Raw genomic sequence first — 130,931 nt, 5'->3', positions numbered from 1 at the left:
TGGCAGACACTGGGAAAAAATGAAGGTTTAACTGGCACCACAATGGTGTTAAAATGGGGATTAGTATTAGCATGTGCTTTGAATTCAGAGTAATAGAAATAAAACCAGACGCGTTTTGTTTGGCATGTATTTCATGTCCCAATGAAACTGGCATACCACCATTTGATCAGGCACGAAGCCATCCCAACAGATGGTCCCCAGCAGCAGCAGCCAAAAGACCATGTATGAACATCAAATGTGTTTGAGAAGGGCAGGACTCCAGGCTGCCAATGTCAAAATTGTTTTCCATTCCCAGCTTCCGTGCCGATGGCTAGTGGTGCTACGCAGCCCCTCCGCTGCACTGGGGGCAAATCCAGCATTGTGGAAGGATTTGTGGTCAGGAGCATTGTCAGACCTTTTGTGCCCACCTTCATCTGGCCTCTTGCAGCAGGCCTTCATCATATCAGTTTAAATATGCTCCTGGACCCATAATTTGTGTTTAAATAAAAAGAAGGAGAAAGAGCAGGCTTCTGCTGCAAGATATTCTCATGGTCTTGGTGCATCATAGAATGGGTGCACCAGAGAGGCAGACACATTTCTTTTAGGGCCAAATGAAATGAGCACAGACAAACTTTCTATGCCAGTGCCAGTCACTACACATTGTAAGGAGAGATGTTTTTCAGCTTGCAATTAGACGGCTGCTGAGCAAATGTGCCTATCATGTTCCGGGGCTGTAGCCTGGATGAGTTGTGAGTTTGGTTTGCACAGGTTTAGTTAATCCACTGTGGATCTGAATAAGCCCCAGCTCTTCCCTGTCCCAGTCATCACATCTTTATGTACAGCAGTGCCATTCAGGCCCTATTGAGCCCTCTGCTTTCCTGTGTTACACTTGTGCAGGGATGTGCCTTCATTCCCAAGGAGCACTGAGATTACAGCCAAAATCTCTGCTCTTCCCTCCCGTTTCTAGTCTTACTCCAAAACAGAAGATGTTTATACTGCCAGGCCAAACATTCCCCCCTTATCACATGGCAGGAGAAAGGAGGAGGCAAGTGAGTCTAAAACCTCCGAATGCCTATGAACAGCAGTTGTGCATGGTGTCCGCAGGGACACGGAGCAAGAGTGGTGACAGGAGCTGCCTGCAGCCGGCTCCTCATGGTCACATCTCTTGCTGGTGCTCTGTGCAAAGACAGGAGCACCCTGAGACCACTAAGGCTTGATCCCCACACCACACGACACACAGGGATCACTGGCTATGAAGAGGGTTTTTCACCTTTTCTGCTTCATCTTCTGCATGGTTTTCCAGTCTACAGGACATTGTAGCCTTTTGAATTACAGAAGTATCCTACAGTTCCTTTGGAGCTCAGAGAGCTGAGGATCAGCCTTTTTACTCAGGTTCATGGCTTGATTGTCATCCACTGTATATCATGGTGTTGTCCATCAGTGAGCTTCCTGGAGCTTAACGAGCCAGACATGTAAGCTTCACAAGCATGCAAACATAGACATATGTATTCCAGATAACTTCTCTCATTGCTGAAGCGCAGCCATCCCGCCATGAATTGTGGCAATTTTTCAACAATGTGCAGCTGCATTACCAAACCGTGCAGGATAGGAAGCAAAGGATACCTTATTTCAAGGAAACTCAGGAGGAACCCGAGGTTGACGCCATAGAATTAATCCCACATGAATTTGTCTCCTGACCAGGTTAAATAGTTGGCAAGTGGGAGGGAAAGAACATTTTTCATTAATACTGGAGTTTTAATTTGCTTATATTTCAACCCTTTTTTGTGTATGAAGCTTGAAAATAGCTTGTGATTCAACATCAAATGCTTTTGTGCAATTGTCCTGCCAAGTGAAACTTGTTTGAGCTTCACTGATGTTCCAATACCAACAGTTGATACAATCTGGCTAAACCTTAAATTTCCATTTGTTACGTTCCTTGAATGTTTCCAATACTTAATAAAGTGTCAAAAATTATATGGATCCATGACTATGTTGGAGTGCAGAAAGAGGGGTTACATGCACTGATTTGTATATTCAGTGAATACCAGAAGATCTTGAGTCTGGCAAGGGTGAAAGAGATGCTGCCAAACTAACTCCAAACCTCTTTTTCAATAGCATCTCCCCTCGTAAGGCCTCAGGTAGAGCAGCTCTAGAAAATGCTGACACAGTCAACATGATGGCTCTTCCAGCAAAGACTTTCAGCACCAGCTAATGAATTACAAATCTTTTTCCTGGCAACACCTGCAGGTCTGTGGGAATTCTTCAATCACAGATTGAGCAAGCCTAGAGTCTGGGGCAAGAGAGAGGCAGAATAATGGTTTGATATTATTGCCTCTGCCTGCACCTTCTGAATGAAAGCTCATCTAGGAATAAGTCAGAAACAGTTCACTTGCAGCGATTTTAGTTTTGCTCACGTTTATTTGATTTTACAGATACTCCATGTTTTCTACTGGTTTGGTTCTGAGTTTGCATCAAGTAGCAGATTCTTTGTGGGTCTGACTTAAAGCCCTGCTTATCACACTAACAAATTTTTAAACCATCTTTTTTACCCATTTAAGGCTTTATGCTGGAAAACAGGACAGAGGCATTTCAGACATGTGGTGTTGGTGACATGTGGACAGTTCCATATAAACTCTTTAAAGAACTGAAACAATTAAATCTCCAATGGTATCTTTGCCACTTCATTTCGAGGGATGGTTTGTTGCTTTTTTTTTCTCTTGTGAAAGTTTGCAACATTTTGGAATGAGATGCGTGCCTCATCATGCTTAAGTACTCTGATGCACACCATCAGCCTCGGTTTAGATCTTTAACTGGGTTCTTAGCAGCTCAGTTCAAATACTTAGTGAACATATACATGGGCTTCTCTTTTAAATTCTTCTTCCAGTGAGCAGAAGGGTTCTTCGCTTCCCTGAGTCCTAAGGTTTTGCTAACCGGAAGAGTTGGTGGGGAAGCTTTCGAGCTTTCAAGAGCTGTACTGCCATCTCCCGATCAAACGTGAGGCTTCCCCTAATGAAAGCCTACTGGGACAAAGGCTAGCAGCATTTTCCCTTCTCTTTCCGGAAAGGAGAGTAGAATAAGAGAATCATTGAGGTTGAAAAAACTTCTGAGATCATTGAGTCCAACTCTGAACACAGCACCACCGGATTCACCTCTAAACCACTAAACTTGTGCTATTTCTTGTTAGTTGGGAGAAGACACCCACACCTACCTTGCTGCAACAGGTAGTTTAGGTAGTTGTAGAGAGACATAAGGTCACCTCAAGCCTTCTTTTCTCCAGGATAAATAACTCCAGCTCCCTCGGCCACTCTGTGTAGGGCTTGTGCTCTGCAAGGACCCTCATCCCCTTCCTCACAGCTGCTCTCTTTGCCGTGAGCGCTTGTGCAGAGGACACCCTCGGGGAGTGGCACTGAGGCTGGGTTCAGAGCAGGACCAGAGCTGCCCGGAGCTGCTCTTGAGAAGAGTTCTCCCCAGTCTGCCGAGCAGGCAGGGGAGAGGCTGCACCGGCCTCCTTCCTTCCTGCCACTCGTGCCCCTCTTTTCCTCCTGTGGGGTGGCTGCCTTGCTGTGTCCCCTCTAACCATGAGACCAAGGGCACTTTTGGGGTTTCCCCTGCCGCACAAACGCTGGGTGGTCCCCTCGGGCAGATGATAGCCGGCATCTGGGGGCAGCTGACGCTCCCCGGCAAGCGGGGCACGCTTCTCACCGGGGTTTAGAAACAGTGCCCCCGGCCGTGAGCCGCACTCCGAACCTCCTCAAGAATTACGGCCTTGCGTGCTCCGCGCTCCTCCCGCATCCCGCCCATCTCTCACTGCACACCGCATCCCGCATCCCGCATCCCGCATCCCGCCCATCTCTCACTGCACACCGCATTCCGCACCGCGCCCTTCTCTCACTCCTCACGACGTCCAGCACCACACCCCACACTCTGCTCCGCACCGCAACCCGCCCCAAGCAGGCACGATGCCTGCCCCGCACTCAGGACCCCGCTCCACACCGTGCGCTCACTGCACTCGCTCCGCGCTCTGCTCAGCACCCGCACTGCCCCCAGGCCGGCTCGGCAGCGCTCCGCACATCCCCCTGCCAGCCCATCCCACACTCCGCACATCCCCCTGCCCATCCCACGCTCCGCACATCCCCCTGCCCTGCCCCTCCTTCACTCCGCACATCCCCCTGCCCTGCCCATCCCACACTCCGCACATCCCCCTGCCCTGCCCATCCCACACTCCGCACATCCCCCTGCCCTGCCCATCCCACACTCCGCACATCCCCGTCCTGCCCATCCCACGCTACGCACATCCCCCTGCCCTGCCCATCCCACACTCCGCACATCCCCCTGCCCTGCCCATCCCACGTTCTGCACCCCCCTGGGGCCGGCAGTGCCGCCCGTGCCCGCCAGGAGGCACCCCAAGGCTGAGGCGGGGTCGTCTGCGATGTCAGCGCTCATTTACCTTCTCTTTATTTCATTCATTTCACTTTATAGTAATTTTATTTTATTATTCGGACTTTTTGTTTTCTTTCTTTCTTTTTTTTTTTTTTTTTTTTTTTAGTGGGTTTCTTTGGGTTTTTTAAATAGTGTCCTTTTTTTGTTCTTTTTTTGTTCTACCTGGAGGCAAGAAACCCTACATGTGGTGAGTCCAAGAGTACCCTTAGCAGTGATGCTCTAAGGGTCACGCTTGCTGGCTTGAAAGGAACAAGTGAATTAATTGCCCTGCTGAACATTTGTAATGGTAAAGGGTTCCCCTCTCAGATATTCAGAGACTCTTTTGCATCCAAACTCAAAGTGGTATTTATTCTTTTGCCCCTGCTCTACTCATTATTTGGGTTTATTTATAAATAAAAGTATATGGCTCAATAAGTGAACTGTTATTGAAAATGCTTTTTAGCAATAAGGCATGAATTTGCTGCTATGTTCCTTCTGACACAAGAGTAAAGATTTAATGGTAGCACACCTCCTCTCTTACAGTATGATTTCTGTAACTAAAGTAATGGCAAGTGGAATAAGAGACAGGTGGTGGTATCTATAAACTCTGCTAATGGCCCCATCAACATATGTTTAATGTATTTTAAACTATACTTCACATCCTACTGTTGCCAGTACATTTCCTCTGGCACCTCTTCTCAACAAAGAAATTTGGAGAGGAAAGGAAACATTAATAAATCCAAAGTGTTTAATTTAAAAGCAGATATAAAGCTTAACACTCCCATAAGAAGGCTTATTTGACAAGTGATCAGCTCATTACAGACCTCAATAATTTTGTTGCTAGCATTAGTGAAAGGCTTTGACAAAGCAAAGGCTTTTTAGATATAGTTATGGCCTTTCTGCTGTGTTTGGTGTTTGATCATGTCACGCAACAGCATCACCTTCTAATGGATTACAAAAGTTGACCAGTCATGAGACAACCCTGGGTAAATGTTTGTTGGGAGGAAAAAAGGTCAGTCTACAACAACAGGATTCTTCCTGCTCAGTTTTTTAAAGTGTGTCTTCCTCTATGTACTGCACAGATGATTTCAGGCTTCAGGCACTGCCATTTCACCTCCAGACTTTCAGAGAGCAAGCTTTGGGTGGTGACAACTTGTCTTTCTCCTCCTCCTCCTCCTGGTCCCTGTGCCCCAGGTGCTGCCAGAACAGCAGGGCTGTAACCCCGAGCAGCATCGCCAAGTGCTTTGAGAGCATCGCTAGCAGTGATGACAGCACTGATAGCTCTTGTGCCAGCACTTTGTATCCAAAGCCTTGCCAACAAATCTGGAGTAAAATCAGCTGTCTTTGGAGCACAGAGATCCCATGAAGAAAGGAAATCTGCAGGAGTAGTCTCCTGTGAGTGTGTGAAGTCAAGACTCTGGTCATTAGGACTGAATTCTGCTGGATTTACTAATGAAATTCCTACTGAAACCAACATTCAATGTGACATATCCTGCATGTGCATTGTGTGAAACAGCTAGTATTGGACAGCCTGGTTTAGTAGCACTGTTATAATCCATCACCAGACACACTTTCTCCCAAAGAGTTGTGTTTCTTGAAACACATCATAACTGTGATGTTGGCATGCTTTTCCTGGGGCTGTGCTTGTCTAGCAATGATGACAGCCAAAATTTCCAGCAGAACTGGAGAATTCACAGCATGCCTCTGATTAACAGTACTTATGCTGAAATCACTCAAAATGACCTATTTTCTTGTGCCCTCCTCAGGATACAAAGCCCTTTCCAAAAAGTGGATATTTGGTGTGATACTGGGCCAAAGAAACAGTGCCAGTTGTAAAATGTCACTGCAGGAGAGATGAGGAGCTCTTAGGTACCAAACCCCAGCTGGACTTTCGGTATCCCAACTCCTATGTATTTTTATTTGTGGAGTCTACATAATGTACACCTGTAGGAATCAGCTCCTCACAGAAGACAGCCTCCATCCCTTGCTCCAGTTGGGGTTCAGGAGGAGACAGAGGAGATGCTTTCACTTCACAGCTTTTGCCTCAAGGAATCTTGAGGGAATCTTGTTCAGGAAAGGGTGCCCAAGATGTACTTTATCTCCTTACAGAAAAGAGTCCTGCTCCCAGAACTGGGCACTGAGTGTCAGTCCTTGTGGTTCTGGGGGAGAGCAATCCCGAAAGAGCTACTGGCTTAAACACAGAATTATCTTGAGAGCAGTCATGGAAACTGTGTCAAGACTCACTATGGGGAGAGGCTGAGATCAGATACAAACTCATGGGTTCTGCCCCAAGCTAAGATTTTTTAAAAAATCTTTAAAATAAGGCTGTGACCATGCCGTATTTATTTGGATTGATTTCCTCATTACGAGTACCTGCTTAGGGTAAAAAAAGGAGGCAAGCCTGAGAATTAAAGAAATTACTAGACTTTCTCAAGTCCTCTACAATATACTTTAAAGTACTATTTGCTTTTATAGCAAATTACAAAACCATTTGTTATCATATTCTAGCAAAAAATACAAGTATTTTCTATTCACATATAAAAATAATTCAAGCTGTTTTTGTGTTGACAGTGCTATGCCATTCATGCTGTGATTTCCTCAAGAACATTAGTTTATGGGGCTTTTTTCTGTTATTAAAGAGGATTGTTTCCACTCTAATGAAATGAAGCACTTCAACATGCACTTAGTCTTAATTGAAAGTCAATGAATCTACTCATATATGTAAAGTTAACTTACTAAAAGCTGGACTGGAATATACAGCAACCTGAAGGATCAGGTCCTAGGAATGTTTCCTCTTTCCTCTTAATCATTAAAGAGGATCTTCCATTGGATACAGCAGTGTGTCCTTTCCCCTCACTGTAGCCAGTGCAGCTCTCTGACCCAAATGCTGTTACTTATGAAGAACCCCAGAGAAACAAATCAGCCACTAGAAACTCCTACTTGGCTTTGCAGTTATGATCCCAAACACCCAAAGTTAGACTTTATCTCTCAAACCCTGCAATAAAAATTATAAAGGGGAATCACAGTTACGAAATCTTGTGTTATAGCATCACTTTTGGAGCCCATTTTCCCTCTTGCATTACTTTTTGATTTTGCTCAGGGGTCAGTGGTAAGAAAAAGTGTTGAAGATGATTTCCCACTTGTCTGTTTTGACTTCTTCTTTCACGGGTGTGTATCTCTTGTCATCAGCTTGCCCAGTCCCTGATTTACCCACCCCGACAGGGGAGTGAGCAGTGCCTCACAGCGCTTCATGCCCAGCGGGGGTGGTGGACACCTCATGCTGTGTCATGATGGAGGCAGATGGGACTGGATTTAAGCATATTGATGGCAAAGTAGAGCCAGACTTCCTCTGACTCTCTCAGCTCTGTGTTTGACTGGGTGTTTATAAGGGACAGGCCAGTGGAGGGAGGGTTTGTCGCTGTTAAAGAATATGCAGCATATGCACACACTGCGCTAGGACCAGCACCAAGGCTCTCAGCTGCAGGAACCCAGCTTAGTGAGATTTTCCTACAGTTTGCTCTGGAGAGCTGCTGCTTTCCCTGCATGTGAAAGATCAAGTCTGAGCTATTTGAGATCATCCCCAGCATTTTCTTTCCCTGTGCCTTCCCATGCGCTGGTTTGTTTATTTTTTCTATAAAATCCAGCATATAAAATACTTATTCCACTGAATTTTATTTTCATTTTATGTGTAAATACCTCTACCTGCTCATCTTTTTTACCTCTGTATTCATTCCTGACAAGGTGCTAATAATTCTCTCAGGTACCCTTGAAACACTGGGCTTTACCTACGACCCTGCTGAGCCTGCGTGTGCAGTATAGTATTGCAGTTTATGTCCTTCGGGTTGTTTGTGGCTCTCTCAGAGCTGCCCATTGATACTGAGGCAGAGATGGTTAACAAATACAGGCTGGGAAAATCAGTTGATCTTCCGTTTGCTGAAGGCCTGATGGAGAGCTGTACTGCAGTAGCTAATGCAAAGTTCTGGTTAAATATTGTCCTACCGTTTGCACTATACCGTCTGTTGTTTTTACACTAGGGGCTTAGCAGAGGTTGGAGGCAGTATTGACTTTGTAATTAAACTATTTTAACTTCAGGATTTTGTAATCACCGCACTTAAGCCATCTGTTATGGTACATGGGCGATTTCCCCACCCCCCCACTCCACCCCTTCTCTCTGGGTACAAAACGCCATCATGCTTTTAATTGCAAAGCCCCCCTTAGGGTGGGGATAGAAATGAGGATGATTCCCTTTTTCTAAGACAACTTGCAAAAGGGCATGGAATTTACTCTCCTTGAAAGAGGAGGTGCATGTAGGACTTCCACTCCTGGCTCCTCCTGTCCCAGGAGCAAAGCAGAGGACTTTGGAGTGGGCACCTCCCTTTTCTGACTGCTCAGCCCTTGCCAGGAACTTCCACTGGGAGAAGTAAGAAAAGAGGATGGAGCCCCAGGTCAACCAGGGCAGAGCCTGGCAAGAGAGGTTGCACCTGTGGAGAACAACTAAGGTCTTTGTGCTTAGGGAAAGAAAAAAGAAGAAAAGGTTAAGGCAAAAGAGGGAGAAGCAGATGTAGAGAAGCCATTTGTGTCTGTTGGCCTACCTGAGCATGTCCCTTGCTGACCAGGAAATCCAACTTGTAGCTGAAGTTCTCAATGCTGCTCAAACAGTAACACAGTATAATTTTTCACAAATCCCTCAGGATTACCACTCCTGCAAGTAGCATTAATCAGCACGGAGTAAGCCATAGGAAATTGCTCCAGGAGTAAAAAGATCTGGTAGTCCCATCAAAATGGGCATCAGCACATGGCAACCTCAAATTCTGGGCCCTCACCAGTCTAATGAAGTCATTGCAAGGAAGATGATCTTAGTTGAAATAGTTATAACAGTAATAATGACAGATATTAAAACCTGGGCTATCTTTCTCTGCCTTGATAAAACAATTTCCTTTCTCCCAGCTGTGTGGGATTCTTTTGTTTCCATGAGTTGTTTTGGTCTGCAGTTTCAGCAGATCCAAATGCATGCTGAATATGTACTGAGATTCAGCTGGATTCCTGCTTCCTGCTTTGCTGCTCTCAATTTAAATCACTAGGTCAGTCATTTCTGTGCACCCCTTGGTTAAATATGTCTTTTAGTTTTGTTTAATCTTGCCCTAGTTTTGTGTATTCAATCACATTCTGTTATTGGCAGTCAGCATGGCAGAGATCTTTTGACCAACATGCGAGAGAGACAAACTCACATCTTGTTGCATAAACCTGAGTTATTGAAAAGAGGAAAAGAGAGGGAATTGGAAGGGAATCTTCCCAGTTGCATTCATCAAAATTCACTGCTTTTTTCCTATTGTACTAGTTTGCCAAAGAATAATTTTCTTTCAGGACAGATCAAAGTGCTAAATCAGACATCAAATGTTCAATATACCTAATATACCAAATCTCTGATCCAAATGTTCTCCCATGAACATGTCCATCACACAGGTTGCATAGACCTTTGTGCTTTGATCTCAGCCTAATTTTGTTTGGCACTACAGCTTTTGAAGCTCTTCCTGAGGGACAGTAGATAAAACAGAGCTTGAGAGAGGTAGATTTTTGCTGTTTAAGGAGTGTCAGCACTCCAGGACTCCTGAAGCTGATAGAGGGCTGGCCACCCTTTGGTGTGTCTCAAACTGCCTGTCCCACTGACGCACTTCATTAACCTCTCACAGGGAAATTACTAATACACCAAAATTCCTGAAGGCTGATAGAAAACTGGTCAATGCAGGGTGATTGTAGGTAGCTGACAAATTCCATATAATTCAACCTCATCTGACAGCAGTGACAATTGTTACACTGGATTTCACTAATTGCGATTCCACTGTAACAATTTATTTTCCTAAATCAGGACCCATGTGTCATGCTGTAGCTGAGGAAAAGTGTAGCTTTTGGCCCACTGCTGTCATAGGCCAGTGACACGAAGTGAGAGCAGTGCCCACCCCCACCCATCCCCACTCGGTGAGTTATGTTTTTACCTCTGTGGCTCTCCAGCATACACTTTCCTGGTAAAGCCATGTCATTAAAGCCAGGAACTGCTGAGTGTGCAATGCTTTAGAAGAACTGTTTGCTTACTTGAGAAACTGAATGCAGGCATGGAAGCCTTGCCTTACCTTTAGAACTATCGAGAAGATGAAAGAACAGAGGATAGCATTTTCAAATGTGAGACCAGCAGTCTCAGGAGGGCTTTACATATTTTCAAATTTTATATATTTTCATGTGTTTTTCTTCTTAGTACTGTAAGATCAGTTTCTTTAAAGATAGATAAGTTTTGCTATAGAAGCAAATCTATAAATTAAATAAATTTATATAAATTTATATAAATTTATACAAATTATATAAAAATTATATAAAAATTATAGATATAAATTAAATGTCTGGATATTTTTAAGAGCTATTTTCTATTACATACAGGATTGAGGACTGAATTCCTCATATGTATCAAAAGCTATCTGCACCCATCAGTGTTAACAAAGCTGAACTCCAAATGCCACTCAAAAATGCCCAAGCACTTGTTAGCTTATCTCTCTGCTCACCTCTCAGCTTACCCACATGGACATACAGCACATAGCCAGATATTGATTAAACACATCTTTTCCACTGCACACTCTCTGAAATATCTGGTTTCATCCTACCGGCTGTGTGATGTCCAGTTCAGTCTGCTCTGCCATGTGACCAGCATTTCTTGGAGGTCAGAGTTAGCTCTTATATTTGCAGGGCTGCAGCCAGCCTGGGCTGGGGCTCACCAAGCAGACGGACAAACATCTCAGCCTGACATTGCAGACTCCAGTGAGACTTTCCAGGGTCACAGAAAGCCAGCCAAGAAGGGGCTTAAAGCTTGTTGTGTACTGACTGCATGACAATTACATGACCTGTTGCCAACCAGACATCTCAGCCTCAGCTGAAGCACCCAAGGTTCCCACAGGATACAAATAGAGGCTCATGGAAATCATCTGAGCCACATTTCTAAGAATCTTTAAGTGCAGCAAGAGCTAAAGAAAGGGATTTGCTGAGCTAAAGCATTCCTTAGGGACAGCCACTTGCTAAACACTATTTTGCCTGGAGATAGATGAGAAAGGGACGAAGGGGACGAAGTTCTAGGCCTAAATAGTACAGTTTTGTTTGCTTCTTAGGGGCATATCAGATCATGTCTTGACTGCTGGCAGTAGTAGTAGTCAAGTAGTGTGAAACTCATTCCCAGCATGGAACAGATGGAGCAGATGCTCATTCCCAGATGCTCCCAGATGGAGTAGGAGGTCTGGGAGGCTCCTCTTGAAAGACTGCAAAGGGATGGAGATCACACTGATGATCTAAGGTAGATGTAGACCCTGCAGTGGACAAAATATTGCTTTTTTCACTATTTTTTGCAAAGGGAACAGCTTAGCTAAAGGCTGGAGCCTGAACATACTGTAGAGGATTGACTGTACAGTCAGGAGATAAAGACCACTCTGCAAATGGAGGAGAAAACCAAGCTGACTATATAGATATGTTTTTAGTTTCTTCCGATAGCACCATTGCACTACATATAAACTTTGGAGCAGGATCAGAGATCTGATTTTCTTCCAAATGAGCAAACATCATGATCAGCTGGAAAAGCTCAATATTAAACTTAATCTATGGCTTAGTTAGTATTTATTTATATAGGTGAAGTCTTATCTCCCCGGTACAATGGGCTGAATCCATTTCAATTTAATCCTCAATATTTCACTCTCTTAAAAATTAATTTCCCAGGAATTATCCACATACCTTTTACTTACTTTTCAATTCTAGAGGGAACTTAGTAGTAGGAAAATTTTTATATTCTCTTCAAGAATTCCTTAGACATTGCCCATACTATCAATCATACAATGACAAGGATTTTGGTAGTTTCAGAAGTGGAACTGAAAGAGAACTGTTGCATCCAGGGCACTGAAAGTGTTTCATCACATCTTTCTCAGGAGCCAGAAGCTGGGTAACTGCTATCTGAAGCATGCCTGGAGGTTGGCCATGTGAGCTCTAATATGCAAGTGCTCACCAAGAACAGAAGGCTGGGGACTGTCAGAAAATCACATCTGCTGTGGATTGGGTGTGGAGGAGCACAGATCCAGTAGGTCAGTCATTGGATGGCACACCTACATGGGAAAAGACGTTTAAGAGACAAGGGACTGATGCTTTTAGAAGATTACATACACCTGCTAAGTGTTTGAAGGTGATCATACTTTGAAGATGAAGCTTGGTAAAAAAACAGTAGAAAGAGAGGGAGGCCTATTACTGTATTACACACAGTTGGTATTTTTACTGTAATGGAGATTTTCAAAAACATGTGATTTTTGTTAAACTTAGAGGGATCTTTATGTATTTTGATGCAAAATGGGTGGCTAATCAATAAAATCTGAACAAAACTGAATTATATAGGAAAATCAAACTTGACAGAAATCAAAAAAGCATATCGTACTCTAAATGTACAATTTCACTGTATGTCTCTTTTTTACTGTAGCAACCAGGGCACAAGGGCAGTATGAACATGTGGTCCTTTATTTGATGAGGGATAATAATCAACTAAGCCAAAAGGAAGGGAAGTAGATTTTCCTAGTTCAGCTGCTAATATAATCTTTTATGTGTTCCCAGTTGTATAACCATTGCTCCGTGCAGCATTGTAACATGCAACCATTGTTAAATGGTAAAAAACTGAGCAAATATCAGAGAATCCAAATGTAGAGAAATAGCATTTGATGTCACTCTCATTATGCAATGGGCACAATATTTCAGATCCCAGCCCTGCTTTCCTACTTTGCTGCTTGCTTATGCCTTCATTGGCCTAAGGCCTCATGTCCTTGTAAGAAGGGATTCTGCTGAGACTTGTAGTTGCTGCAAATGTCTGGTGACCATGGAAGCAACACAGCTTGTGGTAGGACCTCCTGCTTTGCTGATCTTTCACCATCCCAGTAGTGTTGGATACTTGAGGTCTAACCATTAGGAATGTTGCAGCATCTCTCTTGAGACTACAGGTGCTACAGTCCTTCCACTGAGGAGATCATTCTCATTTTAGGCTGTGAAAGGTGCAGCTCCTTTCCATCAAAAAAGTTTCAGCTAATGACTACTTAGACATGAATTGATCCTCCATTACACAATTACTGACCTACTTCAACTCTTATCTAGAATTAATGACTCTTATTAATGTCAATAATAACCATAAATCCATGAAGGTCTTAAATCTATAATTAGTTCTGATTCCTTGCTTCATATTGGCCTGAACCCCAACCATAACTTCAGATTTCACAAAGCCAGCCTCAGAAATATGATTGATAATGTGGTCTCCATCACCTAAAACTCCAAATTAGTCTCACTTACTTCTTCTAGATCTGGCTTTATCCTAAACAGCTTATCTTCTTTTGTTTCCAAATGTAAATTTCAAACCAATTCTAAGTCTAGTCTTAAGGCTAGATCTTGAAGGAATTATAACTAGATCATCTGGTCTGAGAGTAAGCTTTGTGTAAGATCAACAGCTCCCTCTAAACATGCATAAACATGCATAAACATGCATAAACACCTCACTTTTAACTGTTCTAAGTAAATCATAATTATAGTTCTGAGTACAATAGTAATCTATATTGTTCTCTCTACATTCTGGTTTTTTCTAGAACTAAGCATAATTTGTGTGTCCCTCTAAGCAGCAGGATTAAGTCAAGCTTGATGGCCACTTCTAAATCCAATATTATCTTGTGGTCTCAGCTTCATGTTGACCCAATCTCTGAAGTCAACCTTCATGCCAAAGATAAGTCAGATTTAAGCTCCACCCTGAGTACATCACTAGGAAGAAAACATCAGATGTTCATTAATTAGCTATAGTTAAGTAAGTTAAACACATCATGCAAACTTTTATGGCAAAAGCCACAAGCCAAGTTCAGGCATTTTGCAGGCTCATCCAACATCATAGCCTGAATCCAAGCCCATAAACCCAGCCAGAACTATTCCCAAATCCTACAGAGTTCATAATAAAAACTAAACCTGCAATCTGTTTCAGACAGGCGATTTAGCATAGCTTTACCAGCCCTTATTTGCAACAGTCCTAAGGCCCATACCAATGAGCCCATCCTTTCCCAGACTACATTTCTTGGCTAATACCAAATTTAATCCAAACTTTAAAGTTAGGTTAGTGATTCCGGTTAAACCATAGCCCAAAACTATTCATACAAAAGCCTGTTACTTGCAACCTGGAGCATATCAAAACTAAAACAAATTCTAATCTGTCCTCGTTTTCAAGAGCATGTTCGGCCTCCTGAATTACACTGATCTAATCATTAGCAGGCAGCCTCAACCCTTTTAAGTTTTGCTTGATGGCCAGTTTTACTTTTAGCACAGTCATGTTGGGTGCTGTGGGATGCCCAGCCTGTAGCAGTACACCTCTGTCCAGAGGTATGGCATTAATGACTTGTATTGTTTCTTTAGTGTCAAATATCTGCTTTTCTAAGACTGATATCATCTCTACAGGTTTTCTCCAAGTGCTCTAAGAGTGGGGATTTTTTTTGTACCACTGTTCCTTGCTCCATAAGTCTAAAGTCCACTCAGTCCTGACCCCACACTGGGAAAAAGTTCTGTGCTGCATCATACAAAGCATCTGTTCCTACTCCTGTGTATCTGTGACCTTCTAATAGTCTGCACCAGGCATGAGATTCTGTTAAATGGCTCTGCACTGAAGACTCCCTTCCTCTCAGTGACCAACAAACACTTATGTACAAGATAGAGACAGGATGATGATCTGACCAGTGATTTGGCATGTGGTATGACAGAACAATACACAGGTTTATTTTTTACAAGTTATTTCACTGTGATTTCACTACACATTTACACTTTCTCATTAATTTTGAGTTTTGAGCAATATTCCCATGGTCCTAAATTACCTTCAGGGTCAAAGAACTGCACCCCTCTTCCAGCACAAATTCTGCACAGCTAGGCATGGGCTCATGGCACACAAGACAAATGGTTCTTCTCCAATATTGCTTCATTTTGGTTAATATAATTTGTATTAGAATCACTTTTACTTTAGAAGTGGGAGCAACTTTGATTCGCTCACCCACCCACCTCTTTTGCCTTTCCTAGCACTAGTTCAGGGTTATTGATACTGACAAATCCAAAGGATGAAAAGGATTTAATTTTTCATGTTTCTTTCTCAGAAAAAAAAAGGCTTTTTTTTTTTTCTTTTAGGCAAGGAAAAACCTTGACACTGATTGTACTCAATAAGTACAATTTTTAGCACAGATTTCCAGGCATGTATATATTAAAATGTATTAATGCATCCACAGAAATGCAACTGAACTGACTAATACAAAACGACCAAAGAGCAACTCCATTAATTCTTCATATAATTTACTGTAATGTTATTACAACACAAAAGATAAAAATCTTCCCACAGGCAATTCACAAAAGCTATGATTTATTTCATTTTATACAGACAAAATGTACTGAATTCATCAAACCATTTATCTGGTTGAACTAATGGGTCATAAAGTGGAAATTTCTCATTTGGTTTTGCTAGTCACAATTATTATGGGTTTGTTTTGTTCTGCAGCACTATGACAGAATTCTCTCAACTGGCTATTTGAATATTAGAATATTTTTTATTGCTCTTTGCTCTTGACAATGAGCTGCAATTTCCAAGTGTGATACTTCATGACACTTTGTGTCCTGCAGCCTTCTGGAGAATCTGCACATTTAATGACATATGATCATATCTTAGTTCAGATAATGAGCAGATATAGTAATTTATGGGGGGGGAAAAATAAAAAAAACCCCAACAAACTCCAGTGCAAAATGGTTCACATAACAACAACAAAACTACTGAAAATGGTGCATATAGGTCCCATATCCCTTAAGAGAAATTACGTACACAGTTCTTTTTATGTAGAGCCTAACAGATTAAGACCCTGTCTGCTATAGATTGCCACCTTTCTTGAAATTCTACATATTTCCCTCACATACATTCAACAATATGGAAGTTTTGACCTAAATTAACTATTTGTACCATGTCATTTGTTAGCTGATGGAGCCAAGGATTTCAGGATAGTGGCATATCCCTTGCTATAGTGGCATATCCCTTACCTTTGTACTCCCCATCTTTACTCCTTGGAACAGGAGGTATCTCCTGTCACTGACTATAGAAGTGACTTGCATACATAGGGAGGAAATCTGACTTTTATAGGACTAATTTTAGGATAAAATATATCCTAAAGAGTCATGAAGAAAGAACTCATTTGCAGTACTTCATTTACTACAAAGCTTTGTCCAATAAACACTGAACAATCTGTGTTACATCCCATTGTGAATTTGTATAGAAATCAAAGCTTTCTTGCACCATTATGGTACTTTTGGTCACAGCTCAAGTCTTCATCCTGAATTACAGAGCAATTGAGCTGAAGTCTTCCAGTTCTCAATTACTGAACTATGGTGGTTTTTTTCTACATAAAGTGTTTCATTTCCAGAATTCTTGATGACCTAGTCCTAGTCAATGTTTTTGATTGCATTTCTGCAGCCAGACATCTCATGATAGAGAGACACTAAAGGAAGTTACACAGCATCAGAAAGAAAAGTTTCGTTCAGGTAGCATCCATTTCCTCCACCAAAAAATGTACTTTTCTTCAATTCCACAGTATTCAGCATATATTTTGGAGTGGATTTAAATCCAAACCTGAATCTGGTGTTGGGACAGTCTGATTATAAAATAACACCTGCTATTTAGTGAATGCTTAGCAAGAAGCTTGTTTTGTAAGTGTGTTCTCTTCTCTTCACCTCTGTAACACCACCAGTGAATATTCTTGGCTTTTCCAGAAACACAAATAAATGTGTATTTGTGAAAAGATTATCATGGCACTTGTAAAACACTTTCTAAAATTAAAATAGCTATCTGAAGGCTTGCAATATTTTTAAATAATCTTTATTACTTTTGGTCTCAGTTTACACAATGAGATGTGCACTAAACAAATGAAAGTTGATTAATGTATTTTAACGGATTTTCATTAAAGAAACTTTGAGCTCATACCACAGGTAATTCTGAAATCCCATGAGATTTAGTGGCATAGTTTCATTTCCTTCAGTTATCCAGCTACAGCAGCAGGCTACTGCAGTTAGTTAGCTTATGATATTTGCATGTTTTGTTGGTTTTATTTTAAGAGGAAGAGAAATAAAATTCCATAATATGTTTTATTTATTTCCTGAGGACTTTCACTTACACAAGTAGGCACTAAACATTTGAAATTTACTTTCCAGAACACAACAGTAAAAAACTTAAGAGTTTGGCTTAGTTTCAATTAAAACAGTAAAAACTGATCCTGTAAACATTTCCATAGGAGGTAGGATACATACATTTGACAATCTGTCAAATATGAGAAAGTAAACAGTTACTCTGTGGTCCTAATAAATAATGAGCAACACAGGCATTAAATAAACATTTTTTATATATATAAAAAAAGATATAAGTGAAAGACTAAAATAGCATTTTTAATAAATTAGGAATAGATGTAGTAATTTCTTTACAACTTATTCTTGTGTGCAAGAATCACTGGTTCTTTCTGCTTACCCTGAATTTCTGACTGAAAAGCTGTAATGGTAAGAACAATCCTGAGAGATTCACAAGCAAGACCCAATCTAAATATAGCTATTTTTTGTGTGTGAAGGGCTGATAATATCACTAAAATGGGTCCTTTAATATGTAATACTTTTATCTTCCACCAGCTTGGAAGGGGATTATCATCATAGCCTTAATGTCAGGGGTTGGAAAGTAAGCTTAGGGCACAGACATGCCTCTCCCAGTTAGGTTCCTCCAGCAGCTGCTCCCATGAAGACAGTGTTGATTGGTGGTAAAGATGGCACCATATCTCTGCTTGCTGAGGCATGGACCTCCAGATTTTCCTGGGAAGGGAACTGACCAGATGTTCCGTACATACACTGTGAAGAAGATGTGGTTTGCAAGCTTGAAGCTGTGGGAAAAAAAGATACCATCATTGCAAGTTTTCAATTTATTGAATTTAACAGAAATCACAATCCAGTTTCATTTGATGGAAACTCCTGTCTACCACGCACATCATCTGAAGAACAGAAATGTCTGATCTTCTGTGCAAGATTACTGTGCAAGCAGTAGGAAGATGCAATCTTGTGTAGCAATAAAGTGTCCTAGTTTATATTTTCCATGTAACCCTTTTTGGAATGTGAGACCAAACTGAGATGCTATTTGTTTAAAGCATATACCAAAACAAGCCCTTCAGGATTGGGTATTTCTGCCTGAAATTCACTGTCAGTGGGAGCTTTGCCTAATACACACAGTTATTGAAGTATAGGATGCAGGACCAGAGCACAGGAAGTATATACTGAGACACCCCTGACCCAGGACTCATTTGATCTGTTTGACAGTGAGGATGTCCAAGAGACCCTAGAAAAGCCCAGTCTGCTATTAGTTTACTTAATAATTAGAAAGTGCTTCCTAATACATATTTTTATGCAATTCAGGCCAATCATTCCGATCCTTGTGGACAATGGATCATAGACCTCCTTATGGAAGCAAATTTATTAAACTCAGTTTTAAGGAAAACATACCTTATATATTGTGTATGTGAGCTACAATTTAATACTCAGCATTTGTTAGGATGCCAAAAATTCATAGCTGCTCCTCAATTATTGGCTATACTTACACATAGGGGTCCGGCAGACAATTGAAGGTGAGGACTCTGTGTAGTATGAGCCTGTTTGTTTTCTTCTGCTGTCATCCAAGATATTCAGTGGATCATGTATATCACTGTAGGATGGCAGTGGCCGAATGCTGCTGACACTGCTGATTACAGAAACATGTTGGTCCACCATTGTTCCAAGTCTGTGAGATTCTGAATAATTTATGCTGTTGCCATAATATCCTAATTGAAGATTGGAAAAAACAAAAGATGAATGAAATTACTGCTAGCATATGAGCCAGTGACAACCTTGGAAAAGCAGTACTTTTTACTGGATGAAGCCCTTCACAATAAGATTACTTATGTACACCCACAGCCTGGGAAAATAAGCAGCATATGTAAGGACTGACCCAAAAGAGAGGTGCTAACAAGGAAACCAAAAGATGGTAATGCCTTCATTACAGAAAATTGCTCTTTCCTTCCAGGTTCAAAATCAAACATAGCCTGCAATCAGTGGCCTTAAGAGACACCTTTGGGGAGTCCTATCCACAAAGTTCAGTGCTTCCTTCTGAAGCTTACAACCAAGGAAAGCATACATGGGAAGAAAATCTGCAGGATAGTATGTACTCACTGCATAGACAAATCCAGATTAAAGTAATATTTCCACTGTGTCTTTCCTCCAGAAGAGGGAGGTGTTTTGCTGACTGTATCTCTGAAGCAGTGATTTTACATTTGAATTATGAGAAATGAAAGGGACAAAGTCCCAAACTATTGCTAATGCATATTTTTATACTTCTTTTCACCCCGTCACTAGAATGGTCCATTATGCTGGTTGCAGGGGTAAGTTATCTTGTGTCTGCTCTGTTTCATAGCAAATGTTTTGGGGGCTTTTCAAGAGACTGTTAAACCACAAGGTCATTCTGGTTTTGCTTCCTTTGTGCAAGATACGGTGATGATACCAAAGGAAGATTAGCATAAGGCAGCAGATACATTTGAGGTCACCAGAGGAAAATAAGCCTTTAAGTAGCTTACTAAGTTGCTTTACAATCTCTATGTGTTATCAGAGAAGTGGAAAACAGGAATGTATAAATAAAAGCTGAAATACATCTTCCAGAGAAAAAAAGGCAGGGGAAAAAGTGTTTTCCTCCAGCAATGAAAGAGAAACAAAAGGAAAAAGAAAATATGTAATAATACCGTTGGAAGCATTAGCAGGATAAGCTGTTCCTGGACATGTAGATACCGAGTTGTTCAAAAAATTGAAACTCCCGGTATTCAGAAACTGCATATTGTGTGTGTCCTGAGACATGCCAGATGGACCATAGCTGGAAGGGGATCTGGCATTGTAGGGAGACACAGCACAACTGTTGCTGAAGTAGTCTCTGGAGAACTGCTGTTCACTCAAGGCATTGAATCGGCTGGGCTCTGCTCTGTGGTCGTAGACTCCTGAAGTGGAATGGGCCTGTGTCCTGAACATAGCCTGGTAATTGGAATTGTTTCCATAATAATTCTGATTAGTCTGTGACAAAGTCTGATAAAGGGGTTCTGAGTAGGAAGAGCACTGTGAATGTGTTGATAACATGGGACCTATGCTGGGAGGTCTCACAGCCATTGGCCCCTGGTTGATAACACTTCCTCGGCTGACCATGGCTGGTGAAATGGGTGGAGTCATGAGGTGACCAGTGCTTTGAGACAGCTCCATTTGATCTGGAATAAATAAACATTAGCCGTGATTAGTGTCCATACCTCAGTACTGCTGTTAAGACACAAACCCTCTAATGAAGTGCAGATTAACATTTGAAACTTTTACAAAAGATATGCACTGGCCTCCACCTATATAATTCACAGCTTCTACTTCATGGCTTCAGGCTACAAATCTTCCTCCTTTCATTCTCCAGCTTCGAGGTGCCACATTCAGTGGGAATTTCCAACAGTTACAATCCTTATGTGCTCCAGGTTTACTGTTAATTCTCTTCTCACGAGAACCTCACCAAGGCCAGAGTCCTAAGATAGTTTTACTGTTTTTCCAAGGGGAACTATTACTGGCAGGGTAATTACAATTGCTGACTTCTGTAAATCACCACAGAAGGTGAGCTCATGAAATGTTTACTAGAGGTCTTCATAAATGTGTGTGGTCATTGCTCCTCCTACAGCAACATGTTACCTCAAACTCAAAGACCAACAGGCAGATTAGGGAAGGAGAAGAGTTGATACACACCTGCCAGCTGCATACTCTCCCCATCTCCTGTGGTGAAGGGGTTCAGCCCGGAAGATGCACTGCTGGGCTGGCCAGCTGACAAGGACACGTAGGTTTGCTCTCCAAGGCACTCGTTTTTGACTGAAGTGTCACTGGGCAGAGGAGCAGCTTTGTTGCGATTTGCTAGGAAGCAAGAGCTTGGTGATGCAGTGAAGGTGGCTTTGCTTGCATCTGGAAGGGCAAATGAAAACCTTGTTGGCTGTTATGTATCCTCACCACACATAAATTCTGTATGTATCATTTTTCCTGACCACAGATCCACATCATGCAGTATCAGCTCCTTACTGAAGCTATCATAGTGAAGGTATGAATCAGATTTATTCCCTTGAAGTAAATGTCAACAATGAAGTCAAGTAAAGAGCATTAAGAGTGAATCAGGATCAACATTTCATCCTAAAGAATTAACAATGCTAACTTTAGAATGCTTGAACTCTCTTCATATTGATTTCTAAAGAAAAGCATTTGCAATACTCCAGAACTCTTCAGCTTTTTGCAGACTATTGATAAAGTCAGTTTTGCTGTTCTTCAGAGGAAACCATGATTTTACAATTTTCAAGTTTCAAGTACTTCATGTCAACACATAAGGATAAGGCAACTGTCACACAGGCCAAGTTTTTCTCCTTTTTCAGCCTCTCTCCCCTGGAGGCTGAATTGAAAGTGCAGCATCTACTGTCAGAGAAATTCTATGCACATTTCTTGCAGCAAAGTGCAGATTTAGAGTAACAACAACCAAAAAGTTACGGATTGACTGCCAGTGCTAATGCTAATGCAAAACAATTCTGCAAGTTTCTGAAGTTTCAATGGATTTTTAAGGATTTGCTGGGACCATAACTTGATCCGAATCAAACTTCATTCTTTTTATAGCAAAGGACCTGGAACATATAATTTTAAACTGTCTAACTCTGAAGAAGCCTGGTAGATGCAAAATGTTAAGGATACTGTTTTCAAATAATTTTATATCTCTTCCATAATACTAATATTCATTATATCATTATATACCACATTATCATTATATATATCACATTATATATAATATATCACATTATCATAATACTAATATTTAATAATACTTCAGATGCATGGTAAATAGGGTTCCAAACTTGGGTTCCAACATTGAAGGGATATTTGCACTTTGGTAACATTTAATAGATTCCTAGTTCAAGCTGTAATTACATATTTAAGATGTGGGGAGAAACTGAATTAGGAATTCCTGCCCTTTCTGCTACTTATACCTCTTTTCACACCTCAGTTCATAGCACTTCAGATGCACCTACAAGTTTTTGCTGCATCCAAGATAATTTCAGTGATCCTTAGTATTGACATTCCAACAAAATGTTATGAAGTGAACAGTGGTAGGAAGGTGGGAATGAATTGCTGAGTGACTGGTCACAAACTTTACAGATGAATTTGTTTCAGACAATGTTGCACATAACGACACCTTCAGGAGAACACAGTAAACTTGCTTCAGCTTAAACAAATACATAAATTTTGAAACATAGCAGTACATGCAAAAGAACCAAGCTCTAGCTACCTAAATTCTTCATGTATTTGTCCAGTAGATTCTGGAGTTCTTGTTCTTTGTCATTGTTGAACTGTGTCTCCATTGCAAGCAGGATGTACTCATCTAGCAACATGCGGATCAAATGAAAAGAACCTTTTGGAGGAGAAAGAGAGAGAGAGTAGCTGAGTTATCTCTGTGACCATCTCTCACCACTCCACAAGAAGCCAGTGAAACAAACAAATAATTGTGGACTTTAAATGACCTGGTAAGACCAACAAGGAATAGTGCCTTACTCCTAGCTCTAATCTCTCTTTGCACTGGCCCACCTAGCTCAATTGTTTACTGTCCTGTAGGCTATTTGACCACTAATTACATCAAAGAAAAATACTGATGAAAGTGAGACATGCTTTATACTTGAAGAGAGCACACAGTGGAACTAGATAAGGCTGAAGTTTGCTAGAATGCCTCTGCTCTATTTCTGTTTGCCTTGTACTAAATAACCAGACAATAACTGGTAAAGTCTTTGACCTTATTTCAAGGATATATCACATTAAAAAATGTATGTGTCCCTACAGCCATTTCAAATATCCTTTGAATTTTAGATAACAAAGTACCTATCACTAAACATATGAAATTACATACTAGAGTTTCTTTCACTTGTTCTGCTATCTTCTCTCTTATATAAGGTTCTGAGTGTTCCCAAAAATGTAAAATTCCTAAAGATGCATGTATGAGCTTTGATTTTTAAAAGCCACAACCACTTTTAAATTGATCATCTTCTGATTCCAGAATTGTGTGGTGACTGCCAAATTCCTTTTTTTTAAATTAAAATATACCATGAACAAGAACTTATATACAACAGTAATTTTTTTACCAAACTGATCCACAGGTAAAACCAGTAATTTATTTTGTCTCTTATACTGAGATGTGCAGTCATTGCCATATTAGAACAAACAAAGTTTCTAGCACTTAAATGTCAAAGCAGTATCAAAACAGCAATTCAAAAGAAAAATACCTTTTAAAAATAAACCTGGGATACAGATGACCAGCAAAATATTACTAGCATTTACTGTGAAATATTAGTTTGAAAAATACATCACACAGTATTTGTGGCTTTGACCAAAGAATTTTTAGATTAGGATGGGTTCCTCAGCACAGGAAATGGTAGAAAGCTGCCAAGTGCTTAACTTATATGTACAAAATATGAGTGGTTTTATAAAGCTCGGGTACCAAAACTTGATGCGTTGTTTAGAGTTAGGTTATGCATCACTCGAGCACCAAAAAAGCTCCATTTCAGAAGGAAGTCTTGAGCTCTCTTCTTTAATGACCTCCCATTTTGCTTGCTTGCCTGAAAGAGAACAGTAAAGTACTGTTAAGTATACTCACTTGCTTTCTGCCAATAGGAGAGATGAACTGAATATCCTTGAGAGTTCAAGGAGTCTTTGACTCAGGCTGATGTGGCAGAGTGAATCAAGCTGCCTGATTCAAGCTATCTCCTTGCTGTGTGACCTAACTTGGTAAATGAGAGCAGCCTTCACTCTTTCCAGTGCAGTCATAGAATGTTGTCTGTCAAGGTTGGGTGAAGCAAACTGCTTACTGCTTGGGCCCTGATGATAAATGACTCCATATTCTAGTATGAAAGGTGCCAAGGAAGGTAGGAAGGAAAGAAGGAAGATCCCACCCTCTTGCGCTGCTATTTCATAAAAACAGGGAATATAAATTAGTCTTTGTACTTAAATTTAATCTGTATAATAGTCGTCAGAATTTCCCTTATAGGTATGTTACTATCATGATGATCAAAGTGATGCTTTTTATACTGCATATTTCATACAGTCACTTTGCTCTGGCAGTGATTTGTTTGTGTGGTAACATATGCCCCGTTAGTTTCTCAAACAGCAAGCAGAAAGAAGCTGTTGTGTGGGTTTGACAGTAGCCACACTTAAGCATGAACTGAAGGCAGACAGCAGTGGAAGGATTACATGTTCTGTAAATGATTAGCTTCTGCTCAAGTTGATCTAGCTTCATATCAAAACTTGTTGGTACTTCTTCCCATAAGTATAGGAAAACAATGCTAGGAACATCTTGTTCTAATGGTTTACAGTAATAGAGTCACAAATTGGGTAAATATCTTTTACTTACCTATAAGTAAAAGTCCTTTCTTTTGTTCTGAGCTGTAGTTTATTAATCCCTACACAACTACAAGCATATAAAATACTTGTGATGAAAATACATCTTGGTAATTGGAGGTGGGCAATTTGATGGTGGAATCCCATCAAAACCATCAATTACTGTGTTAAGCACCTTACAAAGCTACAAAACTGTATCTTCCACCCTGAAATGTAGAAGTCCTTCAGGAGGCTAGCTACTTATGAATCCACCTGCTGCAGGAACTTGTACCACACACAGTACCACCCAAATGCCACGGAAGAGAGATTGCTTCTCTAAGAAACAGCTTTTGCTCTCCTTACTCAGAGCAATCCCCTGCAATTCTGCAGGCACACATAAGATGGAAGGGTTTCTGTCACATACAATTTGTGAAAGTGCTGACTTTAGTGTTTTAGCTACAATACTTCTTAGTTTGTCACACACATAAGACTGCTCAGCATGATTAATCTGAACTAATATGATCGGAATCTCGGTCACCAAATGACAAACTTCTCTGTCACAGTAAGGCAATAGGAGCAGAGGTGAAAATTCCTTGGGGAAAATCAGTGTGACTGCATAAGGAGTAAGGGGAGTAGGATTTGTCTGGAGTCAGGCAGAACATTTGAAAGGTACCTTGATAACCCTTTGCTCAACCACAGTATCCAACCATTCAATAAAAGATTCCACAGTGGCATTCTTCTTTAGAAGGTCCTTCAGTTCTTGGAACACTGTAATAGAGTCATCTACCATGTAAAAAGGAGAACATATCATGGCACTCTACTCTGAACACGAGAAAAAGCCACTCACCAGCCATATGACAATATTGTAGCATGGAAAGGAAAATAAAGAATTAGAGCAGTGAAGAAATAAGTAATTTCCCAGCAAAGCAAGCACACACACATCCATCACACACATGTATTTTAATTACTTAAGCATTACAATGATACAGATTGCAAGACAATGAAGTTTTATAAGAAAATAAAAGCAAAAGATTATTGTATTTTCCATTCCTTTGTAGAGTCAGTCATGAAAACCTTTCTAATACTACATTTACTAGTAAAGCTTTCTCTGTAATATGGCAGATTTGCAGTGTCTTATGTTTCCTTCATACCTTACAAGTTTCTCACTATAGGATATAATTTCCTCAATTCTCATTTTCAAAAAAACTGCATGAATAACCAGTTATTTCTCTTGTTCTTTTCTTTTTTAAGCAGTATGAAAGAAGACAAAGAATAAAATAAAAAATGACTACACAAAAAAAGTAGGAAAGAGGCAACTCAAATGAAAATGTGAATGAAATTGTGAATTATTAAAGAGAACAAACGTTCATAATCAAAGTAATAATATTTACAGGACAACACATTCTTATTCCTTTCAAGAAACTCTGAACAACATGACTCCTATGACAAAGTTCTCTTTTTAATAGAGAAAATGGCTATACCTATTTTTCAACAATGTATATGAAAATGAACTACCTCAAAATTTATAGGTCACTCTATTCTGTGCATGAAAATAGCTGCTACACTAAATAGAAAATTACATCTATTTTTAAAGTTCAACTTTCAGAAGAAAATAAGATTAAATAAAAAAAATAAACCAGTTTGAATATCCATTTTATTAAGCCATAATGAAATGATATTTTGGACAAATCTTTCAAGAACTGATCTGTGCAATATCCCCATATAATTAGGACCAAGTTCCAAAAGAGGTTTTCAACTGATGTAAATGAATTTTTCAACAACCATTTAAAGTTATCTAGCTGGGATGACTTTCCAGCACAAGCTTCTGTTCTCGTAGGACATGCTAGGGCAACCAATTGGTTTTCCTAACCTCCTGAAGTTTATGGTGAACTAGATTAGAGAATGCAGAGTCCACGAGTGCCCTGTCTCAGTCAGTCCAAGTAGACTGGTGTGGCACAGAATGAAAGAATTAATTACTTTTAATGGTCCAAATATATCACCATGGACTTACATTCACTGTAGGCTTCCCCATCAGAGTCTGTGCTGCCTGAAACTGCAAGAAGGGCCTGAGAACCAATACTATTCAAATCAACTTTTTCAATATCTGACACCATGGAATTCACCACATGCTGATCAAAAAGAGCTGGTCGAGCAATCTGCAAGAGAAAGCAAGGTAAAATACTGAGATCCTGTTGTGGTTTTGCCCCAGCTGGCACTGCACCACACAGCCACTCAACTGCTCTCTACCCTGCCAAGGGATGCGGGAGAGAATTAAAAGAGTACAAGTAAGAAAACTTGTTGGTTAGGTTAAAAACAGTTTAATAATGTTTTAAAAGACAGAAAAAAAATAATAACAACAACAACAATAATAATTTAAAAGTTTAAAAGAAACACCAAAAAACAACAGAGAAAACTACAGTCCAGCAAAGAACAGTGATGCAAATGAAAACACCTGCTCACCACCAAATGACCAATGCTGAGCCAGGTCCCTGAAAAGTGGTCCCCTGCCAACATTTCCACAGTTTTATTGTTGATCTGTGGTATGGAATATCCCTGTGACTAGCTGGGGCCAGCTGACCCAGCTATGTCCCCTGACAAACTTCTGTGCCCCTCCAACTTACTTGCTGGCAGTGTGGTGTAAGAAGCAGAAAAGACCTCGGGTGTGTGTAAACACTGTTCAGTAGCAACTAAAATAGCCCTGAATTGTCAATAGTTCCCAGTACAAATCCAAAATTTAGACACATACTATGATGAATAACATTAACTCTATCACAGCCAAAACCAGTACAGGCCCACACCTCGGGATCACCCAAAAAACTGCTCAGAGAAGAATCTTATTATGTTTAATTTTATTGTCATGGCTGGGTTTATCACAGCTCCAATGAGATAATGTTTCCCTTTCATTAGACTCCTGATGCTCTTCTAATGTGCCTTCCTATCAGATTACCTTCACAACATCACCCATATGCTGCTTTTGTATTTATGAAAGAGAAAATCAAGTCAAGATGAATGTGTGGTGTGTTTACAGTTACTCATGAGGACTACCACCTCAAAGCCCTAGCATGGAAGGAAGTTCCTCAAAAGGCATTGTATCCTTTTGGGTAATCTATAAAACCATCACACAGAGGTGACTCTTAACTGCAGATACCTGTATTCTGATGACATAGCCTTGGAGTCTTCAACTACCTGTCATTCCCTCATTCTTTCTTCTTACTCAAAACTCAAACAGAAATAGAACAACATGGACAAGACAGTGAATCTTTGCTAGGCAAGAAGAATCATCTGTTATTTTCCAATTTGGCACTAAACAAAACACACATATATTCCACTTGATCATTTCATTGGAAAAAGTTCCTGTGATGACACTTCATTATAACCATGGTCTTTGCTCTCTTTTCTGGTATATAAGATTGCAGTTCTGGTCAAATCTATTTATGGTCACTTTCTAATTTCATGGTTAAAACTACAAGATTTAAGGCTTTCAAGGCTGAAGGTCAACCCTGAAAAAATAATGCATTGTATCTCATAGCCAGAAGGGTACATTGAATACAACTGACACGTTTTTGAATGTATAATCTTATTCTGTTTACCTGTGCCAGGTGTAGGAATGATGTCTGTCGTTTCAGGGAGGAAACAAATCTTCGTGCAATAGGTAATTTTTTATCTATCAGGCTTTCCGGTAGATTTTCCAAAGAGGAAGCAACCCACTGTTCCCAGTTTTTTGCAAAACTTCTTATATCTGCCAGTAAACTATAAGGGAAACAAAAAGTGATTTAGAGAATCACCGATAAAAATTTGCATTAGTTAAAATAATTTTGTTTCAATCTATGGCTAACAGACTTCTCAAAATATCTAGAAATTCCTCCTCAGGTGTTACCAGAAGAAACAGGAAATGACCAATCATTGATCTATATATTGACTGCATATTGATACATAACTTCTCTGGAAAAAAACTGTGGGCAAATTGGGACACTAAAATGCTATCTAATATTTTAAGGCTGTTCTACAGCTGGCCTCAGAACTGGTGCTATTTTGCCATACATAGTTTACTGTTCTAAAAATGAGCATAAATACTGTGAGGAAATTTCTCTAGAATACAGAATTACTGGTATTTATCTAGTGGAATATACCTACAAATTAGAATGTATCATGATTATTTTCAAATACCTACCTTTCTGGCATTTCTTGCATTGTTGCAGGGATGAGTACATCTGTAAGAACCTTCAAAAAGTTAACAGAAAATGACATCATGCTTCCACTGGTCATTTATTCATTCATCATGTCTGTCTTGTCTACTTAGATAGCAAAGTGATAAGTACAGAAAAGTTACACAGAATATAGCCATTCAACCTATTGTCCAGATAATTATATGCCTGGATTTTTCCAATCACTATTAGACAGGAACATATGAGATATTTATATACTTACTCTGCACCAATTGTATATTTTCTTTTATATCTTCACAGCAGTAAAATGAGAAAAAAAACCAAACAAGATATGCTATTCCCCATGTCTTAGAGTAGGGAAATCCATAGAAGTGAGATGCATGAACACTTTGTTTTTTCTAGCATCACCAAGTCTCTGTAAAGCAGATACTCAAGCATCCCCCAAGTCCTTGAAAGCTGTTGACTCGTTCTACCACACTGGACGTGACACTGCAGGCATTCAGTTTAGCCACAGAGTTCCCTGTTGCTACGTGTGGTGTGGAGCAGTTTTGGAAAAAACCTGTGCCTTCTGGCATGACATCTAAGGAATGTTACTGTGCAGGACAAAGTTGTTAGACAATATTCCAGAAATCTCCTTTCTCTGTTAATGTAAAAAGTTTGATAACAATCCAATGTAATTCCTTCTTTCTTCTGTCAGTTGTGATGTAAAGAATATCTAACATGATTATAGATAAGAAATAGTGAGAGACAAAGAAGAGGCACAATAGCAAATTTATGAACTTTTGAGAAAGTTGGTCTTAATCTATAATTTAATGCTCCTCTAGCATTAATCTATCATAAATAAAGTTAATATTAAATCTATTGAGATAACACATTTAGAGCAGGAAAAACCTCATAAACTCAGGGTACATTATAACCTCTACAAGTAAATGAGGCTTAATGACCCATCTCCTGGGTAGTAATTATGATTCTTGATGCTAATTACCTTTGCTTTACTATTCTACCTAAAACCTTACTTTACAGCTTTATATGCTTCTAAGTAATACATATTTTCTTTTCTGGATTTCTCATCATATTTTTATACAGTAAAGAAAGACAGATTACAATAAGGCATCAGAACTAAAAAGTTTCAAGTCTTTTGATTTGACTGGTTGGTGTTTACTATTAAGCCAATAGTTATTTCTTCTCATCATCACTATGTGATGTGAAATCTGTCAGACATTCATATGAGAATCCTTTTCTACTTCTATGGCACATCCTATCGGGGCAACTTAAAGTACTTTGCATCTACTAAATAATCATCTGATCTGACTTTTCAGATTAAAACCTCAGGAAACTTAGGTGGCATTACTTTGTTGTTTCCCTAGCGCTCTGTAAGTTATTCCTGACCATGTAACACTCCTAAGGGTCACTTAGTTTCAACTATTTATGTGGTCATGCCATGAGTTAGATCAAAGATCTCATATGGTATAAAATCTCTGTAGAACAAGTATTCCTTACTTTTTCTTAAACAATTTAGAACAATTTAGAATGTATCAGTTTTCCTGGTAGATCTAGCAGCACAGGAACAGAAATGAAAGACAGCCAACAGGAGGGGCAACTTAACCCAGCACTGTTCCAGTTTGGTAACATGAAACCATGGCCATGAAACCATGATCAGACTAGCACGTGGAATCAGCGATGTGCCACAGACTCTCCTACTGGGTAGAAATCTTTTCAGTGAAAACAAGGCTTCAGTTTTCATCCAGGATTACCTTAGCCTTGTCAGTGAGCACATGAGCATTTCTTTTTGCTACATTCAAGCAAGTAGGTCAGGGTTTCCCTGTTACTGTGCTGCCCAGTCACACATCAGGTTTTCAGCTGAGCTGAGACTGGAGTTTAGCTCTTAGAGGTGCCCATTTTATTTCTTTATTTCAATAATCTCCTTGCTGTTTTACAGCAGAAAGCAGTCATGGCACCCTGTCATTCTATCTTCTTACAGATGCAGAAGCTCTACAGTGGGTGAGATTATTCACGTAGCTTAATGCTTAACTTACCTTATATAGTATTGAGTCACAGACACAGAAAATGTCAATGATGATGGGATTTTCAAGCAAAGGAAGAAGATGGTCAGGCATTCCTTGCCAAAAGTGTAATAGGAAATGCTGAATCTAAAGAAATAGGAATCAGATTCATAGATATAAATTAAGCTTTCTTGGCTTCCCATGCATATGTACCAAGTGTGTGTGTTCAAACAACCTTACCTCTTCAAAGTTTCCATTAATTGCATTGTCAAGGACACACTGACAGTGTGTTTTGTACATCATGATAAGAGTATCTACCTGTTTTGGAAGAAAGAAATATTAAATATTAAAGAGTTTCTTAACTCTTTCCTTTACTGCTACAGTGGTCTAAATTTCTGCCTTGTGTAGCTAGTATTTAATCACATAATATAAACTGTATTGCAATGGATATTTACAAACAGGCAGCCTGTATATCTAGAAGTGATGAGGACATCACTCATCACTAGTTTTATCAACAGCTTCATGTCATTATTATACAAGCATTATTAAAGTAATTGTTTAAATCAAGCACTCATGCTGTGGTCAGACAGTAGCATCTGAGCCCATATACACTGTGAAAATGTGGATAGTAAAGTAAGGCAATATCTAGATCAGTCAGTCAGATGGTAAAGTAAAAATTCACCTTTCTGAAGCTAAGATTAATCCCAAAGAGCAGTGCAAGTTAATCATTAGGCTACTATAGGCGTCTATGAGTGTTCTGAAACATCATCTAGTTGGACAAATGAGAAAATAGCTGCCAGTCATTTGGTCAAAGTTTAATCACTGCCTCACATGAACTGAACTCTTAAAAGCAGAACTCCCTTTCATCTCATCTGAAATGGAGTGTTCTCTTATTTAAAAAAAAACAAACAAACAAACAAAAAAGAAAGTAGTGATTTTTAAAAATTGGAGCAAATTATAAGACAATAAATATACAAACTATTTTAAGGAAGGAAAAGTGCTAGCAAAACCATTCTTATGGTCCTGAATCACAGAAGGTTTGTCACAGCTTATGAATTTCTATCAGATTTTGAATGAACCTGGTGCCATCTTATTACAGTAGGTTCAGGATGCAGATTTCTTTGAAAATAAACCTTTCTGACTTTCAGAGATGCTTCTCTAACTATGTACCTTTGAAAAGCAATAGCAGGGTTTGAAACTGAAGAACATTTTAAAGAATTGTTTTTGAAAGGAGTTGATGAAATATAAAGGTCAGGTAAGTTCTCTCCAGAAACATTAAATCCAGGAATTACCCATCTATTTTAGTAATTATGGACTCTCCAGACATCTGAGTTGCAAGCAACTCCTTAAGAGTTTAATGCAGGAGTCAAACTTCATGTACAGGCTGCCTTCAACAGTACCTAAATATCTTACTTTCAATAACCTTTGGTCAGATAAGCTGAAGGAGAGAAAAGGGAGTATGAAAAGAAAATAAGAATTAAGAGAACAAGAGACAAGGAAAGAACAGCAAGGAAAGAGAACGCAGGAGACACAGAAATTCATTTTTCCGACAGTCTCCTCATAACTTGGTAAGCCTGTCCCCAAACAGTGATGCACAATGCTGCTGAGCCAAAAATGAAGAGAGAATGAATTGCAAGTTTTTCTCCATTGTTGGAGCAGTAAAAATCAGTTTGTTTATACTGCTGTGTTGGGTCTTCAAGGAACCTCAAACATTTGTCAGATTTAAATTTAACGAGAACGCTTTCTATATGAGAGATATCACTTCACTGATGGAGACTATAGCAGCAGGTGGTACACTGCTGAGTATACCAGTTCTGGGGCTTTCTTCTGGAAAGGCAAGATTTCCAGCTAAGATGGCTCCTCTCCTTTAGTTTCTCGCTACAGGAATCCTAGGCTTCACTACTTTCTCAGAACAAGTTTAGGAGGAGGGGCTTGCAAAAAAAAAAAAGTTTTAAAGCACTGTGTCTCAAACCAGTCACCATTATCACCTGCGCTGAAGACTAAATTGAAAAGTTCAAAGGATTTCTAGCACAATGTAGCAGCTTGTAAGGTGACAATCAACAACACAGACGTAACACACTGGCAAAGAGTCAGACATAAAACATAAGTGATACTTCCAACTGAAGAGTTACCCTTAGGATAAGTAATACCAAGTATTTATTTGAAGAATTATTTAAGTAATTTAAAAAAAACACGAACACATTCAGATTTTCAGTCACTTTTCAAACTATTAATGAAAGAGAATAAAATTCATCTATTTGTTGTGAATTATTTGTTCTGTTCTAATCAGAACAAAATTTACCTTAAATCCAAAGGCATTTGTAAAGAATACAACTCTCAGTTATTTGTTTATTTTGCTCTCCCCGTCTTACATACCATCAGTTTGTAAAATACTGGGTCAGTTAATAGGTAAATAATTCAACCACCTTTCCATTGGAAAGCCGGTTAATCGGTGTTAGTAAAGGTTTGCCCCCTCTATAAATCAGTCACCTCTGTTTGATTATGGACATTTCTGTCTCTTTCATGTCAATACCTCAAAGGCTAAGATATGAAGAAACATTCTGTGGCAAATTTTTGATCTCTAAGACAGAAGAGAAGGAGCTCACTTTTTACCTTGTCTTTAGAAAGGCACCCTTGAAGCAAAAGGTGTTGAGCACTTGGAAACTCTGGGAGGAGTGTTCCAGTTTTGGAACTTAGAGAATATTTACGAGTAAAACCACCCTGAAAGGGAAGGGACAAAACAGGAACATTGAAATAGCTAATACTGTTACATATGAAATCAAAACTTCATGCTAAACTTGTATATTATTTCATGAGTCTATTTGCATTCATATAATCCTTTAAAATATTTATGCTTATCCAGATCTGGACCCCAGCCGAGGAAGGTCATCAAATATGTGTCTATATCTAAACTCCACTGAGTACTCTTAAAGTCTCAAATGCTATGATTAAGGTGAAATCGTCACCCTCAAGAAAAGAAATGCAATCTGTGTTATGGTTCTGCCCTTAATGGCTGAACTGTAGTTATTCTCATAGGATTGCATTCAAATCTAAAGAAGACCATTTGGATGAAACCCTTAATTCTATTTTAGCCTGACCAGTCCCTACGTCAAGTCAGTGTGCAGAGCCACAAGCTGGCCTTCTGCATATTCCTGGGGGAAATCTTATGGAAATCTTATTACTTCTGTGCAGATTCCCTCTGAACTAATGACTGAAATTTATGATCTTGCATAAGGCATTTGAATGGAACTTGAAATGACCTTTTTGTACCCTTTTGCCTACAAGTAGATTTCACTGAAGTGGGAATGGTAGGTATATAGTGCAGCATACAGTGTAAAAGTGTGCAAATGAAACTATTTTTCTGTAAATGTTGACTCATTAATTGGAGGGCAGTTTTAAGTGAAATTTTCTCAAATACTGAATTCATAAAACCACAGTTGTAACTGACTTATTCAACATAAATATAGCCTTATTTTTATTGGGTGATATGTCTGAAAAAACAGGCAGCAAAAATCCAAAAGCATATATCATGTAAAGTAATTTTGCCTATACTATCTCCTGTTCAAACACATATAAAGCTCTTAGTAAAAGAAATTGTAGACATTTAGAAACATTACTACTTTTTCAGGTCAATACTTTTGTAGTGTTATAATTGCCTATCAGTATAAGGAGAGTATTTTTTTTAACAGGAGTAATCTTAATGATTTTATTATGCAATTACCCATGAAATATATTAAAAGCTCTGATTAAAAGAGAGCTGTTCATTTTAAAAAAGGCAGTGATGGTGGTGGGAGGTTTAAGAGAAGATAATCTGCATTTTTTTTTTTACCTTGCTAATGGACTTATATGACTGTACCTCAGTTCTAGGCTTAATATTTTAACCTGCTGCCACTTGCCCTTTCAATTTAATGCCATCTGTTTCTAATGGCCATTTAACATTAAGATAATGACAGTAATATTATCTGCCTAATTAACCATGCAGACTCTAATGGTGCACTAACTGGTTTAGATAAAAGAATTTGCTGATATCTCCCCCTACAGAGAGAATACTAGAAAATGTGATAAAACGTACCAGAAGTAAACAGTGTCCCTGGCACTCAATAAGTGTTCATTCAAATGCCATTTACTCAGTATATTTAGACAATCAGTGCTTTAACCTCTTTTCAATGTCTTTATGTTCCTACTGAGAATTACACCTTATGCAACTGTTGTAAATCTTTTTGGAATACCTAATTGCATGTACTTTCAAGCAAATGAGAAAGGACGTATCTATCACCTGTTCCCACTAATGAAAATATAACGCTTAAGTTTCAATACACTGAGATTATTATAATTCAGTTTGAAAGACTTTTTTTTCCTCTTAGTACCTGCTTGAATAATTTCAGACAATACTGAGCTGCACAATTAAGGACTCACAATGATGTGCCCTTTCTCATTTATTTCCACTGACTTATCTGTGAACATTTTTTCTGAGAGGGTAAAGGAACTTTGGGTCAAAAATAAGACAGATTTGTGGAATTGTTTCCAAGTCAGACTGGGAATGTCACATCTGAGATGGAAGACTTATGCCAAAGGAACCAGATATATTCCATCCCAAAACTCTGAACAAATGAATGCTTCAGTAGTGCTCATGAATATGTTGGGGATATCCCATGGCATAGCACTATCTTATTTTGATAAGATAGCAAATTATCTGAACAGGGAAAATGCAACAGATCTAATCTATCTGAACCTCACTAAAATACATGACGTGGTGTCACTATGGGAAATGATCAGTTATGCTGGTGAGAGTGGGGATTAGTAAAAGAATGTAAAAATATTTAAGAAACTGACTAGGTGAAATGCTAACAAGTTGTGTTGACAAGGAAACTACTGGATTGAAAAGGGATTGAAGTGCAAATTCCCATAGATCAGACTTGGGGCTGATTTGACTGAACATTTCATAGATTAAATTGGTTGACATGAGCTAATGAAATCATCAACAGAGGAAGACCAAGAGGTCATGTAGAAAGACATGGATGGCTTTGAGATAATGGTAATAAGGGGGATGAAAATCAATAGAGCAAAACTACACTCTCAGGGGCCAATAAAAATGTCTGCTATCAGCTAGGAGTTGCTTATCTGGAAATGAAAAAGGTGAAAGGCTTGCTGTGTATCAGTTGATCACAGAAGGTATATTTAGTCCAGTAAATTAAATGGTGTCAGGGAACATTCCCAGGCAATACTGGAACAGTATTACTCAGAATGGCCTCTGGCATTATTTTGGTCCATGCCAATTAACAGTATCCCAAACAGCTCCAGTCATATTTAAACATGTATTGCACATTAAAGACATTTCTCCATGGCAGTGTGGCAGAGATGTCCCTATGTCCTTTTGCAGGTTTAGTAGTTTAATAATATCGATGCAGGATATTCTATGCCAGTTGAACTCAGTACCAAATAAAAATACTGTAAGCAACCTTTAACCTTTAATGAACAATAATCCATAATTTTCTACTACAAATATGACAAGAATGACAGTGACTATACCATAGTATACAGTAGTAAAAATACAGACTACTTATGGGGGGCTGGAGAACAAAAACTAACAAACCATATCCAGTTCATCAGAAGGGATATTTCCAATAGGAATTGGAAACATACCATTTACAAGACTTTATGATTTATTTTACTCTAAAGATATTCAATAACAAGTATGGTGGAAGGTTATAAGGCTGATAAGAAGTTACTCAAAGCTGCTATTTGTCCCATCCAGCAAGCAAAAGCAGCAAAAAGACATAACAAAATGTCCTGAAGAGCAAAAAATAAAGGCAATACTGACTAGGAGGCATCAATTTCAGTTTATTTTTAAAAAAATAAAAATCTTTTCAGCTTCCTGTGAGACATACAAGATTTTGAAAAAGCCCTCTTGCAAAAGCAACATGTAAAAAAAATAAAGCTAGAGTTTGATCCTTTGCTTAAATACGGTTATGGGTAACTGGATTGCAATGGAAACCCTAAAAGATGTTTTCCAATCTTGTTTTTCCTTGTAGATTTAGAGGAGCAAATACTCAGCTTTGTTAAAAAGGGTTATGCAGTCAAATATTTAATGAAAAATAATGTTGCAATTTTCAAAGAAATAAATGTGAAGGAAACCACAGGTCACATAATATTTGTATTATAACAGAAGTAAAAGGAAACAGCACTTACCTCATTCTTTAGCTTGCTTCCAGAGAACCTTTGAAAGTAAACACTTTTGATTATTTTTTCTTAGGCAGAACATTTGTAGAGATTATATATATATGTATGATCTATTAGGAAAATTATCACATTTTTCCAAATGCTATTACAGGTTTTAAAGGTTTTTTTATTTTTTTTTTCCTTAACTTCTTCTGCTGATTTTCAAATACCTGGGGATAACAGGAAACCTGCTGATGTCTTATAAAACATGAAGATTAAGACCACTGACTAAACACTAAAGTATAAAATCCAGTTTCACGTTTTTGTTTGAATTTTTGCCACTTCACAAACAGCAAAAGGGTAGCATATGTGCAAGTCCATAATGTCTTTATAAGGAAATACAAGCAGTTTTTGACAGAGCTGAGTAAACAGAGAGTAGAAAAAGTATATATATATATAATTTACATTTCTTGGAAAAATTAGGATATCATAGTGATTTCCCATTCTTTTTTACTACAGTACTATTTTGATGCAGTGAAATACATTTCTGAGATAAAATATTCCTTAACTGGCAAAAATGTGTTGCAGTATAGTGAATGTCCTACTAAGAGTCCAGTTGAGAGATTCCAAATGAAGTCACTGGACTATCAGACAACCCCTCGGTGCAGAAACCAGAAAGAGCATTTTAAATTATAACTACTAAAGTAGAGAATGTGTAATAGTAGTGATTCTAATGGATCAGTATAATGATAAATGTTGTTTGATTATTGTTATTTCCTGTACCACTAGCTGCCAGCTGATAAGATACTGTGGGCAATATGAAGTCTCATAATTATTAGTGGCAATATCCTTGTTTCCTGCTGTTGAGATGCTCTCTGGCTGTTTCCTGCTCTCTAAGATGCTCTCAGAAATCCAGAGGCTGAGCAGTTGTGGAATTCCACCTGCCCAGGCCTGGCACAGGTGTCTGACAGTTCCCACCACATGATAATCCAGCATATGTTACCTAGACAGTTCCCTTGTGTGTTGATAGTTAAGTATAAATGAAGGGATCACTCAGCTGATTACAATGTGGATCTAATTAACTTCAAAGCTAGATGTATTTGTTTTGGACTACGGGTTTCCACATGTTCAGCAAAATGTACACTGCATGTACAGCAAAAATGTGAGGCAGCATCTGCTAGCACTGCTCTTCCAGAGCCTCAACAACTAGAAGAGACATAAAGGACAGATTTATGGATCACTATCTGCTGCAGCCAGGAACTGGGAGTTTTGAATCCCTACACTGCCTGATTCTTTCATTATCCAGAAGCTTTTCCTTAACCCTAGGCTACTGCATCATTCTCTTCACACAGAAAAATCCAGCAACTGTGATTGGCCAGACTGTGCAAAATGAGCATCTGAGCTTCTGCTTTATTTCAGTTAAACTGCTGGACCCTGAAAATTCAACATCCCATACAGGACAGCACAGGTTTTAACACAAAGAAAAGGTTCCTAATTAGTGAATCAAGTGAGTAGTCCTGAAAATCTTAGAGATATCTATGCCATCATTATGTGAGTGTATACTTTCAGAAATCCAGCCCTGGGGAATTTTGCAGAACCTCCACTTTCTCTGCACTCATTGCTACTAGATTGTGCCTGCCTTACATAAAGCCAAGGAGTAAGAATTATTATATTCCTTTAAATTAAAATAACTGTCTTTTAGTCAAGAAAATTAACAATTTATTCAAGATAATTCTGTATTATGAAAGAAAAATACACTGTGTACCATCAACACCTCTACAGTTCTGGATACACACCAGACAAAGAAATAGAATATTCTAATCTATTACACCCTAAGTATTGCTTAGGAGTATTGTGGAGAGAACCCTTCCTTTTTAAGCATCATTGGCAGTGTTACGCTTACATTTTACACTTGTCTTATTGTTTGCAAAAGGTCTCTTTGGATATAACCTAAATCTGCCACCAGTCAAATTTTCTATATGTGATTATAAACTCATTTATTCCTTTCCTTTCTCAGAGTCCCACTTATCCAGGTATACTGCCACAGACAATGAAAGCCGTCATTCAAGCCATATGTGAACAGAGACATTTGTTTTACGAACTATTAATCTTTGGCAAACCAACAGGCAGCTATCGTAACGTATTGATCCTGCTAGCTGTCCCTTAAATAAATATAATTAGAGCTTCCTGGGTTAGGTTTAAACTGATATTAGCTAGTCAAAGGACCTGTAAATATTAATCTACACTGACCCCTCCCTCCTGCCCCACAGGTGCCAGCTTCACACCATTCTCCAGACGTTTCATAATGGAAAGCTGTCCTGGGGAAAGAACCCATAGAGTGACACACAGGCAAACAAAATTAGACAAGTGTTCTGGAAATGGGATTTTGCTCCCTCATACAAACTTGAACAAATGTTCTGCTGCTAAAAGCTGACAGCTCTACACTGACTATGATGGGGTCAAACTGGAAGACAGTAGCAAAATACAAAACATCAACCTTTTAAACACTGAGATAACCAGCAATTCTAGTTCCGGTAGAAACAAAAATTAGAGTCCTATATATGCCTTTCTAAGGGAAGATTATAGTTAAGCCTTCACTGATTAAGTCTCAGAAGTTATTTTACCTGGTTAAGCCCTTTCCAGAATACACAGAATGGTAATATGCGCTGCTTTCTTTAATGCCAATTCCATAATAGTGATACCTGCAGAAAAAGAAAAAAAAAGAAAAAAAAAGAAGCATTTATGAGTGACATTATAATCATACAGTATACCAAGCTGTCAAATTAAAAGTAAAGAAAGATGTCAGACTGACTTTAAATGCTTTCCGAAAACTTTTCTAAACAGGGTCTAAGAATTCCTTTCACTGACACGGAACAAAATCTAGTCCCGCAGAAAAGAGTATTGTCATGATTTGATCCAAAATTCAAGGGTTAAAATTCAAATACTTTCTCTCTTACTAGAAGAATGTAGCTAGAACAGAAAACCCAGAAACATGTAACATCTCTTTTCCCTAATATGCCTTCTGCTTCAGTTCATTTGTTTGAAGGGGTGCTGGGTTTGATCTATCAGGTTCATTTTATCTCACTTGCCACATTCAGACAGTCCCTCAGACCCTTTCTCAGTTGCAAATAGCTTGCCAGTGCACTTTATAACTCAGTGCTCAGTCTCCTATGATTAATAATGGTATGTCATTCATTCATTCTTCTGTCAGGTCATAGGCTGACTAACTCTAAATTACTAAGTCATTTAGGCACTTCTCATCCATATTTGTCTCCCCTGTTGCTCTCCTGGAGATTACTGCTCCCAAATAGAGACTGAAAAAGGAAACATGTCGATTGCTCAGGCTTTGCAGTGCTCACACCCAGCACCTTAACCAAAGACACCAAAGATGCAAAAAATATTAGGTTGGTGCTAAGAAAACTGGCTGTGCAGTAGCTACTTACTGCTTTCCACTGATTTTACTACAAAATAAGTGACCTCTGAGAGAAGGGCAGGAGAGCAAGCTGGGGGCAGCTCTTTCCTTACCAGTCTTAGCAAAGTTTGCTTGACTTCATCTATCAAAGTTGATAGGCCCTGTCTTATAAATTCCACTCAACAGACTTAAAAACTGATTGTGTTAAACCAAATTTGTCTAAGAATGTTATGGATAGAATAGAAAGGTTAATTTGTTTTTACTAAAATTATCTTCAAAGTACCATGGCAGCTGGTTTAACTGAGCTGCTTCAAAGCAGCACTTTCCAACACACTGCACTGATTTCACTGAAACTCCCCAAAAGCTTCAAGAAATACATTCTTAAGACACAAAGCCCCAGTAAATAGTTCATAGAACAAATTAACAAAAGTGTTAGTCTCATCTCGTCTCATCTCTGCTGTTCCTGGTGATGACTGTTAAAAGAAAAAAAAAAATCACAGTATTTTGTTTGTTCTTGTATGGAACTGTCACAGGTAAGAACAAAACCCTCACGTGCTTTATATTTACAAAGCTGATTGAAGTCATTAGATACAAATTATGACTAAGAAAATGTTCATTAGGATGATCTATTTGCCTAGCCTAGGTAGCTTTGACAATCTCAGCTGAAATTGTTTTTCTGTTTCTGTTTCTGGACAGTCTGTTGTGTGCATTCAGGATTTTACAGCCAAGAAACATGACAGAAAGTGGCACCATCACTTTTACTGCTTTCCTGAAACTGGTGAGTCTCCATAAAACTTCTAGTTCACTGTAGCACCTGTCAACCCCTAAGAAAGCCAAAAGCATCTCCCCTCTTTCTATACTGTGACACAAGAGATAATGAAAATACACATTATGGATTCTTTGAAATAAAGCATTTACTTAGTCTTTACATTGCAAAGGGTGTCCATTGAACAGGATGAAAAACAGAATAAAGTTGTGACTGCTTCTTTAACAATGTTATCTGCCCATTTGTCATTTGCCACGCAAGCAACCAGTTGCCCACATCTCATTCCAACAGTTTAAATCTCCCAGCTTCAATCACATGCCATTTTTTAGATTCTAAAATAAAAATTTTTACACTTTCACCATAAATTTGGCATTCCCTACAGTTAAGGTTGGTGTGGGCCAGAGGAAAGGAAGAGCATTACTTCTTTACAAAGTTATGATTCAATATCTAGATTATTCCACATCTAATTCAATATCAATACTTTTGGGCTAGGAACAGGAATTGCTATATGATTTAGATTCTCAAGTATCCAGTGGTAGGCAATATACTTGTTGCTGCTGAAATGTCCCAGGATATCAGAATTTATCACTGAGACATCTTGTTATGCAGAGAATAGATATTTTCAGCACATATTCTGTGTGTATTAAAGGCACAACAGGTATCATTCTGTTTTTCTTCACAAATGTGTAGCTGAATATTTACTACTAAGAAATACAGCTATCTATTCACAACACAGAAACTACTGAAAATAATAAAATTTTACTTTTCAAGCTCTGTCTGGCGCACTCCATAGAGTAATAAGATATGATTATTCTCTTACAAGCCATTATTTGAATAGCTTATTTTGGGCTCCCTGTAGAGAGTAGTAGACACACTAACAACATCTTTAACCTACATCTTCAAATGCCTTCCTTCTCTCTATGTGCATATTTATATGTGTATGTACAGTGTATTTGCATTTTATTATTTATTATTTGTTATGTGTGATTAACAAAATGTAATCGGTTACTATGAGGAATTTACTCTCAATTTTTGAAACAAACATTTTATAAAACAAGCTGAACTACTTTTCTCTTTTAATTTCATTGGTTTGTTGCAACATATGTTCCTACACTACTTGTAGCTCTGATTTTAGCACACACTGACACAAATGATAGCTGATAAGGAAATGATAGGCTTAAGCTGTTCAGGGACTTGCAATAACTTCTTATCACAAGGCCAGCTGCCATATCAGTTTTATTAACCCACTAAATCACTCCTAATAAATAAGATAATAGTTTTCAGACATGATGGATAAAAGCTAAGATTCATCATTGATCAAAGTCTACAAAGAAATTAAATTGTAACTTGACCTCAAACAGTCTTCCATGTGTATGGGCTGAGCAGTCTGTACGTTTTCCCAAATAGCTGCTTCAGGTGATTCATATTACTGTGAAAGTAACAGCTGACTTCTAGCATTGACCACGGTATGTTCAAAATTACCAATGCAAAAAAGGTGGATTCAGAACAGAGAACTGTTGCTCATGAAATACTAATGTGAGAGAGTAGTTTGCAGGATTTATGGCAATGCATCCGCTTTCACTCAGCAGAGTGAAAATAGAAAATTTTCCTTACTTTCAGCTATGTAGAATGATTAGCATGAGCATGAGAGATCAATGTATTTTATTAACAAAATTGTGACCAATGTGTTGGACCTTCTTGGCCAAATGTTTAAATTAATTTTAGTATTGACACTTTTGCACAAATGGGTTGTTGGATGTAAACACAGAGAAAGAGTGATTCTAACTTGAATTATAGGAATCATCAGACTCAGTTTTAAGTTTGTCCTTTGCCCTGAACTAGAGATGACAAATGTTGTTTGGGAACATAGGAGGAACTAGCATTTGTGTATCTCACACCTTACAACAGCAACTGTACTCCATACGTTAGTGCAGAAGCTTTTCCTCAAATCCAATTCATGCTCAGAGGTTGTCAGAAAGAGCTTGTTTCAGAGTGGGAGAAAAACAATTTCCACCACCTTGAAGATGACAGAAAAAGGAAAATCTTTTCTTTCTTCTGATCACAGCCAGGCTCTACCAATAGACTACCATGCATGCTTGCAGCATCCAGGAAGGCACTTTTTCCCAGGACATTAACTTTTCTCTAAATTTAAGAACAATTATTCCATTGGAGAAGAATTGTCTTCTTCCTTTTTATGTTTTTGCAACATCTGACTCTAAGAGTCCTGGACAATGATCAGAGCTCTGGGGCAATACTGTTTTATAAAACATCACTGCCAGGAATAGCAAGTACTAATACTGCTCCTGCTAGCATTATATGGTAATAAAGATAGCAGCGGTAGAAATAACACAATGTCACTACACTAGTGCACTTTAAAAAATATGACTTAATTGCAAGTAAGAACTCTCCTACTAGTCCCAGTAACTCAGACACAGCTTATAACATTTAGAGTCCACACTAACATTAAAAGAATGTAACTAGTAATTTATTGAAACTGATGAACAGTCTTTTATTATTAATGGAAATACTTCTGTAAATAACATTTGTGTGACTAACTGCTACCTGGTGAAATCAGAAATTCATTTACTCCTCAGTGAGTCTGTAGTTCTGAGGGGGACACAGCCCACACCGGAGATAGAAAAATTGATTATCAGAGATCATTAAAATGAAAAAGGGTAGATTAGGATGAGATATTAGGAAAGAATTTTTTAAGTGGGGGTGTTGAGGCACTGGCACAGGTTTCTCAGAGCAGCTGTGGATCTCTCATCCCTGGAAGTGTTCAAGGCCGGATTGGATAGGGCTTTGAGCAACCTGGCCTAGTTGAAATGTCTCTGCCTGTGGCATGGGGGTTGAAACTAGATGATCTTTAAGGTCCCTTCCAACCCCAACCATTCTGTCATTCTATGCCTCTATGATTCTATGATTTATACTGACACTTCTCTATGACTACTTGTCATAGACATGTATATGTCTATGACATATTTGACAAATATGACCATATTATGTCCCTAAACTGGAAATATTATCATTTGTGCCTTTTGCGGGGTTGCTTTTAGCACAGCAAGATCGAGGTAAATGCATCTTAGAAGAAAAAAGAATTGCAGTGGAAAAGCCTCTGAGGAAAATTGATGAAAAAAATACAGAGAAACAAGTGCCAGATGTTCAAACAAAACCTGATGATGCCTCATTCCTTTGAGGAAATTGTTCAGGAACAGTTAATCCATATGAAAATATGGCACATAATACCAACAAGGTCAATAGGGATATGGAATCTGCCAAAGAAATGTTGTGGATGTGTTATTTCTATATTAATATTGTTTAATGACTTTGAGAAAAGGGGAATATAGTGACACTTGTTCCAACACAATTAATTTTGTAGCTGTATGCATATTTGAAATATATTCATTTACTTAATAAAGGCTGACTTACTGTACTAAAATCATGCTGACACAGGAAGTGTTTTGGAAGTTTGGATCCTCCTTGGATCCTGTTTATCAATCTCTGAGTTATGTCAGAACAAATACATAATGAGCATGTGGGACACTTCACCCTTGGATTATCTTGTTCATTGTAACTAAGTGGTTCACCAAATATGTTGGATTATGCACCTGACTAAGAATTCACCACGGCATTGATGAATTAGTATGTTGTCAAATATTCCTGCACAGATTGTGAATGTCAGATCTCTTAAAATCTTAAACACAACACCAGCAGCAAAGCTATGTCTACATCATCTTATGCCTCCAATCACAGGTTAAGTTCACCACAGCATACAGTGTACAAAATCTCTCTTTTCCCTAATAAATAACCTTTCTAATAGTTGCTCTCCTCAAAACACCTCTACTCAGCATCTGTAAGTCACCTACAAAAAGAGAAATGAATTTCAGTTCCAGTTTTCCTCTATACATTGCAGACTGTGTGCTATCTCCTAGAAGAGATTAATGGATTATAAATTTGTAAGACTGTGAAAGACTCTACACAAGAACTATACTCTCTTAAAATGAACAATAACAAAACAAAAAAGGAGTAACATTCTATGAAGACTATTTCCTTTGGATTTTATTTATATTAATGGTTATTCAAAATAAATGCTTGAGACATGCTCAAAGAAATATCTTTGCAAAAATTTGGAATTTAAATTCTTCCACACCTTCATTATTTCTGCAACAAAACCTAAAATTCACAAACGACATCTCATTTATTCTTCAAGAAAACTGAGGTGGAATTAACTAGCTATTTCTTGTACTTGTAAGGCAGGAAGAAAACCAAGTTTAACAACATTTAATAACCCCCCAAAACCATGAAAATAAAAAATTATCTTTCAGACATTTCTACTATATTGCAAAACACTTAGGAAAACGAGTCTTGTAGGTTTTTTTTTCTTTTCAGTCTCCTTTTGTTTTGACTTTTGCTTATAAACTACCGAAAGACAAGAGTAACTTTGTCTTTCAAGGCTAAGTAGTTCAAAATAAAGAGCTTTTTCAAACAGAGTGTTTTGAGTTTCTTCTATTTCTATCATTATTCTGTTTTTCTATCTTATTCATTAGCAAAATGGCTATGAATACATGTATTGCCACTCTTCACAACAGTTTTGCACTAAATTATTTATGGTCAAAAGCGTAATGCCAGAACCAGAACCAATAAAAATTTTACCACTAGGTGATATAGAATTGTCTATGAACTATTCCTACAACCTAATATTTCACAGATCAAACATATAAATTAATAGGATACATTATTTACGAAATTACTGCACTATAGATTGTGTACTTTTCAGTTTCATAAGATACCCACAATAAAGAGGAGAAGTATACCTTAACTTCAATTTAAAACAATACTTTTTCTGGTGGTGTATTTAAGGGAACCCATATTGTTACATAGAGAACATAATGAAAGTTGTTAGGCTTGCAAAAGAGAAATAAAAACAATATTTATAAAAAGATAAACATCTATCTGTTATAAAAGACATATAAAAGACATATGTATTATAAATGCTTTTTAGAGCTAATATTTTGACATATATTTACAACATATGCATGGGTCTATAAATGCAATTACAAGACTTAGAAGCTTAATCGGTTTAATTTTTAAAATTATGCAGCAATGTTTTCAAACTTAAATGCTTGAGTTTGAGTATCAGTTTCACCATGTACATGAAAGTTATCACTTGCAGTGTACCATCTGAACAAAATCCCCTGCCAATTAGTACATATTAAGGAAACACGGAAATACATATGATCCCTAAAATGTGTTCTGTAAGCAGATACACACGTAATTGTGCCTTACTTTGAATGGCCCCTTGTTCCAAGCCGCCTTGTGGTGAGGAGAGGGAATTTCTGGCGAATGGTCTAAAGAGAAAATAACTGCATTAATTTCTAACACCGGTGAACTTTCTTAGCAATCTGTTCATAGAAAAATAATAGTGTAAATATATGGTCTAAGGTAGTTCACGACTGAACATTTTTGATACTTATGGCACGAGATAAACGATTAGGCCATGTTTCACACTGTAGGCTTTCTTCCATTCTTGTCCACATCCTTGCTGTGTATCTCAGTCATCCCACCTGTTCTCTGTGTTTTCACTTTTACATTTTAAAATCTAGTCTTCTTCACCAGAATCCTATTATGTTCAAGTTCCTAAAGTACAACTGTATCTTTTGCTTCAGAGATCTAATCAAAATCAGGGGGGAAACTCTGCCCTCTAGTTATTCTGTTTTCAAAGACAAACAATTAGAAAAAAAATTATTTTTTTATTTGAAAGCGTGATATGAAAAATTAATTCAGTAATAGAGGTAGATCTAATAGATATCTGCATAATAGACAGATCACTGTCAAAACAATGTTTAAATGGAACCTACTCTCTTTCTCATTTATAGTGAAATTGTGTATGAAAATTAGATACCCACTTTTTTATGATGAGGAATAAAATAGGAAATGAACACTTTATGAACCAGATTTTAAACTCATTATTATTATTATTATTTTATCTAATTAATGCATTTTGCTATGTATAAACCATTACTAGATCAGTAGTGTTTACAAAAAAGATGATCCTTGAAGTATTTTTGGTTTCCTGTTTCACTGAATACTCAGGATTTAATTTGAGAGTTCACATCTCTCTTTCATCATATTACTTCAGGATTAATTGTAGGGAAGGGTAGAAAAGAGAATGAATCAACAATTTTTCATTTGGGAGCTCTTAGTGTTATTAATTTCTTTTCCCCTTCTATTATTGCTTGTATCACATCTCACTTTACACTGCCTTTAGTATAAGTGTCCTCCATGTCAGATTTGGTTTTGTGGAAAGAACCTATTAATGTCATGAACAAAAAGGAAAGAAACACTTAGAGAGAATGACATTTACAAAAAAAAAAAAAAAAACCAAAACCCACAAAAAACCACCAATAAATCAAAGGGAGTTTCAGCTTCATTCTCTTAAAGGTGATGTTAAGAAATGCCTTCATAGGAGACAGTATAGTTAGTTAGTCTGACTCCATGTACATTAGAAGTAGAAAACATGTGAATTTCAGAAGAATTTTTACACAAGTGTACTAAACTGTGATTCTTCCAAACAATATACCTAACAAATTATGAAGGCATTTACTTATTACCTTGCCAAAAGTTGCAGCACAGGCAGGTTCCAGTTTCTCTTTTCTGCAGAAGTCTAAATAGTGGGCATAAAGGATGCATCTTGGTAAACAAACTCCTTCACATACAATGTAGTTTTCTTCCAGCCTGTGTAGAGAAAGAAACTGCCAGAGTAAGAAGCAACATGGCATTTCTCCTGATTGCACTTTCCAGTTTTTGGTACTGCTCTCTTTTTTTGGTTGTTCTTCTTTTTTCAATTTTACTGAAGAATTCCATCAGAGCACACAGCTGAATTTCTCCTGAACATGACAAGCACTACAGAGAGACTCCACACATAGTTGCAGAATATGGAAAACCTGGAGCCAGATCCCTGTTCTTAATGAGACTTTTTCAATGTCTGGACTTTTTGTCTTTATTTAAATAACTAAATTATCATCACCTAAGAGCTAGCCTTAGTCTGAAAATAAAAGCCCTAACTAGACTATGGAAGACCTGGGTTTAAGCCAGTCCTTTGAAAGTTTTTAAGAGCAGGGACCTGGACTTGCATCTTCTGTCCAATTGTATCCACAACACCTAATGTTGAGCTAATGTCTCTTTTCTTCCTCCTTTTGCTTTTTAATTTCCACTCTGGACCTGGAAATGCTTCAAACCACAGTGAAAAAAACAAAGAACAGTGTGTTTTGAAGAAGGTGAATTTCTGTGTAGCATCCCAATCAGTTTACAGAACACAAGTGCTGAGTGATGGTCATTAAAGTAAAATTTTTAAAACTGAAGCAAAAACCAGCTGACTGCTTTCACTTGAAGAGAATCCTTGGTAGCAGCTGGGCATTTCTCTGTCCTGTTGTTTTTTTCTTTATCATTTTACATTGTTCACTACTGCTGGGATGATGTGCAGTAAATTTGTTTCTCAAATTGCACAAATTTGTAAGAAAATACTGTGTAGTAAGCACTGCCAATTGAATAATTTTGCACGGACTCACCAAACTTAAATCCTTAACTATTTACATTCAGAAGTCAGATGTAAACTAGAATAAGAAATTGAATAATTTGGATTACTCTGATTTTTCAGTTAGAAGGGAAAAAAAAAATCTGTTGACAGTCTGCACTTCATAATTAAGTTCCCGTTTAATTCAACAGCATCCCTCCCTAATTTCAAGTGTACTTTAATATAAACATTTGCCAATTAATGTCTGCAGAATCTGACCTCTTATTTGGATAACTTTTTTTCCCAGATAAAATGAGCTGAAGTTAGGGCCTCAATGGGTGGGAGAACCATAATGTAAAAGAAATACATTATAAGACAGTGAAAATCTAACTGTCACAGCCTTAAAGGATAATTAAAGCAGCCATTCACAAATGCAATTCTTAGATAATGCTTCATTTCTACATTTTGATGAAATGAAATGGCAATCATTTCATTGATAGCCACGTAGTGTGAGAGTCTGACTGAGACTTCTGGCAAGCAACAAACCTTTGACAATTTCAAAGCTCAGAAGTTTGGGGATGGGTGTCCTTATTTGTAGATGAGGCTCATCCAAAAGAAACCCTCAAAACAAAAACAGAAAACAAAAACCAACTAACGAAACACCCCAAAATGACAAATTCTTTCTAAAAGAACTGTGAGATGTCGCCCTCCTTGCCGGCTCAGCTGTTAGCGAAAAGTCCCTTTGAGTGTGACGAGAACGCCGGCTCGGTCCTGGAGCCCCAAGGCGGGCAGCGGGGGCTCTCTGGAGCCCTACCATTGCAGGGTGAGCTGCGTCTGCTTCTTCTTGTCCTTCATGATCTGCGTGATGCTCTTCTTCGAAGACGGGCTTTGGTCGGCGGCTGTCAGCGCGCCGTAGTGAGAATCCGCATCCTCTTCTTCTGAGGAGAGGGCTTCGCTGCCGAAGCGTGTTTCTTCTGCCGCGGGGGACAAGAAGAGAGACCCAAGGGCATCGTTACGGTCCCGCAACACGCCGCCCCCTCCCGCCCTTCCCGCCGCGGGCTGAGGGACGGGCCCGGCAGCCGCGTCCCCTCCGGAGCCCGGGCGGCCGCTGCCGCTGCCCATCCCGGCTGCGCGCCCCGGCCCCGCCGCGGGCTGAGCAGGGCCCGCTGCCGGCTCCCCGCCTTTACCTGCCTTGATGCCGGAGGACAGCGGCGGCTCGGGCAGCGCCTCCCGGGAGCAGGGCAGCAAGCCTCGCCCCAGCAGCCCCGCGTAGCGCTCCTCCTGCGCCTCGGCGGGCACCGCCTGCGCGGCCGGGAGGTGCAGGAAGGCGTCCCCCTGCTCGGGTCCCTTGGCCATGCTCCTCAGCGGCGCCGGCTCTGCCTGGGCGCGGCGCGGGCGGCGCCCATGGGCGGCGGGAGGGGACGGGAGCGGGCGGACGGGGCGGGCGCGCCGGCGGCCTGAGGGCTCGGGGCACCGGCCGAGGCGTGGGCCGGGGTCTGCACCGCGGCCGGAGACGGTGTCGGCTGAGAGCCTCCGTGCAGGAGAGGCGATGCGGCAGCGGGGACAGGTGTGCCCTAGGGAGCCGTCCAGGGAGGCTGCATGGCTCCCCTGCGGGCAGGGACGGCCCGCCCGCCGGGGGACTCCGCCTCGCACGGCGGCCCTCAGGCGGCTGTCGGGCTGCGGCGGGGAGGTGTCTCCGTCTCTGCCTCCGCTTCCCCTCCCGCCGCTGTGCGCCGTCGGGACAGAAGGGGACAGGGCACGGCTGAAGCCGAGGAGGTTCGGGGGAGCCGGCCAGGAGCGGATCTGCTGGGGATTTAATGATTAACTCCCGCCGGCGGTGTCTCCGGCTGGTGTCAGGGAGCAGCTCCTGGCCCGCCGCGGCAAGGGGCGGCCGCAGGGTTCCCTCGTCCCTTCAGGCAGAAGGCGGCCGCGGGGGCTCTCCTCGTTCTCACCAAGAGATTGGTGATGGGTGACTGACGGGCGCTCTCAGCTTCGCCGCTGCCTCTGACAGCCGCAGGGCCAGTCATGGGACCCTCCTGGACACTATCTGTCACTGTCCATATTTCCTTAATTCCCAGTGTAACTTTGTGGGTGATGGAACAAAACATCTTCATTTTGTACGTTCATCTGGCAGACGCGTCTTTGCTTTGCTCTGTTTCAGCATGCTGACTGTGAGATGGCAGGAGAGAATAGCAAAAAGCAGGCCTTTCTTTTTCCAGAGAACAAAATTGTCAGTAGGATGGAAATTCAGTCGGATCACTACAACATCTACTGTTTTAATAAATTCTCATTAAAGTAAAATGTTAGGTGTTCCAGATAACGACTGGGAAATTGTAGTATGACTTGTGGTTGCAAACAGTCCTGAAATGTTATGCTGGATGAATTGTGAAGCATTCTTCAAGCTATCAAATTGTGCTGGGCTGTCACAAACACAAAGCTCATGAACAGCTGTTTTCTTTCTACTCTCTTCCAGTCTTCTCTTGCACTTCAAGTCATTGATTGCGCCAGTGCTACAAAGCAGCAAAATATGACCACTTCCACTCCTGCACAGATGCATTGTCAGACCAGCTATCATCTATCAAATCCATATTTAACAAAATTCCAGGTGTGCCCATTTCTGAAAGGCCCAAAACCTCATAATAAGAATAAATGATGGACTTCAGACCTCAGGCAGACCTGTGAGAGGGTCTCAGAGCCAAAAATGGCATTTAGCCCAAACTTTCTGTTGTTCTGCTTACACCCCTTCCCTCCACTGTGTAAAATATATTTCTTTCCTTACTGGTTACTCCATTCAACATTTCTTCACTGTTTCCATGTTCCCTTCTTGCTTCATTCAGTGGTGCTATACACAGCTTTGACCACACGTGCCTGTGTCAGTTCTTACTGTAACTCACTGGGACAGTTCAGCATCTGGTTCCAATGGCTTTGTTTGAGGTTGTAGTAAAATCTTATTTGACCTTTTGACTTTTGGCTGGCCTGAGAACTTCACAATTTGGTCCGTATTTCCATGGTGTAATTAAACCTCTCAGCTGCTTATTGTTGTGTTGAATCTTTTGTGATCAAAATCCAGTGTGACATTGAACATGGATATTTTGGTATTATGGAGCTAAATGTAGCTATTTGTTCTTAAAGGGAAAGATTCTAATGGTGCCAGAATATCCTCAGTGACACTAATGAACTCTATCCATCATCATCAACATAGGGATTAACTGAGTAAGGGGTCCAGCCTAGGGACCAGATAGTTTCCACCCTGTAGCAGCCATTTGTAATCCTGCTGAAGCAAAGGAGAGATACCAAAAGTTATGGCACGTGGACAATCCTTCCCCACATTTAAGCTCCCTCTTGCTGGCGTCAAGAGTCCACTCAAATGTATGATTTCAGCTTTTGGGAGACAGAAGGGATGGGGCAGGTATTGAAAGGGGCTAGCTGAAACCACAAGGACATTACAGCATTGCTTGTGCCTAAAAATCTTTAGTATCATTCTTGGGTGTGTCTGTTGAGAATCAGGGTCCTAACCATATTGCTTATTACTGAATAAAATCTAATTATGAGGTAGAATTGTAAAAACATATATCCATGTATATTTGGCTTTTTTAGAATTTCCCCATTCAAAAATTGTGCACACACACAGACCTATACACATATATGCACAAAGATGAATGTCAAGGTGGGTGCATTCGTCCTCCTTGGAAACATTCAAAGTAAGGCTGGATGTGATGGGGCTCTGAGCAACCTGGTGTAGTTGATGTCCCTGCACTTTGCAGGAGGATTGAACTACATAAGCTTCAAAAACCCCTTCCAACCCAAACTAATCTATGATTCTATAATTTCCATATGAAGCATGCAACACCTCTTGCCTAACTTTGTCTCAGAGTTAGTTTTCTTAGTTGGATCTGTTGACTCAGTTTCCCTTTAGAATCAGTGGAGAAGAAAAGGTGTCTCCCAGAGGTAATTCATACCAGGCACATTACCCAGTGAAACAGAGGTAATTCTCATAAATCTGTTTCCCTTCTAGGCCTGTACTGAGAGCCTAGGAAGCTTTACTTGGCTTTAGGTGAATTTTATAATGATGTAATCCCACCAAAATTCAACAGTCTATTGTATAGCCTGAAGTAAATGATCATGTGGTCTGTAGGACAACTATTTGTTTCTATAACTTAGATATGAAGTATCTTTTATATCAACATTCAGTTATTGCACCATTTCATCTTTCTGCAGTGTTCCTTTTCTTTGTTCAACACAGCACATTAGAACAAAACATTTTTCAACTTTATTCATATCAGCATGACTTGCCATTAACAACAATCTGCCTGAGGGGTTCTCTGTTTTGAACTGCAAAATGTTTGGAAGATAAATGCAGCAATAGAAATACAATTTGTTATTGATCTGTTCCTGTGTAATCTTGCATGATGTTTACTTAAGTGTTGGAAACTGTTTCACCTTGCATCCTCCCTAGACAAATGAACTACAAAGAAGCCCTGATACAGTTGATGCCAGGACTATTTGGTAGACTCTAACACCTATTTCTTTCCAAATATGCTGATAGTACAATAAAAGTAAAATATGGTACATATCAGTATTCTACAGGATATAATAAGTTAATTTATCATTACTGTCAGTGTTTGTCATTCTCTCTGCTTTGACATAGCATCAATCTATTTAGCTGTTTCTGAAACTCCATTTCTGGTTTTCTATAACTCATTGCAAGGAAGAGGTTTAATCACCACCAGTTCAAACAAGATAGCTTTTCCATTTATTTTGGTCCTTTCCACATCTTGGTGTTTACTTCTTGAGAGTATTTTGATCTTGAAAATTTAAAAAAAAAATAAAATAAAAAAATAAAAAAAATATAATCAGTGCACTAAGAGCTCCTGCATTGAACATTGTCACTGGCAACACCTTTAAAAAACATATATCCAAGGGTAGATTTTTTATCACAAAAATTTCTTTAGATAAGCATCTCTATTAATTAAAGGGTCAAAGCATTGAAACATCCTCCAAAATCTTTGCTTTATTGTTTCCAAGAATTTTTGAATCATTCCTTTTGATAAATTAACTGTAATGATGGCTTGAGAACATCACTCACTGATAAGGGAAAATTATTTGTCTTTGCAGTTTTTTCCTGAGCCCTTCTCAAGGTTCTTATATGTCAGCAATTTTTCTGAATTCTAATTTCTCTAAAGAATTTGTTACTTTCTGGTGTCTTGAGTCACCAGTTTTGTGCATGTAACCATGTGAAACCTTAGAGAAAGCAAAGGGAAAGAAAGAGGAAGGCCCTCAACTTTTAGCACTTTTCCATTGGATCTCTCTTCTGCTAGAGGAGGATACTTTTATCACCCACTGCTGCTGCTTTGTGCTGCAGCTTCTCTGTTGCTTGTACAAGAAGAAGGTGGAGAAAGATATGAAAGGGAAGGGAGGACACCAGGCAAGGGAAGTGGCATCCTTCAGTGTGGGGCTGGGGCCTTCTGCTCTCAGTGGGGAAGGGAAGGAGGATCTTGCATTGCCCAGCTAGTCCAAGTCAGCAATTATAGCTGGGGAGTACAACCTACATTGGTGCCTTTTGACCTCAGCAAGCTCTGTGAACTGCCAGTCCTGATGCTGTAAAATCACACAAATATGGCTGAACTATATCTGTGCAGCCAACTGGGTGAAAAGCTAATATTTAAAACTATGGAGCTGCAATCAGCACAAACTACCCAGGGGGAGAACCATTCAAATCCATCAGGTACGTGTGTGTGTGTGTGTGTGTGTGTGTGTGTGTGTGTGTGTGTGTGTGTGTGTGTGTTATTATATCACACTGAACTTTCTGAGTTTTCATAATGCTAAAAATCTTTTCCCAACTGGGTATGGAAAAGATCCACAAACCTTGCCCTGCCAATAACTTTACCAGCAGGGCCACATCTGTGAAAGCATGGGTTTATCTTACAAGTTAATTCAGCATAGAAGTTTATGGTTTCCTTTTTAAGGAACGATTGCTGGCATCCAGTAGATGGTGATATTTAATAATGTATTTCCTGCTCTGTCTCCAGCTGCTAAAGCCAGACCTGTCTCTCTGTCTCTTTATGTTTGGGTATTTTACTTACTACCTGTTCCTATGATCTCTAAATGAAAACCCATTCTGTTTTGTATAGAAGTGGGCCCTTCTATTTTTCTTCCCAAAGAACAAACTTGAAAATAAATAAACCATATATTACACTAACCCCTTCACAGTTCACGTCTCTATCCTCTACAAACCCAGGGAGACTGTAGGTAGTCAAGGTAAACTGTATAGTTCTGACCTTATGTAGGTGCATGTAAGCAAAAAATCTCAGTGCTTACCTCTCCACGTCTCTTCAGTAAATATTAAACAGTTGTCTCAGGTTATTTATCTTGATTTTGAAATACCATTTTTCCGTATGTATTCTTTTTTCCCATGCCAAATTGGGAGAAAATGTTTGTATTCATATAAGTACATGCTTCTACAAGCTTACAGAGTGAACAGCCACTTCACCATTCATGTATTTGCACTGTGCTTTGGTGGGCACATTCAGGGGAAAAAAAATATTAAGGAGGCCAGCAGAGTTTTTCATTCAGCAGCTATTCAAACATCTTGTGTTCCTTTATGAATGATCCAAGAGTAGAGCTGAGCTTAGAGGATATGTTCACCCTTAAATAAGTGATTTTGAGAGTTTCTTCAGATACTCCTAACAACTCCATTAGCAGCACTTCTTGTATAACTAACCTATCTGCAAACAACTTCTAAATAGGTGTTAACAGAAGCAAACCACTAAAGTCAAGGGACTATTCTCTCTATGCAAAGCTGAGTCCCCAAGGTTCTACCACCAGCTGGGTGCAGCTCGCTGAACTGCTACATTCACATTCAGCTCACCACTTCTCAAAACAGGTTTCTTCCCCTCTGTGTCCATCCTGTTCCTAGCAGCACACTCCCTCTGCTAGCATCCAGCACTTGTAGACATTCTGTGTCAGTTTAATTTACTAAAGTAAGAGAAAACAAGGCCAAGAGGAAGTAATGAAGGGCTTTCTGATATTTCAAATAATTAAATCAGCCCAGACGTGTGATCATAGCCAGAATGTAGGTGGATGGTACCACTGGGACTGAGGGAAAGGGAAGGAGGATGGTGAGGATAGAGGAAAGAGAGGATATATAAGAATGGAAGAGAAAGATTTCCTCACTTTTTGCAGCAACAAAATCTGCTGAAATACAAGTGGAATGACAGACATGGTCATGGATGATGGGAAAAATGTGCTTTTTAGATTAACGCACCTTTCCTTTCCTTTCCTTTCCTTTCCTTTCCTTTCCTTTCCTTTCCTTTCCTTTCCTTTCCTTTCCTTTCCTTTCCTTTCCTTTCCTTTCCTTTCCTTTCCTTTCCTTTCCTTTCCTTTCCTTTCCTTTCCTTTCCTTTCCTTTCCTTTCCTTTCCTTTCCTTTCCTTTCCTTTCCTTTCCTTTCCTTTCCATTTTTTTAAGGAATATTACCAATGCTCTTACATCTAGGCATGAACAGAAGCATGCTGCACTAGCAATCTGCTAAGTGCTCTGTATCTGAATCTAGTGTTCTGTTACTCTGAATAATTCTGGTTTTCACTCCAGAATTCTTTTTTTTTTTTTTTTCTTGAGATCAATTAGCCACACTACACAAAGCCACAGGGACAAACAGTGCCTTCACCTGGAAGTTGCTCAGACCCTCAATTAATCTGGAAACAAGACCACTGCTCACCCCTTTGCATATTCCCATTTCTAGCAAATGCTCTGTTTTGAGATGCAGAAGCAAAGCTTTAAATGATGAGGGAGTGAGGCAATTTCCTGGATGGAGAGACATTCATGCAGTGCTAGCCTCTGACTTACTTCAGGCAAGTGTTTTCTCAGGTCAGGAACCAGGTGTTTGCTGTTACTGTGTCCTGTTTTTCACTGATGAAATGGTGTTTTCCTGTAATGAATGTTAGAGCCAATTATTTTTAATGAATGTATTATAGCCAATTATTTTAAAACTGTGGGACAGAAGAAAAAAAATATTTTTTTCTTCATTATGTATTTGGACAGTATTTTTAAAAGCATTTAATATATGCATTATATTTAATGACAGTGTGAGAGCAATTCAATGCCTGATTCAGAGGCAATAGTATCCTTCCTACTGATTTCAATGGGCTCTTGATTAGGGCCTTATTTGCTAAGCAAACATTCGATAAAAGTTGACTTTGTCACATGTACACAGTCACAGAAGTATTGCGCTCTAAGAAAAATCATGACTTCTTGCTGGTAACAGAGTCTGGAATCTGCTCTGGAGGAAAACTAACTCAAATATCTGCATAAGAAAAGTTATGTTGCTTACTATCAAAGGTCCAACTTCAACCACAAAGTGGTCATACTGTTTTCAGCACTTCTGAGCATAAATCCTGGCCAAGATCAAGATCCCTGGAGTAGCTGGAATAGTGGACAGAAAGCCAGGCATGCCCTGGGGAGAGGGCACAGTATGAAACCTTGCATGATGAAGAGGATTTAAGTTGATAAGGGTTCCTTGATAAAGCAATACTGGATGTGCTCAGTAGCAGCCAGGTTCCCAGTGGTCAGGGTGCTTCCCAAATCACTGACATTAAATGAGCCACCTTGCCTGTTTCCTGCTCTGTTTAACACACCAAGCCGAAGGAGGCTATCTCCTCAGCTCCAGCCAGCCTGAGCTAGTCCTTTCCTTCACCCAGAACACCTTCAACACCACCTGTTCCATCTGCTACATGTTTTGAAAACACCACAAAGGTCTTTGCTGTGTCTCTTATCAACAGATGGATTCTGTGATTAAGGGCAGAGCACATTTGTGCAGGATTTAGCAGTACATCCCACTGCAATCTGAACTAACTCAAGTTAAGGGCATCCCGAAGTGATGCCTGGGTTACTATGAAGGTAGTAAAGGGTGCTCCAAGAGACAGGTTTATTCCATGCTTTTAGCATGTTGGATTTACCCTTCACCAGTTCTGTTGCCCTTGTTTGGAATATTTTCATAGAATTATAGAATAATTAAGGTTGAAAAAGTCCTCCAAGATTATCAAGTCCAACCTTTGCCTGAATATCATGTAGCCACTAAACTACTTCACATTATTTCAACAGTTAGGGGAATTCCACAGAGAAACCTTGTAAACCTCATAATACATTCTATTTTGGGGTGGAGAATGATAATACATGGCAACAGAGACCAGCCCTTGGTCTTTATCTAGCTACATTTTAAATTTTTCATATATTTGCATATAAACTTGCAGAAGATATACATTGATATATCTGCACATTTTTCTAAATTCCAATCAAATACTACTGTAACACTTCATTAAAAACAAGGCACTTGGGAATGCTCAGTTTACAAACCAGAAATGACAGAAATAAGCCAGACTGCATAAGGGTTAGACCTTTGGAGAAAGATAAAGCTCTCATGGGAATTAAATTCCTGATGAGAAACTCTGGAAAATATGGGGTTTTTTTCAAAATATTTGTGTTGGATCTATGGGATTAAACAATTCTGACCCTAAAATTCACTTTCCTTTTCTTTTCTTTCATGTTTCCTTCAACATTTATTTCCTAATAATGCAATGCATATCCTACATTGCCATGTATTAAAACTTCTGTCTTCAAAGACCTTGGTACTTAATAGATCCCATTGTGCTTTGAATTGGGGCATTTCTGAACATGATTGTCTCACACTTTATCTAGAGATCTGTCACGTTTCAGTCCTGGGGGGTACAGATGAGTGTAGCCTAAACATCTCTGCAGAATTAGGCTGTAAATTACTCTGGTGTAATGCAGAAAATAAATTTGTTTTCTGCTTCGTAATTTCTCATTAATGAGAATGGACTAGATTTGGCACCTGTGCAGAGACCTTTTTTACTGCCTCACTTCTTGTAATCATAAGATTATGAATAACCTTTCATTAACCTGCAGATATGTTCACAGACTCTAATGGGAACTACCATTATTATTATTGTTATTGTTATTGTTATTGTTATTGTTATTGTTATTGTTATTGTTATTGTTATTGTTATTGTTATTGTTATTGTTATTGTTATTGTTATTATTTGTATTATCATCATCATCATCATCATCATCATCATCATCATCAGGCTTTGATTGTGCCTTGGTGATGATTTGTGAATGCATTCATGTGGAAATAATGACATTACCTTTTTAAACCAAGATATTGTCTCAGGAACAAGAAGAAAATATTTGCAGTCTTTCAGTACATAAAAATGGTTTACAAGAAAGATGTAGAAAGACTTTTAAGCAAGTCCTGTAGTGACAGCACAAGAGGCAATGACTTAAAAGTGAACCAGGGTGGATTTCCATCGTATATAAGGAAAACATTTTGTACAATGAGGGTGCTGAGGCACTGGAACAGGTTGCCCAGGGAAGTTGTGGATGCCTCATATCTGAAAGTGTTCAAGGCCAGGGCGGATGGGGCTTTCAGCAAACTGGTCTAGTGCAAAGTCTCCCTGTCCATGGCAGGATGTTTAGAACTAAATGATCTTTAATGGTCCTTTTCAGCCCAAACTATTCTGTATGTCATAAAAATCTGTTGCCTTTATTCAACTGCTTAGACAAATAAATGTCAAAGAATTCTGCATCCACAGAAGTGCATTTATTCTACAGATTTAGAAGAAGCACTTCAATGTATTAGTGGTAGCGGAAAGATTTTAACAATTTGGATAGTAGATGTCACATAAATGTGATATTTCATAAATATGATTTTTTCTTATCACTACAAGTGACATTAAAACAGAGCTCCCCCAGTGGGTGATGAAGATTTACATAAAGGAATTGATGTGTGAAAAGAAGGAAACCATTCTAATTTAAAAGCAAACAAAGGAAAAAAAAAAAACAACAAACCAAAACAACAGAAGCAAAAACACTATATGGGTTGGCCTCAAACTCCTTAAATTCTTTTTACCTGTTGTCCCTCTGGATTACTTATAAATGATAGAAACGCCTTTTTCTGTTGAAAGAAGGGGAATCCTTAGAATAACCTGTAGTACAAGGTCATACTTATCCTTTCAGACTTTAGAGTGGCTCCATCTAACAGAAAAGACTGGTAAATATTTCTGTTTTTTAAACATAGAAATATTTAAGTATACCTCTAGGAAAATACTAACTTTTTTTTTTTTCCTTTTTTCAGGTAGAACTTCCTTTCTTTTCTGTGAATTCATGAAATTTCTGTCTGGCAGTGTGGCAATAACCATTTCACCTATGTAGATCATGACGGAAGTACTGAAAATTACAGAAAATTGAATGCCTGAAAATCTACTGGAGAAAATATCTATAAATCTCTGGCAACACATAAAGAAAAACTCACATAGCTAATGTATTTTTTTGCTCTGTCCTTGGTTCATCCTTAGTAAATTTTTGCTGTCTTTTGGATAGCTGCTGGCATAACCTGTTTCTTCTTCCAATTCATGGAGATCATGATAGTTGTTCTTTCAGCTTCAAAGGCTGGATGATTGCAAAGAGATTTAATACCAAACTTAAGATCAAATTTGTTTATGTGCTGGTAGCTATTTCATATTATATTTCTAAAAAATGTGTATAAACAGAATTCTTGTGGGAGTAATTACAGATTGATGAGTTTATCCATCCTTGAGGTACTTCTTCAAAGAAAACTTGTCAGGGAACAGAAGTGACTTATAGCAAACTTTTCTTTCCTATTTTCTTAGTCAAAAATCACTAATGCAGTATTTTTGTATATGTAATCTGTCCTTAAGCAATAGTGCACAATATTCTGTAGGAAGTGTATGGTATGTTATATTACTCTACAATATTGTAGCAGTGAACATTTTTGTGGTAAACATTCCCAATGGTTTTAATGTGTGAAACTTTTTTTCTTTTTTCCTCAGTCTTTCAATCTGAAGGTTGAAGTCAGCCTCCAGGGTGACTCACAGATTTGCTATTTTGGGCTCTTTTCCTTATCTGAAAGGAATTTTTATGAGTGTCACCTGTTCTACCTGTACTTTCTTTGCAGATGTATGTTTACTTTTATAACACAATCAGTTAAATCTTGTAAGGTGAACTGAAATCTTTTAAGATCTCAAAATATCTTAACCAAAGTAAATTAAAAAGTCCAGAATAAGGGTGACAATGACAACCTTGAATCAATAAGCATTAAACCTGAGCTAAATAAGGCATAAAACCAATCTACCTTCAGGAATCATGTTCCTTACCTGCAGAGCTCCTCACAGCTGGGTAAGGAGCTCCTAACAGCATATCTCCTGTACAGACATAAGGAGATTTAGGTTCTCAGAGTTCCCCAAGACATTCTGGCTGAGCTCAGGACTGCCTACAGTAGTTTGTCCTGAGAGGAGCCTCAAATCCCACTTGCATCTTCTGCAGTTTGGCATCTATAGACACCTATTTCCAGACACTATCGAGTGAGGTATTATCACAGAACTACACAAGAAATTATGTTGGAAGGGACATATGGAAATTCTCCAGTCCTATCCCAAAGTATCTTTCTCTATGTCAGATAACTAAGTATTCCTGCTCAGATACATGGTTTCAAGACAGTGACAAGATAAAGGTTTATTAAATGAGAAAGTGAAGACTCTTTTCCTCTTTTTTTTTTTTTTTCTCTTTTCCTGCTGTGCCATTCTAGGTCCTGTCATCCAGCACATTTGGGAGACATGGTCTTGATTTTCTTCTTTATCTGAAGAGTTTTAAATCCATGTAAATCACATGCAAATGTGTTCTTGTTAAAGTATGCTGAGGGAGGAAAGCAAATGAATTTTCTCTTCTTCTTATGCTGATATTTGAATAGACTTGAACATTTGGGTGAGTATTTTCATTATATGTTTTAGTAATTAAGGCTTCCCTTAAAATTATGGTCCACCTGACTTTCAATCCCTGCTTCCAAAACCTATTTTCATTTCTCTTATTCACATTGCTGCTTAATATTAACAGTTCTGTTTTATCTCCAAAATGACTGAAGAAAAATACCAATATTTTTAAAGGAACTTTTGTGGGACAAGCGGTGCAAGAGTTGAAAAATCACTAAGTGCTATTTGCAAAAGTGATTTAATGAGAATAAGCACAAGGTCACCAAGATGGCTATCTCGATTTATGCCGTTATCTGTCCCTTTAACAGCCTGTATTCAAAACCAACACTCTCAGATCCTCCACAATCAATACCCTGGGAGACGCCTAAAAAGTGTAACCACTTACATTTTAAAATTCCTATAAACCTAATTTTATTTTGAACTGTGTTACTTATTAATAATATTGAGAGTTGCTTGGCATGAACTTCATACTCGCTTGGCATTGGCATTTTTGTGTGAAATGATCTCCAACCCAAATTTCTTGCTGATAGGCATTTCCAAAACATGCCAGATACACTAGGCAATACAACCCTAGGAATTTCTGAATATGCTGAGTTTCTTAGGAGGATTCTTATTGCTCAGGCAAAAGGGCTTTCTCAAACAAATTGTCAATGACATTTCAGTAAGTATGGGACACTGGAAGAAGAAAAATTTGAGTCCCCTCCTTTTATGTAGTAAAGGTATCAGTCTAGGATTGAGAGCAATCACTGGCAGAAGGACCCCTGGCCTCCAGCCTCTCAGGAGAAAGCCCAAATACCTAAGTTAGAGGTTTCCTTTCCCTCTGGGTGACCCTTTCACTACAGGCTGGGACCAAATATTTGCATTGTCAACAGATGAACAGAATTTTTGCTGTCTTGCTTTTCAATTAAAAAGGAGGAGATGGAACAAAGGAGAGAAATGAAACCTGGTGAAAAATTCTGAAAATGTTGTCTCAATAAGCTGGGTCATGCCTACCATGCTGGCTTTTATGAAAAATTGTCCTGCATCCAACCAATGTAGCTGACTCTCTTGGTTAGGTGGGATAGGATTAGGCTTGCTACATTATTTAAAAAAAAAACCAATCAGGTACTTTACAAGTAAATTCAGTTTTGGAATGGCTAAAAATATTCCCTGTCAACATCAGAAAATTCAAATCCCCTTGATTTTTTCATGTTAAAATTATGTTTGACACATTAAATTGTAATTTAATCTAAGTATATTAAAATGTCAGAGAAAAGCTAAGTGAAACAAACATATCTGTCCTGAAAAAAAAAAAAAAAAAAAAAAGTAGGCATTAGTTCAAATGTAGGCCTTTGATAACTCTGTTTTAAATTCTTATATCTTTTTTCTAGCATAAACAGCAGAGGTGAACTGAATATGTGCAACATGGATTATTGACTAAAACACTTTCTGTAAAAGAAGTTGCTATGAAACTGCCCAGGATGTCCCTGACAGTAGTCCAGGAAGGAGGTTGAAGGCACTGCCATGTCCCAGCATCTCAGTTTTCCACCAGAAGTACTCCAATGAGTGCAAGGTTATTTGCATCAGGGGAAATTTAACTTTCAAGAAACATCAGGAGACACATTATAACATTGTGACCTGATAAAGAAAAACAGGATTTGTCCTTCCCATCATGCAGCTCAGCTGACACCCTCTAGAGGACAAACTCAATGAACTTGAAAATTGAGTTAGTTTGTTTCTCAGGAATTAATGTGAGCTGTTGGCTTCCATCCAAATGCCATTTCACTGTTGATGTATTTTTAATTATTATCTTTGTTTTTTATAGCAAACCACAAATCAAAATAATGGATATTTCCCATTCTTTTAATATTGATCTATATAGGCCCAAATAAAGAGAAGAATTTTTAAAAGGTATTTGAAATTATATAATGAAATGCCTCCTTCTTCTTCCCCCCCCCCCCCATTGTTTAAACTTCCTTAAAAGAAATAAGAAATAAAAGAAATAAGGAAGAAATAGTTGTGTTAAACACTATTGTCTATTGATAGACAATCCTAACCTAAATTGATGGCAATCCTAACCAATATTTAATCTTCTTAATGCAAATGATGGGATTTTATTTGAATGTTGCTGGCTTCTTCAAACAGGACAATTGTCACTGTGACAGTGTAAGTCCTGTCTGAGTGAGGGGGGCTGCCCTACTCCTTCGAATAACAGTGAGAATATACAATTTTTTTCTTTCTTCCCTTAGCTTTTGTGCATGTCTGGCAGAGGATTTTGCTATAGGTTGTATATTTGGAAACAGCACAGTTAAAACCAGTTTAAAATAGAAAGTCTTGAAAAGTGTCTTTCTCCTTTAACAGTACCTGACTGGATGGGCTTCACAGAAAAGATATTCCTGTTGGAATCTAAGCCATTATCACCTTCATGAGAAACAACAGCTAGGACAAAGAAGTTCAGCCAAAATTATGTTTGTTTGTTTCATGGACAGTGTAGTCTCTTTTTGCTGGACAAAGCAACTTAGAGTTACACAGCTTTTTTTCTACACAAAAGCAGAAAGAGCTGTCCAGGTTTAGAGGCTGCAAAGACAGACGGAGAAGGTGGTCCATTTCCAGGTGTCCACTGTTGTGAGGATTCCCTCTGTTGGTCTCACATTCAAGTCATACCCAGCTTCTCTTGTACATTTTTAATTGTGGGTCCTTTCAACACTTTGCCAAAAATTTACTAGGTGTAAATTTACAGAAGGTCACCTGAAGGATAAATGCTGAGGGCTTGACAGGGCCATCCTCCACACCCCACCAACTCTGGTCCTTCTCAAAGTCCAAGCTTTTTGTAACCTTTTTGTCATGGCAACAAGTAACTTTGGGGCACACAGAGATACTGTCAGGACCTCTTTGTCTCCCACAAGATCCTCTAAAGCCTCTTAGAATTCATCTACGGCTCTCACAGTGGCTTTTGGATTTGGGTCCTGTTCATCATGAAATTCCCCTGACTCTTACGCTTGAATCTACCTGCCAGGAAATACTCCTATGCTGGCAACTGTGAAAGTTTAGTATTGTATCCATGATATATCACCACATTCAAAACAAGGAACTCTTTGTACTATACAATTATTTCTATTGCATCGAAGTGCCAAAGAAAAAGGATATCTGCAAATGGTTCAAGTCAATACTTGAACAGATTAGGCTGAGGTATCTTAGTAAGACTATTACATACTATTACATACTTCTCACCTCTAATAGTAATTATGAGATAGAGGTCTTGAAAATAAACAAAACCAATAAAACCTCTTTCTTTTGAAAATAACATTGTGGAATAAAATCCATGTAGTCGACTTGGAAGCACACCTCTTTTTATGTTGTTTTTATAAATAACATGAAATTATGCACCAATTATATGTGATGTTTATTTTGTCAACTTCCACGTTCCAAAGTGATAAAGTAAGGATTTTTTTATTTGTAGGTAAAATTCTTTTCTATAGAAATTAATAGGTTTTTAAAGACTGGCCAGAGTAAAGTTCCTTTTCTGCTTCTAATCATAAACCATAACAAATTTGAAGTTTAAAATTATCAGTACTGTATTTCCATTGAGTCCTTATTACAATACTTAATGTTAAGCCCTTAAATGCTACATTTTATACTAGTATTTCTTTCACATGGAAGGAAAGAAGTCAGATGAAAGAAACACAGACTTTTATATTAAAATTAAGAGCCCAAATGTTATCTTAACCAGGGATTAACATTTGCACTTGCAAGTATTTTGTTGGTTTAATACTTGCAAGTATTTTGTGTTGTAAATTTGCATTTACAAGAAATATCTTGGTTCTAAACAGATATTTTACTACAAAGAGACTATTGCAAAAACAAGTAAAATATAGTAATTTGAATAATTTATACAGTATGTGTTATGCTTATTGAAAGGAATGCATAACAAACATTACATTTCTAATTTTCTTTGCCAGTAAATAAACCTTGGTTGAAATTTTCAAGGTAAACCTAGTTCTTGTACAATCATAGACAATAAATGCTATGACTGAACCCATTCTTTTGGGAGTGTTTTGGCATGTTGCCAAAACAAGCAAAATCTGAATAAGCCATTAAAAGAAAACAGTAAATAAACCAATGTCAGAAACAGAGAAGGATTGTTGTCAGATCTGTGTCCCTCACACAGATTGGTATTCATTAGCATAAGTCATGTTTCTGTCCTAAGGAGGTTCACTTTGATGTTTAAGTTGGGGTTTATGAAAGCTGAGAGTCCAGCTTCTGCTTCTCTTTCCCCCGAGTTCCCTTCTGGCACAGCATCTGATTCCTGTAAATCTGAGGGGAACAGTGGTGGTGAGAACAGCCACTTCCCATTCCTCCCACAGCCCAGGAGTTTCTGTTTGTGAGCTGATGCCTTCAGTCAGAAGGGGAAGAAAGCAAAAACTAGGAATAATTTATTATTGTTTCCCACTGTTCTGTGTTTGTCACAGCAGACTTGGCCTGGTTTGCAAATACGGAACCTGATCCAAAGCCCACTGAAGTCCCTAGGACATGTGCCTCAGAATCATGAATATTAACTTATCCAAATAATTTTTATACAAGGATTTAAAAGCATAAAAGGGTTTGAGAGAAGTCTTTTGGTAGTTTGGGGTTGGGATTTTTGAGTCTGATATAAAGCACACTGTGACAGGGGAGTCTTTTATATTTTAGCATTCTTTGGACCAGATTCTTAAAACATTGTCACAGCAGTATCGCTACTACCATATTACATGATTACTTCTTTGCACACTGCACTCAGTTGGAAGGAATTCAAAACAAGCCCAAATTTATACCAAAATATTTGCCACGTGTTTCAGATAAGGTATCAGAAACTTTGAACACAACATAAGAGATTTAATGTCCAGCATTTCCTTTCAAACTCATTTATGTTTCTCCCTCCCTCTCCACTCTCACATCCCTGCACCCTCACAGTTTATGTGACAGCACTGCTTTAGTACCTTCAATAAAATAGCCTTGTCCAGTGAGGCAAATACAAGCACCTTATGAGGTGTGACCAGCTTTTGAGTGCAGCCTTTGTTCTTTTCTGCTCTTTACAGATGACACAGGAGCCCTTGTTGGCGCTACGGCTTGATTGACTCAGAGCTGGGAGTGAGCGAGCAAAACAGACTCATGGCATTTGTTTTCTTTTTGATCCCCTGCTTTGTGCTCAGCATCGACTTTGCTTTCTCCTGCCAGAATGCTGATGACTTTGTGGGTGCCAGTTCTCCAGGGGACATCATTATTGGAGGATTGTTTGCAGTTCACAGTGAAATGCTGCATCCAGAAGAAGATCCCATCAAGCCAGTAATTCAGAATTGTGCTGGGTGAGTAATACTGGAAATTACACATATTGCAAAGAAGAGAGCACTGACACTGTACATGTAGCTCTTATATTAAGGTCAACAAATTCTGGTTCTCTGGCTTTGCTTAGTCTAAAAATTCCTTGGACATCACATAAATTTCATTAAACTAAAACAAGCTGACAGAACATGGCCAAGTTAAAATAAAAAATACTGCACCTTACTGAGGAAGGGAATGAGCATTTTGTCTGTTGTATTTGCATTTACAAGAAATATCTTGGTTGTACATAGATATTTTGATCCTATTTCAATTTCAATATTTCAATTCATATATTAATTCATATATTAATATTTCATCTTTCAATTCTTGATCCTATTTCAATCTTCATAGATAATCAAATAGCCTTCTTAATCACCTGTTATAACATCCACTGGAGATGAGGGGAAATATCTGGGCTAACTTCATCAGGTCTGAAGAGTATTTTAGAATACCAATGTAACCACTAGAAACCTCGATGTCTAAAATATTGTCTTCTATTCTGAAATATTTAGTGTTTCCTTTCCTTTGCTTCATGCTTTTGGAGAAAATAAATATGTTTTTAAAAAACTTACTGGGCAGGTGAAGTAAGCTGGAAAATCTTCACTGACTCTGACAGAAGTTTCCTGAAGATACCACTTGCAAATTTTCATGTATCATGAAAATTAAACTTTTAGTACCTTTTTCTTTTCCAGAGAAAAAAAAAATTATTCAGGTATATTTTAAGCTTTGTGTTTATTTTACTTAGTCTCCCATTAAATGAGAAAAAAAGTATGGTTTTTAATCTTTTGTACACTAAAACCAAGCAAATCACACAAAACTTACTACCCATCAGTTCTTCTCAGCAGTAGTAAAATTCTAAGGGATATACTCATAACAGAATTGCTTCACCCTTGCTTCCAGCAGTTTTTCTAAAAAATACCACTTATGTTTCTCTGCCAGCTTTGAAATCCAAGTTTTTCTTCAGACGCTTGCAATGATACATGCTATTGAATCCATCAACAACTCAACGCTGTTATCTGGAGTTACTCTGGGCTATGAAATCTACGACACGTGTGCAGAAGTTACAAAAGCCATGGCATCTGCTCTGAGATTTCTGTCTAAAATCAATTCTTCTGAGGATGCTGTGGAGTTCAAGTGTAACTATTCAGACTACATCCCGAGAGTCAAGGCAGTCACTGGAGCCAGCTACTCGGAGGTGTCGATGGCAGTGTCAAGGCTGTTGGCTTTGCAATTAATCCCACAGGTAGGTTTGAGGCAATTATTTTATTTTGGACAGAGGTTCAGATTTACCATTCTAAGAATACAGGCTCTGATCCCAGGAATTGCAAAAGCCACATATTTACTACAGGGCAGGATTTGGTTTATCCTAAGGAGCTCAGAATGGGTGGGCTTCAAGTGGAAGCCTTGATTCACTTGCCCAAACAAAGGCAATAGAGGATATTTTATATACCCAAGGCACATTTATCAAAGTGTTTTTTCAGGGTTGTGTTGGGCTCTTGCCAGCCTGGCTGTGCCTTTAATCAGTCCTGGTTACTCCAATGTACCTTGGATTACGCTCAAGGACTTCACTCAGGCAGCAAAGTTACAGCTGCCATCAAATTTGCCTGGTGGTGAGTATAGCAACACTCAGTCTCAAGCTAGAAAAGAAAAAAAAAAAAAAGGGAGACCAGATGAAATCTGGCCAGAAATTCAGGAATTCTCTGCAGCCCAAGAGAAATTAGGTGCTGGAGTCAGTTAAAACTATGGACAGGGAAGTGAGGAAGATTGCTCTAAAACAAAGATTTACTCCTGGTACTCTTCAAACAATTGTAGAAGTGAAGGAATACAACAGTTCAGATCCACACTAGTCCTTCCCAAAATATCCTTTTCTATTTCTGACTTCTCTAGGACTAGCATATTCCCACATTTGTGCTTAGGCCCATGCTGACCTTCCTACTGTCACCCTTGTTAATGAATTGGGGTCAAGGCTAGGACTAACAAGAAAGAAGCAGAGCCACACTATCTTGCAGATTTTTGGTTTTGGCAATAGATATAAATTAACCAAATAAATGGAAAAGACATAAAATCTGAACTAAAGATAACTTCTAACTGAATCTTCTCCTCTGCAATGGTAGGAAGTAATTCTGACCTCCAACGCCACCACAGGAACTGTAGTAAGTATGAAAACTAAAATGCCACACTTGAACATAATCAAAAGGCAAGTGACTACAAAAATCTGCAGTAGGGCATAGATGGAAAATGGGAGCCAACAGATTTTTCTTATCAATAGCACCTGCAGTGTTCTGACACAGTAAGATTTTGGTATCCCCTCCAGTGAGGGGACTCTCGTTTTGGAAAGCTTAAATTTATTTTTTAAGATCTGTCAAGCAATATAGCGGAAAAAAAGTTCCAGCAAAAAAGTAAGAAAGGGTTAAAACAGGAGAGATTTAAATAGCAATGTTCTTTTTATGTTTTCTAGCTACATTCACAAGAAAAAATATAATAAATCATTTGTATGAAAGAATTATAGCATTTTGTATTATCAGTTACTGTTTGTCTGTTGAAAGCCTCCCAACAGATTTAATGATCCATTTGAAATATTATAATTAAATATTAGGGAGAAAATATACATCTATATATGTGTGAACCATACTAACACACTCTGTGATAGGAAAATACTACAAGAGTTCTAGCAATTAGAATAGAGACTCAAAAATAGCCAATATTTTAAATATTGTTTTGAAGAACATGTTAACTGTATCTGAAAGGAGTAAACCAAAATTTTTATGCCATCAATTCTGCCATATCCACTTTGAAAGATTTTGCTCTGGGCCTTTACTGAATTGTGTGGAAGAGAGTGGAAAAAAAAGTGTAACTGGTACGGGGCACAAGTCTGCATCCTAAGAGCAGAGGGAGAGAACCTGCCCCCTTTGGCTGCAACTGGTTGATGCTCACTCTCAGGAGGAGGGAGCCCAGGTCAGGTGGGAAGAAAGAGCAATCATGGCAGCTTTGGCTCTCTTGGCATACTTTGGAGGAGACTGCATCCATAACTGAATTGTTCGCTCTTCCTAGGTCAGTCCTGCATCATCAGCTGAAATCCTCAGTGACAAAATCAGGTTTCCTTCTTTCTTCAGGACTATCCCCAGTGATTTTCACCAGACGAGAGCAATGACTCGTTTGATCTGTGAATCTGGGTGGAACTGGATCGGAGTAATAGCCACTGATGATGACAATGGGCGGTTCGCTCTGGAGAGCTTTGGGGTCCAGGCCATGGCAAACAATGTTTGCATAGCCTTTAAAGAGATGCTGCCAGCCTATCTCTCTGACAGCACCTTTCACACCAAAGTTGATAATGCAATTGAGAAGATTGTCAAGGAAACAAGAGTAAATGTTATTGTTGTCTTTATGAGACAGTTCCACGTGCTCAAACTATTCAAGAAGGCAATTGAGAGGAATGTTAATAAAATCTGGATTGCCAGTGATAACTGGTCAGCTGCAGTCAAGATCAGTACAATTCCCAATATCAGACAGCTAGGAACAGTTGTGGGATTTGGATTTAAAAGTGGGGATGTCTCCTCATTCCAAGAGTTTCTGAGAAACCTTCATGAAAAGCCCACTGAAAACAACAAGTTTTTACGTGAATATATTATGCTTTTGTCAATCTGTGCACACCTGGAATATCATGATTTTCAAACATGCATTGCAAACCAATCCCAGGATGATCTATTGGAAAATGATGGGAGTAAACCTCAGATCTGGAGAGATGATTTTTTGAATGCCAATGTTGAACCAGGATTTATCCATAGTACTATACTTGCAGTCTATGCTATAGCTCATGCCATTAAAGGGCAATGCAAAGACAGAGACTGCAAGGATCCATCTGCCTTTACTCCCTGGGAGGTATGATGCTAATTCTTTCAGGTCTCATTCTCTCTGCCTAACTTTCATCACATTTTTGCTCCCATGTTCCTGGAGATAAAATCTCGGGCCTTTTACTAAACAACTAAATGACTTATCAGCTATTTGACCAATAGTAGTTGGTCCCATTGCTGCAAACCATTGCTGCAAACCATCTCTTGAGAGATGGGGATACTGCAGGATAGGAGCAATCACCAAAGAGTCTCAATTTTCCTTTCTCTCTTTCTCTCACCATTGTATCTGTTTTGTCTTAATTGAAGTATTTTCCTCTACAATGAGTCTCTACTTGAAACTGAAAATGTAATACATTGTACTTCTGTCTGATCTTGGCATATATAAAGACATAATGTCTAAGATGGGTGAGGTACTTGTTATCACACTACTGGGTGGGTAAAGAAGAGGAAAAATCAGCCAAGTAAACCTGACCTGACCTTTTACCCAACAACCTGCTCAGGACTATTCACTTTTACACACTTTTACTCAGAGGATTAAACAAATGTTCATTTAAAAGTCAAACAACCTCTGAAGCACTCTGATTTGTTGCTCTGATTTGCTCTGACCTCTTATCCTAGGTCAGGGCAGGTCAAACCCAGATACAGGATTTGAAAAAAACAAAAAACAACTAACCAATAACCCAGTAACAATCAGACTTTTCCATGAATTAATAAACTCTAATGTGACAAATTCAGGACTACTTTGTGGGAATGCATATTTATGGAGCTACATTTACATAATAACTGGACTAAATTCCAAACCATCCAAATTGAAAGTCCTTCTAAGTTGCTAAGTGCTTGTGAAGGGAACTGAAAGAGATAGTTATTTCCCCCGTGATGTTTTCATAACATGTTTCTTCTACATGAAAATTCAATCCTCTAGGAAGGGGGGTATATATCTACAGAAAAACCTTGGGATCCAAATAATCCATATCATACATCTCCATATACAAAGAAACAATAGAGTGATTGTTGTTATACACTGCAAAAATAATAACCAGTTGCACCAAAATGTTGCTAAATATTAGCCCCTTCTCTCTGAAACTCAAGATGTATTCAAAAAGCTCTGGTGGTCTCATAATGTTAGACAAATTGAAAAAGTGGAGAAGACAAGAATTAAATTACTAGTCTGAGTATATATAATAAAAAACCCTATTCAGTTCCACACAACTATGCATCATCCAAATAAAATGCACCAATCAAATTGGTTAGAAACATACCAGTTCTTCATAAATTATATAAGCACTCAAATAAATTACATTAAAAAATGAAAAAATGACATATTATACACACCAGATGTGTTACATATATTTGACAAAGCCTATTGAGGTAGTATACCTGTCAGCACATTTAATTGTGTTAGTTAAATGCTATGAATATCACAAATGGACCCAAGTAAGAGCATGCTTTTCAAATGCAGTTGAACTCAGCCTTTCACCAAACACTGAATCTTTTTTCTTGTCACTTAATTACTGTTGCCAAAAATCACTAGGCCTGCAAAATAATAAAGCTTGTGCTTCGATTAAGAACCATGGCAGCAAATGGGAGTACTCCTATGATCTCCCCATGAACTGGGAATAGGGATATATATATACATAATGTGCCTTAACCCATCCTTTTCTAGATTCACACAGACCTTGTTTGAGCTGTCTGTGATGAGGGAGGCAGAAGTTTTCCCCTGTTGAACAGAATGGATTGCAATATGAAGCTGGACAGTTGCCTTAAGAAAGCATCTTTGGTTTGGTATTTCCTGTGACCTATCAAATACAGCCTTACTGTGTATTGTTGCCATTGTGCCATTGATCTCGTCATCTGAGCAAATTGGCGTATATTGTTCTTTGATTATTGACAGTTCTGAATCTCACCTTGCCATGCACAATTTCAGCCAGAGTCACAGCTGGGAACAGTGCTAGAAACTTCCAGACATGTTAAGGGAACTTACTCTGGAAGCAAACGTTGCCCAGATTGACTCTGGGCGCACTGTCCACCACTGTTCTTTACAAGAAGGGGAGTACCTAAAGATTCTTAGTTTTTGCATGCAAAAATATTTTCTCACTGAATATCACACCAAAATTTTCAAGGCTGGAAAAAAATAACCCTATTATTACGATTTTATGAAATTATTATTCTTTTTATTAATAGATTTTTAAGGCCAACAAGGTTCAATTACATAGAATGTAATTCTGTAAACAAAATTAATTTGAATTTTAATTTTTCTCTTACTTCTAAAAGCATTTCTTTTTTAACTTGATGTTATCAAATCAAATTATCATATGTTAAACTACTCAGTTTGTCACACTGACATGATACTGGTACTGTATGTTATCACTCCTTACACTTATGTACAGCTCCTTGAAGAACTTAAAAAAGTTATCGTCATTGATGATGATAAGGAAGTCAAGTTTGACTCCAATGGAGATATGAGCACCAGCTATGATGTCCTTCTTTGGAAAGAAATTGATGGCCACATGGAAATCATCACTATGGCAGAATATGACGCAGAGAAAGGTGGCTTTATTTTTGAGGATGAAGAGAAAAAAAAAGATTTTCTGGCTTTGAAGGTAACTTTTGATTTGCTGACATATTGCGTGAAATTTGTTTCAAATAATTTTTTTCTCCCTGCAGCACTTGCAACTGAAGCATGTGTCAGCTAGAAATCTCTTGTGTGGTTTAATGTTTTCCTCTTAGAGCAAATAATCCGTTCTGAGTTTATTCAACCCTTTTCATACACCCTGAGATGCATGTTAGCCTGTGAGTAGGCTCAATGATACAAAATGTATTTATTTCTCCAGAATGCCCCTAGAAGGTTATGTCCATCCTAAGGATGCTATTCCAGAAGCTTACAAAGGGATTTTAAAATAAAAAAATGATAGTGTGTAAAAAAGCCCTCACTTATGTACTACCTTTTTTTTTTTTAAACGAAGGTTCAGATGTGTTGGCTTTATTGTTTAAAAAAAACCCAAAAAAACCCCAACAAACAAACAAACAAAAAAAAGGTTTTGGTGTTTATTTGCTCCTGTTAGTGCAGGGGGTCAGTAACATGAGTAGGTGGTGCCATCTGGAGCCCCAGCACTGGTGTAGACAGGACTGGTGGGTGGCTCTGGCCAGTTCCAGCTGGACAATGTCCTCTGTGCATAGGTGGAGGTCTGAGTTGCAAGGCATTCCCCACTAATGGGACAGGGAGAGGCTGTTTACTAGGTGGACTGAATTCTCCACATGTGAACTTAGCTGAGGACAAAAGGAAACCTGAAACTTTGTGCCTCTTTGTGGTGCAAGGAAACGTCTCCACCTCATTGTAAAGACCATCTTGGAAGGAGAGGAGATTGCAATGTGCCTCAGGACAGATCATTTGACAAAAAATAGTCTTTGGAAGGAAGACCTGAAGTGAGACCTCAAGAGAAGGCCCTGATCACACACTCAGGAGTGGAGCTTCATGACTCAGGGATAAGCTGACACGGGTCAGGAGTGCCAGAGCTGCAGTACAGAGCATCCTCCGAATTGTCTTCTTCAGGGCAAGGTGTCCATCCTGGGCTCTGAGCAGCTGAAAGTATGAGAGTATCAGGATCTCATTTGTGAAGCAGCTCACTCAAATTCCCCATCAGATGCTTCTGTGTGTTCTTTGAAGATGATCCCCAGTAAACACAGGTTCAAAGCTGAATGAAAGACTTTGATCTAGATTTTAAAGGTACACACAAATCCAGGGATTAGCATTCAGGGCCCAAAAATAAAATTATCAGGTAAATAATGCCCCATTGTATTACTCATTGACTGTGTTGAGGAAATACAAGAAATTTGATTCTACAACGTCTCTTTTTCAACATAATTTTCAGATTTCCTTAAAATATGTATGATATGAAAAGAAATATAAATTTCAAAAATCCTGGAGGTTTATATTAATGCTCTCTTGTAATTAGCTGTACCTGAGATGATGATCTCTTTTTTTTTCCCTCTGCACATTGCAGAAGGTTCAGTCAACATGTTCCCAGCACTGCAGGCCAGGCCAGGTAAAAAAGGTTACAGAAAGTCCACACACATGCTGCTATGAGTGTATTTACTGCCCAGAAAACCATTACAGCAACCAAACAGGTAAAAAATTTGTATCCAAATAAAGGTTTATTTATACATCAATGCAATTGTTTTGCTTGGATATAATGTGCCTTGAGAACCTTGTGTTAAATTTTGGAATGGGATTTAAATATTTTTCTATGATCAGTTTCCTGTAAAACTTGGTATAAATTCTTCTTAAAAGGCCAAGTTTAAAAAAATTAGATTTTCAAGCTGACTAGCATTACCCTTTGCTAGGATGGAAATTCTGGCTGATTTTTCAGTGAGATTTACTCTCATTAAATAGAGCTTTTCTTCCCTATCTTTCTGTAGTATATTCAGTCCAGTAAGGAGCAATTTCTTTACTTTCTGTGTGGTGAGGCACTGGAATGTGTTGTCCAGAGAAGTTGTTGTGGTTGCCTCATTCTCAGAAGTGTTCAAGACCAGGCAGGACGGAGCTCTGGGCAACCTGGTGTAGTGAAAGGTGTCCATACCCCAGCTCAGGAGCTGGGACTAGATGGTCTTTGAAAGTCCCTTCCAACCCAAACCATTCTACAAGCCTATGAATCTATGAAATTCAAAGTTATTTATTTTGCTTAACAGCACATTTTGTGTCTTACCTCAGAGTACTGTGCAATTTGATATGACTGTACAGCAATATTTTCTAGTACCAAATCTGATGTATACTTTACCACTGGTTTAAGCAAAATCTTTTAAAGGGGAAAATTAAATATGGAGGAGATGGAATTAAGAAAATTAAGGTAGCATGCACTTTTAATATACTGAGAGCAGAAGAAAAGTTAATTTTATCTTCTTATTCAATTAATTGTGAAATTTCTCCATACCAGAGAATAGGAATTGCAAAACAAATGTACCAAGCAAGGCTTGCTCCCCGCTGCGAGGGAGCTCCAGGCACTTGTCCTTAGCTCCTTGTGCCACTGCCACCGCAGCCCTGCAGCTCCTCCCCCTGGACAGCGACGGCCGCAATCAGGAGCAGTCAGACACATCTTTTCCCTTTAGCATCCCTTCCCACATTGCTCCTTTATCTCAAGTCCCTACAATCCGCTTTGCAGTTTATTAACTTCGGGGTTCTAAGACGTCTTCCTTTTTTGTCTGCTTCCAGACATGGATTACTGCTACCGATGTAACAACAAAACCTACTGGGCTCCCATCAACAGCTCCACGTGCTACAGAAAGACAATCTATTTCCTTGCCTGGACTGACTGGTTTGCTATCTTCCTCCTCCTCCTCTCTGCTTTTGGGGTTGTGTTGGTTTTGTCCGTTTGTGTAATATTTACCAAAAACTTGGACACACCAGTCGTAAAGGCATCTGGTGGTCTGACTGTCTGCTATATTATTCTCTTCAGCCACTTCTTAATTTTTTTAAGCACTGTCTTCTTCATAGATGTACCCACAGAATTCAAATGTAAAACTAGGCAAGCACTCTTTGGCATAAGTTTTACACTCTGCATTTCATGTATTTTAATAAAGTCACTAAAAATTTTATTAGCTTTCAGCTTTGATCCCAAGCTTCAAAATTTCCTGAAATGCATGTATAAACCTATTCCCACTGTGGTCACCTGCACTGGAATTCAAGTTATCATTTGCACCTTCTGGCTAATATTTAACACACCTTTTGTAAATCAAAATTTCTCAATCCCAAGAGCAATAATACTGGAATGCAATGAGGGGTCCATTGTAGCTTTTGGGATTATGTTGGGCTACATCGCTGCCCTAGCATTTATTTGCTTCATATTTGCCTTTAAAGGTAGGAAGTTGCCAGAGAATTACAATGAAGCTAAATTCATCACTTTTGGCATGCTAATTTACTTTATAGCATGGATCGTATTTATCCCTGTCTACGCAACTACATTTGGCAAATACTTGCCAGCAGTGGAAATCATCGTTGTTTTAATATCTAACTATGGAATCCTCTGCTGCACTTTTCTTCCAAAATGCTATATCATCATTTACAAGCAAGAGACAAACACAAAATCTGCCTTTCTCAAAATGGTTTACACTTACTCCTCTAAGAGTGCAGGCAGCGTTGCTGTTAGCCAGGTTTCTTTAGATTCAAAGTCTTCCAGCCTGCAAGCTACTATCACAGAGCCATGTAAAACTGAGAATGACTCTGTGAATGGAAACTGCCATTTCCCAGTGCCTAGGCAGCCACTAATAAAAGGCAAAGTTCTTCCTAAAAATGCTACAAGGAGTATGGTCAGAAAAAGAGTCTCCAGCATATGACTGGCCAGTGTTAAGCACTGGAAATTAAAAAGCCATTTTAGGGAGCCATTTCTCTTTCAGATCTCTTTCCTTTTGATATCCCCAAGGAGGGCAGGCCATGTGAAACACCTTTTCCTGTACTTAGGTGGTTATCCATTACCAGATCTGAACGGCATTCCTGACTCACAGACTCCATCCCTTGCTCCTGCAAAGTCCCTGATGTGCAGTCTCCTTCAGCCGCTCCCTTCCTTCCCCATCCAGCCCACACAGACCTGTGGGAACCTATTCTGCAACCTCCCTTCCTCAAGTGAGGCAGAAGCATCACAAAATTTTTATTTCTCACAGTCATAGAAGTGGGACCACATGAGCTTTCCCACTTATTTTGCCTCTTTGATGCTCATTTGTTTAAGGAGCTCTTCTTCTCATCTGGCCCCATTTTACAGATCAAAGAGAACCTTGTCCCAGGCTTTGTTTGCCAAGATAAACACATCCAGTCCTTTAGTCTCCACTTTTAAGATAGGCTTTCCATTCTTCTGATCTTCCAAAAGTAACTCTTTTCATCTGGTATCAGTGAATTTTTTTGTTTTCCTCCCAAAATTGCACATCTTATTCCAGATGAGTGTTGTAGTAACATTTAAGGTCCCTTGTGCTTACCAGCATGGTAATGAACTAGAGACAGATCTATAAAGAAATTACAGAATTCTTCTGGAGCCCTGTAGTTATACATATGTTCATTTGCCTTTTTTCCCCATACTCAGAAGAAACACAGTGATTCACCTCATTCACCTCCTCTGATATATGAGGAGAGCAAGCCCCAGGTGTCCTTTTATTTGAGAGTGTAAAGTCAATGTGTAATGGCAGAACTGAAAACCACTAATTGATTCCTCTCATTAGCATAAATAATGTAATGACCAGCATGGGTGCATCCTGGAAAATGTAAGGGGTTGATATATATTTTTTAAAAATGTGATTTTTAATGAGAACATGACAATGCATTATTATGATACACAGAAAGAGCACAAGGATTACATGATCTGCACTGGATGAGTCTCTGCTCTGTAGTTCCATGAGCACAGCTGTGCTGTGCCTTCTGTGTGAGAGGCAAAGGGCACATTCAGAGAAGGAGGAATTTTTCTGTCAGGGTAATGGTACCACAGAGCTTTTTCAGACAGAGCTTAAACACCAGAGCTATGTTGTCAATACCAGAACAGGAACAGGAAAATACTTTTCCATATTCATAAAGCCCAGAACATAGAAACTTTGCTATTTTAAGTTCTGTGCCATGTTACTGTGAGGTAATACTAGAATCCTTGATATTGTGTATCTATGAAGGTATTTTAAAGTAATTTGAAAGGCAAGAGTGCAATTCACATATAGATTTGTGTAAATACATATGTTATGTTGCTGATTGTAGGAATGAAGTGTTATATGTATATATTTATATGTTGAATGCTGTTTATACTTCAGTTGTGGCAAATACCTTTCTGCATATGAAATTATGCATGATAAGTTAAAATGCCTGTAATTTGACTGACAAGGCAGCAAGAAGTCTTCCCCTAAAAGAGAGAAGCAAAGCTTTACATTACATGCACAACTGTCAGCAATCAGCTGGTTAGAAAAGTGAATTTGGCTGGAATGTTGTACCTGTGTTTATTGTTTTCAAAAGTGTTGAGTGTAGCATGCCTTGAAGCTATATGAAAGGGAATGATTAAAGCCATATTGATATTTAAAATTGAGTTGGGTCACTTAATTTCCTTACCTGTCCCCATGAGGTTATGTTTGGCCTTGAACAACATATACCTGTAAGGTGTTTCCACTGTAGACCTCAGCCTGCTTAGAAACATCCTTTAGATTGAAAGCTGTGTATGGTAGGGGACTCGTCCTGCAGGACAATGAGGAGAATGTCTTGATGAACAGGGCCTGGTGACAGCAGTATGAAGGTCTCTACCAAGGTGTCTCTGAGGAAAGACATCACATATGGCAGAATTTCAAAGGAGCCCTACATGCTCCTTCTAATTCTCCAGCTACTCAGGTCTTCTGTGCAAAGCACAGTCCATGGTGGAGCAGAGAGGATGTAACAGGCTTGCAAGCTTGACTTGGCAGCAAAAAAGAGACATTATAGCAAGATGTACTACATGTTTTTAAATGCCTTGTCTGCAAGAAGCAAGTGATCACATATAGGAAGAACATAAAGGGCTTGTGCTTCCCTACACAGAAGATACGAGAAAGCTTAAAATAGCAGTTTATTATGCTAAAGGATCATTTGTGCACATTCTCTGGCCCAGGGCAGTAAATATTCCAGCAACCTAACTGTTCCTCTTGCCAGTCATGGGAACATTATATGAGCCTGAAACAGATTTTCATCCCCAGAGCACAGAACAGGAATCACCTTCCAGATTCATAGCAAAGTCACCCTGGTGCTCCCAGAGCCATGGCCCATAGGTCAGGCCATGTGAGGCCAAAGGGATCAGCACTTTTTTCTGGCCTTCTGCTTGCTTACTTTGGAAAGATCCTGAAACCACATCTCAAAACACTAACATCCCACAGGCACGTTTTCCATTTCCGAGGGTAACAGAGAGAATAAATGTCTCCAAATACAGTACTGTTCACAGAGAAATCGAATGGGAAAATGCTGCTTGTCAAGGTCAGTAGGAGGCTGCTCTGGATGTAAACATTATTTAACCTTTTTAGGGGTTATGTCATCCATTGTTAATAGTGCTGAATGGTGCATTCTGAAGCCACTATCATACAATGTATCTTCAGGCAGAATGAGGACCATGAAGGCCACCAAGTGTTTGATGTCTTCTTCTGCAGAGCATAATTCCCTCTGAGATTTCAGTAACTCTGGCTATGTAGATGCCTTTCAGCTGCCCAGTCTTGGAAGCAGTTCTTTGGCGAGTGCTGTGAACTACATGAGCTCCAGGCTTCCTCCCAGCAGCTCTGCTGACAGCCATTCACTACAGTCACTCTAAATGTGTGACCATCAGGAGGGGCAACTAATAGCAGTGTCTGGGATGCTGCTCATAATGAAGGAGACTGAGCCCAGCCCAGATGTGCTGACTCTTCCTACCCTTCTCAGCTGTGTCTTCAGGGACAAGGAGCATTGCTTGACACTATGCCAGTCTCTTTGAGCAAAGGTAAAGTATTGTCCTCATTTCTGTTGATGTGTCTTCATCTCCATGACAACACTCTGAAAGAGAGCATAGCTGCTCAAGGAGTGTGTGTGCATGCAAGGAGGTGCATCTCTTTATTATATGCTCTGCTCCTGAAGAAAAGATAGCTGGAGGTTTTGGCTACAAATCACTCAAAACTCTTTTTTTGTGCTGTCACACTGAGCACAGGACTTAAGCTGTTGCCAGACAGTGATCCATCCCTGGGGAGCGGGACTTCCTCTGTTCATCTGCAGCCATTCTGGCTTTGTTTGGCTGATGCACGTAAAATCTTCCACTGCTTGATGCATCAGATGGAGTTCTGTTGAGACAGTCTTACACTGTTGTGAATATCATGCTGACACAGGCTGTTATTTAGTAAATGTCTACTCTGTGCTGATTTCTCTGAATATTTTTTTAAGGGTTGTTTTTTTCTTTGTTTGTTTTTTGGGTTTTTTAAATAAAACTTTGTCCAGGATATGAAAGGAAAAACAACAACAACAACAACAACAACAACAACAACAACAACAACAAAAGTTTTTCAGTTGAAGTAGATGGAAAAGCCTGTGATGAGAATCAGTATATTTGAGCATTCTGAAAGCAGTAAAATGACAGCAACACAGATGTGGGCAGGCTTGTATCACAGAATTTATGCTCTACATAGAATTGTAAAATAGTTTGGAAGGGACCTCAAAGATCACCTAGTTGCCACAGGCAGAAACACCTTCCACTAGACCAGGTTGCTCAAAGTCCCATCCAACCCTCCAGGGATGTGTCATCCACAACTACTCTGAGCAACTTTGTGGCAGTGCCTCACCAAACTCACAGGAAAGAATGTCTTCCTAATCTAAACCCATCCTCATTCAGTTTAGAGACATTACTCCTTGTAATGGGAGTATAGGAATCACTGCATGTCCCTGCAAAAAGCCCTTCTCCATCTTTCTTGTGGTCTCCCTTTAGGCACTGGAAGGTGCTGTAAGGTCTCCAGGCTGAACAACCCCAGCTCTCCCAGCCTGTCTTCACGGGAGAGGTGCTCTGGTCGTTTTTGTGACCCTCCTCAGGACTCGCTACAGCAGGTGCACGTCCTAATATGAAGCTGAACTACCGCGTCTGTTTCTTTAGCCGAGTTTTTTCTTGGACGATGACCTTTCCTCACTCCAGTTGCAATCCATGAGTGCGGTAGGTGAACAGGATGCCTTCTCCAGAGGACCGATCCCGGCCGAGTGTCGGCGGCCGGCCCGGTTCTGGTCGCTTCTCCTCCGGGTGCGGCTGGAAGGGTTCGCGGGGCGGGATGGGGCGGGGCAGGGCCGGGTGGGGCCGGGGTCGCCCCGGCTGCGGCAGAGCGTCCGCCCGAGGCAGAGGCTCCGGCCAGGCAGAGGCTCCGGCTCCGGCAAAGGCAGAGGGTCCGCCCGAGGCAGAGGCTCCGGCCAGGCAGAGGGTCCGGCTCCGGCAAAGGCAGAGGGTCCGCCCGAGGCAGAGGCTCCGGCCAGGCAGAGGGTCCGGCTCCGGCAAAGGCAGAGGGTCCGCCCGAGGCAGAGGCTCCGGCCAGGCAGAGGCTCCGGCCGAGGCAGAGGGTCCCACCGCTCCCCGCCATCCTCGGCATGCTGCGGGCGCGCCTCCGCCCGGGGCGGCTGCTGTCCGCCGCTCCGCTCCGCCCGCCCGCGTCGCGGGGAGCCGCTGCCGCCGGGGATCCCGCCCGGAGCCCGGGCACCACCCGCGGTAAGGGGCTGCCCGCCACGCCGGGGGAAAGCGGAGGCGCCGGGATCGGCCCCGCGGCGGCGTCCCGGGGCTGGCGGGAGATGCCCGGGCGGGCGGCTCGGGGCCGGGGCGGAGCGGGGCCGGGCTGCCCGGTGGGGGCGGCCCGCCGGTGGCACCGCAGCTCGGATGGTCCCGAGAGTTCTCCTGCTCGCTTGGGTACCCATACCCGCGGGCGGCGGCGAGGTCGGATCAGACGCACAAAAACACTCGCTGCGTGCGGGGACAATCCAGAGACGGCGCGGAGGTGACGCTGCGTAGCCGATACTTGGAGGTCTAATCCCTAAATTACTCTTCCTACCAAAATGGGTAGGGTTTTTCCCTTTCACACTTTACTATCGGTAACCCATAATTCTCTCTTAGTGCATGGTTTACAATGTGTGTTTTTTTCCCCTGCTCTTTAAGCTGAGCAGGCTCACAGGGTGGTCGCAAGTTACAAACCTTCGAAGTTTGACAAAAAAATCCTTCTCTGGACTGGACGTTTCAAGACAGAAGAAGAGATTCCTCTGAGGATCCCGTAAGTGCACTGGCCTTGTCCAAGGGTAACATGGAACTGAAGGGAAAGCAGTGGTGTGATCCTGATCCAGTGGAAAATTTAAAGCTTTTCCACAGATCGGTTTTACAACCCTGAGACTTGGAAACAAACTAGAGGGCAAGAGAATTTCCTGTCCTGGTTAGAGGTTAAGATGAGAAAATGTTCCTTGCTGGAGTCCCTAGAGCCTGGGATTAAGAACTGGATCCATCTGAGTGGACAGCCTTGGTTACATTTATGTACTGGCTTGTTTGTTTTGCTTATTCCTAATGTGCAGAGAAGGATGTTACTGGTAAACAATATTTTCTGTTTATAGCTTGCATAGACTGTTCTAAGGGAGCTGTCACTGAATAATTACATACAACAAATTATTTTTTATTATAGAATTGGAGGAAAAATAGGGAAGGAGGTAATGAGAGGAGAATCACTCATCAAGGAAAACTGAGTATTTGACATATCCTTAGTCTCTCCTATTCTTGCTGACCCACTGGACTACATGATTTTTGAAGGTTCCTTCCCACCCAAACCACACACACTACAGTTCTCTGACTTGCTGAAAATTAGCAACCCATAAGGGAGTCAGACACTAAATGCCTGAAACCCCTCTAATGTTTAAGGCTCCCTTTTCTTACATGCTATATAGCACCTTAGACATCTCTCTAGGACACTACTTTTTATCATCACAGTATGTCTCTACCTTGGATAACATGTTGAGAATAAACAGTATCAGAGCTGTGTAAAGCAACAGGTACATCCTCTGCCTGTTCTTGCTGATTCCTGACAGTTTCACTGGAGTTTGCTGAGTGGGACAGTGGCTTTCTGGACTGTCTAACCTCTCTTGTGCTGTTAGTTTCACCATCTTCCTCTAGAGGAAGGCTTAGACATGTCTCAGGAGCTGTAAATGCTATTCAAGTCATCGGGAGATGTTTATAAAGATGTGGTGTTTGCCAGTCATACAGACACATGCACAAAAATCACTCCTTTCTGGCCTGGCAGGTGAATGTCACCACTGTGCTTTCTGGGTGAGCAAAGTGTTTTTAGAACTGTAAGACTATGCTATACTATAAATAGCAATATACTAGAAGTGAACTGTATACTGAAGTGTTGCACTGTTTTAACTCTTGCCAAGAAAATAATTGCAAGGTGTTGCTACCTGTGAACACAACCAACTGCTGAAGATAGTTTGTACTATGAAACAAATCTGCAGGCTTTATTCAAGGTTGCGGTTTCTTTTTTTTTTTTTAAAAAAAAAAAGCCCCAGGTGTTGCTGACTTCAGCAGAGGTATACCTGGAGTCTTGATTAAGAACTGAACAGCAAAGGCCCCAATATGCAATTAGGGAAGAACATTGTAAGGTCTGTTTTCCTTAAAGCAGATGCAGAAAGCAGGGAGAAAGTGAAAATCTGCCTCGGAGGAGTTTCAATTAGTGCACTGTGAAATATAATTAGGCTAATACATCAGACTAATAACATTTACGGTTTTGCTTTTGTTGCCACAAATGGATTATTGGATTAATGATCCTACGTGCCTGTCTGATGTGCCGTTTGTTTTGAAGATGATTTTTATCATTGTACAAACCAGAAGCAGTTCCTTAGAACTGCAGGCATTGTTAGTCACCCGCAAGAAACAGAGTGTGCACGATGTGCTCCTCCTCTGTGCACCGGCAAGGAAGGGATAGAACAGCACTGCCACTCATGGGACCTGTCCTCGTCCACCACACTGAACCTTAGAGCAAAGCACTGCAGCCCTCAGCTTTGGTGCAGACTTTCATGGGCACTGTCAAATCCCCAGCTCTGCCCCGTCCAACCACGGTACTCTTTAAAGTAAATCTAAAGGTTTTTGAAGGAAAGAGAACATTGCACCATGTTTACTTAGAACACAAAATAAATTTTTTATGCAGCTATTCTTTTTACACATATAGTTGTGGGTTTATACGTATGTATAAAACATGTACTTATAACATAAAAATATCTATGTAAAATATTCCCATGATGAACTATGAAAGGAAAATGGTGCACGGCCAGTATTATGAACATGTTAAAAACTGTACTCCCCAGTATAACATTTGACTTTGAAAAACTTAGCTGAATGTTTAGGGACAATTTTCATTATTTCCTGTACTACTGGTTCCCAGGGCCACACTGCTGGCTCAGAAGAGGAGGGTGGAAATGGGAGCTGTACCAAAGCAGATTTGCTGGGCTGTAAAATGCCTCCTTTGCACTGACTACTGCCAAACAGAGGACAACAGTGTTCACTACTTTTGCCTTTGATGACCAGCAAAAACAATCCTGTAGATTGATCTTGTTTAGGTGTGTGTTCCTGAAATAGTGCCCACTTTGTCACGCTGCTGCTTTAATAAAGAACTAAAACCTTTTAACTTGTAGTAGTGCGAACTCTGCTTTAATAAAAAATCCAAGGATGTAGAGTCCTTAGCCTACAGAACACCATCTGAACATGTTAGAGAGAGCAGTAATTGATTTCTAAAGTTAACTTTGAATAAAGAGAACTCCATCTGACACCACATGTACGCCTCCATCTGTTTTAAACAGATAACCCCACTTAATCTTCACTCTGTTTAGAGTTTAAGGTATGATTTCTGGTGTATTTATCCCAAGCATTGAAATGCAAACATTTATTGCCTGAGCAATTTCACCCCCAGTTTAAAAAACTCCAAAACAGTCTAAATCCACTAAATCTTGCTTTGCCATGGGAAATGGATTAGGATCAGAAGATGACTGATACATAACTAACCGCAGCAAGCTGAAGATGTTTGTTTCAGAAGCTAATTCTATATTTATTTTTAAATTGTGATGTTATGTCTGCAATGCTTTGAAGAACTACTTTGCCTTTTTTAATGACTCAATTGAACTACTTTAATTGCAGGCCAGAGATGCTAGACAAGGCAAGAAACAAAGCTCGAGTGAAAGCCTGTTACATCATGATTGGGCTCTCAATTATTGCCTGTTTTGCAGTGATTGCTTCAGCTAAGAAGGTGAGTATGACTGTGTAGCATACTTTAAAATAACGGAATTCTGTGAAAAGCACACAAATCTAAACCAAGAGTGCCAGCTTACGGCTGTCCAAGTTTTAGCTGATCGAGTCTCTGTCAACCCCACCACCCCAAGTGGCTGTTGCCCATTCCTGAGGTTGGGTAGCTTTCCCTGGGTGCATCCTTACTCCTACATTGTTACCTCCTCAGGCTGCTGCACGTCATGAGTCCTTAACGAGCTTAAATTTGGCAAAGAAGGCCAAGTGGCGGGAGGAGGCTGCACTGGCTGCAGAGGCAAAGACAAAGTAACTTCGCCTGAAATGCTGAAGGTCCTCGGAAGAGCAAAATTAACTGCTGCTGAGAGCAATTAGTGAGTTTCACCCCTACATGAACAACTGTAGTATCCACACCCTGGAGCCAGTAAGGAAAGCTACAGCACCACAAAAAGAAAGGGAAGGTCTCTTTCATTAGGAAGATATTCAGGATACTTGTTGCATATAATTAAAACTATTTAGAATGTTTTGCATATGATTAAAAGCAGTAATTCATTTTATAGGAGATGAGGTAGTTTCCTAAGAATGCCAGTTACCTTTGGTTAGATAACCATAAAGTATTTAAACCCAAGAAGTTTTCTGTCTGGTGACAGTGCAGTTATTCAGTGCACAAATTGCCACTTGGAATTCATTGGCATCAATGCTGTATTCAAAATGGTATTTGCATTTTTTAGTTTTAAGCAGCAACACTTATTAGATCACTAAATAAATACAGCAAACTTCTGTAAAATAGGTTTTATTGGTTTCTGTATGGTATTTGGAGATTTAACATTCCATAATATTGCATACTACTTATATGTGTTCTGTTACAGTAATGGACCTTTGGCCTGGATTTAAAGATGCACTATTACTGTCTGAAGTTAATACAGGTAATTTAGTTTCCAAGCATTATATGAAGACATTGTGCCATAAGTAACTAGAATTTTTCATTCCAGATTTCAGTGAAATCTTGAGGTCACAGCTTAAGTCAACGTATCAATTTGCAGACCTATTACAAAAATCCTCAGTTGTACAATTATAAATATAAACCTACTGAGAATTAACCACGGAGGAAAGACAATAGTGCATCTTTACTATTTTTTTAAAGACAGGCCCAACACTAAATAGTTTCCAGTTGCAAACTTGTTCTACAGCAAACATTTCTGTGCCAACATTATTACTATTTTCTGATTGCTGCTAGCAACAGTGTGTAAAGCAAATACTAGAAAATTAAAAAGCTGTATGAACCAGTCCTAAGACAAAAGTGCAATGACGAAAAAATTAGATATGATTCAGTGTAACAAGAGAAGGGAACTAATAAAAAAAATCTTATGCTCTGCATAGTTGCATAGATTAGCTAGTTAGTATTCACATTTAAGCAGAACAAATGGTACCCTTTTAATTAAACCCAAACCCCTGTATTTTTAAACAGACTTTGTAACTAATGGGGCACTTCAGATTGCATATAAAACACCAAACTTACAGAGATTTTCATATCACAGTTTTGTTTCTACCACCATACTGGCTTCATCTGTTTAGGTAATATCATAATCATAGCCCTACCTGCAAATGAGTACACTGGAACTGACCTTAAGTCATAATCTCTGGTTTTATTTTGTTTGTTTACGTGCTTTTAACAAAGCATGACATAAACTCAGTGATAAAATAGGAGACCATCCTGTATGTATATCCTTTAAAGAATGTTCATTGTTATTTTTTAACAATATCAGGGTAAACCAAATGTTGAATTTAAAGAAGGGTTTTCATTATCCTAAGTCCATCAATTTTAGTTCCCTTTCAAACTGTTCCATTTAAACATATCAGAGGCATGAAATAGTTTGTCTAAATGCATAAAGTGCAGTCACTAACCATCCACAAGATAGAATAATACATCCACACAACTGAAGACATTCTTTCAAAACAAATGTAATACTTTAGATGTTCCCTCTTTTCTTCATTTTCAAGTCTTTCAATTAAGATTTTCATAGTTCAGATTTGGTTTAAATAAGAGAGGCGTATAAATGTAGTTTTACAGGGTTCTCCAAATAAAAAGCAGGCACGGCTGGTTGTTATCAAAACAAGGTTCTTAGAAACAAAGGAATACCCTGTTACCTGAATAATTTTCTTACACTAGAACACTGAAATTCAGCATTTGCTTGTAATCTTGGTAGATTTCCATGATTGTTACCCTGTTCTTTGATGGGGAGTGGAGAGACCATGGGAGAGAATGAAGGTTGGTATATGAAAACCTAAAACTAATAGAGTAAAAAGGGCTTAAGTACAATCACCTAACATTTTATGAAAATTTGGCAGCTGTACTCAATATTATTACACTATTCAAAACTGTTGTATGCTGTACAAATCTAGGTTTAAAGTGTCATTTGCTAAAATATCTCATTATTCAGAGTTCATAAAGTAACAGCACTCCTATATACATTTCTTACACCTCTATCTTCCACTAAAAAGACTTCAAAGGGAGTTTGCTTCCCTCCCAGTTATATCTTAGTCAAAACTGACCATTAATTTAGAAAATCCACTTCAAGTCCCACATTCAATTACAATATAGAATATATTGCTGTAACATCCAAGTGAAACATCTTAGAATCTTAACTTGCATGTAAAAAAAATTCTAAATATAAAATGGTACTGTAAATGATACCACCTTTAACCTGTATTTTTCAGTGCATTAAAATATTATTTAGTGACAAGCACAGTGCCATGGGTAAGTGATTTGAAGTTTGAATTGCAGCTTTTCATGAAGCACGAAATGCTCTCATATGTCACAGATTTCACTTAACCCAGGAGTTTGATGTTAATACATAAATTACAGGTAATAAAAAATAGCAATACTTCAGAGTTAACCCAAACTATTAATTTCTCCAAATGAGATATACTACTATTACACCAGAAACACTACTTATATGCAAGTCAAAGCAGAGCATACATTTTTCTGTACTCAAAACTGTTAACGTAAATATTGGAATTCTATTTCTTTTAGTGTTTAACAGCAAACACCGTATATTGTAGAGCCTAAATATTTAGATGACAATAACTTCTAGTTAGTTTTGGTGTCCACATACTTAATGCTATTTACAGTACAACAAACTTTTCCTTCAACTGGACTGATTCACTATTCATTTTTCACTGCAGGATTTCTGTTGTCTTACCAAAAGCAAACCAAATTCATTAACCTAAGGAACAATTCAAGTGGCAGTAGCATACTTGGGTCAAAAAACAACACCTATTGTCTAGACTTTTAAGAAGCTATTGTACTAAAAGGCAAACATTGCAATGTTTCTCAAACTAAAGTGGTGTTACCACATCTTGACAGAAGACAGCTGAAAAATCAGCTTGGTGATTAATGCACATCACCCTTCTGTCATTCCTAATTGCAGTTTTCTTGTGGTAACTGCAGCGGCTGCTTCCACTGCAAAGTACTGCAGTTGTGGCTGACTTGTAATGCCATTTAGCAGCTGTCATTACAGAGCCAACATCAAATGACCAGCAAGGTCTCTGCTGATTCCAATTTGAAAACCTCTGAAATAGTCCTCTTCCCACATAATTGAGAAAAAACTTTTTCATATATTCAATATTATATTAGATAATTAGCATTATATATGTATATCTATTATGCCTTTAAATACATTTTATAAATAAATTCCAACAGTGTGTTGTAAAGTAAGTAATGCATAAAAGTTTCACAATTTAAATAAATATTTTTCACATTCCAATTCAGCTTCTTACAAGCTCATCTTTATTTCATGCCTTAGTTCTGAAGCAATGTTTCTGCTTCAATACAAGAGGTAGATTTGATAGAGACTGGGCAAGTCAAGCCTACTGCCAAAAATTCAACTGTCAGTAACTGTATTGCTGATATGAAGTTTGAGACTACATGAAAAATTCAGAACTACTACCTAAAATCCTACCAAGTCTTAGCTAAACAGTTCTTGTTAAATCACATTTAATGCTTTTAGACATGATTACTCACAGTTGTTTTCTGTACATAAGAGATAATGAAGAACACAAATACAAAACAGAGAACAGTTGTCTCTAACACAATATATAAAAGTGCATGAGATGTTTCTTCATATATTTCTGCAAAACATATTCAGCTTTTCCTCTAACTTTGGCCATAAAGAAAAGACCTCTGAGAAAAAAAAACCCAAACCATACAAGTGTTTAAATTTTATGCTTATATTCACTTCAGCAGTTTAGAGCTGGAACCCCTCCATTGGAGCCTCCTGCTGTTGAAACACAAACTGCTGCTGACTTTCATCCACCTGAGGTGCAATACTAGAGTCCTCTTCTTCAACACCAAAATAATGTTCTATGAGTTCAAAAGCCTTTTGGTAGATCTCTTGGTTTTCATGCCTCTGAAGAAATTCAATTTTATCAAGTCCTAAATTCAAAACAGAACATTTTCAAAAATATAGTTGCTTAAATGAACGATGAATTCAAATGGAAACAACTTATAGTATAGCAGTACTTCTTAAGACAGAAAGATGCAATCCCAAGTCACCTCAATTAACTTGATACCACTGGTTCTTAATTTCTTAATCTTAATGTATTTCTTAATCTTACTGTATTTCTAGTCTTAATTTTCTGCTGTCCAAACTCACTGTAAAACTACACTGGAAGCATTTAAATTAAACTAATATCCCAATTTCTGTTCTACTCTTAAGTCTTTCCCCAGCTCTAAATTCTATCTCCACTCATGGAGTCATCCATGATGACTGATGGGCAGAGTCTGGTATCTTTTTTTTATTTTCAGTTTAAGATTTAAAGATACTACCCTTTGGAAAGCTTACAATTTTGCAACTAGAGGACATAACTTCTGCTCTTTTGGCTGAATTAAGTGCTAGGCAGTCAGGTTGATATAAAATTTCTATTTAGTTTTTTAAGCTAATGTAGATTCCACTTAGGTTGGATTAGAAAGAGCTCAAATGAACCCTCTGGTGACTGCAGAGGCCAAAGCAATGAGGGTGATATAATCAGCTGTTTTCCTTAACCTATACTCGACAGCTTCAGCAGCCTATGCTTAACTGCTAAAACAAAGAAGAGAACCTAGAGAATCAACACTTCAAATTATGAATGGACAGAAAATCTGCAACACAATAAATTCCATTGAAGTGTTCAGTACTTATTCCTCTTATGCATTTTAATTGCTTTAGTTCTTCAAGCATGCACTTGATTTAAAAAGTTAAACTCTCTAACAGGGAATTTAGATGTAAAGACTGCTTTACAGAAAAGTTAGTACCATCTATTCAGAAATAATGTAGTCAATTAGAACCACAGTTCTATTAGTTACTGGCAGTTTCTGAAATACAAATGTCTGCCAGTTTTGTTTTGTCAGAGCTACAAAAAAGGCAACTCTCCATAAAGAATGCCAGTTTCATTATAAGCCAATTGTAAAATAATCCAGTCATGAAATTCCACAAATTAGTTTTTCTAGAATGCCTGTATACAGTGGTTCAATTAAAGAACTTTTCTAAGAAACTAAACAAAATACTTGCAAAAGTAAAAACATTTTAGTTTTTAGTCAGTTTTATGATCTGAAGTTGATTTTCCTGTTACTGATGTTTACTATATTAAAAAGTGATCCAACTTTGGGATTAATTTAAAAACGCCTGATTTTACATCCCAGTTGGTAACGAAACTGTAGCAGACAGGATTATGTAGTAAAGTATTCAAAACTATATTCAGGAATGGCTGATAAATTTATGCAAAGCATGGTTCCATGGGACATGGAACTGGGACACCTGTGTTAAGCTCTTCTGAGAATGCTTCTCTAGGAGGACATTTAAACTGACTGCAAACAAACATTTTCTGCATTTAAGCACTTTCCCCTAAATGTTGCATTACTTAATTTGTGATACCTTATGTCTACTTATGCTTGGAGTAATTCTTGTATTAAAACTTTCCTGCAAATTTCAAAATGACTCACAGTGGTTTTGTTTTTACAGATTAAAATAAGGAAGTTCAGGTATACATTTTTACAAGAAGTGTGCTCTTACCATAGGCTTCCTCTATGAGGGCACAATAAGGATTAGTGCCAATTCCATTTTGCTTTGATTCTTGTTCTCCAAGACGCAGAATATTTTCAAGTCCATTTAAAGCCACCTGTACTATTTTTGAATCCATCACAGTCAGGAGGTCACAAAGAGGCTTGGTACAACCTAGTGCTACCAAATACCTTTATAGCAGAAAAGAAACAGAGGAAGGGGAGAAGAACTCGTAATCCAGCACATTTATTTTGACATACAGTCTACTGCTGTTGGTACTTTTGCTAAAAGAAAATGACTGAAACAACAAAATTTCTAAAACATGCAACAATACAAAGAGAAACTTAGCCCAAAATGAAATAAATATTACAAATTACCCTAATTTAAAAAAAATTAATGTGTGTATTCCTAATTGGAGTGTGAAATCTGTAGTCTTTTTAACTTCTTTTTACCTACAGTATTCAGATGGGTTTAATTGAATATAAAACAAAAAAACTTAGCAGGAAGTTCTTTTCTCCAGCAGCTGAAATTTTCAAGTAGTAAAGATATCAAGTAAACACATTAGGTACATGTAAGAACACTGGGCACCATTCTGTGCTAACACAGTCCACACTAGCAGTCCATTAAAATATTAGCATCACCTACTATAAAGAGAAGGATGTAACTATAAATACAAAGACAAAAAATACTGGGATTCTGGGTATCCCTTCCTTTTCCCGATTTTGAAAAAAATTGTGTATGAACTTCCGGATGTCATAACTTGTGTCCTTGCTTCTAGTATGCAAGTAAAATGAAAACAGCAAGGTTTCCCTAAATATAGTTTAATTCAGTGGTTTAAAACTATTGTGCAGTTAGGCAGTAGTAACCTGAGGACATTAGGAGGACTAAAACTTCATTACACCAATAATATAAATGTATTTTTGATGAGAAACCATTGTTATGGTATCATATGCACATCTACTGTTTGAAGATCCTGAATTAATTTTTAAAATGCTAGATTTTGAAATATTACATTATATAAGCAATTAAAATAAAATTTAAAAAAACAAGATGCTTTCCTTTGTTATCCCTGTTATCCCTCTGATAACACTTAGTGGTTATAAGAAATTCAGGATTAGTTACATTATAAATAAATAAGAACACACTTCTTGCAACAGAACTCCTAAATATGCTGGAAAAGTTACCACTTTCAGTTCTGGCTTCCCAATAATACAGTAACTTTTAAATCAAATTATCAGCTACTGATTCAAAGCGATCATTATTCTACAGTATTCAGAGAAACCAGAGAATATTTAATTCTAGTAATTCTATCTTTGCAGCATATAAATAGCTACTGACAGTAGAAGTTTAATCAAACTCAGTTCTGAGCAAGGAGTTTAGATATCTGTTTTAAAATAATACTGATAGTGTGTTTAAAATACAGGAAGAAACCACTAAAATCCCTGAAGTCTGTCCCCAAATATACAATCCTACTGCACGAGTTTGTTAAAGAACCCCCCACAGTTTTCCATTTTCAAACACTGAAACAATACATCAACTGGTGCAATTGTGCTTGACAATGTAGAATCAGCTGTGGAAGATAAGCCTGTGAAAGCTTTAGGTGCAAACGAAGTACTAATTATTTATTAAGTTTGTTGCATGCACTTCAATTTTTCTGAATTTCTACATTTAGCCTCTGTACAGAGTTTCATGGAAATGAGGCCATGTTTAGGATTTTGTTGCTATCACTGTCAAGATTCAAATGCAGAAATCCAAATGCCCTATAGAAGATCCTTAGGCAGAGAAAATAGTAACATACACAAACTTACCTGATCTGTTCAGGGGTTCCTCCTGATGTTGCATTAGTTATGGCCCATGCTGCCTCTTTTCTGGTGCGAAATTCAGCTTTTTGAAGAATTTCAATCAATATTGGAAAAATATTTGCATCTATAACAGCCTAAGAGATGAAATTGTAACATTTTACAACCATTAATAAAGATTTCAGAACACTTATAGACTTAACAACAAGAATTAGTGATGCCTGCTGATACCAAAACGAAGAATATTGCTTAGATGGTGCCATACAAACTAGAAATGCTAAACTGAAATTCAGAACTATTCCAGCATTGCACTGCAGCAGCCATCATAATACCTTGGGTTTTTTTATTTCTGTTTCTGGTGGGCAGAGCACAGCTCACTGGATTGGCCCATTTAAAAATCATACGACACATCCTGAATTTTTGAACTGAAGATCAAGCTTTGGAACAAAATATTCAATTTTATTGAGGTCTGTGGTCTCCATCAAGAGACGATGTCTGTAATTAGAGACTTTATTACATGTTTTAACTTACATAAGGAAGTAACATTTTCACCTCTGACTGAAGAAGAAGGGGAATAAAGTAATTTTGGAATATGCATTCTGATTCAGAATTCTCATTTTTATTGATCAGAACCTTTTTTCAGATAGCTCCAGATACCTGGAACAATAAGCAGGATGCAGTAACTTTCACAAGAACACAACTCAGTGTTGATGACATCATGTCAGTCTTATCCAAGCAAAATATTCACCATTTCCAAACTGGTTCACTTTTCACTAGACAAATTTGTAGTACAAATTGTGACAGCTATTTCTATTTAAAATAATATCTTGAAGTTGAGAAGAAAGCATTTAGGTTAGGTAAAACTATAGATAGGATTAAAACAAATAATACAGAGTCAGTGCAGTATCCATTTACATCTTGTGAAGAAAAATCAAGTGTAGTAGTAAAATGAAAACAAAACCAACCAATGAACAAATTCCTAGGCTTTACCTGAATTTGAGCTCTGTTTCCTGCAGTTATATTAGAAACAGTCCAGCATGCTTCTTTTCTGATAGATTCCTTGGGACTACTAAGCAAGTGCAAGAGACACGGTAATGCGGAGCAGTTTAGAATCACCTAAAAGAATTTAAAAATTGAGAACTGGGTGGTACTCTATATATACATATATACCCTTGTGCAATATACATATATATATATGAATATAAAAGCATTTTACAGAGGACTTCAAAAGATTTTGTGGCATTTATATTATACAAAGTGTCATATCCTGCAAAATCAGAGTTCAATGTTGAGTGTGTGACCAGACAATCCAGCAATTTGAAAGAATCTGCCTTCAATTAATTCCAGACCAAAAGACTGACAATCGCAAAACTAAGTAAGACTGCTTAATGCTAAAATATGAGTTAGTCAAAATGATTGACAAGTGCACATTAATTTGTACAGTTATTTGTTAATTTTTTAAGAGGTAAGGTTTTCCGTTTAATTCCTTATCAAAATCCTTTCCTCTAGAGCTCACTAATTATGCAATTAACATTTTTCCTTATATTCTTTTTTACACTAGTACTGTCAGCCTTTTAGAAAGAATTATTTTTAAAGTAGGAGCTGTCTTCCTATTTCCTGCATTGCTTCAAAATCAATCCCATTGCCTAAAATTAATAAAATAGCTCTTTAGAATAAATTACATCAGTAATACTATCACATACAAATTCATGGACAAATCAAGTATAAGCATAGCTTAGAAGTGAAAACCTTGGCCGCCTTTAAGACTGAAAAAAATGGAACCATAATGAATAACTGAACCCCCTGTAAGGAAGGGAAAAAACCCAAAAAAACAAAAAAGCAACAAAGTACCATACAGAAATGAAGCAATCCACTACACACAATGCTGCAAAAAAATGTTCATTCTTGCATTAACTTAATGCTTAAAATAGGAGCCTAAACTATCAAATCAACGACAAAGCTTTCTAGAAAGACTCTTTCAGGGATGCATGCAGATACCTATACCGGACATGTATTTTGTCAAAGTTTTTACAAAATTCTGTCTTGCCAAGTAAGTTTTCTTAAATCAAGTAGTCTTACCTGTGTTTGAATATCATCCCCAGTAACAATATTTCCAACTGCTCTTAATGCAGGGGATACCACCTTGTAATCATTATGCCTGGAGACAAATATTATATTGCTTGATATTAACAAGTGTTAAAAGAATATTTTTGCATTTTCAGCAAACAATGATTTACTTCAGGTGCTAAGTATGTAGTTATCAAAAACACTGTATTATGTATTGTACTTTCCCTGTTTAGCCAAATTTGACTGCTGCAACCCCACAACCAAACTGCTGATTCAAAGACCGAGCACTTCCATGGAACAACACAATTTAGAGCAATCTGTTCAGCAGATCCATTTTGCCCAGCTCAAGCATTATTAAATATGATATTTGAACATGCATCATTCAATATCCACAGAAACAGAGGGGGTGTTATGAGGTGTATACTATAGCTTAGTATGTTTTGTAAGCAAAATTACGCCTTTTGTGAGTCAATAATCCCAGAAGCCAACACATGAAGTCCATATTCAGCTGCATGATGTGTGGGGGAAGGAAATTACATAGTTGCCCTAAAGCTTCTATGGAAGAGAAAGCAATCTTCCCTCTCCTGACAGCTGTAAAAATGAGCTTTTCAAGGGGAAGTGTGCTGAGCTCTCTGTGCTGGGAACTACTATCCCAGACCTACTCTGCAGTCCCATGTTAATACAGAGATTTAGTCTCCCTTTCCCGGAAAATAATGAACAATAACCCAAATACATTGGAACAGTTTAAAAGTAGCTCTAGCCAGCCTCTGGACTTTGCTAAGTCCAAGAACTGTCTGTGAAGCAATTATATGTCCTAGAAAGTACAACAGTGAAATAAAAAATAAATAAATAAATTTTTAAAAAATTAATTTACAATTCAACATTGGTCTTTGGTCTTTGCCCCTCTATTCCTTCATGTATATGGAATCCTACATTATATTTTAAGGAATATAGAGGAATACTTTGGATTTTCTGTCAGTGTCAGGAATAATTGCAGGAGCTGAACATCTTAGCAAGAAGTTCAAAAGATTTCAGACTGAATTCATGTTCAACACTTTTCACAAAAATAAATTAAGACTTTAGGTGAGAAAACATAGCTCAATATTAACAGTACTATATGATATTTACTTGGTGAGAAGACTTACATAAGCAGCTCCACCAATCTTCGACACACTCCAGAATCAATAACAGCTTGAATTTTATCATTGGGACCATCTGAAAGGTAAGAGAGGGCCCAGCAAGCATCTGCTAATACATCCGGGTCACTGCTAAACAACAGTCTTGATAAAACATTTAAGCAAGGAGCAACCTAGGTTAAAGAAAAATATTGCATAAAATTAGTTGTTCCCCGCTTTTCAAGTTTCAGAGAATACTCTGCAAAGGCATTAATGTGCAAAACTCTTTACTGCTCAAGTACGTGGTCATTAATGAATGAGGGCCCAGGTGGAACACTTTCTGATTAAACCAGATACCAAACTGAAACCAGCAAAGTGGATAAATTCTAATTCCCAGCCTATTTATTGGGAGATACTGTATTAAGTATATAATTGTTCTGCTTAAACAAAAACCATCTACTTTTACAGAAATTACTGATGCTTTTTTTAATCATCCAGGGAGCAGAATCTAAAAGTAATAAGGATTTTTGGTTTTTTTTATTGCTGGCTTTGTATGAGTACTAGCAGTTATTTGTAATAATCAACCTAGAGTAACAGACACAGCACCCAACATTCACTGAATGGGTGAAACAAGCAGGGTCTCATATCAGTCCTCACTGCTGCTGTATCCTCTGGCCTTAATGTCTGTAACTTCCACGCAGAACCAAATGAACTAGACCATCTTAACACCATTTGGAACCTGATGGGTATCTGCTGTGTAGCCTGGGAATTTCATATTCTTTGCAGAACTTAATTCTTTACCTTACATGGGTTATGCAAATTCAGTCTATTATGTGTCCAACTGCTGCTGTTGCAAAGGGCAAAAAGCAGAGGACCTATTTTTATTAGCAGCTGCCTACAGGGCATCCTTTTCCTGTGAGGTTTTGTATTCAAACCACAAAAAATCTTGTTTTTTCAGTACCAGAACAAACACTAGTAAAGGATATAGGTTAGGCGGAGTCATTGTAAGGCGATCAATTAACTGACATCAGAAATCCCCCCTTTTTGTTAATATTTCAAAAATTAATAAGTAACAATAACTACTAGTTAGTAATTACTAACTCAGGAGGTAAACTCTCTCCAGATTAACTTTAATGATTGTTTAACCTCAGTCTCTTCTACCAGAATATGCAATGTTCAGCTTTTTTAAAGTCATCAACCTTACCAGAAATTAATTTCATACTGAAAATAAGAAGCTAAAACTCCTACTAGTGTTTACAATCTTTATAGCCACATACTAGAGAGAAGAATAAAAAAAACCAGTGAGAACATATAGGCTCCCTCTGTCATCATAGTCCGATTTAACTGCATCTGACAGAGCAGGGAACTCAAAATTTTATTCAGGCAGTGTGCACTCACAATCATAGAAAAAAAAAAAAAAAAAAAAAAAAAAAAAATTGATGAATCCTCAACTATAACTCACATTCTCTACAACAGTTCTGGAGAAAATACAGCCCCACATGGCTTAGTGCCAAATGTATAATTTCTCTATCACTTCACACCAGTGTATGACTATTTGTACCAGACTATAGACTCAAGTCTGTAAGTGATACGATTTTATTGCTGAGAGGTGCCAAAGAAGATGATTTTTCAGACAGGCAAGACTTTGTGATGACATTAAAAATATAAAATGTATGTCCATATCCAGATTCAAAGATTCTGTTTGCTATAAAATGTTACAAACGTAAGTATTCTTTAGCTTTCTGATTTCTCAAAATTACTACTTTATTATACCTTACTGAAGTCTGGAGGTGGGTTTTTTCCTCTACAAAGATTTGAGAGTGCCCAGACTGCATTTCTCGTTGTTGTAAGACGATTCGAATTTGTTAACAATCTGTGAGAGACAACAACAAAAAAAGCAATTTCTTATTAAAATTTAGGTAATTTTATGTCTATTGTTACCAACAGAACATCAAATAAAGAAGAGAAATTCTACTATTGGTCACTAGTTTATTTATCTTCATATCTTATATGCTGCAACTATTTTCTTATAATCAATTGAATCTGAGCAGATTATTTTGCATATTTTTGGGATGTCTCATTCCCAAATCATGTACATGCATATAAAGTAAACAACTGCTTATATGAAAAATTATTCAACTAAACCTGTCTGAGGGTCTTTAGAAGTGGCTAGGAGATGCAACCCTGCATGGAATGAACTTTGATGTTTTCATTCAGAGAATGCAATTAATAATAAAAAAAATAGTTCCATAAAAAGCTGTAACTTGGAAGATCTTGTAAAGAAAATTAACACATTAGTTCTGTTTTTGCCAAATAGAACGTGAAAGATTCAACACCTGAAAAATCAGGATTACTTTCAAATACATACCAAAATGTCTAAAATGTTAATTCTTTAAGTCCTTGGTGAAAGTAATCACGTTCTCCTCTGCTATTCTAAGCTATTTTACAAATGTTTTAAGTTGTTTTATTACTTTAAGAGGTAATAAACTGAGCAAATTTGTGCTGTGTAAATTTTTCCCTGTGATGAAAATACTACAATAAGCACATAGTAAATGCTGGAATGATATTCTCAGTGAAATCTTCTAGTGGAACATAGGTCATGTAACAACTACTCTGTCAGCTCATCTCAGCAAGCAAACAGACAAATAGGAATGCTAGAGCTTGGAGCTACTGAACAAAGGTGGAAAAACAGCCTATTGCCTAGGCAGATGGAACCATACAAATACAAGTAGGAATTAAATCATATCTCCCACCACATACACTCAGAAATCTGACAACATAGAATTGGCACAAAACAGAAATTTCATACCTGTGAAATGACACTTCTCTCCTTTTGCAAACACTGAAAAGCTTCCAGTCATGGACTAATTAATTAAAGATATGCATGAAGCTCATGTAATCCAAAACATTAAATTGCTTATCATATTGTTACGATTCTCAATTTAGACAAAAAAAAAAAATCTTTTCAAGTAAATTCTAAGTTGAAGCTTTCATTTATCTATATGTGAACAATATATTATAGTATTAGTTTGTAATACTTACTCCAAAAGAGGTGGCAATATTCCACAGTTCAAAACAAAGTCTCTGCATTCTGCATTATCACCAGCAATGTTCCCAAGAGCCCACACTGCCTTAAAAAGCAAAGCATCCAAGTGAATTTATACATGCTTGCAAATCAACTTTTACAGATATTCTGAAATTTTTACAGCAAATATTATAGAATAGAAAAAAAAATCCATGAGGGAAAAAATAGTAAATTTTTGTCTTCCTGGAAGAAGACCAACTAGCTAGTAGGCAAAGGGGGTTCAAAGCCTCTCTAACCCCACACACCCCCAAACTGGCCTTCTTAACTGAAGTTCAAATAGTTACAAATCCCTCAAGAAGACAGTTACCTGCTCTTGTACATCTTCATGTTCTGAGCTAAGCAACTTAATAAAAATTGGAACAGCTCCAGTTTCAATTACAACTTTGGTGTGTAAGAAAGTTCCAGATGCTATGTTTGTCAAAGCCCAAGCTGCTTCAAACTGTTGAGGAACACAAACATAATTCTGTTAAACCACTCAGCAGTAAAACTTAAAATCATGACATGAAGTTTGACATAAGAGTTTCAGATGTTAATTTTCCAACTTTTTACCTTTCCACTGATATGTAATTACTATTATAGTACTCTCTATACAATAAAATACCTGACATTGACAAACTCTCTATTTAGTAAGACCCTTCAGCAACTACATAATTTTTAGGTTTTGGCTTACAGAACTAAGAAAGATTTCGAACCACTGTTAAGTAGTACAAATACCTTTTGTTCAGTCAGTATTGAGTTAATTCTTCTAGAACAAATGTGCATGAAGCCAAAGTGTTATTCCCATGGGGGAGTAGACAGAACTGGTTACTCCTATCATTAATTCGATATTTCTCAGAGATTTTCTAAAAACATTTCAAATAAGTCTTTCAGTTTCCTGTAATTTTTCTTTGCTAAGGTTTCAGCTGAAAAATACTACAGTATATTCAACACTTAATGAGACAGATTCTGCTCATACATCATTGCTGATGATCTTAATATATCACTCTGTAAATCTTCTTGAACACCTTCTGCTTTCAACACTCAAAATATTGTTCAGCTGAATACATGACCCTAAAGATTACTATGAAATTCACAAAGTCAAGTCACATTTTTAGCAGTAATAATGAAAACATATGGCTTCAGTGGTAAACAATAATTATATTTGGTTACTAAAAAACCCCACCAAACAAAACGTGCCTTCCAAAGCTCTTTTTAGAAGATTTCTTTTCCCATTCCAAACCCACAATCAGTATGAGCCGAACTCACTTGCAGAGTGTAATTTTCACTCCTCTCTAGAAATTTCACAAATCTCTGTACTACTCCTGGTTTTTGAATGACTTCATCTATAGGTGGATTAGGCTCTAGGGAATAAAAACAAACACATCTGTGTAGAAAGACCAAATAAATTACTTTTTCAGTATGACAAAAACAATGAATACGATTTGAAGATCATAATTTCATTCAATCACTTTCTTTCCAAAAGGAGTTACAATCTTTTCTCTTGAAAAGACTGCAGGATCTTCTCTATGAAGTGCTACAATGTAGTAAACACCCTGTGACATATAACAGTAACACATACTATTATCCATTTGCACCTTAGTAACACATCACAAAACACTGTTCCTTCCACCACTAGCTCAGGTTGGTGGAAGAGCCATTATGGTTACTGGATACTATTTTAAAAGACCAAGCTCACCTTTACCCATCATGCTATACACATACCAGTGTCACCTTAAGACTGCATGTTCTACAGCCCCAACAAAAACAAGCTACAGCTCTTCTTTGCCAGCCATGTAATTTTTTCCCCTTGAGTAGAGAATGGGAATGAGAAGCTAAATCACTGCAACAATTACTCTAAGTATGTTAATGCGCAGCTAGTTACTGCCCTGAACACCTCAATCAAAAACATCCTTGTTTTTCACTTCGTCTGAAAAACTTAACATCAAAATAATGACAATTGCTGTATCTAGCCTTTAGGTCAGAAGAGATTTGGCAGAGTTTCTTTATAAACAGAACTACAAGTTTCTGCAAGATCTATTTTAAACTGAAACATAACTAATGGTTAACTGACTATAATTCATAACACAGAAGGAAGCAAATAGAAAAAACAATGTTTACCTACCTTTAGAGAGCAATTTTCTGAATTTCTGAGTTGCTGTGAGCTGTTGATCAGGATCATCTGAAAAAATCATCTGTACCATATCTACCGTAATAACTTCTTCCTAAAATTGCAAAGAAGGTTTCTTGTAGTATAGTACTATGCACACTAATAGATACCATTCTAAACAGACTCTGAAGTATTTACCTCTGGAATAGGAACAGTAGAGCTGACATCAGGATCCTGAATTGGGCTTTCTACCATGGACTCTTCATTTCCCGGGAGAGACACATTTCGGCGTTTAAACAGCTGAACAAAGGTGAAATTTTTAGGACACATTAGAAGTTACCAAAGTGTGGGTACTGATGACATACACTTGAATAAATACTTTCACCAATACCAGTTAAAGAATTTTACCTACTCATACTTCCTATTCACCCATGCAAAGGGAATTCTATACAAAAGTTTAGATAACATAAAGGAGAAAAACTATCATATCTGTGTCTTGAGAAACTTCACAGCAACATTTCAGACAGACATTTAGAACTAAATTCTTATTAGTTATAATTTGTTATAAAGATCCATAATTTTTTCCACAAGAAAAATAAGATACAGATATTTTTTGCTTTTAGTCTTTTATCCCTTATAATTAGCATGCATTTTAAACAAAAATTAGTATTCTACAAGCTCTTTTCCCCTTTCTTAGTTTATAGGCTAAAAACATCAATACATAGGCAATGTTTGTGTTTCAGCACACTTCATTCCTCCCTTCTACACAAGACTACTACTAAGCAGCACCTGTGTTTTATAGCCAGCTGAGGAAAGGTTAAACCAGAAACGTAATTTTCATTTGGATGAGAAAAAAAATAGTGTAGCTTCAAGATGAACTTCCAAACCACGTAATGTTAAACAATCTCTGTCCAAAAATCATTTTACAACTGGCTGCATGCACTGTCTATGCTCAGAATACACACCAGCAATACAGTACTTAATAAATTAAATTCAACTAGTGCCTCTGCATTTTCTGGCATACAAGCAAAACATTCCCATTGACCTATTCTCTTCTAGAATGCAAATCTAAATTTTTATCTTTATTCCAGTACTACACTTACAACCAGTGTAACCAACAATTCTAAGAACATTACATTTGTACCTTTAGAAAGAAATTATAGACTCACAGTCCACTGACTGAGATTTCAACTGTAAGTATAATAATGAAACCACCTATAAATCCTGAGAATTTTGTCTTTTAGGTGTCTACAGACCTAGGTTTCTGCAGTTCTACGTGTCCTAAACTGCAGAAAAACTCCACATTTATAGCCAGCTATATTTCAATAGGAACCTAAACCACGACATTCTCCCCCCTGTTTAATGCATTTATAGGTTGGGTATAATTCTGGACACAAAACAACTACAGAATCCTGAATGCAAATGAGGCTTAATTCCATTTACACACAAAGGAAGAAGATACAACATTCCACTTCTGGAAGACCAGCCATTCCTTCTAGCACTCAACAAGGACACAGAAGTTCTTGGTTGAAAAGTGTAAACTTTTTTTGTTTGGTCTACTAGTGACAATTTCTTCTAGAGCACAAGTGGTCTCATCTCCCTGCACAAACTCATTCTCAGGTCAGGAAGAATTGAAAAACACTGGTCCAACAGTGCATAACAGTAGTCTCATTGTTACAACAGTCAGCAAGGGAGAAGAAACACCCATTATTTTCATCATTTATCTAGGGAGCACTTACTACAAAATATGTAAACAAAACTTTCAGCAGAACTGCAATGGAATTACTCAGTCACAGGTAAGTGCTCCAGAACCACACCACTTGTGACTCTTACTCCCCTGGCCCAAATAATTTAAATTCTTTTTCCATGCACCACTTTCTCAGTAGAAGTGTAAGCATTCTCACCTCAGAGCAGACTGTAGATTAGAACACAGGACGGTCTCTAGGTTGTGGGAGACAAACTCATACACTTTAGACAAAACAGAAAAACAAACTACATTCCTTACCTTTCTGGCAAGAAACTACTAAACATTTTGTGAAGAGGAACTATGACAAACTATTAAATAATACAATGTTCCACATACTCTGATCACTAAAAATTCAATGAAAACAACGGCGAATGTTTGTATAATAGTTCAGGGATGCTTAGGCGATTTGAAGCAAGGTATCAAAGATGAAAATAATCCTTTCCCATCACACAGCAAAACTTTGACCCCAGCTGTGGCAGAGAATGCAAGGTTTCAAATTCTTACTGGAAATATGAGTGTTCTTTCGGTCTAGTCTCACATGTTTAAACCTAGACTATGGATTAAAATTAGAAGTCATAGCTCTCTCCTCTGTGAGCCCTAGTAACTTAAAATGGCTTCTGTTAATTTTTTTTATGATTCTATTGAGAGGTGCCTGGTGCTTCCCACAATTGCAAAGAAAACAGACATTCAATCTGGCACTCCTGGATTCCACTCCAGAGGACGAGTAGGCTCAAGTCCTTTCAGGCCCCTGAACATAGCTCCACAGGCACTGAACAGTGAACAGCTCACCAAGATGCTTACCTGCTCTTCTCTTTTTTGTTTCCGAAGCTGGATTCCTTCCTCCTCTCTTCTCCTGCGCATTTCTTGGGGATTAAGTGCATTATTCTTGTAGCTTTTCATTCGGAAGTTATCTTTACCGGGGCTTGCCATGTTGTCTATTGAAAAAATACAAAATTATTCCGAAAGGCCAAACCTGCCATCTCTTGTACTACGAAAATATCTACAGCAAGTGCTATATACTCCTGCATCAGTCTGCAATACCCAGTTCATCAAAAAAAAAATATTTAATGCAGAAATCACAGAAAACCTATGCCTAGATAAGCATTTCCAAACTGCAGATTAAACTACAGCTCATCTCAAGGATCAGATACAGCACTAGAGTGCATAATACTGTAAAAAGAAACTATGCATCTTATAAGGAAACTGAAAAAAAAAAACCCCAAAGATAATATGCCACAAAGTTTTGATTCTGTCAGTGAAGAAGCAAAGAAATTTCCTTCCTTCTCTCATAAAGATGACGTTCAATATATTACAAATCAGGACAAACCCAAGAAGATAACCTGTAGTAATTACTGCTTCATTTAATACCTTATGGCATTGTTTCACTATCTCACAAACATAACAGAATCTAAGGGCTACGCTTTTTCTTCTAATCTGTGTGCAGAAAAATAATGTAAGGGTCAGTAGCACCCAGACAGGCATACTCTTCTTAATTTTAAACTAACAAAATTATTGTTTCATTCTAATTACTGGCTCTTTTAATGGATTTAGAAGATTAGAATCTGACTGTCATTTCAGGTACATCAACTGTGGAAAGATAAAAGTGACAGTTCATGATTCTGTCACCAGAATGATCAGAGTGGAAAAGGTAGCATGGTGCCTTTTTTTAAAGCTAGAACCGAAGCCTTTATCTGAGAAACAACTCCCAAAAACACGACTTTACAGAAACTATCACTCGTCTGGAATTCTTCTACAAGAAGAAAACATGTAAACTACAGCTCCTGAGCTGTGCACAGTTCTCTGGCAACTTCCATGCTGAGACAATTTGTTTTGGGGTTTTTGTTTTTTTTTTTTACCAGTAGTACCAAGGACCACTAAGCAATAAACACAAGCTATGAGAGGAAAACAGACTGCAGACTTAGGCTGACATCGAGACAAAACACTACAAGGGCTCGGCAGCCTGTTTCACTCCAGTATTTGCCTCACAAGAACCTAAGTAAACTACTAACGTGTCTGCATAACAAGGCTAAGTGTGCCACTTTCTAAGGCAAATATCTTGCAACAGTCATGTAACTTCATTTCCCATCAATGCTACTGGATTATCTAGTCCTAGAACACCATCTCTTTCTTAATCGTTCATGCCTTACTAATTTAATTGTGCCAATAAAACTGTCAGGCCAAGAAATCGACTGAACAGGAGAAATGCACATTCAAAGTAACCCAGTCACCTGTTCCCTGAAGAGTTACAGAGGGTCAACTGGAAGGAAGGTCTCAGCAAAACTGTTTTTAAAGAGAAAAGCTGAGAAATGTATAGCTTCAGTCCCCCCAGAAGGCTTTCAATAGAGACATCGTAAGAGCAAGAAGTCTGTCACTCCCTGATTTCACACTTTCTGCATCTAGATCCAAGCAAGTCTGCATTTCTCTGCTAAAAAAACTACACCCGTTTTAACATCAAATCCCTCCACCCACCACATCATGCACTGCACCCACTTGTTGTGCATAGTCTAAGACCTATCACACTACATTTCTTCTTTTCTCCTTGTCTACATAAGGCTCACTAAACACGGCGCCTCGCTGTCCCTCCGGCCCCTCCGCGGCCGGACGCTGCCCACAGGCTTCGCACCGACCTAGCCCGGAAGGACTGACCGGTCCGAGACCGCCAGGACTGACTGACCTGTCAGCCCGAGAGGCCGGACACTCACACACCCACCCAGCCCGGCTACACACAGCGAGCAGCGACGCTCTTCACTCACGTCCCCAGCAGAAGGGGCGGAAAGCCCCCTCCATCGGCAGCAAGGCGGGGAAGGGGGAGGGCGGCAGAGCCCTCTTGGCTAAGGAAGCGGACACCCCGTCCCAGCCCCGACCGAGCTGCCATGTGGGCAATTCCCCGCCGCAGCCAGCGGCAGACCGGCCTACAGCGGGCAACCCGCCCCACAAACGGTGCAGCCCCTGCCGCCCCTACCCTCCAGCTCCCAGCGCTTTTCCCTCCTTACCCATCGCGGCGGGCACGCCCGGCGCCGGGCGCCGTCCAAAGGCGAGATCGCCGCTCCGAAGCGTTCCGCACCGGCGGCAGACACCGATGCAAGATGGCGGACGCCGCCCCGCCGCGCGCGCCGCACTGGCCGGGGGGCGGGGCCCACCCTTCCCAGCAGCCTCTGCGCGGCACGCGCCCGCCCCGGGCCGGGGAACGGCGCTTCCCAGCGGGAAGCGCGCGCAGGGGGGCGAGTCTTGAGGCGCGCGGGGCGGGAAGGCGGAGAGCGGGACCCCGCTCCGCGATGGTGCTGTGCGATGTGTGCGGGCAGACGCTGCCCTCTGAGGCGGCGGGCAGGCGGCACCTGCGGCGCCCCTCCCTGTGCCGCCGCCAGCTCCGCTGCCCGCTCTGCAACGCCGCCACGGGCTGCGATGAGCTCCGGCGGCAGATGGAGACGGCCCGCCCGGAGCCGGGCCCGCCGGGCTCCCGCAGCCCCGGGGCACCGCCCGAGTGCCCGTTCTGCGGGGAGGCGGCGGGGCGGGAGCTGGAGGAGCACGTCAGGGTGCGGCACGGGCACCTGCTGGGCGCCCCGGGCACGGGTGAGCGGCGGCGGGGAGGACGGAGGCAGGGAGCTCTCCGCGGGGATCGGGGGTGGCAGCGGAGAACCAGCCGGGGGATAAAGTTGGAGCGAAGGAAGTGGTTGTATGTTTAGATGCTGTAGTTTACTTCAGGCCTGGTCAGAATTTTATTTCACCTAACTGGCCGAATACTGATAGTTGTTTCAGAAGCTTAACGGTGGTGTCTCTGCTAGTGGGGAACAGTCTTAGAAGACCGCGTTTGTGATGTAACAAGTTACATATACGGACTAGATAAATGATGGTTAGGATACAAAAATGTGCCAGTGCAGTCAACCACACTGCATAATCTGTGATTAAAATGTTTTCCTTAGCCACCCCTCCACCCCCAAGAAGAACACACCCACCCCCAGGTCGTAGCACTGAGCAGCATTTTACTTCCATGTGTGCAGATAATGCAGAGCTTGAATAATTTACTTGCCTGTATGCCAATTTCTGCTTTAAAAATAGTTCTATTAAGATGTTTTGGTTTTTTATGTATTTAACACATTTCTAAAAACTATATTTTCAGAAAACTGTATTTTGCAGTTTTACATTAAATGGTTCTGGTGATTTTAGATGATTATACCAGCAACTTTTCCTCCAACCAGTCGTAAACATTTAGCTGGGACAAATGCCTTCCAGAAACTGCTAACACAGGATATCATCTCATATGTTTTGTGAACTGGGGAAGGTGCAGATAAAATCTAGGGACTTGAGGAGAGCCTGAAAGATGGAGTCAGGCACTTGTGTGTGGTTCCCAGTGGCAGAACAACTGGCAGTGGGCACAAGTCAAAATATGAGGAATGCCATTTAAATGCAAGAACACTTCTTTTTACTGTGAGAGTGGTTAAACACTAGAACACATTCCTCTGGACAGTTTGTGAAGGGAGTTTGAGAAGAGTCTGTACTTGGAATTATTGAAAAAAATTACTGGGAAAAGCTGTGTGTAACTTAATCTATTTAATGTGATCATTCTACAGGGGACTAGATGATTTCCAGAAATCTTTTTGAACTTCACCTATACTACATGGTACCCTCAATAATAATCATAAAACTGAAGAAAGAACATTTATTTGAAGAAACGCGGGATGACCAACAAAATAAGAAAGACAGCACTTTTACTCTTCCAGCCCAATAACTGCTGTGTTATTACAGGAATACTAAAGTTTTCTGTTAGCAGAACACATCTTATTAATGTTTTGATATTTCAGACTAAGCATTTCTTGATACAGATATTATCATAGCAAATTGTAATCTGTAAGTTAAATGGTGCAAAACTTAATCGAAAGAATGAAAATATGTCTTAAAATTTTTGTGTAATTAGATACTCTCTTCACCACTTCAGAATTTGTAACAGCTGTTTAGAAATTGCTGCCATTCACTGGGGAATTTCAGTGGAAACACAAACTGTGTATTTGTCTTAGATTGTGTATCAGTTAGGGCATGGTTCGAGCAAAAAACCTCAGGAGTTGCATTCATCAAGAAACTGCGTTTCTTTTCCAGACACAGGAAATGGTGAACAGCTATATGAATGTCCTATGTGCAGTCTTACCTGTACAAACATTCAGATTCTTGAAGAACATGTGGATTTACACTTAGAGGAACATAACTTTTCAGAAGGTATATGAAAGGGTATGGGCTTGATAATACTTGGAAGCATTTGCAAATATTTGCATGTTGTAGTGTAGAATCTCAGATAAAATTTAAAATAAATATTTCTGTATTTAAAAGGAGCTTGGACACATGTATAATGAAGTTAACGTAGTTAAGATCCTATCACTTGTCCAAGTGCTCTACTTAATTACTATGCTAATAAAGAAATCTTTGTCTATGCATGATTGCTAAGTAAATGAACTACATTTTAGCCAAAAGAAAAACGTAGAGCAAAAAATGCTTAAAAGACATCAGTATTATATATTTGTTTTTTTAGCTCTGTAGAAGGGTTACATAAGTGGAGTCTACAGTGGCATATTCCACTGTGATGAGTTGAGAATTTATAGCTTATGAAAACTTCATTGTTTTTCTCAATTCATTTCTGCAAATACTTTGCTCATTTATTAATTGTAGTGTAAAAGTAAAAAAATCTAAATTAATTTTATTTTACAGCATGTCTAACAGAGTCTTAGCGATTCCTTATTCAGGTCTCTATATATTTTTGTCACTTCCTTATGAGACTGCTATCAATGGTCTTAGATGCTAATAAGTTGTATTAAAGCAACTGTGACTTCTTGCCAACAGTGAAGTGAAACACAGTAAACAAAAGCTGTTTTCTCAGTGGTACAGCTATATGCATTATTTGCCAAGTAACTGCTCCAGTAACTGCATAAGCTTTTTCCAAGTCAAGAGTCTGAGTCTTGGTAGACTGAATGCAGTTAGTCCTGTTCAGCATTCGTTGCTAATAGCTCAAAATAATGTGGTATGCATCTCCTAAAATTAATGCCCAATTTTGTTTACACGTCTGCTTAAAAGGAGTCTTTAAAAATTAAACAAATGATCCCTCAAAGCATTACTAACCTCCTAAAAGTCCCCTCACTTTAGAATGTTGTTCTGGGATAGGTGGAAACATTGGAGATCTAGAACTGGCTCAGCAACTCCAAACTGAAGAAGATGAACGGCAGAGATCAGAAGAAGAGAAGCGAGAGAATGAAGAATTTAAAAAGCTGCAGGTACACTCTGGTTTCTAAACGGTAAACTTAAAACCTGTTGTGCCTTTAGAAGCTGAGTATCTTGGAATTGTAATGTCCTGGAATGGCAGGGATGGGTTGGAAGCAAATTCAGTCTCTCGGCAATGCTGATCCTGGCAGAGTGCTGGACATGGCAGCCTTGAGCTACTTGGCTTTACACCTTTGACTGGATGCTGGCTCAGGATAGGGCTGGCTTCTCCCCATGCTTGCTGTTCTACTCTCCCATCACACCTGCTGCCTGTGTTCCAGCCAGCTCTAGTGTTCTGCCTTGCAGTGCAGATTGGAGCATATTCCCTGCCAAAGTGCCAAAGGCTCTGAGCATCCTGGCTGTCCTTTACTGGAATACCATCACCTGTTCCAGGTCCTGCTTCCCTCTGTCTCCCATCTTACAGCCCTTCTGACTCACTTCCCATTCTCACTACCTCCTTGCCAGACTGCCTCTGTGCCAATGGCTCTGCCAAGAGGGAACAAAGGGATATGTCTGCTCTTCCAGGTGTGGCTTTCCTAGTCCCACGTTCATGTTCAGGAATGGAGCTTGGTCTTCAGCTCTAAAATAATTGTAATTCTGAAATTTTTATGTCTCACAATTTTTCAAAGTTACTGATAGTGATACTGAGAAACTGCATGGACAGAAGATTAATTTTAAAATGTGATTTAAGTAATGCACATTCCATACTTAACAGAGACAGTATGGCTTGGATAATTCTGGTGGCTTCAAGCAGCAATTTCTAAAGAATATGGAAAGAGAAGTTGATAGAGGAAGGATGCAGCCCTTTGAATATCATAAGAGAAAAGCTGACATGCTGGAAAGTTTGGCTTCTGGTATAGATGATGGCAAAACAAAGACATCAGGTAAAGACGCTGAAATTATACAACTAAAACTATACTTTCTAGACCTTAGATTATAGTGATCAAAACAGCTAACAAAACATGTAATTCATTGTTTAGTATGGATCGTGTCCTAGCTCTAAACATTATTTTCTAGATCTATCCAAATTGTTATAGTCCTAAAGTAATAAGGAAATTAAATCTTGGTATAATTTTAATCTATGTTCTAACTCGCAGGATGGTTTTCTGGTTCCTTTTGTTTTTTTGGTTTTTGGTGGGGTTTTTTGTTTCTTTTGAGGGTTTTTTTTTTTGGTTTTTTTGTTTTTGTTTTTTTGGTTTTTTTTGGGATTTTTTTTTTTTTTTTTCTGTGGAACTTGGAACCAAGTTGTCTGGTTATGGGCACAAATACATGTACTATATATATTGAAGATGCAAGTGTCTTATTACAAGCTGGTTGCCCTTGACTCTGTGCTTGTTTAATACTTAGTACTCATTAGTTCCTAATTCAGTGCAGCTGTTCAAATTTATAGCAGCTTTTTGTCTTGTGTTTCTGTTAATGGCTATATTGTGTAAGGTGGTGGCAGGTAAGCACAGTGTTCACCTGATTACAAAGGCCAAGAGAGGACTGTGAGGAGTAGACATCTACTTGATACATTGTCTTTTAAATGTTTTATAGTTGATGCAGAAACACAGGGCAGATGGGTCTCTGTGTCCCTTTCAAAAGGCTCCCTTGTCTTTACTTTCCAAGACCACAATTCAAAGGTCTTAGAGCCTATTGCTAGTGATTCTGGCTTACAAAATATCCACTTGGTTCTTGAAAACCAAGAAAATAAAATTTCTTCTGTCAAATGGATTGCACAGAAATAACACATTTAAAGTTTTCATTCTTGGTAATGATTTAGATTTCAGAGAAGTTCTTCAAAAATAATTTGTGGTGACTATGGAATAATTCTCTTCACAACAGCATGAGGATAAAAGGGCTTTGAGGATTTACATATATGAATTGAAGAGAGCATTACAAAGCGTTTTCTTTCATGTAACAAAGGAGAATTTGGAATATCCTGCAGGAGGATTATTTAAAAATATTTACAATAATTCCCAAGTACTGTACCACTGCTGCCATTCCTTTTTTTTTTTTTTTTTTCTTTTTTCCCCTCTTAGTTTCTCCAGGGAAAATATTTTGGCAGGAATAAAAGGTTCACATAGTAAGCATAAGTATTGCCGTGTTTTTATAAAGTTGTAATGGAGGTAGCAGGGACATAGAATGCTTTATTTGTGACTTTCTGTATCACTGTAATAGTTCCTTTGGCTATCACAGTTTATAATTTAGTCCAGGCTGTTTAATTTTAAATAATAATTGTGTAGCAGAAGTGAAAAAATAATTTTGTTTTGAAAGCTTCATAGTACATAAATTCATCAAAATAAAGACCACTGAAATTAAATTGGGGCAATATCCACTGCTTTTGTGATTTGGGCTCTAAATGTAATGAAATTTTAAAATAAATTGTCTTAATCTGTATCTGTTCCAAGTTGAGGAAGGAATCTTTTGGTAAATTTAGTAGCTCATTTTACAGATAAACTTTATGTTTTGTCTTCCTTTAGGAGTCATTGAAGCATTGTGCAAGTACTATCAGAATGACAACAAAGATGTGAGGCATGTGTGGCTTTCAGCAGGAGTAGATCACTTCCACTCATCTTTGGGTGACAGAGGCTGGGGTTGTGGATACAGGAATTTCCAAATGCTCCTTTCCTCACTGTTGCAAAACAGCTTCTACAATGACTGCCTGAAAGGTATTAAATAAAATGCTGTTTGTTCCACATACCTTGGATGACGGCCTGCTGACTGATGTTTTGCCTTTGCATTTACACAGCAAGTCTTACAAGGTCAATGATGCCTATTAAATGGTTGTTATACCACTTCCACTTGCTGTGAAAGAGTCAGAGGTGAATACTGTCAAGAAATGATGTGGTTGAAGTTTTACGCTTTGTTTCTTTGATGCATCTTTGTAACATCAACTGCTTGTTATAAAAGAAGCTGAATATTTTTAATTGACTATTTCAGTCACTGTAACAATTCAAAAGCTTTTCTGTTACAGATACTACACTAATTCCTAGTATCCCAAAGATTCAGTCCATGATTGAAGATGCCTGGAGAGAAGGTTTTGATCCTCAGGGGGCATCTCACTTCAACAACAGATTACATGGTTCCAAAGCATGGATAGGAGCATGTGAAATTTATTCACTGTTAACCAGTCTCAGGATAAAGTAAATATTGCTTTTTGTTGTGGTTGTTATTTTTAATTGCTGATTTAAGCACTGTACCTTCAAAGGTTGGAATCCTCAACTGTGTGATGACAAAGCCACTCCAGTAAATAAATTTAACCGTATATAAACAGATCTGATTTAGTGCAGCATGAGGTTGTGTAACCACTTACAGGTACATGTAACTACTTATAGGAAGTACATAAATTGAGTAACTGCTTAGATCATGGAGACTTGATGCAGAATTATGCCACATGCATAAATTAAAGCACTGATTGAAACCTTTGTTTCTCTGAAAGTTTCTTCTCAAGAAGAATCTGAATTTAATCTATTTTCTGTGGCTTTCAGTTGGATTCTCTAGTGTACATGTATCACATATAAAAAAATGTAACATTAATTTTTGCAAGTTTCACAAGTTCTTTTTAGACTGAACAGAGAAGAGCACTTCTTTCTTATGTAATAAATTTTCTAGTCTGGGACAGTATGTTTCATTGCTTTGTAATTATGTGACCTGTACTCCTGTATTAAAAAATAAGAAAGCAGTAAGGACCACAGGGTGCAGGAGGCAGGGACCCAGAGATGAAAAAATTGTTTTAACAAGCAACCTGCTTGAAACTTTAGGGTTTTTTTCATTCTCAATGTTTTGTAGGTGCCAAATCATTGACTTTCACAAGCCCACTGGCCCTGTGGGTACACACCCTCGCTTGTTTGAGTGGATTTTGCACTACTATTCTGCAGATAATGAAGGTGGTGCAAAGGTGGTGTGTACTTCCAAACCACCTATCTACTTGCAACATCAAGGTCAGTGTCACAATATGCTGGTTTCTTACCATTATCTATCTTTCTTTATATGTACTGCAGTCCAGAGCAGCATTTTTAAGTCATTTCGTTGAATTGAAGGCATGGTTTTATTTCCCATAATTTTCCTATTTAGTAAGAGCAACATTAAGATTTGTATTTTTATTGGATGGAAGAGCTGAATGTGATTGGGATCTCAACTTTTTGACGTATACTCTTATAACTGTCTTCTTAAATTTCAAGTAATTCCTTCCTTGATCTGCAAATCAGTCGTACATTGCAGGGTAGTAAATGGGATTTATGTGTTTCTAAACTACTGAAACTCTTATTTTGATATTAGGTCATAGTCGTACTGTTGTTGGAATAGAGGAGAAGAAGAACAAAAGCTTATGTTTACTACTGTTTGACCCAGGATGTTCTTCCCAACAAATGCAGAAACTGCTGAAACAAAATGATGGAACTGGTCTCAAACTACTTCGGAAATTTGTGGGTAGCCTAAAAGAAAAGCAATACCAGATAGTGGCTGTAGATGGGGTGCTCTCTTTGGAAGAGAAAGCTGTAAGTATCTCAGAGAACAGTTTGTGAAAATTTAAGACCATCTGCATCTCTTCTTTAAATGCATATGCATATATGGTTGCATGGTGGATTCTTTGCATCTTTTCACTTTCCTTGATCTTTTTTTTCTTCCACTTGCTGCTCATATAATCACAGGATATCAAAACCAAAAACATTTTGCATATAAATGGATGCCACCTTGATGTAACTGACAACTTCTAGGTCTTATATGAAGCTTTCAGCCATTTGTAGATATAAATTTGGCTTTATTAACTTTCCATTTCCATACAGTGTTTTCTCATAAATAACTGACTGTGTGAGCATGTAAGATACTTACACTCATAATGCAAAATTACATTCAGAGATTTGAGCTCTTGAAATTTTTATAAATCCTATCCATGTATTTGACTTTGGGGCATTTTACCTTTTTTATGACCTAATAAATTTTCAGCAGGTTGTCAAATGTGGTTTTTATTTCTTAAGCCTTTTCTTTCTTAAATTGATTTGGAGGACCAATGTTCCAATTCTGTGGTGTCTTACCAGCACTGTTCAGCATGTTCAAGCTTCAGGGCACACTTTTATTCAATCTATGAAATAACTGGTGACTGAATCACTTGCTTTGCTATATTTATTGTGTATGTTGAAATGAGGTATTGTCTTAAGTGTTTTTTGGCCCTGAACATGTCAGAAATATCTGAAACATGGCCATATTCTCCTCCTACTGAGAAAAGCCTTAAAATTTAGGACACAGTGTAAAAAAAGTATTGTTTAGGCTTGGTTTTGATTTGCCACTTTTTTCTTCTTTTCAAAAATTTGATTTATATTTAAAAATTTCAGTTGTTTAGAGTGTTGTCTTGGAAGCTCCCATTTCATTAAGATGAAATGTAACCCCTAACGCTCATTAAGATTACTAAACTACTAATTTGGAAGAAGCTCTTTGAAGTGCTGGTTTTGTTCATGAAAGTATTTTCTTTTCCTCTCTTCCCACCTATTTTTAGGCTCGATGCTGTGCTTCTCAGGTCTTAACATCAGAGAAGATTCCTTAAAGGATACCTTTGTAACCTGCTTCTGGAACTTGCTGGGTGCAAAACAGTAAACTGCTGGACTGTGGAGCCTAAGTCAACAATTTTTAGACTTAAACTATGTCTCCATAAATGCTTGGGAGCTCTGGAGAAGCACAACACTGGAGTAAACCTGTAGGTTTTGTGTTCCTTTCAAAACTTTGGCTTCCTAATACAAATGTACCTCTGAAGTATTGTGGTCCTTGTCTTACTAGAAACTGTGTTATTTTCTTAGTTGCTTAGAATTAGCAACACATACTGTCTTGTAGCAAATGTCATCACTGTTAATGAGCAGTGGATAAAGATACTATGGAGCTACTTCATTGGAGTTCCTGGTCTACATCTGTAAATGTGTTTATGCTGTCACTGTGACTGTTTATGTGCCTCTGTTTCTTCATGATTTCAATTTCTTCCACCAGGGATTTCTTTACTAGGAAACTTCAATTAGTTGGCTTCTCTAGATGTATCACTTGAACACATGTGCTTAGGACCAGTGTTGGCATTGGCTAAGAGTTCTAAGAAAGCATTTCCAACATCATGTGTGTGCTTTAGGTGTTGTGCAAGACAATCTTTTGGGGTAGAGGAAGAAAATATTCCTTTTGTACCATGAATAAATAAATTAATATATTTTTTAAAAGTGTTTATTCCATCTTCACTTCATCATTTTTTTTTTAATTTCTATTTTTCATGTGTTTTATCATGTATATACCAAAAAAGACACTGCCTTTTGACTAGTGCCTTTGTTGTGCAGGGTTAATGCCATTTAAGAGATTGGAGCTGTCCGCTGAAACAAGTATTGCAGGTGTTTGAGGCACCCGTACCTAGGACATGCTGCTCTGGTTGAATGTAAGAGCCCTGCCCCTCCAGGAGGAGAGCTGAAGGCTGGGAGGGATGGTGAAGTGTGTTGCAGATAGCAAAGGGCGTTTTTGCTTTACCGGCTGTATTGTGCATCCACCTATTTTAACTGGAATTTAAATACATCCCTTTCCTTTAGACTCTTTTTATGCTGACACCTAAATACAGGTGTAAGAGCCTTACCAGTCACCTCTTTCTCTTGTGTTTCATGTGTTCTGGCAATAAGAGCTTGTCATTTTTGGAAGCAGTGAAAGATGTGGATGTGTACAGATATTAAAATCCATAAATCACTGATTTTCCTGAAATATACATTAAATTAAAAAAAAAAATAGTTATGAAAATGCATTCATTTCAGTGGCCTGTAAGCTGTGGAAGTTTTAAATATTTAGGACACTAGAGGGGCTCAGACTAGGGAAGAGTTCCTGGGAATTGGAGGACTGCCAGCTCCCTTATTAACCCTGGTCTATGAGGCAGGTGTCAAACAGATGGAAGGAAGGAAAGAAGAGCAGAGCTGCTGTCTTGCTTTGGAAGACAGGTGTCTGCTGGGGAGGGCAGGAGCCTCCCTTGGAATGAAAACCCCCTCTCTCCGAATTATTATAATTCTGAAATCAAGGGGCTCTCAGGCAGAGATCTGGGGATAGGAATAACAGTTCTTTACTAGTACGTGTAACAAGGCAAACAAACAACACTAACTACAGCGTTAGCAACAAAACAGAACCAGGGGCCCCGTGACAGCTTTCTCAGCTGAGACGGGATGGAGGAGAGGCTTTGTTTCACAAACCCCCTCGGGCGGGCAGTCCCGGAGCTCCTGCAGGGCTCCGAGGAACAGTCGGCTGAAACAGCAGGGATGAGCTGAGATCCTGGGCTGGTGGATGAGGTGGATCAGCTGCTCCGCGGTGGTGGCTGGCACTGCCACACGTCCCGGCAGGACAGGGGATGCGAGGCCACCAACGAAGAGGGAAGAAGGAGAAGAAGCAGCAGCAGCTCCGCCTGGTTGATGGCGAAATTCCCTTCTCCAAGCCGCAACAGCTCCGAGAGAGTCTCACTCTCCAGCCCAAAAAACCAGCCAGACCCAGCTGCCCCACCCTCCCTCCCCCCTGGGCCCAGCTAAACTCCCTGTTTCTCAAGCACCCACCAAGTACCATCAAAGCATCAAGGTTTCCCCACAACTAACGGGCGGATGAGACGGAACAAAAGGAAGGACACCCAACTCCTAACAGATGCCAATACTGCAATCATAAATTGGATACAAAATCCTAGGCTTTGCAGTATGCTTGAGATTTTACAGCATTTTGATGTGGTAGGCACCATGTTCTGATTTTTAACAGAGCTCTATTCAAAACACTCAGCCTGTTCAAAACTAAATTTATTGGTCAAGGCGCAGTGTTGCAACTCACTATTGCCTCCATGCATTACAGTGCATGCTTTGGACTGAGGCAGTTAAAAGCAATATACAAAAAAGGTTGTCAGCACCAGGATTTTAAATTACTGTAATTCTGTCAAAGTTTATAAATGGGATTTTATTCAATTAATAAGAATTATATTTCAATCTAATTCAAAGTACATAAGCAAATTTAAATATCCCAGCTAAAGTTCTTCCAGAAAAAAAACCCTTCTCTCCATTCACTTCAGTAAACTAACACACACAGCCAGGCTTACTCTCAGTCAAATTCCCTTTTATTTCACAGATGTTAATTGCTAACAAAGCTAAACAAATCTGCAGTTCAGACTGAGTCACTAAAACTTCTTCCAAAGACCTGGAGGAACAGACTTTATGCAATTTTTTTATCACTTCAAGCCTTATTATTTCCTCTGCTTTGAAATATAACAGCAAAAACACATTTTCACATTTTAACTTGTTTTACATAATTTTAACATTTTTAAGCTATACATTCTCTGCATGAAAACCAATAAATATGCTAGTGTGAAAACAGACTAGAAAATTTCAAAATTCTAGAAATATAATTAATGAGAAACTTCTTTTCATATGCAGATGACTTATCAGTGATCCACTTGGAAAATTTTCTAATTACCACATTTGCACAGACTACACGATTCTTTGATTTGGTCCAAATTTAGAGAGATCCAATTCACTCATTTTATGAAAAACCCACCGGTTTTAAACATACATAGCTGGAAATGGAAAGCAGCCTTAGGAATTAAATGGGGCTTTATGCAGCTGAGTTGAGACATGCCAGAAATAAGTTCAGTGCTGAAGAGCATTTTAAAGCATCCTAGCAATTACACAGGAATCTGGATGTAGTAACTATGAAGCTTTCAATCCAACTGTATCTTTGGAAAAGACAAGATTTAATATCACGTTAGCTCACAATTCTTTTAATGTATCTGGTAACTCTGTTGGAGTACAGATTCTGCTTATTGCTTTGAAACATAAAACACTGTCATTGAGACACAGATGCTTATCTAGAGTTCTTAGTAGCCAAAATTGAAAAGAACATCGGGACAACAGTAGGAACAAAGGCACATGGTTAATTTATAAAAGTATTTACAGGGTACTTGAACACTTATTTCTATCTACTAGAAATTCGTTCACCTTGAAAGAAAAAAAAGGAAAAAAAAACAGGTTAAAGGAAGTCATCCAAAACAGATGTTCTCGAGCGATATGAGCAGAGAATATTATAACCATTAAATTATTTTCATAATTAAACTTCTAATCTTGAATATGGAATTTTCAAATAATAAAATTCATAAATTTATTATTCCTCTAAGCAATGTGATATTTTAGTGCAACCCTCTTCAAAGATTGAAGCTGGCACAGTTAAGGCAGTCTACTAACAGTGTTTAAAATTCAGCACACAGTGTTTAATCGTTGAAGTGCCTGTCTCTCTATTTGGAAAGCTGTCTTTTGACACCATCATCCTTCTAGCGCTGCAGTTTCAAACACAGCATGTTTAAACACTGCAGTTCTTGCAGTGTTTGCGCTGTTTGGAGGTGGTAAGAGAGGAGTCTAACAGCTGTTAGCTCCAGAAACAACTCTGAAGGATGGGCAACATCCCCAAGTTGATGTGTAGCTTTACTGCATTCTGTGCTAACCTTCACAGGCTGCCAACACAATGCTTCTGAAACTACACCAGTTACATTCAAATCTATAGAGCACTCTATAAACCCTGCTGCTGTAATGTGCACTCCACTCATAGTGTTTTGATACAGTTCGCTGCCAAAAGCAAACTCATCTTCCTAATGTGGATTTTGATTTTTCATAGAAGTTCATTGAGGCACACATTCAAAAAAACCCAAGCCCTCTCTGAACAAATCAACCAAATTTCAAGAGGACTTCACATTCTGATTTTTTTTCCCCCTACTGACCTGAATTCACCATTTTGAAAATATTATTCACGACTATGGAAAAACAGTTGAATTGTATCGAAATGGTTTCCACTATAGTACTTTAATAAGGCTATACAACAAAGGTGCCTAGTGCTGTCTATCTACAGCTGATAAATTGGGGCACCAGAACTGACTTGAATTATTAAAAAGTTCCACAGGAGGAAGAAACAAAAAAAAAAAAACCCTGCATAGTATGTGATCCCTTTTATTCACCAAAGCTGCCCATGTTTATCCCAGGTGGAAGACAGCAGAACAGCTGCTCAGCATTCAGATGCAGGTGTGTTTAGTGCTTGCTGTAACATCTTTCCATCTTGCATGTTGCCACATCCCTTCAAAGGACAATTACAGAAGTACGGAGGAAAAAAATTAGAGAAAATAGAAAAGCGTTTTAAGACAGATCAGTATTTCTCAAATTTTTCATTTGAAATATCAAAGTAAATTTATTTATACTGAAAGTCATCAGAAGACCATTCTCCTGGATTTAAAATATGTTGTTTTTTTCTTTGGAAAAAAAATTAAGAAAAAAGAAAAATGATACACATCACTAAAACCACAGATGCTGTGGCTTTCCTGCTTGCCCCTCTCTCCTTACATATGTCCATACTGATGACAGAATCAGTTCAAATAAGTCTAATCACTATCTAAATTAACAGGGTTGTAGTCAGGGTCATCCTCTTCATCCTCCAACTCTAAATCATCCATTTCTTGGAATAAAGATTCATCAACCTCCACATTGTTTCCAGCTGTAAGGAATAGAAAGATACTTTATTTTCATGAAACAAGGAAAACATTAACAACAAGAAAATATACAAGACCTTTTCGTATTAATTCTTCAATGTAGGCAGCTGCTAACTTACTTGGCTTTTTATATATCAAATAGATATGGAAAAATAAATGTCACATTTTATCTTTTTACAGCTGAAGTCTTTTTCTTTGTATCAAAACCCAGTCAGGAGAAATGTCATACAGAACCTCAGAACTCATTGGGATCATGAAATTAAAATTTACATTTGCCAGAAGCAGAGATTCTTTCTCCCCTGGACAGCCAAAGACAGAGCTCAGGACCTCAGAGCTGGAATAATTACTACTATACTAATGAGATAAATTCACAGGGCTCATAAAAAATTCCTTACACAACATATGCTGACATACATATATTTGCTTTCAGATTTAAATTTTACAAGCAAGATAAAGCTTTGACTACTTTCACATTTTCTTCTGAAAGAGATGCTGCTGACCTAAGGAGAAAACTTGAGGACTGCTGTTTTGTTTTCATGTATCAACAGTGACATCTTCTGGTCACCAAATGAATTTGGTGAAATAAATCCTATTATTTCACTGGACTTGAAGGCACCTATACGAGATAATGCCATTATCCTCTGAAAATTAGTAGTACATGCTACTGTAATATTAAAACAGACTTAGTAACCTGTTGCTTCTATGATAGAATGCAAGCAGCAATAAGGAGTTTTTAATCACCAGTAGCAACAGGATTACAAATTAATGCAGTAGTAGCAACAGGATTACAAATTAATGCATTAATCCCAAATCATCTGGGCACAGAGCCCAGGTAGAGGTCTGATCCTCCCTTGAAGCAGCCAAATGTTCCATCAATAAACCATCTCCACTTTAGGTATTTTCTAGGAAGACAAGATTAAATAATTCCCTGTAAAAAAACCTAAACTTCTACATTGCTACCATTTCAAGTTTATACCCACTGACATTCATTTTTTTTTTTTTAATTGTTACTTGCAGAGAAGAATTTTGACTCTTCTGCCTGTGTTTTGTGATACCAGTAGATAATGCAGCTATATTAAAGAACTGTCTTACCTCAAAACTCAGGTATTTTAAACTAGGGTATGTTACTGTGAGTATATATGCTTTTATGTGCTTTATCTCCAAATGATTTTCCAAGTTTAGTACTTTTCTGGCACAGGCTTACAGAATTTTCATCTGGAACCAGGTCAGTATTTTAGGTAAGGTAACAGGCATATCTGCAGAAACCATGAAAAAGAACTGGGTTGCACAGGAGCAAACAATATTTATTTCGACCTGCAAGATATGTCTACTATCGTTGTTCAGGTTCAGAGAAAAAGTGACAGAAGGCCAAGATCTGTGCTTGAAATCAAGGGTTGAAATCAGGGGTTAGAAGGCTGGCTATTAGGGAAAAAAAATATCAGGGCTGAGTTGGGGTTTTTTTTATTTTGTTTTTGCTTTTCTTTTTTTTTTTTCTTGGTTTTGCTCCCAGTCCAATAATTTAAACAGAAGCAATGTAAATAAGATCAACACAAGCACAAGGCTGCAAATAAATACACTTTATCATCTTGAAAAGGTTTTGGTTTTGAGAAAAGTTAAAATTACTTCTGTTCACTCTGCAAAGCAGGACTTCTTGGAAAGTTCTTCCAAAGTGATTCTGATGTAAGATGTTAAGTCAGAAATATAATGCAGATTTTGCTTAGGAAATTTGACCTATTTTAAGCCACTGCCTTTCAGCTGTGGAATCTAATAGAAATTTACCTTCCTCCAAGAACTGGATGTCAGAGGTGTCAAGGTTATGATCCATTTCAAACAGCTGTTTACCTAGAAATAAAAAACTATATATAAGCAAGTACAGTTCTGAAGCAACTATAAACCTAAGGCAACAACAGTCAGCATGTGTATTTTAGTCTTTTCAAATCAACCAATTTTAGCAGTCTTTTATGTTTTTAACTGCTAATTTCTGTAAGGTCCCCATTCTGTTTTTTTTTTTTTCATTCATCCACGATTCATCTATGCCAACAAGCTTCCTCCTCTTACATGTAAAATGGGTCACTGTAATGTTATTAAGACTACAATAATAGGGGGCAGAAAAATTTACAACCAACAGCCTGTGTTCAGTCCTTATTGCTGTAGTTTTCATTTTGCATTCCACAAGAGATTCTCTGTGGTAACTGGGAAGGAAATCAGCTGACTCCTACACCTTTTTTTATATATTCTCCCATTCAAAAAGACTTGGATCTACACAAATCACCAGCTCCTACACACACACACACATACACAGAGCTGTGAAGGCAACATCACAGAAGAGTGACTTTCTGACTGAGAGGGACAGGAAGAAAAGCTCAGGACTCTTTCCACATAAATCACCTGTCTTTCATCTACACTGCTTATGAAAGCTTCCACAAACAAGAACAAGACTGGTTGGTGTCCATGGTAATACTGGAATTACAGTAATGACATCCAAGAATACATCTGGTTTTGGTTTGGTAAAGGGAAGCTTCTAAAGACTACAATTGTATAGAGGAAAACAGACACCACATAATAACAGCACTTGAAAGAACAGAAAAGCTAGAAGCCTGATTTCTGTTATCTCATCTTTGCAGATTCCCAAATGCATACCCTTCAGAGAGGAATCAAGTGTGCCCCTGGTCCTGTCTGTACAGCTTTTTATGAAACTTAATTTCCATCTCTGTCAAATTTCATCAAAACTGGCCAGAAGTGAGGAAGAAACAGAATGGTGATACAGCATGGCCACACTGGTTATGTTTTTTCAGGTTATCGGGTCAAAAGTAGATCCAGCATCACAGGAGGACTACTTCAAAGCTAAGCCATGCAGACTATGGAGCAGGATGTCAAGACCTATCATCTGTGTAAAAATTACTTTTAAACTGGTCATTATAGGCTGGTACCACTGCAGAAATTTCATAACCAGTATTAAAACATACCGCTTAGCTTATTTTTGCCTGCTTGCTCTTCTTCTTTCATCTTTTTCCTTTTTATTTCTAGAAGCTCTGCATCAAACTTGGCTTTCCAATTAAGGAAATTCTCAATGGTAACAGGAGTGCCATGAAAACGTTGCTGGAAGAATAGAAAACAAGGCTGCAAACACAACTTGCAAAGCTACAGGTGAAGATAAGCATTCTCTTAATTATTTAAATTACAACACTCAGAAGCACTGCTTGCTGTGAAGTATTCTGAGAAATTAATCCTAATCCTGAGAATATATAAAGAATATATTCTTGTGGTTTTTGTCATGGGACTCTTCCCCTCAGAGAACTATACTGAGGTGGAAACTCTCATGGAAGAACACTGCATACTCCTTTTGGACCTAGCGTGCAGTAGTTCACAACTCTCCACTAATATCGGTTATTTATAAGTAAGCAGTACTTCTTACCAGCCCTTAAGTACAATCCACCCTGAAATATTGTCCATTAAAATACATTAATCCTTTTATATTGCTGCAACAGATAAAAAAAAAAATATTATTTTTTCTCAGATATTTCTTTGCCAATTTTCAGAAATACAGAACCTTTCAGGTCCCATCACCCTCCAGCTATTTCTCAGGAAGTGAATGAAAACTCATTAGTTGGACTTAGCGTAATCCATGAATGGTAACACTATTCTACAAGAGCCCACCCAGGAAGACAGCCTTCTTCAAACCATGGAGCCCATGTGCAGCATGACTAACCTTTTTTGCTCCCCATTCCCTCTTGCTCCCCCTTCTTCCAGCAAAAAAACTGTCTACAGCAAATCTGATTTCATTTGGGAAAAATCCCTGCCTTAGGAAGCAATGCTAGAAGGGACTGTGAACATGCAGTTAAGACTCTAAAAAGACTGCTTAAGACAAAAGGGGAAAAAAAGATCACTTAAGTTCATTAATCAATCTTAAGTTTCAATTAAATTATCTTTAGGATAGCTGTTCCTTTCCCACTGCAACTGAGAACTGCTCCTGCATCAAACCAATGCATTTTAAAGAAGCTGAAAGTCTTTTTCATTTAGAACGTTATTTTACATACTTTCTCTTCTTCTTCTGCTTCTCTTTCTTTCTGTTTCTTCTCTTCTTCTCTTCTTGTTTTTATTTGATCCACTATTTCATTTAATTTCTCCTGTACCGCTGAGACCAGAGTGAAGATCATTACCATTCCTAAATTTTCTTCTGCCTACAACACAAAGAAGGCAACTTCAAACAGAGGAACCTGAATGCATAAACATGTTTTTAGAAAGCAGGACATGCAAATGCAGAGGGCACAGCTGACATACTCTGCACCAGTCTCAAAAGCTCGCTGTAAAATTCAAATTCAACTGGCCAGTTAATCCAGTTAGTTATCCCCAAATGGGTATGCAGCACAACACAAAGATGAATGTCTGTGTTCAGGTTATTAACAAATTATAGACATCTTCTGAAAGGCTTTTTCATGAATAAAACAAAGCCGACAGTAGAAACACAACTCTAAAATTCGCATATCATAAATCATAAGAGACCAGTCACTCAGAACCTTTCTTCTCCTGGAACAGTTTATTCCTTAATTCTATTACATGCTCCTTTGAAGTGAGACAAGTTTCCCAGGAAAACCAAAAAAACATCAGCTGATAGACGGAAGGTTATATGAAGTAAATTCAAAATGAAAAAAATGCCCACTAAACATATTATGGCAATTTTAAGGCAGTGAAGACTTGTCAGAAATTCCTGAAACCAAAGAAGTGCTTCCTTCTTTCCTTCATGAAGGTTTGATGATTTCCTGATCCCAAAGGTTGAGGAGATCAACCCCCAAACAGTTAAGTTATCAAAGAGAATCAAGAATCAATGTGGCATCTTTTAGTACCTCCAAATGAAACTGAGGTGGCTTATTTTCACAAATATATATATATATATATATATATATATATACACATACACAAACAGACAAACTCACCTTAAGCTAGAAGTGGAAAAGAGGGGGAGCTGTCGTGCACTTCCATTTCATTACTCTATATTATTGCACACACTGAATTAGTCCTATATCTTACCTCAGTGATGTCATTCACCAAACTCAAACTTCAAAGTAAGTCCCGATATTAGGGAACAGGTTTCAGATCAGTAGCACATACCCCCACAAACAACTGATTTGAGAGAGAAATTCCAGCCAAAGTGTGCAGTTGTATCAAGCTGTACCAAGATATTCCATTTTCCTTACCTGCTGCTCTAGCAGTTTTATTATGTCCATGACATCATTGTCATCAAGATTCTCCTGTGAGACAATTTCATACAGCGGAGTTTCATCAGGGTATTTTTCTCTATAGGTAAATTTAAGGGTTGTTTGGACAGCTACAAGGTAAAGAAACACATATTCTTATGGTGATAACTCTATTTAGCCTTAATTGTAAGTTTTCCTACTGCATTAACATACTAAAGATTATAGAATACAAAATATTCCTGGCTTTAAGGAACAGTCTTCTTACACAGATGTTAAAACAATATGAACAGATTTAAACATAACCCAAGAGTTCAAAGACATTAAGATGATAAAGTTTACACCTGTACAAACTATTAAAACCTACTCATGTCTGAAAGGTCTTTAGGAAGACTGAAAAACCTTCTGTGGTATGACAGGTGACTAGAGCAGTAATCTCCCTCATAGTCTACTTAAAGCTGGAAAACAGTCAGTGTTGTAGTAACAACTAGAGAATATCTCAGCATATTAACACTTCAGATTCTGTGTGCCTAGCTGAAGTATCAACCTCTGTGTTGGGTTCCAGGGCTCCACACTGTGATCAAACATAATATGAAGTTATGTACCAGTAGAAGTTATAAATGCATTCAATCTGAAGCTGCCCAGAACCAGGGTAACATGGAAATAAGGCAAAAGAGAATCAAGTTCCTTTTAGACATCCTCCCAGAATACCAGGGAGAAGTTTTCCTTTAGTTCCAGACTCACAGTTCTTGGTAGCACAGCAGTCTGTTCAACATGGACACCTGCTCTAAGCAGGACTTACTCCTTTAAAACTAAGTAACACAGAACCAGTTTATTCCTTCTGTTATAGTATCCAGAATAGCAGCTTTCCGATTTCTTGGAGTAAGGCTTGCTTACAACATGCCCACGCAATTGTTGGTAGTTAACAAATACACTGGGACTTGGGACCCACAGCCTTCTGCTCTGGAACTGTTCCTTAAGGGCTGCACATTCAAAGCACACAGACTCAACTCTCCCACATAGCTGGCACACACACAGTTGCCAGAAAAAAAATCCCCTCACAACATGTCTGTAAGTCACCGCAAAGATAGTGGAACCCATACCTTTTGAAACTATGCTACAAAGCCTTTGAGATTCAGCAGAAAGTAGCCCTGCAGTGAGAGCATAACATTTCTGCAAACTAAACAAGGATCACCGAAATCCTTGAACTAAGGAATTAAGGAATGTCTGCCGTATCAGGCCCCTATAAGGATCTAAGAGGAGGTATACATAGCTATTGGTGATAGAATTAAACATATATAGGAGAAGTTTCTGAGTAAGACATGATCAACTTACTTTCATCATTTTCTCCAGCTTCAGATGTCACAGTGATTGTGAAAGTTGTTGGCTTTTCTGACAATACTGTTCAAAGAAAAAAAACAAGAGTCAGGGAGAGTCATTAAATCAATTACTTCTTCACAGCACTAAAACTGAACTTCTCAATGACTTATGAAGAAAGCAAGCTCTTGATACAGTGTTAAGGGCCTTTTTAACTTATTAATGTAATTCTTTTCAATTAACAGCTGTATTTCATATGATGTGATGCCTCAAGTGCTCTTTGAATGAGACCATATACATCATCAAATGATACCAAAGGGTTTCACTTTGGGAAAACTTTCTCTTCTGGAAGTTTCACTGTTCCAGAAAGTGCAAATCAAATAAAACAACTTCTGGTAGTGCACTGACTGCCTGCAGAAAGCTACCAAAGCTAAGTTGCTTTACTGCACTAAATGCATCTGATGAGCATCCAATGCACTCTTGACCCCAGACTATTTTTACAGTATGCCTGTAAAAATATATTTAATACCTATAAAACCTATATTTAAGACAGCCTAATGCAAGAAATGCTACTAACCAAGCAGCGTACTAGAATGTAAGTGTGTGAATCAGCAGCTAGAAGACAGACAACACAACACAGCAAGAGCTGCGACCTGTGTTTCAAAGGCTAAAAAAAACCTCCTTGTACAATTGTGGGTTGCAGACCACATCCTCATGTAAGGACTGCTCTGCACCACTGTAATAACCTATGCCCAAATTAGTGTACGTGCTCTCGAAGTATCAACTGAATCTTGCCTAATTGCTGATGTACAACTAGTCTTTATTCCCTTTTCTTCTCTTGGGCATAAAAGCATTACATGAGTGAACAATAACTGAGTAAACAACAGAGCAGAGGCTGTATCAAAGAATGTGACTATCAATATCAGATATCCAGCATCCCCAGTTACCAGAGACCAATTCATATACCTTTAAGTAATCTTTAACATAACACCGAAGACCTGAAAATATTTTCAGATTGCAGCAACAGGCAACTGTACTGGGCAAATGTTTGTGTGGTGAAGTTACTGCCAAGTAAAATGCTGTGGAACTCTAGGCAGAGTAGATACTGTGCAGGAAGGAATCAGAAAATGCCCAGATTTTTCCACTGTAAGTATTCTTTGAATATGGAATGCCAAAAATCATGTTGGATTAGTCGGCGTGGTAGATACTCTTGTTTGAAGGTAAATTGATAATCCTGAAAAACTGATAAACCAATGTACCCACAACATGAAAGCTTCAGCAATATAACATGCTGCATCAGGGGATTAAAGTCTGCCTTTTTTTTCACCTGCAATGGAGTAAGGACTAAGTAGTGGCTATACATTTACGGAGAAAACAGCATCTTTAAGCACCTCTAAACACCCCGTGCCTCACGATCGAGACAAGTTTGTTACCGTAAAGGCAAACCGGCCGGCACACAAACCAACACCGCGATTCCCACCTAGGGCCGCATCTTTCGAAAGGCTTTTCCGAAGAGCATCCTTCTAGCACAGGGACCGGGCTGGCTGCTGTGCCACGCCGCTAAACACGGCAGGGGCAGCGCCCACCGACCGGGCCACAAAGGCCATCAAGCGCTTCGCTTTTCCCGGCCGGGGAAAGCGAACCAACATCCCGAGCACCCTCCCAAGCCGCGCGGCTCGGAACCCCCGCGGGACCCGCGGCAGCCCCGCCGCGGCCTCCCGCTCCTCGCCCCCGCACGCCGGCTGCGAGCGCGGCCCCGCCGCGGCCCCGCACCCGTGAACGAGTCCGGGTAGATGGACTCCAGCGCCTCCAGCTCGTTGCGCTGCTCCTCGCTGTAGTCGGTCATCGTGGCCCGCCGCCCACGGCCATGGGCCGCCCGCACCGCGACGAGGCCGCCACCCCCGCCCGCCGCCCGCGCCTGCGTTGTCCCGGCCCGTGCCGGCCCTTCCTAGCATGCCTCGCGCTCGCGATAGGCGGGGATGCCGCCTCTGGCTGGGCCGGGCCGCCGCAGGGAGCCACGGAGGAGCGAGCGAGGGAGGCCGAGCACGGGGAGCCCGTCCGGCTGATCCCCGGCCGGCTTCGCAATTGCGGTGCTCGCTGCTCAGTCAGCTCCAGCTCTCGCTGCCTGGCGCTCGGCTCCGGGGCCTGCAGGAGGGGTCCTGCTGGCATGGCCGCGCTGCCTCCCCGCCCCTGCCGGGAGCGGCGGCCCTGGCGGAGCTGGGGTCCTCACGCCCTGTGTTACACAGACTAGCGATGGTATGGTTCGCTCGTGGATGTTTTCCTGTGAAAATTTACAGGAATCAGCAAACTGAAGGGGATTCAAACCCGATGCTCTAGGTATTGCGTAAAGCAGCTGAATGCCATATCTGCCAGAAATTGGAAGTTTATTTGATGCAGCTGGTGGTTTGCAGCTTGAAGTTAAACAGCAGCCGCAAACGTCCCGGGAAACGTTCACCGTGATTCCAGGAGTCCCATCACAGCGGTGGCATCACCGTCGTGTGTCTGCAGAATAGGGGTCGCCAAGGCTGACGATATTGGGAGCTTCGAGGGTTCCTGCCAGGATGAATTTAAGACTGTCGAGGGTTAAACAGCAGCAGACCCTGATGAGTACGTGGGACACAGAGCAGTTTTAAGGTGTATCACGTTCCTGGCCCCGGGGCTGGCAGTTTTCCCACATACACGTTTTATAAGCCCAGGGTTTCCAGAAAACCTTAACCATGGACACAAAGAGAATAATTTTCAAATTTTCAGTTTCAATTCAGACTGGAATTCAAAGTGGATTCTTGGGTAAGATGGCTCATTTTAGCAGGCACAGTTTGTTCAGCCGTACCAACTCATAGATTTGTCTGTAATCATGAATTAATTTGAAAGCTGTGCCTTTACTACCAATTCGTGACATATTTCAAAGACCCAAGGAGTAAAGGGAAATACACCAAATCACTTAAAATACTACAGCTGTAGTACTCTGGATTAATATGTGCTAACAAAATGATAGTCTGTTAGTATTTTGGCAGGCTGACTTCACAGTGACAGGTAGTATTTCCATTCAGTATTTTAAATTACATACTGAAAAATAATGGACAAATAGTATTATTTCATATATAAATAATGAAAAAAGACAGGACAAATAGTAATCAGGACAAAATCAGAAATCATGAAGCCTTATTTAAAAATTAGCTGAAAAAGAAATAAAAATAATTTTATGGCTTACTCTTAACTGCAAATATTGCATCATTTTATAGTAGTACTGTAAAACAACAGAAGTGGAAAGAATTCACATGGACTAAAGACAGCAGGTTTTTGTCATTAGGATCCAGACACCAGCACAGGGGTTTTGTGTCAAAACCTTCACATACACAAATCAGTTGCATAGGTTCCAGATTACAGTGTTCCATCTTAAAAAAAAGACAAATATTTTAAAAACTAAATCAGAAGTTGTGTTTACTACCAGACATACTTTGTTTCCTAAGGAGTTCACATAAACAGTACAGTTCCATTACCTTTTATTAGGTTTGCATGGCCAGGTTTTGGTAGCAGGAGCACTACAGGGGTGCTCCTGTGAGAAGCTGCTCGAAGCTTTCCCTGTGTTCTACAGAGCTGATGCCAGCCAGCTCCAAGATGGACCCACCACTGGCCCAGGCTGAGCACCATCAGCAATGGTTTCAGCATCTCTGGGATAACAGATTTAAGAAGGGAAAAAAAGACCCTGAGCAGCAGAAACTGCAGCCAGAGAGGAGTGAGAGGAACAGCTCTGCAGACACCAAGCTCAGTGAGGAAGGAGGGGAAGCAGGCAGTAGAGGCCCTGGAGCAGAGATTCTCCTGCAGCCTGTGGTGCAGACCATGGTGAGGCAGCTGTGCCCCTGCAGCCCCTGGAGTAACTTACACCAGAGCAGGTGGGTGCCTGTAGGAGGCTGTGACCCCACCAGGGGCCTATGCTGGAGAAGACTCTTGGCAAGACCTGTGGAGAGAGGAGCCCACACTGCAAAAGGCTTCCTGGCAGGATCTGTGACCCTGCAGGGGACCTACCCTGGAACAGGCCCTTCCTGAAGGGCTGCACCCTGTGGAAAGGACCCACACTGGAACAGTTCGTGAAGAGCTGCAGCTCCTGTAAAGGATCAGCACTGGAG

The 130,931-nt window shown here is 38.9% G+C and overlaps 6 protein-coding genes across 7 annotated transcripts; 3 read left to right on the top strand and 3 right to left on the bottom strand.

The window, feature by feature from the left end:
* Window positions 1–18,198: 18,198 nt before the first annotated feature.
* On the bottom strand, window positions 18,199–50,284 carry RFX6 (regulatory factor X6). The gene is made up of 19 exons (XM_058836028.1): window positions 50,116–50,284; window positions 49,743–49,899; window positions 48,027–48,150; window positions 46,702–46,763; window positions 39,862–39,939; window positions 37,268–37,295; window positions 33,692–33,799; window positions 31,319–31,396; window positions 31,112–31,225; window positions 29,081–29,130; window positions 28,500–28,659; window positions 26,921–27,065; window positions 25,583–25,692; window positions 24,035–24,152; window positions 22,835–22,957; window positions 21,265–21,474; window positions 20,244–20,753; window positions 19,074–19,292; window positions 18,199–18,365 (listed from the first exon to the last, which is right to left on the bottom strand). Exons 1-19 carry the CDS (start codon window positions 50,282–50,284, stop codon window positions 18,199–18,201), a joined length of 2,730 nt encoding a protein of 909 aa, XP_058692011.1.
* A 16,369-nt stretch (window positions 50,285–66,653) lies between these two features.
* Window positions 66,654–78,137, top strand: GPRC6A (G protein-coupled receptor class C group 6 member A). Of its 2 annotated transcripts, XM_058836916.1 has the most exons (7): window positions 66,654–67,048; window positions 68,004–68,307; window positions 69,179–69,217; window positions 70,116–70,943; window positions 73,303–73,515; window positions 74,917–75,040; window positions 76,122–78,137. In XM_058836916.1, the coding sequence occupies exons 1-7, from the start codon at window positions 66,855–66,857 to the stop codon at window positions 77,240–77,242; spliced, it is 2,823 nt and encodes a 940-aa protein (XP_058692899.1). In that variant the 5' UTR covers window positions 66,654–66,854; the 3' UTR covers window positions 77,243–78,137. The 2 variants fall into 2 exon arrangements, with proteins under 2 accessions (XP_058692899.1, XP_058692900.1); XM_058836917.1 differs by lacking the exon at window positions 69,179–69,217.
* A 3,585-nt stretch (window positions 78,138–81,722) lies between these two features.
* FAM162B (family with sequence similarity 162 member B) lies at window positions 81,723–87,925 on the top strand. The gene is made up of 5 exons (XM_058834616.1): window positions 81,723–81,808; window positions 81,891–82,089; window positions 82,531–82,642; window positions 85,540–85,648; window positions 85,856–87,925. The coding sequence occupies exons 2-5, from the start codon at window positions 81,972–81,974 to the stop codon at window positions 85,952–85,954; spliced, it is 438 nt and encodes a 145-aa protein (XP_058690599.1). The 5' UTR covers window positions 81,723–81,808; window positions 81,891–81,971; the 3' UTR covers window positions 85,955–87,925.
* KPNA5 (karyopherin subunit alpha 5) lies at window positions 86,419–106,707 on the bottom strand. Its single transcript, XM_058834613.1, has 14 exons — window positions 106,572–106,707; window positions 104,380–104,513; window positions 102,030–102,131; window positions 101,847–101,946; window positions 100,991–101,085; window positions 100,053–100,184; window positions 99,703–99,791; window positions 98,434–98,533; window positions 96,691–96,854; window positions 95,558–95,636; window positions 94,469–94,594; window positions 93,488–93,615; window positions 91,692–91,870; window positions 86,419–90,076 (listed from the first exon to the last, which is right to left on the bottom strand). The coding sequence occupies exons 1-14, from the start codon at window positions 106,573–106,575 to the stop codon at window positions 89,889–89,891; spliced, it is 1,620 nt and encodes a 539-aa protein (XP_058690596.1). The 5' UTR covers window positions 106,576–106,707; the 3' UTR covers window positions 86,419–89,888.
* A 56-nt stretch (window positions 106,708–106,763) lies between these two features.
* ZUP1 (zinc finger containing ubiquitin peptidase 1) lies at window positions 106,764–116,104 on the top strand. The gene is made up of 9 exons (XM_058836610.1): window positions 106,764–107,148; window positions 108,670–108,786; window positions 109,723–109,832; window positions 110,534–110,702; window positions 112,281–112,469; window positions 112,775–112,943; window positions 113,590–113,741; window positions 114,079–114,296; window positions 115,292–116,104. The coding sequence occupies exons 1-9, from the start codon at window positions 106,854–106,856 to the stop codon at window positions 115,337–115,339; spliced, it is 1,467 nt and encodes a 488-aa protein (XP_058692593.1). The 5' UTR covers window positions 106,764–106,853; the 3' UTR covers window positions 115,340–116,104.
* A 1,760-nt stretch (window positions 116,105–117,864) lies between these two features.
* RWDD1 (RWD domain containing 1) lies at window positions 117,865–128,752 on the bottom strand. Its single transcript, XM_058835935.1, has 7 exons — window positions 128,578–128,752; window positions 126,823–126,888; window positions 125,491–125,621; window positions 124,333–124,476; window positions 123,262–123,394; window positions 122,075–122,137; window positions 117,865–120,300 (listed from the first exon to the last, which is right to left on the bottom strand). Exons 1-7 carry the CDS (start codon window positions 128,648–128,650, stop codon window positions 120,188–120,190), a joined length of 723 nt encoding a protein of 240 aa, XP_058691918.1. The 5' UTR covers window positions 128,651–128,752; the 3' UTR covers window positions 117,865–120,187.
* Between the last annotated feature and the right edge of the window lie 2,179 nt (window positions 128,753–130,931).

This window comes from Poecile atricapillus, chromosome 3, assembly GCF_030490865.1.
Source record: "Poecile atricapillus isolate bPoeAtr1 chromosome 3, bPoeAtr1.hap1, whole genome shotgun sequence".
NCBI lineage: Eukaryota > Metazoa > Chordata > Aves > Passeriformes > Paridae > Poecile > Poecile atricapillus.
This window is presented reverse-complemented; position numbering and strand designations above follow the sequence as displayed.

Bases quoted from the DNA above. Each gene is read 5' to 3' on its own strand.
- RFX6 (XM_058836028.1), bottom strand. From the start codon at position 50,284: ATGGCCAAGGGACCCGAGCAGGGGGACGCCTTCCTGCACCTCCCGGCC. The intron at 46,764-48,026 runs GTAATAAGTAAA...TTTTCTCTTTAG, and splicing joins GTGCTGCAACTTTTGGCAAG to ACCATTCGCCAGAAATTCCC. The intron at 25,693-26,920 runs GTAAGTCCATGG...TTTACATGGTAG, and splicing joins TGGGGAAGCCTACAGTGAAT to ATGACTCTATTACAGTGTTC.
- GPRC6A (XM_058836916.1), top strand. From the start codon at position 66,855: ATGGCATTTGTTTTCTTTTTGATCCCCTGCTTTGTGCTCAGCATCGAC. The intron at 67,049-68,003 runs GTGAGTAATACT...TTTCTCTGCCAG, and splicing joins GTAATTCAGAATTGTGCTGG to CTTTGAAATCCAAGTTTTTC. The intron at 75,041-76,121 runs GTAAAAAATTTG...GTCTGCTTCCAG, and splicing joins CCATTACAGCAACCAAACAG to ACATGGATTACTGCTACCGA.
- FAM162B (XM_058834616.1), top strand. From the start codon at position 81,972: ATGCTGCGGGCGCGCCTCCGCCCGGGGCGGCTGCTGTCCGCCGCTCCG. The intron at 82,090-82,530 runs GTAAGGGGCTGC...CTGCTCTTTAAG, and splicing joins GAGCCCGGGCACCACCCGCG to CTGAGCAGGCTCACAGGGTG. The intron at 85,649-85,855 runs GTGAGTATGACT...TTACCTCCTCAG, and splicing joins TGATTGCTTCAGCTAAGAAG to GCTGCTGCACGTCATGAGTC.
- KPNA5 (XM_058834613.1), bottom strand. The intron at 101,086-101,846 runs GTAGGTAAACAT...TTTATTCCCTAG, and splicing joins CAGAAAATTGCTCTCTAAAG to AGCCTAATCCACCTATAGAT. The intron at 95,637-96,690 runs GTAAGTCTTCTC...ATTTGTCTCCAG, and splicing joins AGATTGGTGGAGCTGCTTAT to GCATAATGATTACAAGGTGG.
- ZUP1 (XM_058836610.1), top strand. From the start codon at position 106,854: ATGGTGCTGTGCGATGTGTGCGGGCAGACGCTGCCCTCTGAGGCGGCG. The intron at 112,944-113,589 runs GTAAATATTGCT...AATGTTTTGTAG, and splicing joins TTAACCAGTCTCAGGATAAA to GTGCCAAATCATTGACTTTC. The intron at 113,742-114,078 runs GTCAGTGTCACA...TTTTGATATTAG, and splicing joins TATCTACTTGCAACATCAAG to GTCATAGTCGTACTGTTGTT.
- RWDD1 (XM_058835935.1), bottom strand. From the start codon at position 128,650: ATGACCGACTACAGCGAGGAGCAGCGCAACGAGCTGGAGGCGCTGGAG. The intron at 126,889-128,577 runs GTGCGGGGCCGC...TTCTTTGAACAG, and splicing joins CTACCCGGACTCGTTCACGG to TATTGTCAGAAAAGCCAACA. The intron at 122,138-123,261 runs GTATGTTTTAAT...TTTTATTTCTAG, and splicing joins AGGCAAAAATAAGCTAAGCG to GTAAACAGCTGTTTGAAATG.